The sequence below is a fragment of the Balaenoptera ricei genome, chromosome 14 (genome assembly GCF_028023285.1).
Source record: "Balaenoptera ricei isolate mBalRic1 chromosome 14, mBalRic1.hap2, whole genome shotgun sequence".
Lineage (NCBI taxonomy): Eukaryota > Metazoa > Chordata > Mammalia > Artiodactyla > Balaenopteridae > Balaenoptera > Balaenoptera ricei.
Window position 1 is genome coordinate 81,686,851 of NC_082652.1, and position 144,179 is coordinate 81,831,029.

Below are 144,179 nucleotides of genomic sequence, written 5' to 3' on the forward strand. Positions count from 1 at the left end.
CGTATGGCAGATTCATGAGCAAAATAAATGGTTGCGGTTGTTTTGAACCATTAAGTTGTGGAGTTATAACTGGTAACAGAAGTAACAGATAACTGAAACACTATTACACTGGCAGCTTTCTATTATTTTGCTTTCATAACAAAATTGAGTGAAATAGCAGTGACTCATATTACATGCCTGTAATCACACTATGTAGCATTTTTATCGTGAGAAATGAGCTTTCTTCTTTCTTGTTAACTTATCTAATGTATTATAGGTTGAGTTATCAACAATGCAACTCATAAGGGATAATGTTTACCAAAGCTATTTGAAGGTTTTGTTTTAATACATGCTGCATTAATAAGCTAGATACTAAAGGGCAAATGTTGTAGATTCCATTTATATGAGATACTTAGAATAGACAAATTCACAGAGAAAGAAAATAGAATAGTGGTTATCAGGGGCTGGAGGGAGGAGAGAATGGGGAGTTATTTAATGGGCAGAGAGTCTGTTTGGGTGAAAAGTTCTGGAAATAGTGTTGATGGTTCTGCAACATTGTGAATGTACTTAATGCCACTGAATTGTACACCTAAAAATATTAAAAAATGGTAAATTTTATGTTATGTATATTTTACCACAATAAAAAAAACGCTCACTTCATAAAACTTAGAAAATAAGAAAATAAAGAAAAAATGTTTAATTAGTAATTCTACAACTCAGAGAGAGTTGTTCTTAGCTCTAGACTTTCCTCAAGACACCTTCTTGGGATGACCTCACAATATGTGGCAGGGTTATTAAGATAATTTTTTCTATTTTCTCTTCCCTTGTTCGAAGATAGCGGGTTTTCTTTGTATTTTGTAAACAGGCAAAAACATCATCTCCTGTAAAATATTTTCCTTTCTTCTGGCTCCCCCTACCAACAAATCCTAATCTCTCATGTCACTAAAGAGATTAAGCTAAATACCTTTGAGAGCAACGGGAGAAAACGGAGATTTTGCAGCCTACCGGCAGGAATGGGGACAGATTTTTCACCTCACATCTGAGGGTTGGAGTGACTGGCTCCCCCCAGTGGCCAAACTTCAAACAGGGTGGCACTAAGATTTTCAGCTTCAGCGAAGATTCTCTCCTGCGTCACTGGTGCGGAAGGGGATAGCAGTGGGACGTCTATGGACTTGAATAATAAAAATGTCAGCAACACTGTTGGACTGGAGATTTATCTCCTGTTCTGAGCACTATGTAAGCCTTTTGGACTTTAGAACAAGCCTTGGAGGAAGAGGTCTAATAAAGACTAACAGTGATTTTCCTGACAGCACAGTAGATTTAGGTTTGATTTAATGATAATGTAGAAATATGATATTTTAGTCTACTGGAGTTTGTGAACGGAAATTTAGACTCGCCATTAGCGAGTTCCCATAATTGCAACATCCCCTAAAGTAACAGGAAAATTTGTCAACGTGTTTTCTCTACTTTGTAGCCAAACGTATAGCAGAAGGAATCTGTGAGAACTAATGTTCTGCCTCTTAGAGGAAAGGGGTGTGAGTGTGTGTGTGTGTGTGTACTTTTATTTAGATTCTAGACATATCGCCTTGGAGATTAACGGCTGTTGAGAGCAGACAGCCATACTCATTGGCCAGGGCTGTGCCCACAATGTACCCGTTGTTAACCATTTTTATCATCGCCCTTCCAACTTTCATGTGGCTGCTACCAATTTCTTCCATTTTCAGTTTTAAAGTTTTTATTTCATAACCTAGAGTTCCTTTGATACTTTGTAATCACTTTTTAATATGGAATGTTTAAAGGTGTCTATAAAATTGTCAGTGGATTCTTAAAGGAATTATTTATGGTCTAAGACATCATGCATTGCAATTAAGTACACGAAAGCCTTTTAATGTTGCAACGTATGATGTCTTAGGCCATAAATAATTCTTTTAAGAATCCACTGACAATTTTATAGAAGTCTTTGGGAAAATAGGATATAAGGCTTAAGAGTTTTGGCAACTTTCCAAGATACAACTATTCCCATATCAAGAATACCTACATTCAAATGCTTTGTCATTTCAGCCAGAATGGTGATCACTTGTATACAATAAGCACGGTTCCATGACCTTGTTCATAGATAATTCGTGGGTCTGTGTTAAGTGCTTGGGAAATATCAAGATCAGTCAGTGATGGATTCTACCACTACATGTTTTTAAAGTTGGCTCTTAAATTTCGTCTCCTCCAGAAATGATCTTTAATCCTTCAGTCCTAGTTATTTACTTAGTCACATTTGCTTTTTGTGGGGCTGTGAATGTGTGTATGTGCAATTTCAAAATAAGTTGCAGACATCATGGGACTCTTGTCTCTCATCCCTGTATGTCCGTAATTCAGGACGTATCACCTGAAAATAAGGGTCTCAGAAACACCAGTATAACCACAATACCATTATCACATCCAAGACAATAGCAATTCCATATTATCTGATATCTAGTTTGTATTCATATTTCTTCAATTATATCCAAATTGTTTTTTTACAGCTGTTTTTTCCTCAAATCAAGGTTCTCATATTGCATTAAGTTATTGGGTTATGTGTCTTCAGTTTCTTTTAATCCAGGAAAGTCCTTCAACCTTTTATTTATTTTTTGTTTAATGACATTGACTTTTTGGAGAGACCAGGCCAGTTGTCTAGCAGATGTTCACATTCTCTTTGGACTGATTGGTTCCTCATGATGTTGTTTATTTCCCTCTCCCCTGAATTTTCTGTAACCAGCAGTTAGGTCTATGGTTTGATTGGATTCAGATTACATATTTTTGGTAGGAACACTTCCTAAGTGTATTTGGTATTGCATCCCACCAGGCAGTGCAGTCAGGTTGCCCACGCTCAATTTGATTTCTTGGGTAAGGTGGTGACAACCATATATCTCCTGGTAAAGATCATGTTCCCCTCTGCAATGAGCAAGTACTCTGGGAGGGACACTTGGAAATGTTGGTAGATTGCCACCACCAACTCCTCCCATTCCTGTTTGCAATTCCTCTGCCCCCGACAAGAGGTAGAATCTATTTCTCATCCCTTGAAGCTGGATTGGCCTTGTAACTTGGTTTGACCAATATAATGTGATAGAAGAGGTATTTCTTTATTTCTGGTCCTAGGCTTTAAGAGGCCTTGAAGCTTCGTTTTTCCCTCTCGGGATTAAGCCACCAAGTGAAGGAACTCAGGGTAGACTCTGAATGATGAGGGACCACATGAAGGGGAGAAGCCCAGCCAGCCCAGCTGGAGGCACCAGACGTGAGTGGAGCCATCTGGATTCCTCCGCCTTGGTCAAGCCGCCCTCGCCAAACGCCACGTACAGCAGAGGCAAGCCCTCTCCAGGGAGCTCTGCTAAACTGCAGTCATGAGAAATAATAGACGGTGTTTTAAGGCACTGTGATTTTGAATGATTTGTCTTATAGGAAACAGATCTCATGTAAATATTCTTTCATTCAATAGTTTTAGCATCATCAATCATCCTTGCCTGGATCAACCATGTCATTGGGGTTGCCAGAGGATAGTTTAAAATCTGTTATTCTCTCTACGTTCATAAGCTGGCTTGTTTTATTGAGAGAGTGAGTGAGCAGGGGGAGAGGGGAGAACACCAGCTTTCCCTCACTGACTAGGTATAAACTAACTGTACTGTGTCTTCTAAAAATGAGGGTAAATGCTTACTCTTTCCCACTAGTTATTAGTTTCAGAATAGAAAGTTGATGTAATATTTACCTCCAAGGATGATAAGTCAGGTTCTCTCCAATTCTTTTCCTCTGGTCTTGTTTAGATGTCGCTCCTCCATAGTCACATGCCACCCTATGTATAGCTCTGTCACTGAACTCCAAGTGTTGCACTGTATTCATCTGTCTATCCTGTTAACCGGACTGCAAGTTTCGTTTTTTTTCTTTTCTGGCCGTGCCATGTGGCATGTGGGATCTTAGTTCCCCAACCGGGGATCGAACTCAGGTCCCCTGAAGTGGAAGCGGGGAGTCCTAACCACTGGACTGCCAGGGAATTCCCTGGACTGTAAGTTTCTTGAGGGCAGGAACATTGGAGGCTCAGACACAAATACACACAAAGTTCTTAGTGAAACTAGATTTCTGCCGTACTTCTACTATCAGTTTTTTCTTCATGCATATATCTTGCATAGTTTAGATAATAATTTATAATTTTTTTTATCCTGCAACTGTTTTTGTCTTGGTTATCTTGATTTACTGACCTTAGACATGATTCTGTTTCCTATTTGATAGATGAGCCCTTAGCTCACTTACATTAACACTTCTCTTCTCCCTCCCAATTTTTGATAGTAAATATCACCATTTAGAATTCTTTTATTGGTTACATTAGAAACTTTTAATATTTTAAAACCACTATTTCTTCATCAATTTTTGAAACCTTGCATTACTATCCATTTTTTAAGATTAAGCTTATATAATGTCTGCATCCTTTTTTAAAAAAGGATTTAAGATATGGGGATATATGTATATGTATATGTATAGCTGATTCACTTTGTTATAAAGCAGAAACTAATACACCATTGTAAAGCAATTATACTCCAATAAAGATGTTAAAAAGAAAAGGATTTAACTTTTATTTTTTAAAAATATCTTATTGTTATTTTTTTGGCCGCCCTGCGCAGCTTGTGCGATCTTAGCTCCTCACCACGGATTGAAGCCGGGCCCTCAGCAGTGAAAGTGCGGAGTCCTAACCTGTGGATCACCAGGGAATTCCTGTCTATATCCTTTTTAACACACCTCTTTCAATACTCAACGATCTCAGATGTATCTTAATGAAATATTAGGCAAACAGAAGAACATATAAAATGTAGGCCCTGATACTCTCTAAAACTCACTTTTCTGCACTGTCCATCCTGAGGAGTTAAATGGGTCCCTGGTAGATAACACCACACAGCATCTTCCATGTTCTGAATAGTGGCACGAATTGGTGTGATTTCTCCTAGGTTTGTAAATACTGCTTTACTGTTTTTTCAGGAGAGGCGAGTTCCCGGGGCCCTTCTTTTCCTATTAACCTTCACTCCTTGGGCCAGGGAACTGCTGTGGTGTCTCTGACCACTGCTGAGGATACTTGTGCAGAGTGCCACTGGGCCTGCTGTGGTGCAGACTCCAGTCAAAACTCCACCCCACTTATCACTGGCCTCCCATAAAGGCTCTCTTGAATAGTGGACCACAATGACTTTCTGATTCTCTGGTAAAGAATATTAGCTCAGGAACTTCCCTGGCGGTCCAGTGGTTAAGACTCCGTGCTTCCAATGCAGGGGGCGTGGGTTTGATCCCTGGTCTGGGAACTAAGATCCCACATGCCGCATGGCACATTCAAAAAAAAAAAAAGACCACAAAAAACAAAGAATATTAGTTCAGAGCCAGTGTCCAGTAATGCTGTATTCCCTTTCTTTATTTCACGGTAGCCTTAAGCAGCATCAGACCCTTTGGGGAAAGCTGAAGGGAAGCTCCCAGTGCACCCGAGATGTTCCTGTAGGATCCTTCCTCAACAATACAGAGTCTCCACTTCTTTCAAGTGGTGTAGAGTCTATGACCGGATTGTGGTCTGGAAATTGAGTGGGGTGCGCCATCATGATGGGCAGACCTCTGCTTACCAGCTTTTTGTTGGTTATACCAACACAGCGGCCCTTAGTGATGATCCTAAGGACCCTGCCACCCTTGAATCACTGGTCAAGACCTCTGCAGGAAAGACCACCCTGATTATCACGCCAGCCCTGCAGCCTAATGTGGTGACCAAGTCCACCTGGCTTGTGCTGGCTAATTGCCACTACTTGGCTTCTGCAACCGAAAGATCGTTTCCAGCTCCAATGAAATCAAGGACCCAAAAAACACTCTGGAATGCATTCCTTTCATCTATCAGTGCCTTGGTTAAGGGGCTGGGTTGTGGGTCTTCTCCAGGAACTTGTGGCTTTGTGAGTGATTCTCATGTGATAAATCCACTCCAGCATTTCTCCTCCTAGATATTGGGTTCTTTCTTTCACATCACCTTAACTGGAGTTCAGAGTGGTCGACTGTCAAGTTCAGTTTCTTCAACCAGTAAAGCAAACAATTAAAATCACTCTTGGCTGCTCAAACCAAAATTCTAAATTCAGAACCTGTTGACTGAACCCATACTGATAGATTCAATCATATCTGAAATCAGACTCTTTTCTTGGATGATCACCGACATAATCCATTCCCACACATAGTTCTCGAGATACTGCCTGATACTCAGAACCCTCCAAGCTCTCACAAATATACATATTTCGATAGTATGGATCCTACTTTACTAAATTTCCTTACCTTCACATAAAAAAAAATCTTGGTGAATCTGTGAATTCCACTGATATAATTTGGCAACCTACAGGATCAAATACTGAGTTTTGCTTTTGATTACTTTAGTACAGTGAATACAACAAATGTTGCTTTTAGCACAGTCATGGCGGATCCCCGGGTTTCCAATTAGCAGTCCTTGAAGTTCTCATGCCTTCATTTTGTTGTACAGCAGCTGCAAAGTAGTTCCCCTATGACTTGTCCTCACTGGACACTTCATTCCATGAGACCATAGGCAATAATGTAATTAGCCGTGTCACCATCCGGTAGATGCTGTTGATGCTGCTGCGATCCTGTTTTTAATGTCCTGCCATCTCTGTGGTGCTCAAGATTGAAGGACCTGGGTGGCAGCACCTGATAAACCAAGGGCCCACATGACGTCTGCCACCTAATGAAGAAAAGCAGGATCTCCCCACTTTGGTTCCTATAGCAGGAAGCCAGGGCCAGTCCCAAAACCAGGTAGGCGATTTAGATGAACATTCCTCCAAAGAACATTTGTTTGATGAGTATCTTTTCTGTTCTTCTTTTTGACAGGGAAATAGGATTTACCGGCGGGCAGGAGTAAGGAGGGGACGGTGCCAAGGCGCTCAGGAGCGCAGGGCCCGCCATGTGTCCAGGGCCACGCCTAGGGCTGCGTTCGACCCCACAGTCTTCCGGGGTCATGAGCTGCTTTTCAGCAACCATGTTTTCAAATTCATCCACATTAAACTTAGTATATCCCTGCTTCCTGGAGATGTGGATCTTCTGGTGGCCAGGGAACTTGAACTTGGCCCTGTGGAAGGCCTCAATCACATGCTCCTTGTTCTGCAGCTTGGTGCAGATGCACATTATGACTTGGCCAATGTGGACCCTGGCCCCTGTGCCCTGGGGCTTTCCAAAGGCCCCGTGCATACCTGTCTGGAGCCTAGACTGGGGACAGCATGTCAGTCATGAATGTCCACTGGGAAGCGCTGTCTTCAAGGTACCTTAGGGTAACCTATACAGGCAACAGACTGCTGTTTGCAGCTACTGCACCCTGGGCCCCCAAGGGGAAAAGAGCACAGTCAGCTGAATTGGAAGCAAATGCTGTCCTTTTTTCTTCTTTCTCTTCTTAAAACCTTTTCTGTTATTTCATAGAGTTCCAGAGGAGACACATTCCTGTGATCAGCTGTCAAGCTGACTGTAATTCTTACTTAAAAACTTTTACTTTAATTTTTGGAAATTAAAGTATTTAAAGATAAAAACAAAGAAAAAAATAAGTATCCATATTCCTATCATGCAGATTTAGCCACTGTTAATTGCTTGATATATTTGTCTTCATTCCTAATTTTCTTCCTCTTTTAAAAGAAATAAAAATTGCAGGGTAACAGGGAGAGAGGCAAAAACTATACATGCTCATTGTAAAGTATTCAGACTTAGAAAAAATACAAAGACTCATTCACTCAATAAATATTTATTGAGCACCCATCAGGCACCAATACTGTTCCAGACACTGAAGGTACAGGAGACAATAAAACAGACAAGAAAATCCCAGCTTTCATGGAATGTACATGTTAGGAGGAAAAATTACAAATAAGAAAAGTAGTAAATTATATAGTATGTTGGATGATGATAAGTGCTACAGAGAAAAATAAAGCAGGGATTGGGGTATAAGGAGAGTCAGGACGAATTGCAATTTTAAATAGGATGACCAGGGAAGGTCTCAGTGGAATCTGAAAATAAACTTAAAGGACCTGAAAGAGGTGAAGAAAGGAAAAAAATCAAGCCAAATCTCACTACCCATAAATAACATAATGAACGTAAGGTGAAAGTAATTCCAGATATCTTTCTATGTATATGTACAGGTATCTGGATGAATGGTTATGATGAATGTACAGAAAGATACAGCTGGGAGAAATATACTGTTACAAAAAATGAATTCACACTATAAAAGATCTCTTCTCAATCATCAATAATCTGTTTATTAAGCACCTATTTTTGTTTCTGGAGACATACATATATCCATACATATATCTATATCACCCAGATGTGGGTTTGGGATTGCATTAAATCTAGAATCAATTTGGTTAGAAATGATACATATATTTTAAAAATTATTTATTTATTTATGGCCTGCGGGACCTTAGTTCCCCAACCAGGGACTGAACCCAGGCCCCTGGCAGTGGAAGCACGGAGTCTTAACCACTGGACCACCAGGGAAGTCTCAGAAATGATATTTTTCATAAGAGCCTTCCAACTCATGAATGGGTCCCATCACTCCATTTATTCAGGTCTTCTTTAGTTTCTTGTGGTAATGTTTCATAATTTTCTATGCTGAGGTCTTACACATCTTTCAGATTTATTTGAAGGTATTTGATGCTTTCTGATGTTATTGCAATCAGTACTGTTTTAATTTCAATTTCTAATTGTTGCTAGAATATAGAAATACAATTATTTTTATTTATTAGCCTGTATCCTGTAATCTTCTTATATTCAGATTCTAAGTTTATTAATTTGGATTTTCTACATACACAATCATGTCACCTGAGAATGACAATTCTGTTTCTTCCTTTTTAACACTGGCTAGAATCTCCTGCACAAAACTGAAAAGGAGTGGTGACAGCAGGCACCTTTGTCTTCTTCCTGATCTCTGGGGAGTTAAAGTTTTCAATAATTCACAATTAAGTATGATGTTTGTTAGAATTTGTTTGTTTCTTTAGTGGATGCTCTTTATTAAATTCAGAAGCTCTCTTCAATTCCTAGTTTGAGTTAAAAAAAGAAAAATCACAAACGGGTGCTGGATTTTATTAAATGCTTTTTATGACTCTATGAAGATAACTTTTCCCCTTTATTCCTGTAAATGTGGTAAATATTAATTTTTCAATGTTGAACTACAGTCCTTGCTTTGCGTTGCAGCATGTAAACGGAAACTTGCTGGTTTCTGTGGCGTAAATCACTTCCACCATGGCAGGTTTCAAGCTACCAATGAGGTGACTGAACAGGTGGGCAGAAATGTGTAAAAATGGTTCTTCTGAGCCAGTATGAGCCAGCTCTGGCACACCTCTGATTTCAGTTCCCAGTAACGAAAATGTACCACAACTTCACTAGACCAGCAGGAATAAAGCAACTTCAAATTACCTATTTTATTAAAAGTCTCACAGACAATCTAGGAAGTAGATAAAATATGGATATAACTCCCTTAATTTTTTCAAGCCTTTATTAAGTACCTAATAAACAGTGTCTAGCACTACGCTAATGCAAAGGAAAACATAACTGTTTGAAGAGCTTACAATCTAAACGGTCTAAACACAATTAACAGAGTGTGCTTGACACTTGGAGAAAAATCTTAAGATAGTCACAACAACTCGGTGCTAAAGAAATCCAAAGGTTGGATGGGGTAGTTTAGGAATTCTTCCTGGAAGAGATTATATGGGTCATAAGCTAGGTCTTAATGGAAATCACGGGATTTGGACCAGCAGAGGAAAGAAGAAAGGAGGCAGGAAATCACCCGGTACCTGTGAGAGCTCACAAAGCTGGGCAACATTTCCAGCACTGTGTTGGGGAGGTGTGCCTCCATTTCCTACCTGTGCCGCTGCAAGTGGCTAAATGATACTTCACATTAGTAATCAACTACACTCATTCTGTCTCTCTGCATGTTGATGACAGTAAACTCAAAAACCAATTTCCTACTGAAATACTTTTATAATTAAGGTCCCTATAGAGTTTTCAGACTGAGACAAAAAAATGTTCTTAAACATCCAGGAACAGCTAGCTCATAGAGTTGCTCAAGTAGGGTTTACTTGGTGGCTCAGAAAACATCTACCCAAAATCATAATGGCCAAGGTCCAGACAGAGCTTGAATATTGTTTCCTCTTGAGTATTTATCTGCCCATAAAGAACACATGGAAATGACTTATGCTCTACCATTCTAAAATAAGTCTAAAATTATTAGATTCTAGAAACAGTTTTAAAACCAGAAATGTGGAAAATGGAGCTATGGCTAGAAGTGACATGGATACTGAGGCACGGTTCTCAGAGCACATGTAAGAATTGAGGGATCAAGTATCCACTTATCATCAACACTGGACTTACACACTACTTGGCCAATTTAAGTAAAATACTTCCTCAAAACAAATTTTGGATTCACAAAAAAATCTGGATTTCAGCTATTATATAGTTATAATAATATAGTTATGTTACTTCTCCTAATGATATGATTAATAGCAATACTGTATGATTCTGAGGTGGATAAGGTAAAATGTCTCGTAAGACATACGCAAAGAACTCAGTGTTGGTGTGCCAATTCCCAACCCTCACACAGAAGTTACTGAAAAATAGAATTTTCATGCATACATCCTTAATTAATAATTTTTAATGATTTCTTTGTATCTAATCAATTTAGATAATATTTTCTCCTATACGGAAGATCCCAAAATAAAGAAGCACACACAGAATACAGCCAATAGTAGGTTGTATCAATTTACTTCACGTAAGAACAGCATATTTCAGGCCTACGACTTCCATTTAATATCAACGAAAACAATCTGTACAGAAAACCCAAAGGCAACCATATAGCACAATATGTAAAATGTGCAAATATACTTTAAAAGGCAAGTTATTCTATAGCATTTTCAAGGCAGAACTTTATAGTAAATTAAGGAATCTACCTCATTCTAGCTGACTTAATAATCCTTTGCATATAGAGCCAATGCAAATGTACAAGGCACAACTTAGTGTTGGTGCTCAAGTATATAACACACACCCTCAGATTATTTATTTGAAGATATTAAAATAACACAATATCATGTTTGTATTTTATTATTTAAGGAGACATCAGCTCATTTCTAAAGCTTCATGAAACATTACACTGATAACATACGTGTGGCCAGGACGAGCTGTTCCCTGAACTTAAAAGGTAAAAGACAAGACTCTAGCTAACCTACATTAAAAAAAATTTATATGTATGTACACACACCCCCCCCCCCACCACACACAAGAAACTTCCCATAATCCAAAGGGAGGCTGTTCCTTTCAGCAAAGGTTCCCATTACAGTATTTCATGGCAGAATTATTTAAAAAGTACACAGTTATTAACCACCTGTTTTGGTCAATCTTGCTACAAAAAGACACTGAAATAGACAAGTTTCTTCTTCAAGATAGAGACAATGCCTAATTTAGAGAGTCTTTCTCTTGAGATTGCACAGTAAAAGGTATTATTTAATTAAATATAAAAAAGCTTGCTGCTTTTATAGAAATTATTTAAATCTACATGGAGAAAAAAGCCAAACTATCAAAAAACCAATGAGAGCCTTGGCTAGAACACAATTCAAAATCTTTCAAACCCAATCAGTGCTCTTTGCTGTTTTACTGCCCATCCCTGAGAGTAAATCATTTTTAATTTTTTTAATAAAGTAAATAAATTTTACACTGATGAGAATGATGCTTAAGTTTTTTTTCAAAATATGAAATAAGCCCCATTTCATTTTAGTTAAAAAATAAAAAATGAATGCTCTTTGCAAAGACCACTATTTATAACAATTTAAAATATTTGTATCTCAATCAATTTTAATCTTCTTTTTACTAGGTAATTTCTATGTTTTTGCTATTTATGTCACTCATTTGCTTATAACCCATTATTTTATAATTTTTGTTAACAGGAGGATTTAATTGGTAATGGAGCAAAAGTACATATAAAACTTAAAAGAATGCTGAAGTGAGACCTCTATTTTCCTGCAGTAAGAGAGTTTTACTGGAAATAATCTGACTGCCATCCAAGAAAGGCAAAAATACCTATGAAAGAGAGAACACACATGGTAAACGTCTTCCTTGTTGTCTTTGGTCTAGCCTTCTTGGCCAAAATCTTCTGTAAACTTCTTTAATTTCAACAAGTCGTGTTCATTGACTGTGGGCTTTGTGCTAGATAGCGACCGTAACATATCCGACTGTCAGGAAAAAGAAGGGGGGCAGTATTTGTAATAGATTTGACGGAATAAAAAACATTTCTTTATCAACATTCCTAACTTTTGCCTAAGGTTAAATCTGAAAATCTGCATCGTGCCATAAACTACTGACGATAAACTCTCTTGTTTTCCTGAAGGACATCTTTGACTAAGTTATTCCTTTGCTTATAAACTTTCAGTTGCTTGCCTTGTCCCGATCACAACTTTCAAAGGCTCCTCAGCACCCTAAGGAAGTACAGTCCTCTTAGCCTGATGATCAAGGCCTCCAGAATTAAGTTCCCGATCGCTTTTCTGGCCGTATCTGTTTGTTCTTAAACAAGAGAGCAGTTGGCTAAGTGCAACTCAAAAGGAATACAGTCATTCACTTATACTTACGTGAAACAGAATAATACCATTTAATCAAAATCAACTAATCAAAAAGTTTAACTGTTAGTTAAAATTACAATCAAAATGGTAAGAAAATATACAAATATCAAGGATTCATTAAAAAATTAACTTCTAGGCCATGTCTCCTGTAAAACAGTATGGAAAACAGTCAAAAGAACCAAAACTTTAAAAAATAAACCAAGGATTGCAACAAAAAAGGATTTCTGAATAATTTCTCAGATAAGCATTGTGGTTGATTAACACATAAATATATCTATGTTTACAGATATATTTCTCTCTCTATATGCATATAAACTTATATACATATATGTACATATATGTCTATATATCTAGGTCTACATATCATGTGAAAGTTTCCCCTTTGAAAGTTACTGTTAATTTTGACATATAGAGTTAAAAATCTATAACTAAAGCAGCAGATTTTAAAAAATGACTGTTCATCAATAAGAAAACATAAACATAATAAACGTACATTTTCAATCACAGTAAGTTCCCTAAAATTAATATGGCTTACAAAATAAAAAAGTCTTATGAATTATTTTATTTCTTCCAATAGAAACTACAGAAATGTAATTTTTATGAATATTTTAATTCCTCTAATATAAACAGAAATATAATTTTTTATAATAAAAATTTTGTTTTCAGAACTTTTTGAAAGAGTAGTGCATTATTTAAACTTTCTATGAGGCTTTGAGAAGTAAAACAGAAAAATGCTATTATGAATACTATGATTCATGCATTAGCGTTTCTGGATATTTTACAAAATTTGAGATTCAGGGAAAAAAATTTTTACCAATCCTACCATTTTGGTGATAATATCCCAGCTATAAGAACTATAATGTCAGAAACCTGTATGTTTTTAAAAATAGCTTATTCACTTAAAATTTCCTTGAAGCCCAAGAAAACATTTTAAAGATAATTATTTTTTATATTTTACATTCAACTAATCTTTAAAACTTTTTAAGTAGTTAGTATTAACTTTTTTGAACTAATTTTACAAAACTGAAAATTTTATCTGACAAATTATAAAATATATTTTTTTTGGCTGCACGGTGCAGCATGCGGGAGGTTTAGTTCCCCAACCAGGACTCGAACCCATGCCCCCTTCACTGGAAGCACGGAGTCTTAACCACTGGACTGCCAGGGACGTCCCCATAAAATATAACGTTTTAAAATTTTTCTTAAAAGCAAACAAAATGTCAAACCATGCAAACAACTGGCTCCAAAAGTTTATCCCCAGGGACATCCATCCACGTCATCTCAATGGCACCAGGATCACCTGGAGAACAGGGTGTTAGCAGATCATCTACTATGTTGTTAGGATCAGCTTGTGAAGGTCCGCGAACCTGGAATAAACAGTACAACAACAGAACAAATTAAATAAACATTAAGATTTAGACCATTATCAGGAAATCTGAAAATGTACTATTATTTTATGTTTTGTTAAAATGCTTACTTCTGAAAATAAACAGAAGGGTATACAACAAAAAGTGCAATTAGCTCTGGGTGATGGGATAGATTTTGCTTGATTTTAATTTTTTTCTTGGATGATTTTCTATATTTGAAATTTCCTACAATAAATTACTTAGATGATCATAGGGAGAAAATAAGTTAAAATAAAGTAAAGAAACAATTACCTGTAGCTAAAATTTTCTTTTTTTTTTTTCCTAATGATTATTAAGTGGTCATAATCCTAGAGACCAAAAATAGACTTACTTAACACACTGCTATATTTAAAATAGATAACCAACAAGGACCTACTGTATAACACAGGGAACTCCGCTCAATACTCTGTAATAACCTAAATGGGAGAAGAATTCAAAAAAGAATAGATACATGTATAACAATCACTTTGCTGTACGAAACTACCACAGCAATGTTAATCAACTATACTCCAATATAAAAAAAAAAGAAAAGAAAAAAAAAAGACCTACTTAAAAATTCCTTTAAGTTACTCTGTTTTCCATAGCCGAGAAATTTCTGTGATCTTTGGAAGGTTTATTACTGTGAAATTACTGAATCTTTCTGTCTTTCCCCTCAGAAACTCCTTCTTCAAATATAAGTACAAAATTAAATGCTAAATGTAATTTCAGTGCTATCTTACAATTCATAACTGATTTAAAAGAAAAAGTTTTAATAACATCCAGAAAAAGAACCTTTGTGACACAGAGTCACATATAATATTTAGAAGGCAACACACTTGTATCAAACCAGGGACTGCTTCCATACTTAACACTTGTTTTACAATGATCGATCTTAAATACTGTCTCAGGATTGGGGCAGGGGTAGAGAAATAAATATTTTCACTTTACTACGTGTATTTTATTGTCTGCCTTTGCACACAACAATTTCAGTGGCAGGGATTTTTGCGTTTTTTAACTATTGTACTCTGACTTACCTCTGGGCCCAGATTAGTACTTATACATTTAATAAATAAAATACACAGGCAAACTTGTTCTTGCTAATTGAAAAATGGAGTAGAAGATGGAGCCACAGAAAGATCTACTATAGTTGGTGACACAAAAGGCCTGATGTTAAAAGAGATTTGCCTGGGAATTCCCCAGCGGTCCAGTGGTTAGGACTCGCCGCTTTCACTGCCGGGTTCAATCCCTGGTCTGGGAACTAAGATCCTGCAAGCTGTGCAGCACAGCCAAAAAACAAAAAGAGAAAGAAAGAGAGAAAGAAAAACGAAATTTGGCTGCTTCACCTTTATCCTCCTAACAAGGGCCTGGCTTTAGGGTCATACAAGCCATCCCTAGTAGTTATACAGAGAACTGAACGGAAAGTTCTGAGTATGGAAGAACTGAGTTCCTTCTAAATGGCCAAGAGAATTTAAGAAAAAACACAATGGTTGTGGCATAAACTTGATTCTGAGCTAACCATATTTCTCTCAGTAATGAAATGGCTGAAGAAGAGATGAGTAATATTTACTGGGCTATTCAGGTACCATGACAGCTGTTTTATGAATATTCCTTCATTTCATTTTCATAAGAGCATTACAAAGTAGTATTATCATCCTTACTTAAGAGATGATAAAAAATGAGACTTAAAAAGGTAATTCAATTTGGTCAAGGAGATAAAACAAGTAAATTGTAGAGTCAGGCTTCAAATTCAGGTTTTAATTCAAGCTCCTCATTTTTTTAAAAAAATTATTTTACTGTGGTATATAACAGACATATATGTGTATCAGAGTCATGACATATTAGTTTGTCATATATCGATGGATTAGGTTTGCTAACAGTGTTTCAGGATTTTCATATCTACGTTCATAAGCATACTGGAGACTGCTGTCCTCAGCAAGAGAGCTGGTCCAAATTACCTAGTCTACTGTTACTTAAATTGAATATCCCAAGACCATAGTCTTTTCACAAAATTCTCTCTCAAACCATATACACTCAAGTCATTCATGCAGACCAAACAGTGCATGGGAGGAGCAGGAGAGAAGAACGGTTGAGGCTTCTGAAGTACACCTTACCTAGAGAAAAATCATACCTCCAATCCTCTCTAGCTGTACCTTGGCAAACTGTGTTAAAAACATCCAAGTCCCAGTTTAATCATGTTAGTCTAGGACTAACCATCAACAGGTGGCTATATGTACCTTTTGTAGAGCTTCTGTGAGGACCAAATAAAATAGGAAGATGATGGAGCAAACACAGTGCTGGGCACGTGAATATTTAAACAATATTAGCTATTATTATTTTTACTTTATTAATGAGGTGTAAACGTACCAGATTCTGCTCGAGGATATTCTAGTTACATCAGAGACAATCATAGATTTAAGTTTCTATACTTACATCAAAATAATAAATACTTCAAAAATCACTGCATACAAAGTTTTAAAACACTTTGGGAGAACTTATTTTCAATGAAACGGAAACATAATCTTTTATGTAAATCTACTTATTTATTATACAAAACTGAAATCTTCCTAAAATTCTTCAAAGACAAGTCAATCATGGTCTCAAAACTTGATTTTAAAAATATATGAAAAGATGGATAAGCGTTCCTTACCTTTTTAAAATGAGTAGCTGACTGTACTTTCCTAACTGGCTGCATAAGTGCATCACGTACAATGACACTTATGTCTGCCCCTGAATAGCCTTCAGTTTTCTTCCCAAGTTCCCGGACATCTGCTTCTGTTAGACTGTTCTGAGTGGTCCCCAAGTGCAGTTTAAACATTGCTGCTCGGGCGTGGGCCTCAGGCAAAGGAATATAAATTCGTTTCTCAAATCTTAAAATGAAAAGAAAAATTACATCAAGAATATTACTATATAATAATATTTAATTTCTATTAAAAATCAGTTTTTCAAGAAGAAACAAGATATTTAGATATTCTCATTTATACAAAGTTAAGCTGAATAAAATAAATGGGCCCACATCCATCAAGTTAAACAGATGCATATTTAGGTTAATAAAGGGAAAATATCCAGAACACATTAACAAAAAACAAAACCAAAATAGCCAGGGAACCAGTCTGGAGTGCTTTAGTTTTTCTCACATGATTTTTGAATTATTTTGGCCAGAGTGTTTACATGTCTGGAATTCATGACACGACATGTCCTTCAGGATTACAATTTCCTGTAGAAAGACACTCTGAACTCCTGATCAAGGGATTAATATGATTAAAAGTGTGAAATAAGAGATGATAAAAGAATTACCTAAATTCTAAAGAGTAAAATTACTCAGAATCTTATAATTTTGCTTGCCTTCTTAGAATTTCAGCATTTGGAGATAAGGAGGAAGCAATGAGGGACAATTTAAATGGGTCTGTGAAGACATTTTCTTCTCCAGGTAATTATTCTCTGTGGCAATAAGAAGAATTTTTAAAGTTTCCACCATCTCTAGAGATGGGTTTAGAATTAGGCCATTTTTCAAAAATAATCAGCACATTTCCTTTCTTGATACTGGCTGGTAATCTAACATTCTGGCAAACCATAAAGTGAATGGGGTAAAAGAAAAAACTGAAGTGTTCATTTTTACCATGCACAATTAAATCAATGGGATAGGGAATTGTGAAGCAGTGAAAAGTAAGGAGTCTGTATACCTTTCCTGTAGCTCAAGTTTCATATTCAGTTAAAAAATTATAGACAGAACTTTTTTAACGAAAACTATATCTTTCTTAGCATACTTTAACTTGTAGAATTGTCATTTTGCTAAAATTTTATATTTAGCAAAATGGAAAAACCTTCAATGGAAGGTTTTTCCATTGAAATATCAAACTATATATGTAAATTTCTGAAGCATCAGTGCACCTACTAAACTTAATTAGAACTAAAGTAAGCATTAGGTAACATACTTTCCAATGCAAAAGATTCCAGTAGGTGTAAATCTTGGATCTTGAACACAGGAGGCAAACAAACAAATGCCTGCTTCTCTTCCCCAAGGCAGGGGTCAATAGGGTTCGAGCACATTAAAAAACATTCTGAAGTTATCAGAATGCCTCCTCAACTAGAGAGAATGGGCATTAATATTCACTTATTATACTGTAATTAGAAATAAGATATTTACTCTATCATCATACCTTCGCCTAATGGCAGAATCCAGAACCCAGGGTATGTTTGTAGCTCCCAGAACCAAAATTCCATCATTGTCCACACCAACCCCTGCATCAAAATAGGAAATGTTTTAAATAATCTGTCATTTCAAGTGTTCTTTGAACATCATCTGCATGTTCTCTTATGAACGTGGTACTTTAATGTTAAAATGCCTCATCTTGAGACTTTCTCTCTGACAAAAACTGTACTTAACCACATTTCTTATTACTAGAATATGATGCAAATATTCCCTAGAATCTCCTAAACTGTGGGAAAATACTATTAATATTCTTTTCAAAATATTTCTTGAAAGATTTAGCTTGAAGTTTACATATTCCTTTTACTGATATTGTTTCTGGCATGTTATAAGTGAATATATTAATCTCTTCACTATTTATACCAACGAGATGATTACAACTGGGTAAAACTTATGTATGCATATGGATCAGAATGAGACCGGGCATAAGACTTGGCCTATAAGAACGGAGAAATTCTGCTTGAAATTTTTTCCATTACTATCATAATAATGGTTATACAATAAAGAGAAACTATTTTAAAAAATCAGTAACACTACCTTGCATTTGAACTAGGAACTCTGTCTTAATTCTACGTGCAGCTTCACTTTCATTTTCACTTCTTGAACCACACAGAGAATCAATTTCATCAATGAAGATAATGGAAGGTTTACTCTCTCTGGCAAGTTGGAATAAGTACTTAACTTGCCTAAAAATAAATAAAGGTTTCAATTTCTAAAAAAAAATACTCAATGACACATGACAATGAAAAAACTAAAACAAAACAATATACCAATATTATAGGAACTCTATAGATTAAAAAGTATCATCACGTTTTGATCTATAAAATAAGATTACTACATTTGGATAATTCATTTTATGATTTACTAAACCATACACATATCATATACGCTATCTTCTCCCTACGAAATAAATTCCAAACTAGGGACTAATCTAACAGAAATGAATACCACCTGTACTTATAATAGCACTTTTTTTGAATGTCTATTAATGATATAAGAAACCTATCACTTTATAGACTGAAATAGTGACTACCAGGCAAAGAAAAACTTAAAAAAAAAAAAGTCAATTTACTACTTACTTTTCACTTTCACCTAGCCACTTAGAAACAAGGTCAGAGGAAGATATTGAGAAAAATGTTGAGTTGTTTGCTTCTGTTGCTACAGCTTTGGCTAAATAGGATTTTCCTGTTCCAGGTGGCCCAAATAACAGGATTCCCCTCCAAGGTGTTCTCTTGCCTAAAATTTGCATTAGAAAAATAACATGAGACTTTCAAGACTGTTAACTTCCGTTACCAGAGACATCATCCACAGTGAAGAATACCGTGAAGAGGTTTCCACTCTAAAGCTAGCCGTAGAATAAAACAAAATTTAAATAAATCAATCTAAGGTAAGTATGTCCTAAGTGTACTTTGCTTTTTCTAGAGACCACTTTGTCAAAACTGTGTTTATATAGCTATAATCCTTCTAAGAGGAAGTTCATTTGCTTGCTCACTCATTCAACCACTACGTATTGAAACCACGACATGTAGGCAGAGAACTATGAATACAGAATACAAACTGAATCTCTGCCTTCCAAGGCCTTCTAGTCTATTAAAGAGAAAAGAATTCAGTTAAAAGGTATTTCCTGATCATCTACTATGTGCACTGCTCAACATCAGAATATTGTAGGAGAAACTATACTCACAGGGGAAGGGCAGCTGGAAATATTTTTTTAAAAATATTTATGACCTTTGGAGGAGTGAAACTAACACAGTTTGGATGACTCGTGAAGTTCTACTCAATTCCTGATTCCACAAGGAAGCACAGGTTATTTCAGGTGGCAGGTTCCCATTCCAGTGCTTGGGGAATGATAAGCGGACTCTACCTTAAATACTAGTTTTGCCAAAACATAATAGCAAGTGAACAAGTAAATTCTTTGTATCTCAATTCTGCTAATGAGAAATTATAATGCTGCCTTAAATAAACCAGGCTGGGTTACAACTGGCAACAAAATATCAAATACACATTAAAAAAAACTACTAGGTGTAAACTGTGGGTGGACACACGGTGTCTCTAAAAGAATGATATACAGATGACTGATGGCAAAACTAAATATCATGTTTATTGTTATGAAAGCCTCAACTTTTACTTGAATTCTATTTGCCTATTTTAAATGTCTGCAATTATAAATCAGTGTGCCCTTAAGTGTGGTACATATACCATTGGTGGCAATGAGATGCTTTTAGGTGGTATACAAATACTTTTCAATTAAGTAATTTTTAAAATGCATTCTATAAAACCACTACTTTTTCCATTTATAGAGATACAAAGAAGTCTTCTAAAATAAAGTTACTAAGTAAAAACAAGTGAGCAGAACAATCTACGGTATTAGAAGTCAAATATGGGCAAAACAATCTATGGTATTAGAAGTCAAAAGAGTGATTACCTCTGGGGAGGAAAGAGGCAGAGAGGGATTTCTAGGTTACCAGCAGTACTTTTTTATCTGGGTGATGATTATACAGGTGTACTCTGATAATTTATGAAGCTGAACACTTATGGGTTCCTGCATGTCTTTGTATATGTTACAGTTTAATAAAAAGTCTGCTCTAAATATGAGTGATTTAAAGAAAAATATTTAAAAAATAATGGTACACGTATATGGAAAAATCCATGAAGATGATACATATAGGACTCACGTTTGGGAAACACTGGTATAAGTAACACAACATAAAATGAGTTCAACTGTATTTTTGTACCTTTATAGGATTATGATGTCAACTTTTACACTGTTAGTTTCATATTCCTGAAGTGAGGTTGTGAGTCGTACCTCGAAGCTAGGTGGACAATGGGTGGCCCACGGGTTCTTGCTCTTCATCACTGCTCTATACGACATCACTGTCTGGACCTGTTCAGTTTGAGGCCAATGTCACAGATTTGCTCTCTACATAAACCAGCTTGTTTTTAAAAGGAAAAACCTCTGTTTCACTGTTAGACTGTGGGTATAGCCATATCACAAACACAGGCTATCAGTCACAAAAAGGACAATGTGAAGGAACGGTTCAGCACAGACAAACCACCTACTGCTGGAGATGTAACTTCAACTGTACCCAGATGGTGGGTTAGCAATATTCTCCTTGCAGTGATAAAGAGCTACTAGAGGATACGCCCTTCATATGAAACTGTTAAATAATTTTAACTCCTCTGTTTAAGAAATGGAAATATTCTTATAAGACAAGTACATGTCCACTGCAAAAAAATTCAGATGAAAGTCAAAGGAGAAAGTAAAAATCACCCATAATCTCATCTCCTAGACATATATTAACATTTTAATGTCAAGCTTTCTACACCTATTTCTCAGCACACACATTTATTTAACAACGTGGAATCATACTATACATAATATGTAACTTGCGTTTTGATCTTTACAATATAGGTGGACATTCTTCTATGTCAATTATAATGTAGATCTAAATTTCTTAATGTAGATGGTATCCTATATTCTAATGAGTGCACAGTATTCTACTGTATGTCCATGATTTACCCTATGCCCTACTGCTTGACATTTAGGTTTTTCTGCAATAAATATATTACAAATATGTATATGCATATGAAATAAGTATCTGTGTAAAGGTATATCACTGCCTTACAACAGAATTTAAGGTAACAACTTGTGATATAATGACAAGAATTCAAGATACTTTACTTCAGTCATCAACACATTTTTTAAAAAAAAAATCATCAAAAATAATTATTTAAAAGTCATCTCACCCGTAAAGAGATGAGGAAATTTAATAGGCAATATCACAGCCTCTTTCAGTGCTTCTTTGGCGCCTTCGAGACCGGCAACATCGCTCCATTTCACATTTGGTCGCTCTATAACAATGGCGCCTACAAAACATTAGGTCATCTTTAAAGAGGACTATTCCATCAAACTTAGAAGACAACATGAAATAATGATGAAATACAGAAATGCATTATAACTTTGTCTGGAAAAGTTCTATGTATTAAAAACATTTCTGAAAGTGTGTGATGAGGACGAAGTTGTTAGGGAGTAGTGAGAGGGAGTCAGGGCCTGGGGTGGGGAGCCAGATAACCTGGGGTAAAGTCACTTAACTTTTCTATCTCCACCTCCTCATGGTGAAATAAGAACAATACCATCTGCCCAAACTACTTAGACAGGTTAGTATAAAGATCAAATGACGTAATGAATATTAGAGTGCTTGGAAAAGCACCAAACATTACAAAAAGTAGTTGTAATGTTTGAGTACGCTGATTCTGGAATATCTCCTATTTCTCCTTTTAACCAAAAGGAACGGTGATCTAATGCTCTCCTTAACTACAAAAAGAAAATATACTTAACAACTTTAACTGAAGATAGACAGGCAGATGGATGGATGGACAGACACACAGAGGGAGAGGGGAAGGGAGGGGCAAGGAAGGGACGGGGACGATGGAGAGGAGAAGGTGTACTCTTACAGACTTGCAATACTTTCCCAAGATTTGCCAAATTTTCTATTCGGCTTCTAAATAGACCTATTTACAATTTTTGTACATTAACAAAGTCATTCAAATGATTTAGTTTTTGGACTATATTCAAAAGCCATAGCAAACTGTTGCAGTAAGGAGAAGTAAAAATCAGTAAGAGTCTACAAAAGATTTCTCTTACTATAGCGTGCTGGCAAAACTTTCCAGATCTTTTATCAAAATCTTTCCCAATTTTCAGTATATAGAAATTGCTCAACTACAAACTACAAAGTAGCCTGCTCAAAGGTGATGTGTAATTGTTTTAAGTATAATATCACCACTCACACAATCTACTGATTACCTATGATATTAGTTTTATGGGTATTTTTTCTTGTTTTGAAAGATCATCTGTTATTCTAAGAATGCTATACTCTGCAACTTACCTCCCTAAATTATGAAAATCTTTAACTATACATTAAAATGAAATGAGGAGACTTCCCTGGTGGCGCAATGGTTAAGAATCCACCTGCCAATGCAGGGGACATGGGTTCGAGCCCTGGTCCGGAAAGATCCCACATGCCACAGAGCAACTAAGCCTGTGTGCCACAAACTACTGAGCCTGTGCTCTAGAGCCCGCGAGCCACAACTACTGAGCCCGCACACCTAGAGCCCGTGCTCTGGAACAAAAAAGCCACCGCAATGAGAAGCCCGCGCACATCAAGGAAGAGTAGCCCCCGCTCGCCACAACTAGAGAAAGCCCGCACACAGCAACAAAGACCCAATACAGATGAAAATAAATAAGTTTATGAAAAAAAATAATGAAATGAAACCATAAACAATTTTAGCATTCTAAAAGTTCAGACCAAGTATAAATTAAGAAAAAAAGTCAATTCACTTTTTCTTTCCTATGTCCCATACAGATTAGTAACCCTACATGAGAAAAATATTACATCATCTGATAGGATTTTGTGTCAGTTAAACAAAAGTAAATTTATATATAAGCATTATCTGGTCAACTAAAATTTTTTGTTATGAATTTTCTAAATGTGTCATAATTTATCTTCACATTTAACTAATACTTTTCTCTTTAAAAGTTCAAGTTAGGTGACTTTGGAATGTCAGTGATAAAAGACTATTTAGACAAAAGTAGTATCAATTATTAGACACTGATTAATGGTTTTTAAAATTAAAAGAGAGGGATTATTAGAAAATAAAAGCCAAATAATTTGATAATTCCCAATTGTATAAATTTATCCATTTTTTGATTATACTATTTATTATACTAATATGTTATTTAACCTCAAAGTCACTGAATATCAAAATTAACAGAAAATTCAAATCATGAATTTTAATTTTAATAATAAAATATACACTTAATGTGATAACCTAAAACAGAAGTAAAAAGATTTGGAAAATTGTTTCAGGAAAAATGAGGAAAGATTCAAAAAAGGATATTATATGATGAAATCCATCAGCAAACCATGAAACTAAAAGATGGAGAAAAAGGACTCTCAGATATGAAAGGCTAGGACTCCTTCATATTCTATTTCATCCTGAAATTCCAAATAAATGTCCTCATTTAAATGTTTTAAGCATCTGTATTTTTATACATCCCTGGGCCTTACTATCACTCAAAGGAAATGTAAAAAAAAAAATTCCTTATTAAAAATTGTATCTTTTTCAAAATTAAAGATACAATCCAATTTTTACTTCAGTGGGGCAGAGCCAGAGAGAGGAGGAACAAAACCAAAAGAACAGATAGAAAAAAGGTTTTTGCCTTACAAGTAAAATAAAGCCACTTGGCATGGACCACTGGGTTGCCCAAAAATACTCACTGAGGATGAAGCATGACCACACTGCTCGAGGCAGTGGAAACTCAGTTACTGCCCTTGGACTACACCCACCACTGAAGCTGGCGTGTAAAAATACCCTCGTTAACTGTAGTGTTTTCAAAATACTATCCTTATAGTATTACCCTATACATCCCAGAGGGGTCGGTAAGACAGAAATATTACCAAAATGGAGATCAGAATAGCAAGATTAGAGGTCTGGCCAAGCTAGGTAAGTTCACCAATCACTAACCAATCATTATATAGGCTGAGCCTATATAATGGATATCTTTCCCAGATATGTGTTCTATTCAGCAAGATTCAAATGAATGAATAAAATACATGTTACCCATGACTGAGCAAAAATTCAACTTGAAAAATCATTAGATAACATATCAAAGAACAATCAAGTCTCAGTAACTAAAGAAGCCAGCAATTAAATAGATGCCTTTTTAGATACACAGAGCTACTATTTATTGAGTCCCTAGTACTGTCAGATGTAATATTAGGCAGTTTTTACATTGTCATTAACCTTTTAATTGCTCTGAAAATATTCTTAACTTCCATTTTAGAGTTGGGTCTCAGACTCTGAGAGGTTAGGGAACTTGCCCAAGACTAGACAGATTTAAGCAGCAGATCCCAGAGTGGAATCCAGATGTGAATGGAGCTACAATCTATGCCCTCTGGATAAGGCCACTTCACTACAGTAGAGGAGAAAGGGCTTTTATAGGTGTGGAAGGGAAAAAACTGAAAGCGGAAAGAGGGAAATGTAAATGGGAATGCTGAAATAGGATAAAAAAGCAGATTAGGAAGAGCAGGTAGGAAACATGAAATAAATAGCATCAATGAATAAGCTACAGCAACAGCAATAAAAGCCAAGTGTGAGTCCTAATGCATTCTGTTCCTGACAGGAAATTTCAATACCATCAGATTTTATAGTAAGCTAATAGTATAACTGCTACCCTCTCTAAAAGGGGGCAAATAAGAAAAAATGAAAGAGAGTAAGCTTTTTAAGGCAGATATAAAATGAAACAATATTTTTACTGCATGGAAAAAACCCAACCCATTAGAGACCCTATAGAGCAAATCTTATAAAAATGGTCTCAACAAAGCCAGCATGTGACCACTGGGAACCAAAGCCAGTTCTTGAACCTCATTTAAATACAGGTGGGGAAAAAACCCAATTCAAATAGACAATTCACTATGAGTTTTTAAAAAATAAAATAGTAAATTTAAAAATGAAATCTAAAGCAACCTTGAAGTTGACTCTGTAGTTTCTTTTTTTCAGGATCATCAGATTCTCCTTCCCCATCACTGTCATTCCTAATAAAAAGAATTTAATATATTCAAATGATCACTCATTGCTATCAAACTAAGGCAAAAAATAAAGGAAAAGATTAACCTGAAATATCCGTAATTTAAGTGGCAAAATAAGACACTCACATTAAAAGTTAAGCTGATTTTATTACTTTTCAGAATATACTAAACAAAATAGTAAGCAGGCATATTACCCATCAAAATGGAATCATGAACAGGAAATGGACAAAAAGACCAGAATGAAGTCAGGAACTAGCTCCAAATTCCCACAACATACCTATTTATGTACTGATATTAATTCATAAATGCATGACCCACATCTCATTCCACAAAAGATTTAAGATGAATTACAGGAGTGTTGTAAACAATTAACAATAAAAAAAAATCAGGACCAGGCAAACTATATATTAGAACAAGAAGCCATAACTAGGAGGGAAAAAAACCCCCAAAATATCAACTATTTAATAAGGTACAAAGGTGCATAACCCTTAGCCTGGGGGTTCCAAAGGATGGATGAAGCTTTTGATGAAAATGAACGGACCCCAAAGAACAAGGAGATCAATGCACACATTTCGTATCTAGGGATTTATTCCGAGGAAACAATTTTAAATGAGTTCAAGGATTTGACTACAAGGATAATCATGCCCATATTGTTTGCAATAGGGAAAAAATTAGAAATAATGTATATTCAATTATAAGGATTAGCACGTGACAGAATACACTGCAATCTTCAAAGCAAAAAAATATGGCATTACATTATTTTTCACATACAAGACATAAAGGGGAATAAAAAGATTGACAGGTTTTATCTCAGAATGGGCTTGCTTGGTTATCACAGGATGGTGGGGTTATTTATGGGTAAGGTGGAGACTGCAAACTGATTCACCTTGACATTCACTCCAACCTTCTTCTACTGCGCTTTCTTGTACAGTAAAGACTGTACTTGCTATAAAACTGCCCTTCCCAGGCCCCCCTGCAGCTGAGGCTCCACAGGAGACCGAAGTCCTCCTGGAAGGCAGAAGCAAGCAACTGCACGCGAGGAGACGCCTGTAGGTGAAAGCACTGCTTTGCTGAGGGCGCTGTGGCAGGGCCCTCTGCCCACTCCCCGGCACCGGAATGTTGGGCAAGGGAGCTGGCAGCAGTGGGACCCCTGCTGGAACTACCCCGGTGGAGGGGGCATTGCTCCTAGCCATACGGAATCCAAACTTGACTCCCTGGCCCTCGAATTCTGTAAGGGAATGCACTACAGGGATCCCTGCTTTCCCAAAGTTTGCTTTATGCCACTTTGCTTTTACAGAAGACCTACATTAGTACCTGTTTTCAGTAACTGAAAGATATCCAAAGACGATTATTGCTTTTATGAAGAAAGGCAAAAAACGAAAATAGCATTTAGCGTTTGTTTTGCAGTGACTCTTATGAGGCAGCACGCACCCTGAGCGGTGAGAGCGGCCCCACCAAGCGCCTTCCGAGAACCACACTCCATCTCGGCACCAAGCTGCCACAGCTTTGAACTGTGTCTGTCAGCATCTGTGCTTTATCTCCATTTATTTTTGTGCATCCATTAGCAAGAGGTAATTGCTTCCTTGCTTTACCCCATTTCAGCTTAAAGTGGGTCCCGCCATCCAACACAGAACAGGCATCCCCCCGCTAGGCAGACATCTTAGGAGGGACACTACACGGTCTCCAAGCAAGACCAGGTGAGGCTCAACTCCCAGGGGAGAGGACGTTTCTGCTGGTCAGGGGGTCTCAGTGAGATCTGGGGACCCAGGTACTGGAGGGCAAGTGATCCTTCCCAACAGTTTTCATTTCATTTTCATTTGGAGTCCCAGTCTTACAACACATGCCCCAACTTTCACATAAGAAACCCAGTGAGGTTCAACTGATTTTGAAATCCAATAAGCTATGACATCAGCTGGGGTCTAATTTTTGTCATGCCAATGCTAGAGCTATAAGATAAAATATTCTCAGGGTATCAAAGGAACTCCCTGGTTCCCCGACCATGTCTTGAACAGAGAATATAAAACCTTGAGCTTATAAGTTTTTTCAAACTCTCCCATGTAGTTTGAAGCAGGCTGTCAACTCCAGTTCTTAAAATGGCCTTTTGTAGTAGCCACAAAGCCCCCAAAGCACTGCCTTCAAGGCACTCGATGCCTGGTGACCACGGGGATTATCTAAGTAACTTGTACCACTGCTTACCATGGACTGTAAGTATTACATCCTATAATGCTAACCAGAATTTCCTGCCTTCATATCCAACGAGGCCAGATAACCCCACCCCAGAGTCCTGTTTTCTCAGAGTATGTTGTCACTTGGAACCACTTCTGGCACCAATTAATAGAATGATCAGAGGATCTGGGTAGAGTATGTTCCCACTGCTCAGCACAGAGCCTGACATGCACACATTAGGTGCTGAATATATAAATTCTGCATCTGTAAGTGATATATCCCCCATCTAGGAAGACATTTCAGAAATGGGTTTTGATGTTTATAACCTATGCTGTGTTGCTTTCTTTCAATGATAAAGTAAAGCAAATCTGATGCAAATCCACATCAAAAAACTTATATATCCAAAATTTGTTCTACATTACCAGTTGTTTTTCATTTTGTCCGTGTGCTTAGTACTAAGTCAATACTACTAGTCAAAGATTCAATTCACAGATTACTCCTACAATTTTAAACTTCATTACATAATGGCCAGAGGGTAAAGAATTGAGTAGCATTCCTACCAAATGTTTTTTCTACTACTACCAGGCCGTCAAGGAGAGCAATTTGAGGTATATCACCCCCGAAGCTTGGTAAACTAGGGGTCCACAAACTTTTTCTGTAAAGGACCAGACAATAAATATTTTAGATTTTGTAGGCCATACGGTCCCTTGTCACAACTACTCAGCTTTGCTGGTACAGCACAAAAACAGCCACAGACAACAGGTAAGTGAAGGCATGAGGCCGTGTTCCAATAAAACTTTAGTTACGAAAGCAGGCAGCAGGTCAGATTTGGCCCATGAGTCATGGTTTGCCAACACCTAGTTTAAACAAAAGAAATTTACTTCACAAATTAAATTTTATCCTGTAATTCGATACAATACAATCTCACTCTAAAATACATACCCCTTCTCATCAGCTGGACTTGGCTGGCCCTCTTTCACTGGCTTCTGTGGTTTTTTCTCCTTCTTCTTCAGGTACTCCTTCAGTTTTTCTGCTCTATCAAGATACTCTGTACACTTTGCCCTGATACTTTGCTTGGCTTTATCACCCTGTGCTTCATCTATTGAAGGGAAACGAGAGAGATGTTTCCTTTAGTATTCTTTACAGACAGGTATAAACTCCTAGACATACTTTCCCAACAAGGAAAATCTATTTTGGAGGAGAGAGAAAAGATCATCTCTGGCTCGTCATAATCCATGATTATCAATCTTTTCTACTCCTTCCCCCAGCAGGGTTGGGGGCCAACAGTGAGTGTGAGTCAGAAAGAGTTCTGAGCAAGACACTAGGATATCTTAACTTAATGTTAAATAATAATAAGAAATTATTTAATATTCTGTGGGCTTCATACTCTTCCCTTACATTCTGTGCAGACAGCTGAAAGCTGCTTATCTCATACAAAACCAATTATAAGACAAATATAAGTAAAGCAATATTAACCATTTCCATCAATGTCTACATAAGCTTTATTTCAGAGTATAAAAAGTGACAGAAATCCCATATATTATGAGTACCACCAGTAGAGTAATTTTACTAAAGGCCCCTGTGAGAGCTGTTTGAATAGGAGACTTCAGCAATATATGCAGTGTATGGGATTAGCCCCACCTATCTTATATGTTATGATTCATTCTTAGTTTCACTTTAATGTGACAGAAAAATCTCAAAATTAAATAGGGAAGCTCAAAAGAAAATCTTAAATTATCCAACTGCTAAAATTTTTATTTAAAAAAAACCCTAAGTTTGCCAGAAAGACACTTTTGCAATGTCTTATTTCACATATGTGCAGCATTCGGTTTAAGACCCATGAAGGCAGGGGTCTTTATCCATCTCTTCCTCACCGCTGTACCCAGTGCCTAGAACACTAGCTGGCAGGTGGTAAACACTGAATACATATTTGGAAATACACAAAATGTCTCCCAACCTGTTTTTGTTTGTTTCTGTTTTGGCTGCACCGCAAGGCACGTGGGATCTTAGTTCCCCGACCAGGGATCGAACCCGCGCCCCCTGCAGTGGAAGCGTGGAGTCTTAACCACTGGACCGCCAGGAAAGTCCCCCAACCTATTTTTAAAACATCTATTTTCAAAGAGATGTTTAGAAAATGAGTAGGTCCAGATGACATAATCTGGGTACATAACCAGTAAAATGAAAACTTTTTCCACTGACTATATGGCATTTTAATATGTTTAGGTGTACCAAGTAATAACTATGACAGCTGTGCACATCTGTTGGCTGAGTACTTAAAAACTACTAAGAAGCTAGTGCGACTTTTTTGCAAACTGATGGTTTATAATTTTCTGGCATTGTACTTCAATTTTTATAAATGAAATAGAATAACCTTTTCTTTTAGTGTTTTTAAATAAAAAAACAAATGATGACCTTACATTTAACTACATGGAGAAAATACTGTACAGCGTGTTGGTAGAGTTGAAGGGCTTCCTCGTAGTTCCCAGCTTTGTCTTCCTGGGCTGCTTTGCTAGCAAGATCTATCGCTTTCTGTTTGAAGGGAGGCAAAACCATACCATCAAAATCAAAGCATAGCATAAGTTTGAAATAAATAATCATGTTGAATGTTTTCTTTAAAAATGAAAGCAACCTTGTAACAATCTACCTTTTTTTTCTAAATCACAACTGCATTGTATTATAAATTATAATTATTTATAAAATGCAAATTACATTTCTTCTACAGGTAAATGCTATCTGAACACCTCTTTATCTAGTACCAATCACTGAGATTCTCACATAATTTTTCACTCAACAAAAGTCAAGCTCAGGGCTAGTAAGGAATAATCAAGTAACATGAAAATTCAAGTTAAAAGCATTTATGGAAATTCTCAAAAATCAAATGTCTAAAGCATATGACAACAGTAAAATTTAAATGGGGTAAAACCCCTTCAGAAGCAATAGGGCAATGAAATACCAAGAGTCTGAAAAATACCGAAATCTTTTAACTCAGTAATTAACTAAAAGGTTCACTGAGCAAAGACAAACCAGAGAGGTCTTTTAAAAAAACAAAAACAAAACTTGAAAACTTAAATTTTAAATAGCAAAAAGATGCCACACAATATAAAAAGTAGAATTGTTAAAATAATATTAAGCAATATTCATAATAATATGGAAAAATGAATAATGGAAGTTTTTAAAAAGCATTATACAATTTTTACATATAGCATGAGATCAAGTATTTGAAACAATGGCAAACAAACAAATAAATAAACTTTTAAAAAGCACAGAAGAAAGATGGGAAGGAAATTTCACAAAGCTTATCTTTGATAAGACTCAGTTTTTTTCATTTTCTACTTCTTCACATCTTCCAGAAATTCCATAATGAAATGGGCAACTTTTGTAGTATTTTTTTTTAACTTTTTATTTTATATTGGAGTAGAGTTGATTAGCAATACCACGTTAGTTTCAGGTGTGCAGCAAAGTGATTCAGTTGTACATATACACGTATCTACTCTTTTTCAAGTTCTTTTCCCATTTAGGTTGCTACATAATATTGAGCAGAGTTCCCTGTGCTATACAGTAGGTCCTGGTTGGTTATCCATTTTATTTTACTTTATTAAAACTTATTTTATTTTTTTATTTTTGGCTGCGTTGGGTCTTTGTTGCTGCGCGCGGGCTTTCTCTAGTTGCGGCGAGCGGGGACTACTCTTCGTTGCAGTGCGCTGGCTTCTCTCTGCGGTGGCTTCTCTTGTTGTGGAGTACAGGCTCTAGGCTTGGGGCCTTCAGTAGTTGTGATGCGTGTGGGCTCAGCAGTTGTGGCTCGCGGGCTCTAGAGCGCAGGCTCAGTAGTTGTGGCGCAGGGGCTTAGTTGCTCCGCAGCATGTGGGATCTTCCCGGACCAGGGCTGGAACCCGCGTCCCCTGAACTGGCAGGCGGATTCTTAAGCACTGTGCCACCAGGGAAGCCCAGATCCATTTTAAATACAGCAGTGTGGACATGTCATCCCAAACTTCCTAACTGTCCCTCTCCCACCCCCGCAACCATAAGTTCGTTCTCTAAGTCTGTGAGTCTGTTTCTGTTTTGTAAGTTCAAAAGTTGTAAATAACTTTAAAAAAAAAAACACACAACTACCAGAAATAGATCCATACAGCTACGTCCAACTGAATTTTGACAAAGATATAGAAAGGCAAGTTAATGGCAGAAAGATAGGCTTTTAAAGAAATGGTTCCAGAGCAAATGAACATCCATAAGCCAAAAAAAAAAGAGAGAGGGAGAACACCTCAAACTAAACCCTGTACTCTGTACAAAAATTAACTTGAAATGGATCATGGACTTAAATATAAAACGTAAAACTATAAAATCCTTAGAAAAAACAAAGAGTATCTTCACCATCTAGGGCTAGGCAAAGAGTTCTTAGACTTGACACCAAAAGCACAATATATAAAAAGAAAAAATAAAAACAGTATATTGGCATAAAAAAAGACACATAGATCAATGGAACAGAAGAAAGAGCCCAGGAATAAACCAACACATATGTTCTCAATTAATTTACCACAAAGGAGCAAAGAACATATGATGGGGAAAGAACAGTCTCTTCAATAAATGATGCTGGGAAAACTGGACAGCCAAATGCAAAAGAATGAAAATGAATACTATCTTATACAATACACAAAAATAACTCAAAATGGATTAAAGATTTGAACATAAGACCTGAAACCATAAAACTCCTAGAAGAAAACATAGATGATAAGCTCCTTGACGTTAGTCTTGGTGATAATTTTTTGGATTTGATGCCACAAAGGCAACAAAAGCAAAAATAAGTGTGACTACATCAAACAAAAAAGCTTCTGCACAGCAAAAGAAATAATCAACAGAATGAAAAGGTAACCTACTGAATGGGAGAAAATACTTGCAAATCATACATATCTGATAAGGGGTTAATATCAAAAAATATAAAATACTCATACAAATCAAGAGCAAAACCCAAAACAATTTGATCAAAAAATGGGCAGTGGATCTGAATAAACATTTTTCCAAAGAAGACACACATTTGGCCAACAGGTACATGAAAAGGTGCTCAACATCATTAATCATCAGGAAAATGCAGATCAAAACAACAATGCGCTATCACCTCACACCCATCAGAATGGCTATTATCAAAGAGATAAGAAATAAAAAGTGTTGGTGAGGATGTAGAGAACAGGGAACTCTAGCGTACTTTTGATGGAAGTATAAATTGGTGCCGTTACTATGGAAAATAGTACAGAGGTTCGTCAAAAAATTAAAAACAGAACTACCATATGATCCAGCAATTCCACTCCTGGGTATTTATCTGAAGAAAATGAAAATATTAACTTGAAAAGATACGTGCACCCCCATGTTCACTGCAGCATTATTTACAACAGCCAAGATATGGAAACAACCTAAGTGCCCACCAATGGATGACTGGATAAAGAAAAAATATATATATCAAATATTATTCAGCCATAAAAAAGGAAATCTTGCCATTTGCAAAAACATGGATGGAACCTGAGGGCATTATGCTAAGTGAAATAAGTCAGACTGAGAAAGACAAATACCACATGATCTTACTTATATGGGGAATCTAAAAAAAATCCCCCAGAAACAAAAACAAGAAATGAGCTCACAGACAGACGACAGACTGGTGGTTGCCAGAGGTGGGGGGTGGACAAAACGGGTGAAGGGGGTCCAAAGGTACAAACTTCCAGCATAAAGTAAATCAGTCATGGGGATGTCATGTGTAGCATGGTGACTATAATTAATAATACTCTATTACGTACTTTTGAAAGTTGCCACAAGAAAAAAATTTTGTAACCATGTATGGTGACAGATGTTAACCAGATGTACTGTGGTGATCACCTCACAATATAAACAAATATTGAACCATGTTGCACACCTGAAACTAATATAACGTTATATATCAATTACACCTCAAAGGAAAAAAAAATAATGATAAATTGGACCTCATCAAACTTAAAAATTTTGGGTCTGTAAAAGAGCCTGTTAAAAGGATGAAAAGACAAGCCAAAGAGTGGGAGAAATGTTTGCAAACCACATGTTTGGGAAAGGACTAGTACTTAGAATACAGAAAGAACTCTCAAAAATCAAGTTTAAAAACAACTGAAGTAGAAAATAAGCTAAAGACATAAATAGACATTTCACCAAAGAGGATATACAGATGGCAAATAAGCACATGAAAAGATGTTCAACATCACTAGCCGTTAGGGAAATGCAAATTAGAACCACAGTGAGATATCACTAAACACATACCAGAATGGCTTAAATTAAAAATAGTGACAATGCCAAATAGTGGTGAGGATACAGAGAACTGGATCCCTTATACATTGCTGAGATGTAAAATGGTACAGTCACTCTGGGAAACAGGTTTGTTTTTTTTACAAATCTAAACATGCAACCACCACATGAATCAGCAACTGCACTCCTGGGCATTTATCTCAGAGAAATAAGACTACGTTCACACAAAAACTTGTACTTGAACATTCCAGATGCCCTTCATGGTTAAACCGTGGTACACCCAGACCAGGGAGTACTACTCAGTGACAAAAAAGAATGAACTACCGATATACACAACTTGGATGAATCTTGAGGGAATTAAGCTAGGTGAAAAGAACCAATCCCAAAAGGTTACGTACTGCATGATTCCATTCACATAACCTCAAATGACAAAACCAGAGGTGAAGAACCGTTTAGTATTGTCAGGAGACAGGAATGCGGGGGGAAGAGAAAGGGAAGTAACTGTGGTTATAAAAGGGCAACGAGAGGGATCCTTTTGGAGAGAACTCTTCTGTATCATGACTATGGCGGGGGATACAGGAATTAACTCGACGGAACTCTGTGTACACACACACACACACACACACTTAAGACTGGGGAAATCTGAGTAAGACAGTAGATAATATCAATGTCAACATCCGGGTTGTGATACTGTACTATAGTTTTACGAGATGCTGACACTGGGGACAACTGGGTGAAGGGTACACAGGCCCTCTCTGTATTATTTCTCCCAACTGCATGTGAATCTACAATCATCTCAAAATAAAATTTTCATTAAGAAAACTATCTTTAATATTTTAAAATATGCACACACATACAAATTAAGAACAAGCATGGTTTACTGAAACATTCCACCTGGATTAATTTAGGTAGTAAAACTATTCAACAGAAATAAGAGCCAGTAGAAAAAAATAATCATGGTTATGCTATATTAAAAATAAGCATACAATTAAGATAAGAAATTATTCAAATAATCCAAAAACTAATCATATGTTGAAAATATTATATTTTGAAGCAGTTGCTCATGGACTGCATAGAGATGGGATAAATGGGAGGAACAGGCCTTCCCTCTTCTGTGGCAGGAGGGAAGAAAAATAAACGGTGTGTCTCAGAACTGATAAAATGTAGCAGTACATGTTTCACAGTTCAAATAGCCTGAACTTCCAGCTAAATTTCCAAGTTTGGTAAACTCAGCAGGATATAAAAGGTGGAGTCACAGCACCTGGTCAACTGGTGGTTTGGTGTACCTGGTCTTATAAAAATGCATCCAGAAGGCTCAGAGGCTAAGTCACGCAGCAGAAGTAACTCCTTCCTTTTTCTGGCTATGATTTCCTTCTTATGCTATTTTGAATTGCTGTGCCACTCACCTCTTCAGCTACGCATTCCCCTCATTTGCTGTCAGCCCTCTTTTAGGAACCAAAATGACATTTGTTAAAATTCGTACAGTCAGTATTTAATAATCTAGCTCCAAATATGGTACCAATCACTTTAAAGCAGCCTTTTCTCTGATGATGGATGCATCTGTATTTGCACTGTCCAATACGGGAGCATATGGCTTTTGAAACTTTTGGCTAATGTGACTGAAGAGTTTTAAGTTTTATTTAAGTAAAATTTAAATTTAAATTGCCAGATGTGGCTACCATACTGGACAGCACATGTTAAACCTTTAATCAAAGATGATGATTGGAGGATATGCATCTTTTTTTCCCCTGATGAATGCTCCACTTCACCCTTGTTTCTGTTAGCATTTTTCATTTGAAACAAAATTAACTGTGTCTTGCATGGTTTGGGAGTGCCAATTATTCTTTCAGAATATAATCCTGACCGTCTCCATCGCTACCACCCTAGCTCAATCCACTATCACATTTGTCAAACCTACCGCCTAGCCTCCTCTAAGCGTCCAGCCTGCTTCCACACTTGATACGGAAGTCCACACAGCACCAGTGAAGGGCACCCTTTGATGGCTTCCCACTGCAAACAATAAATCCCAAATGCTGGGTCGTGATCTACCTGGGCCCTGGCTCTGTCTGGGTCTCACCTGAAACCCTCTAGCCCCCCTTCACTCAGGCAGCCTGCGGACTAGGACCCCTCTGCCCACAACACTCTTCCCTGCTCTTTCCCCAGATGGATGCACAATGGTCTCGTTTTCAGGCACAGTTCACATGCCAAGTCCTCAGAGAGGCCCTCCCTAATCTCCTACTTCAAAGGCTGCACCCCACCCCTGATCTCAGCTCTCCCCTCACTCTGCACTTTTATCCCATTGCTGTGTTTATCATTATTCCCCTGTATACTCACTTATTGGCCATCTCCTTTAATATACAGGGAAGCTCCACAAGGAAGGGGACTTCCACCGCTGGCACGCAAACAGCCCTCCTTCAGCTATCCCTGACACTAAAACCCCCTTCAGCTTGCTTCTGTTTCTCTGCTACCTTCAGAACCCAAATCTCACCAGAGCAGTCTCTACTCTTTCCAGTTCCTTTTTTTCTACTTACCCTTCAGCTGCCAATCTGGGCTTCTGTCCCTTATCTTATCAATAAAACTGCTCATATCAAGGTTCTCTGTGATGCAGATCCAAAGACCAGCTCTGCGTCCATCCTGATCTCTCGACAATATTCTAAGACAGCATCACTTCCCTTCTGGAACACTGCCCTCTGCTGAGCTCCCAAGCACCACTTTCCCCATTTTCCTCCCACCTCTGACAGCTCCTGCTCGGTTTCCTTTGCTGATTCTTCTTCTTGCACCTGACCCTGAAACATTAGGGTTCCTCAGGGCTTGGGCTTCTTTCTGTTTACTCCCTCCCTATGTGAGCTGTTCTCAATGATTGAAGCTGATTATCTTTAGGCTGATGATTCCCAAATTTATTCAATTTTAAAACACACCACTCTTCTGTTTAAAATCCTTCCAGTGGCGTTTCTGTGTATGTGGGTTTTGTTTTGTTTTGGTCTGTCCTCTCCCACTAGAGTGTAAGCTCCATGAGGACAGGAGTCATGCCTGTTGTACTGGCTTTTTTATATTCTGGAGTCTTGCAAAGAGGCTGGCACAAGATTAACTGAATCTCAGGATCAGCCAGGATCCAGTCATCAATATGGAGGCACAAAGGCTGGGAACCCCTGGGACTGTCCTTTTCAGATTAGGAGACCATGATGTGTCCACGCTAGAAAACCCTGGGAAACTGGGTAAATCCCAGACCCACCCATCTCAGGAGGAAACATGTCTCAGCCCCCGTCTTTCAAGGCTGATTCTTTCCCTGGTGCTCTGGAGCCCATTCCTACCTTCCTCATCAGACATTTAGTCCCCTCAATTATATGAACTCAACTGTTCTCCCCAACCTAACCTTTCCCTTTTTTGGGGAGCATTCCTTAGCATAAAAATGTATGCACATCCTATCTTAGACTCATAGCTACAAAACACCAACAGAAACACACCAGCTCTCCCCAATTCTAAGGTCCCCATGTAGCTACCATCTTATTCAATACTTACCTCCTCACCTCCACAGCAAAGTCCCAAAGAGAACCCGAAGTTCATCTCGGTTTCTTGATTCCTCCCACGGCAATGCTTCCTGCTCCCTGACTGCCAGATCTGTCACTTATCTAGTTATGGGTAACTACGTGAGCACTTAGCCCTCGTAAGAGACACCTCACATGGCCTCCTTTGGCCATCAAGGCACCATCCTCTCCAGGTTTTACTCTTGGCTATGTCAAGATTCTTTTTCAGGCTCCCTTTTCTCTCTCATTAAACGCTGATATTCTACTGGGTCTGTACCTTGGTCCTTGTCTTTCCTCATTCTATAAACTTTCCAAGACGGCCACACCTCTGCTACCATCCGTATGCTGTTAACTCCCAAATCCTTATTGCCAGCCTAGCCTAAGTTCTAGACATACATACCCAGCTGCTCAATGGACAGTTCTACCTGACTGTCCCCACAAGCATTTCAAGCCCCAGAAGTTCAGGACCACCCTGGCCCCAAATATGCCCCCTCTTCTTGTAATCCCCATGTCAAGCTGTGCCCTGTACACACACAATGGTTTCATTCTAAAACAAAAACTTGAGCTTACTGCCTCCTCTGACTCCCCATCTACAGCAGGATGGGGACCAATCACCTCTGTGCAGCACACACTGCTCCTTGTCATGTGGCTTAACTAGGCTCAACCTCTCACCTGGCACACTCTGTTCCCGTCACACCAAACTACAGGGACAACCCGGATGGCTCAGACTTCGTACCTTTGTGTACAGTGTGCTCTCCACCTGGAATACCCTATCCCATTGTCTCCCTGTAAAACTCCAGCTTCTCCAACACTCAGCACAGTCATTGTGGTCCTCCAGCTGCAAAGTCCTCCGCAGCACCCCCAGGAGGCCTAGCCTATGCTTCCTCTAAATTCCCACTGCCTCTGGTACATCCTTCCAAAGGTCACGAAGTATCCTAGTAGTCCCTTTATATGTCTGATGTTTTCACATCAGAATATAAGCCCTTGGAAATCAAGGATGATACATTTCTTTTATGATTCCCCAACATGTAGCAAAATGCATGGCATAGTAGACTCTCAGAAAAGTAAATATTCAGGACTGAGTAAACTTTGAGTTCTATACACAATGAACTTGCAGTTTCTCCCAACCCTCTCCAAGGTTTGTTACACTTCTAGGCTGAGGCATATGTTGTTTTTCTCTGCTTGGAATGCATCCCACTTTCTTGTCCAAGAAGGCATGACTTCATAGTGAAAAAGTACAAACTTATAAGCAGAAAGCCCTGGATTCAAAACTAATCCAAGTCTTTAATACTAATTAACTGTATGTCTCTGGGCAAATCATAAACTTAATAAGCTTTGGTTTCTTATACTGTGAAACTGGAGTAATACCTTGAAGAGTTGTTTTGAGGACTAAATGAGATCACATCAAACACCAGGCAGACAATTAGTGTCAGTACCTTTCACTCTTATCTAAGCTCACATCATCTTCTCTGTGGAACATTTCTCATTTATCCTTGATGAGTTACACAAGCCCTTCCTTTCTGCCCTCCCACACTAACCTTTAATTCTATTATAGTATTACTGCATTATTTTATTTTGATTTTTAATTATCTGCATTCCTCCATTTAATTATAAGCATCTGGCTATGGGGATTTTGCATTGTTCAGTGGGAAAGTTATTCGTTAGTTGAATATTCTTCATCCAAATTTCCTACATTAGAAGGTGGAAAAGCTTGAATGAGAAAGCACACCTGTGACCCAACCACTGATAAAAGTATAACTCATTATCTCTCCCTCTGTTTAACACTATCAATTATGCCTTTAATATGGGTCAATCTCGATCTGATTCACTGAAGAACATACATAATTCAATTCAAATATGATGCAAAGGATTACAGAATGAAACTGCAAATGTTTCAAAATTTAAAAATCAGTAAATAGATGAAAATTATATTGTAGAATGCCCAAATCACGTGCAAACTCTTGACAAATGAAAAGTTGGTGTACTATGCATAAAACAGATGAGCAACAAGGATATACTGTATAGAACAGGAAATTACAGCCATTATCTTGTATTAACTTTTAATGGAGTATAATCTGTAGAAATACTAAATCACTATGCTGTACACCTGAAACTAATATAATACTGTAAATCAATAAAACGTCAATAAAAACGTTTTTAAAAGATGGTCGAATAAAACTATGCAGTTAACTGACAAACCAACAAGGATGAAGACAAGCTAGGCACTTCAAAAGAAATCACCTTTGATCCTCAAAGGAACAATAGTTTTATCAAATGACCAATACTTTTTCCAAGTACATTTACCAAAAAGACCCCTTCTGAATGGTGCTACAAAAACACTAATGTTAAGTGAAGATTGTTGCGTCTTAGTTTAATGAAATCTTGTTGGAAAAAATACACATAAATCAACACATGACTTATTCTTTATTCTAAGAAATAAGTCACATTGCAATTATATTTTGTGAAAGACATAAAACATTTATTTTCATAATCTTTTGGGTCGATTTTCATGATAAAAGTCCCAAGCAAGTGCCCCACCTCCTTTTTGGTGAAAATTTGATCTCGATTTGAATCAGTCTACTTTCAGTGATTTTTCTTCAGGATCAATTATCCTGGGCTAAGTAGATTCTCTATTAATTATCCCAGGTGCCTGTACCAGGCACTCAACAAAAGCCTTTTCAACTGCAAGATCAAGACAAAGATTCAATATAGGGATTCACGCTACTCTTTTGTCCCAAACTTGACTAGTGCACTGGAGCTCTCGAGGTTAAGTCACATTCTAAACTCCACTGAAGCCCCAGGTCCATTCTAGGGATGGGAGCCACTGTTTCAAACATTTCTCATCTCAATGAATTCCATTCCACAGAGGTCTAACAATTAAGTCTAAAGTATCAGGATTACATGCTTTATGAACAAAACACTGAACTCACTGCGGTAGGGGTGGGAAAGAAGTCACAAAGGAGTTTAAGAAAACTCCATGATCTTATTTATATACTATATTTTGGGAGCCATTAGCGTGCACCTGAACGTATAGCTCAATGAATTCACGGATTCCTCAGATTCTGAGACTGTGCTCACGTTTCTATTCACCTGACAGCTCGAAAAGAAAGGCTTTGCTACACCAGCTTGAGGAACTAGGAGAGAACTCGAACCACCCTATTTTCAACTGGTCCAGCGTAAGGCACTGGATACATTATGTTCCTTCCTCTCTCCCTTACACTGACTGCAGCGTTCGTGCCTCTGTTCAAAGCTCTGCCCAGCTCGGTTCAAACTCGGCTGGTTTGAAAAGGAAAAAACAAAAACAAAAGCCTCAACAAAAGTCAAAAGTCCCACAAAGCCAGTGGGCTTGGGAAACCCCGGAAGCAGGCGGAAAGCGTCCGACTCTCCCACCTGCCTCTGGGCCGGCGCGCCGCCGCTTCCTCTCTCTTCCCCGCCCCCCACTTCCCACCCCACGCCCAGCGCCTCCCCTTGGCTTGGGCTCTCCAGGGGGCGGGAGGATGGCGATACCTGGAGGTTGGTCGAGGTGGATGCCATGGCGGAGATACGAGGCGGTTCCTCGAAGAGGAACGGGGGCAGAGGAAACCTACAGTGGCAACGTCGAGTCGAGCCCGGAGCTGCCCCAAACGTGCGCAGGCCGGTGGCTCTTGGACCTCAAGCGGCGGCCTCCTCTCCGGAACTTGTTCCAAAACAACACTGCGCTCCAACAGCCGGCGGACCCCCCCCCAACCCCGCTTCACAAAACTTCCGCAACCCCGAGCCCCTCCGGGCTCTCGTCCGGCCTCCAGCCTCAGTACTTCCGCTTTCGTCATCACCACGCGCGCCACCCAGTCCCGAACTAAACCCGTCGAGGCCTGGCGGAAGTCAGGCTGCGCGCAGGCGCACTGTGGCTCCGACCTACGGGCAGTGGGACCGCACGGGGTCGAGAACCGTTCCATTTTCTTCCTTCTACGGATGTCTTAGCCTTTGAGATGAGTTATTGGTTCTGGCTTCTTTCGCTTGACGGAGCATGGAGAGTGCTCTGTCAATCTATGGCTTTTGTGTGAAAAAAGGTATCCCGTCTCCAAGACCCACTGGTTGGTGACTTTGGGTCCGTTACGATTTACTCCTGTGTAAAGTGGAGGTAATTAAAGTACCTATCTCAGGGTTGTGGAGAATGCTAGTGCTGCGCGGTTAGGCGCATTGCACAGTGATAAGCGAACAGGAAGGTCTCAGTACGCCTTAGCGCTTGTACGCCTTAGCGCAATAACAAGCTCTACACTTGTACACTTCATCCCGCAAGCATTTTCCAGTGGTTATTGTCATGGCTCTAGGAAGCCCCGAGAATTTCAATAAAAGTTATGTATGGCGCTGCCCTCAAGGAGCTTACGGCAGTCTGGTGGGGATGCCGGCTTCTGAACACAAGTCTTGTGAAACTGTTAGATCAGATATTATTTATTCCAGTTAACGTTACAGGGAAGGTTAATGGCTTGAGCAGGTGAGTGCTTTATGCGAGACCACAGATGTCAGGGATTACTGGCAGAACTAAAATAAGACCTTTTTCCAGCATTCTGTTGTTTGCGGGCACAGTCCTCATTTTTTTCTTCCTTTCATTTAGTTTAGCTTCTCAAAGGAAAGCGAAATAGATGTTCAATCACTCCAACGTTTTATTTCCCACTCATTCCCTAATTCTTTCCAAACATCTGGTGTCTTCTAAATAAAGAACTTCCCTCCCTCGCTTCTTACTTAGTATTGTCAACTACCCAGTTCTTGCAATCTCTTCCAGATAGTGTCCTAATGTCCTTTCTCTAACCTCTTCACTTTCTCCCCTTCTTATTCTTAAGGGCAGAATTTCCTCAAGAGTCTGACATCCTCTTCTTTCTCACTACTCAAGCTATGCTCATTTTATCCCCTTCCTGGGCTCCAGGTAGCAATAGAATAGAAATGGCTTCAAATTTAAATCTCTAGGCCTGCCCTGTCCTCTGCCCAGCATTTATAGCTACCTCCCAGAGAGCTCCAAAAAACCATAGGGTTTTCCCACAAGAAAAATTCAACACGTTAAAAGCCAAATTAATTATCTTATACCCCAAACTTCCTTCTCTGATCTCTCCTCAGAATAATATATCACCAAATCTCCATCATGCAGGCTCAAAGCTAAAGCCCTCTCTCTGCCTGCATCTATCAGTTTTCCTTCCTTCCCACACTGTCCCCTTCCAGTTACTGATAAAATACTATAGGGACTCCAGCCCTTAGAACATCAGCACATAATAGACATTTAATAAATATTAAACTATTTAACGGTGCTGCTTAAAATAAGTTGCTGGTTCCTTAATGACTTTCAAGCTTGATTTTGCCTGAAGATACAATCAGATTCCAATTTACCTTTCAATTCAATCCCTAAATGTTTACTGAACACCCACTGAAGACAAGTCTACTGGGCATTAGGAACCTACAAAGACAAATAAGGTGTGGTCTTTGCCATTTAGGATTTTACAATTTAGTGGAAGGCAAGACATGTAATAGTGAAAAGAGAATTCATTTTTTTTTTTTTTTTTTTAAGAGAATTCATTTGAGTACCACAGTTGAGTACAACCATGTGCCAGGCTGTTTTAGGTGCTGGATATGAACCAAACAGTCAAAAATTCCTCTTTTATCACCAATACAGTAATAAGTCCTGTTGATACCATGTGCTCCCTGATATGCAATGAGGAGAGTGTCACCTGCGGTATTTTAAAAAATCTATAACCTCAGTCTCGTCATGAGAAAGTGCCATACAAATACAAATTGAGGTGTTTTTTTTTTAACTTCTACAAAATACCTAACTAGTGCACTTCAAAAATGTCAAAGTCATGAAAAAACAAGGAAAGACTGAGAAACTTGTCACAGATTGCAGGAGACTGACAACTAAATGCAATATGGGATTCTGGACTGGATCCTGGAACAGAACAAGACAGTGGAAAAACTGATAAAATCTGAATAAAGTCTGTATTTTAGCTAATAGTATTATACCGGTGCTAATTTCTTAGTTTTGATAAGTATACCATAGTTATTTAAGATGTTAACAGTAGGGGATGTTGGGTGAAGCATATATGGGAATCCTCTATATCTTTGCAACTCTTTTGTAAATATTATTTTAAAATAACATCCTTCTTTAAAAAGTCCTGTTCTTTGGGAGCTTACCTTCTAATGGAATAGAAACTTTTTACCTTTTACATGTGTGAGAGAAATAGAAAGTATATATTGGTCTCTGCCCCTGGTTCCTGGCACAGAGCTCCTGAACCCTTGGAATTTCCTGGGTGATCGAAATGTCTTTTGTTCTAATGAGGTGACCCTGGGTGGGCTCCTGGATGAGGACTGATCACCACAAAGTCCAAGCCATGATTAGAAACTTGGAATTTTCAGCCCCCCACCTCCATCCTCTTGAGAAGACAGAAGGGCTGAAAATGGAGTTAATGATTGATCATGCCTATATGATGTGATGAATCCTCCATAAAAACCCCCTAAGTATGAGGTTCAGGGAGCTTCTGGGTTGGTGAACATAGAGGTGCTGGGAGAGTGATGGGCTCTGAGAGGGCCTGAAAGCTCCTCGCCACTTCCCAAATACCTTGCCCTATGCGTCTCTTCTATCTGGATGTTCAACTGTATCCTTTATCATAACCTTTTATAATAAACCGGTAAGAGCAAGTAAAATGTTTTTCTGAGTTCTGTGAGCTGCTCTAGCAAATTAATTGAACCTGAGGAGGGGGTCATCGTAACCACCGATCTATAGCCAGTCGGTCAGAAGCGCAGCTAGCATCCCTGTTTTGTGACTGGCATCCGAGGAGTGTGTGTGTGTGTGTGTGTGTGTGTGTGGCAGTCTTGTGGGACGGAGCCCTTAACTTGTGGGATCTGACACTGTCTCCAGGTAGTGTCAGAATTGAATCAAATTGCAAAACACCCAGCTGGTGTCACAGAGAATTGCTTGGTGTGAGGAAAAGCCTTCGAGTATTTGGTGACCAGAAGTATCAGAAGTGAAGTACGGCATGTGTAGGTAAAGAAGACAGGCAGGGAAGAAAGACCTGGCAGGGAAGAACTGAGTTTTTCCAGTGCAACATGTTTAAATACGTAAATGTAAAAATGTTATATTCTCAATGGTTTACAAAGTATTTTCACATATATTTTCTCATTTCCTAATTCTGTGAAGTAGATCTTAAGTATCTCATTTTTACAGATGTGGAAACCAAGCCTGAGAGAGAGAGAAGTTCCCCAATCCATGCAGCTCTTAATTGGCAGAGCTGGAGTTTGAACCAAGGGAACCTGACTTCGGGTCCAGTATCAGAAGATGAACGGTGACAAGTGCTGGAACGGAGGCAGGTCACACCGTGGCGCCACAGAAGGGAGAATGCTGAACCTGGAAGGAGTGCTTAGGAATTTCTTAGGAAAGGTATCAGTTAAACTGAATCTTCAGATCTTAAAACGGATTTTGACAGAGGCTAGGCCGTTTCAGGCAGAGGAAAAGCATGAATAAAGGCATGGAAGGGTGGAGTATATGACGTGTTTGAGGGATGGCTGGAATGTAGGGAGCCAGGGGAGCTGCGGGGAAGGAGTGGCCGAAGAGGAAGCTAAAAAGGCACCCGTGGGCACTGCCAGGTGTTCAAGGCTTTGGAGATAAGGAGTCTGGACTTTGTAGGGAGTAAGGATTCATTGAAAAGTCCCCCCACCCCCTTTGTCCCTCCTTCCCTCCCTGCCTAACTTTGTTCCTTTTAGAAGAAAGTAGCTAGTAGAGTCCTGACTTGGTCAGATACAAGTTTCCCCTGCTCTCCAAAGAGTATTCCTATGAAAGCTTCATAAGCCGACACGGCGTAAAGCAAAGAAACCATCACCTTAGAGCACATCTTGCTAACAGACGCAGAGAATAAATCGAGATAAAGCACAGGGGCTCACAGACACAGTTCAAAGCGATGGCGGCTCGATGCTGATATGCTGAGTGTAGTTCCGGGGAAGGAGTTTGGCGGGGCCACTCTCCGTGGTGGTAGCTCTGTAACTCACTGCAAAACAAACACTGAACTATATTTCTTCCTGATTTTTCCGTAAAAGCAAAAATCCTCTTCAGATTTCTTTCAGTTAGCAAAAACAGGTACTAACTCAGGTCTTTCGTAAAAGCGAAGTGACACAAAGCAAATTTTCAAAAAGCGGGGGAGACCTGTATTGGTTTTAGGAAGATGAATCTCGCGGTTGTTTTTGTAGGAGGGACCAGGGAGAGAGAGGAGGCAGGAAGGTCAAGCAGGAGGCTACTGCGACAGTCTCACCTTTTAGAAAACAGAGTCTGCAGAGCCAAACGGCATATTCCCCATTCCTGAAGCACAGGTGCAATTTGGGCTTTAATTAATACATCCTCCTTCCCTCAATTGCTTTCACCAATTCAACCTATTAAAATCATACCTATTCTTCTAGTGCCTGTTCCAATGTCACTTGCTCAAGACACCTTCAAAACCTCTCTGAACTCACAGCACTTTGGGACCTTGAATTGTCCTGAGATAATGCAGGCTAAGTGCCTGATACGGTGCCTGGAGCGTAACAGATACTCAGAAATTGTTAGCCTCGCCTGCATAGTGTTCCTTCTTTCTAGGCTGTAAGGTCACCAAGGCCTAAGACTTCATCTTATTCATTTTTATAACCCCTTCCCCCCACCCCATGCCCTCACTCCCCACATATACACACAGAGTACGTGCTTAAGGAGCCAAGGTGTGTTAAGCAAAATGAAGTCTCCTTGTGAATGATCATTGGCTGGTGGGTGGCACCTATGGATTCATCTTTCCACAGGGTCTCACATCCAGCCCATCCAGGACCAAATCCATCGCAGACCATCTTAAAGGAAATGCTGATTTCCTTTAAGGAATATTGAAGGCCTCACAGCATGAGTGGGCAACTGCTCGTGTCCACTCAGGAGTCAGGTCTCTGCTTGTTGTGTCACCAGCTCCCTCCCTGACCTGGGACATAGCAATAAGGAAGGCAAAGCACTGACAGGGCTGATCATGTGAAGGAAGTGACTCATTGGGGATCTCAGGCAGAAAACCTGTTCTCCACATCAGGCAGCATACCTTTCTGAATGTGCTGGTCACCTGGAGGCCCAGCCCTTTCCCACTTGTTGCTGTTCCTTTTATTCATATGAAGCCACAGAGAGTCCCGGATTGATAGGTGGGTGTGGGAACTGACCCATTAACATCAGTCAGCCCTGTGAAGATGGGCGTGTGGACTGAGGCATCCATTCTTCACCGTGGATTATCTAAGGTGAATATGCTCTAAGGCATCAGCTCAGAAGAAAAGGTGAGGTGCCTGCCCTCTAGAAGTTTGCAAGCTAAGTCATCATCCCCCAGACTGTGGGTCCTTAGACCACAGATAATGTACTTATATACCAAGAGTGGATTTCAAACACTTACCCCACTCCTGCTCAACCCAAGTCTCTTCCTGAACACTTTCTCCAAGAATGTCTCCTTTGCTCTTGTGCTGGATTCAGTATTCAAGTGATTTTGGCTGATAGTGTTCTAATTGTTGAAGGAAGGTGGAAAATATTTGATCTCTTCTCAAAACTCCCTTTTCCCTCTCAGAGTATGAGCTATATTTTTTTCAGCTTTCTCCCTCTCTCAAATTCCGATTCATTGATCTTTACCAATAGAATAGGAAACAGCATTTTATAGCCTTAGATATACTCTCTGATATATTTACAGATAAAATGACTTGCTTTGTAAAAATGCAGTGTAGCGGTGGGTAGGTTGAGAGAGAGAGAGGGGGAGGGAGAGTGTGTGTGCGTGTGTTATGTGTGAAACAAGAGATGGTTTGTTGACCGTTGTAGCTGTGAATAAGTGCAGAGTGTGAGGGGGTGTTCACTGGACCAATTTCTCTGCTTTTCTGTATATTTAAAATTCTCCACAACAAGAGATTTTTAAAAAATTGCATTTCACATTTGTGTCGAACTCCTATTTAAATTCTTTGTCCAATTTTCTACTGTAGTGTGCATCTTTTCATCTTTCTCTTACTGATTTATTAGTCTTTTGTATATTAAGGAATTTCCTCTTTTGTGATATGTGTTGCAAATATTTTCCCATTTTATTCTTTCAGTTATTACCTGTTTTTGGTATGAGAATGTAAGTTTCAATATAGTCACATTTATCATTCTTTTTCTTTTTGCTATGTTTAGAAAAACCTTACTCATTACTAAGTTATCTGAAACCACAGTACAACTGTGTGTTCTTCACGTACTTTCAAGGTTTCATTGTTTCATTTAAATCTTTGACCTCTCTGGAATTTATTTTGGTGTAACAATTAAGCTCAGGGTCTAGTTTTGTTGTTTTACTTTTATTTATTCCAAATGGGTGGTCAGTTCCTCCAGGGTTATTTACTGAACATCCTTCTTTTCTCTACTCATTTGAATGGCTACCTTTATCATATACCAATTTCTCACAAGGATTTGTTTGTCTGAAATCTTGATTTTTTTAAATATTCCTTTTCACCGCCTATTCTTATGCCAGCAAAACTGTTTTTATGACAGTAGCTTTGTAATACAGTATCTTGTGGAGCTGCCTGCCTGATTCACTCTAAGTAGAATGGAAAACTAGCCAAGGGCTCAGGTTCTGATGCTAGAAGGCTTGGTTCAGATCTTGGCTCCAGCAAGTGTCAGGCAATTACTTAGTCTCTCTAAGCTGCTATTTTTGCATCTATAAAATGTGGAAATAATACTACATGTCTAATGGGGGAATTAAACGAAACTAGCATATGGCAGAACTGGGCTTGGAACATGGTTAACACCCACTAAATGTTAGCTATCAATACTTTTCTAGATAGTTAAGACTTTCTCATATTTACTTTTCCAGGTTACCTTTAGTATCATTTTGTCAAGGTCCAGCTAAAAAGCTTATTGATTTTGTAACTGAATTGATAGATTAGTTTAAGGCAGATGGGGATCTTTAAAATATTGAATTTCCTTCAGGTTTCAAAAACATGTGATGTCTTTTTTGTCTTCTTGTATGCTTCTTAGTAAAGTTTCATTTTTTTTCTTCAGATAGTTTCTGAACATTTCTTTTAGGCTTATTTCTAGGTATTTTATTGTGCTATTGTTGCCATCATAAGTAGTGTATTTTCTTCTCATATTTTCTAGCTGGTTATGGTTTATAAGTAGGAAACCATGGGATTATATGTAGGTTAAATTGCCAGACATGTTGTTTCTAATAGATTATCAATATATTCTCTTGGAGTTTCTAGGTAAACAATAACAGCATCTGCAAATAACCATATCTTTGCCTCTTTCCCATACAATGTTGAAAGTGTCAAGAGTAGTCATCCTTGACTTTTTCCTAACTTTAAAGGAAATGCTAGTAGTGCTTCATAAATAATCATTTTTAAATGTTATTGTGTAAGTTTTCTATTGCTGTGTAACAAATTATCACAAATTCAGCAGCTTAAAACAACACATTTTTATTATGTCACACTTTCTATAGGTCAGAAGTCCAGGAATGTCCTAGCTGGGCTTTTGCTGTGGGTCTCACAAGGCTGAAATTGAGATGTAACCTGGGCTGTGTTCTCATCTGGAAGCTCAGCTAGGGAAGGATCTACTACTTTGAAGCTCCCTGAAGTTGTTGGCAGAATTCACGATAGCTCACTTCATCAAATCCAGGAACACACACACACACACACACACCACACACACACACACACACACACACACACACACATGAGTCTCGGCTGCTTCAAGTCTCTGACTCCAGGGAAGGCTCAGACCCTCTTTTAGAAATTTTTTGTTTTGGCCTGTGAGGCTCTTCGATGCGGCACGCAGGCTTCTCTAGTTGTGGTGCGCAGGCTTAATTGCCCCCAGGCATGTGGGATCTTAGTTTGGGATCTTAGTTCCCCCACCAGGGATCAAACCCTTGTCCCCTGCATTGGAAGGCGGATTCTTAACCCCTGCACCACCTGGGAAGTCCCTCAGACCCTTTTTTAAAGGGCTTTCCTGATTAAGTCAGAACCACCCAGGATAACCTTCCTTTTGATTAACTCCAAGTCAACTTAGTAAGACCTTCATTACATCTGCAAAATCCCTTCACCTTTGCCATATTCTGTTGGTTTGAAGGAAGTCACAGTTTCTGTCTGTACTCAAGGGGAGGGGATTATACAAGGGTATGACTCATTGGGTGTCCCTTAGAGTATGTCCACCACAGTAATATTTTACAAGACATCTCTATAAGGGAGATAGGAAAAATTAATATTTTAACATAAGAGAAATATGTAAGATTTCATATTATAAATACTATATAGAATTTTTGTTGGTTCTCTATCTAATTTATGTTTTACAGGACTTTGATAAGTATTACATTCATTAAAATAGGCAATTAGAAAAATGGAGTGACTGACAGAAAGAAAAATACTGTATTTTATCACATATATGGAATCTAAAAAATAGGACAAGTGAATGAATATAATAAAACAGAAGCAGACTCATAGATATAGAGAACAAACTAGTAGTTATTAGTGGGAAGAGGAAAGGGGGAGAGGCAAGGTGGGGAAGGGGATTAAGAGGTACAAATTACTACATATAAAATAAATAAACTACCAGGATACATTGTACAGCACAGGGAATATGGTCAATATTTTATAATAACTTTAAATAGAGTGTAATCTATAAAATTTTTGAGTCACTATGTTGTACATCTGAAACTAATATAATACTGTAAATCAACTATATCTCAACTAAAAAGAAAAAAAGTGGAGTGACTAAAGACAGAAGCATATAAATAAAGGTTTCATGAAATATCGCTGGCTTGGAAAATTGTATGGAGTAGAGCATTTGGTTTAGAAAGAGGAATCCCCTCTTCGTACCTTACAGAGATGCTGACCAATACATATTCTAACAGTAAAATTGGTTTAGCTATAGAAGCTCTTATTGTCCACTGAGAGCTCCTTCTCCAGAATGACTCGTTCCTGTTGTCTTTTGAGCAGGCAAAATCTCCCAAGATTGCTACCACCAAATCAACAGAGATCGGGGGTGAGATTGTGGGGATGGAATCATTTTTAGTTCAAAAATAAACCTCCATGTACTTCTCATGGACTAGTTTTAGGAGAAGGATGTAGGAGAGTTCAGGTTCCATTTCTAATAACACCAGCATGGGATAGCATGATTTCCCAAATAACAACATTAACAACATCAAGTAATGACTGTCTAGATTAGCAAAGGAATTTTGCCTATTGTTATCTAAGCCAACATTTTCCCAAGAATTACAGTCTAATTTAGTTTTTCATTGTCCCATTTGATTGCTAAATTAAGTCAACCCTACAACAAGATTAAGCAGAAAGAAAATGAATACACTATAAGAGTAGCAACTATGTGTTTTACAGGAGAGGGCTCAAATATGATGTCTGTTTAGTAGTGTTTTTTTTCTTCTTCTGAAAATAGTGTAATGCTCTCTTCACTCCTTTATAAACTCATTATTATCAACTTTAAGCAAATCTGTTGAGACCTTAAGCTTTGTTTCCATCTTCCTTTTCAAAGTGTGTAGACTTACATCTGCAGACATTTTCAAAGAGATATCATTGTGTCAGAAAAAAAGAATTGGTTGTGGTTTTGTGTACGTGTCATGATTTAATTACTAGCTAAACAGTAAGTGGCACTATGGTAAATTTCTGAGTAATGATGAGAGTAATACTCTGGGTAGAGGGGGGTGTTGAGGCAGGATTGGGGACCCCTGAGTAAAAGGTCAACCTGACCACTGTAAGACAAAATAAGCTGGCAACTTTCTTCTTCGTGATTTATCTGTAATTAAAAACAGATTTGAAAAGGATACATTTCAATGGTGAAATGAAAAACCAAGAATCACCAAACCTAAAAATGTTTTATTGGCAGCTTCTGTTTCAACGCACATTGAGGTCCATATTTTAACTAGATAAAACATTTAATACTCCTGTTTCTATTCTATTTGTAATTGTGTTGGTCTTTGGAATTAAAGCATGTGGGATGGAATTCTTATTTATATGTGTAAATAAATGTAAACCCTGGGACTTTAAGAGGAAACAATAGAATTGGTGACGTACCTATGCTTGAACCAATAGTACTTTTCAATCACTCAACCAACTGGTACTGATTGAGCTCCTATTAGGTAGTCAGACCTGAATCTGATGTTTCAATGAATCCAAATGAGAAGTCAAACATGACCCTTTCTCCCCGAAACTTCTAATATAGTTGGAAAATCAGAGCAGTTACAATCAGAAAGCCGTCTTCACGGGGCAAAATGAATACTAAATACAATGTAGACCTTATGAGTGAAAAAAAAGTGGTGAGAAATGTTGACTGCTGTGGTCATAGAAAAGGTTGAGTCTGAACTGTGCCTAGAGAGGACACTTTAGAAGCAACGAAGGAATTTACATTTGTTCATAAAAAACACTCTGTGCTACTGAGGAGGGTTGTCCTTTCTCATTATTCAAATTATAATTACAAAATGGAAGTCTTGAAAGCTCAAGTGTTTATTCATAATCTTGGCCAAATTCCACCTTGGAAGAGTAAGCATAGGTTAAAAACCACAGCCAGTTCAATTATTTAATTTCACTGTATTAAAGCTCAAGGTTGCCAAATGATCTCATTACCAAATTATATCCTAAGGTCATGCTGGGAAAATAAGCTATTCTATGCCAGACAAACTACTCCCAAGGGCAACTCCTGGCCAATGATATTTTTGAAGTTGCAAAATGGGTGTGTTTTTCATTGCAAAATTCCATCCTCCACCCCTGGTACTCTTGGAAGGTTCCTAGACTTACCCAATCTAGTGAAACAAAGCGCTGGGCCAAACAGTTATTTAAAAGACACTCAGTAACACATGAATGACAACTAGTAGCAATCTGAAAAGCAATTTTGTAATAGACTTTACAATGGGACAACTTAGGTCTATAAAAATTATAGGAGAAAGCAGCAAGTTGTAGCATTAATGACAAGTACCTTCCACATATTGCTATGATCAGGTATTTACCGGTTGTTAAAACACTATAGTAAGAGATGTCAAGCTAGGGGAAATTACAAATAAAGATGTGAAAAGACTGGAAAGTTCAGCTTTCATTCTTCTCGTTTTAGGACCTGTTTTTAAAATGGTGGGACTCTGTAGAAGCAAAAAGTTCAGGTTCCCTCTTAAAAGAGAAAGTATATACCCCTATCAAGGCAAGGAATACCCCCAAAGAAAGTGCTTTTATTGTGCCAGTGAGAAATTCCAGAAAAGGGATATTATAAGAGCCCCTAAGGAGTAGATTCAGGTCAGGGGAAATATATACCTTGGAGAGAGATGGAGACATTAACTTATTTAGAAGCTGGCTCTCTTCAAAGACCCCAGAGTGTAAAGTATCATGTAATTGATCCAAGTGGACAATATGTCAATCAACAAATCTAAATTGAGTTGACTATTATGTGAAAGGCATCTAACCCTCCAAGCTCCTTCTAAATTTTCCTAATGAAAAAGGCCAGCATTGTGCATTGATTTTCTAAGTAATGGGTATTACGACACAAATGTGTTTGAGAAATGCCCACAGAGATGTTGTAATTTTACTGTGTAGTGTCTGCACACTGTCGTGCGGTAGAAAGAGCTCCCTCTGGGCTTGAAGTCTTGATGTCCTAGGTTCTAATCCTGACTCTCCCACTCAACAGCTTCATGGCCTTTCTTAGAGAGTTAAGAGAAGAGTTTGGATGAAACTCGGTGTGATTTAATCAGAAGACCCCAGGTCTATACTCAGCTATGCAACTCCCTTGCTTTTTGACCTTAGGAAAGTCATTATTAGCTTCTGTTGTTTTTAGTTTGCTTGTTTGTGACGAGGACGAGCTAGATCATCTCTAAAATCTCTTATTGCTTTGCACCAACCCTTCAAAGTGTAGCATAATAATATGACTCGAAATTACTGTGGATGCTTAGAGACGTATCTTTGCTTTTATGCCAGATTGTTGAGGCACTGTGATATAACATTAAATATTAGAGATTTTGAGGTGAGACCCAAGGACAGGCACTTAACTGCTCTGAAACCTAGTTTTCTTATCTTTAAAACTGGACTAATAATTCCTACTTTACAAGGTCTCTGCAAAGGTAAGAGATAATGAACTACAATGTCTGGCCCATTGTGGACATTCAATAAGTGGTGGTGTTTTTTATCTTCACCTCCGTGAACCACTTTATGCCAAAGTGTAGCATTATTCCTGTGGGAAAATAAAATAGACTTCATAACAATCTACAGTTTCTAGGGGAGCTTTGTGGTAGACAGCATAATACTATCTTTTGTAATGGAGATGGTGATCAGATATGAAATTTTAGGAAAACTTACTAATGGACTCCAGTAAGAGTCCATTACTTTACAAAAGTATTGGATGTTACCTCTGTAAGACCTTTTACTCAGATCTTACAGTTAATTCTGACACTTAATGCCCATGGTTTCCACCGGTAGTTAGCTCCAGCAGGCCCCAAATTAACTTAAAGGGCTACAGTGTGGACTGGATGAATCTTCTCACCGTGACATTTTTCTTTATCATTCTTTTCAAGCTCCTATTTTTCGCCACCAATCCTGACATGTTGCTTTGCCACTGCTCTGTGCTTCTACATTTTAGCCACATCTGGATACTGTTGGATGCTTCCTCTTTCTCGCAGGCAAACACAGAACAGCAAGCAGGTTTCTGCCAACCTCGCCACTTCCCTTCATCGTGTTTGGAGCAATAGTGATCCTTGTAAGGTGCAAAGTTAGAAACCCTTCACATTTTACACAGTAACGCTCGATTCTGGAATCAACTTTGAATTAATTAACTTATTCCACTTTTGAGCATCTGTCATTCTCTGTTCTTGAACCTGGGACTTCTTGTTGGTGCTCATAAGTAAGCACTGATTTGTACTTGTTTTGATGCTTTCACTGGCAACTCCCTGTATAAGGCACGATCCCTGTTCTCAGAGTTTATAATCCATTGCTGTATGGGGAGATTAGGAGTAGACAGTCCCGAGACACAAGTGTGAGTTGAGTGTTACAGGCAGCGGATGCTGCAGGCACGAGAAGAGATTGCTCTGGGCTGGGCCGGGCTGCCTACTGAGACGCATGAACTCTTGAGCTGGCCCTTTGCAGCGGGAGAGGAGAGGAGATGCCCGGGCCTGGCGTGGGGGCAGGATGGTGCCGACCACGTGGTTTGTGCACAGAAGTTTCACAGAAGATTCTTATTATGCAATCAGTTCATAAGCTCATCTCTGCTGTGGACATTCTTCTTAGCCTAACACAGGGAAGAAAAGTGGGTGTCGTGTACTGGATACGTGAACTTGGTCAGATGATATGTCCATGTTAAGTCCAATTTCTTCAACAGTTAGAGCCAACATCAAGGGTTAGTGGCACAATTTAGATGGAACACGTTACTGGGAGAGAGCAGCGCCTTGGTATATGTAAGGTGCCACCTCTCCTGCTGCTGCACATAAATATACATATGCGAAGGGTGGGGTTGGCTCATTTTTATCTCTACAGTTTATTCATTTTATGTAAGAACTTATTCACTAATTAATTCTCCTACTCATGTGAATAAATTCAAATGTAGTAAATCTGTAGATTTCCTGGCTCTTTGTTATTTCTGGAATATTTCTGTGATGGATTGGAAGACGTTAAAAAATAATTTTAAAGAAACCTTGTCAGATGTCTAAGCACAGAAAGCAGGAGATTGTCTCTGGGGCTTCTGGCGATTCAGCTCCCAAGCTACTCTTTCTCGTTAAGGGGCTCCCAGTGTTTTAGTGTCCTGGTGCTGCTGTAACAAAGTAGCCCAGACTTGGTGGCTTCAAGCAAAAGAAATTTATTATCTCACCATTTTGGAGGCTGGTAGCCGCCAGTCGAAGTGTTGGCAGAGCCATGCTGCCTCTGAAGGCTCCACAGGAGGATGCTTTCTGGCCTCTCTTAGTTTCTGGTGGTTGCCTGTAACCCTTGGAGTTCCTTGGTTGGTAGGTGAATCACTCCAGTCTCTGCCTCTGCTGTCACATCATTGTCTCTTTTTTTATTTTTATTTTATATTTATTTATTTACTTATTTTTGCCTGCGTTGAGTCTTCATTGCTGCACGCGGGCTTTCTCTAGTTGTGGTGAGCGGGGGCTGCTCTTCTTTGTGGTGTGCGGGCTTCTCCTTGTGGTGTGCGGGCTTCTCATTGTGGTGGCTTCTCTTGTCGCGGAGCAGGGCTCTAGGCGCGTGGGCTTCAGTAGCTGTGGCACGCGAGTTCAGTAGTTGTGGCGCACGGGCTTAGTTGTTCCGCGGCATGTGGGATCTTCTTGGACCAGGGATCGAACCCACGTCCCCTGCACTGGCAGGCGGATTCTTAACCACTGCACCACCAGGGAAGTCCTACATCGTGTTCTCTTCATGTCTGAACCTCTGTGCCCAAATTTTCCTTTTCTTATAAAGACCAGCCATCTTGGATTTAGGGGCCATCCTAATCCATTAAGACTTCATCTTAATTTTTTTAAAAAATTGAGATATATTGACATATAACATTATACTAGTTTCTGGCACACAACATGATGATTTAATATTTGTGTATATTGTGAAATGATCATCACAATAAGTATGGTTAACATTTATCACCACACATAGTTACAACTTTTTTTTTTCCTGTGTACCTCATCTTAATTTGATTACATTTGTAAAGCCCCTATTTCCAAATAAGGTCACATTCATGGGTACTGAAGGTTAGGACTTGAACACATCTATTTCGGGAGGACAAAATATAACCTACAGCATCCAGATTGTCCAAGCAGCAGGGGGGGGCAGGGCCGTGCTCCTCCATGTGGAGGTGGCTGGCGGGTAGGGGCACAGCCTCCCTGGTGGACAGAGCATGTGAACTTACAAACTCAGCTTGGGCTTTCTTGTCTGAGTTTGGGATCCTAAGCAGGTGGCCCAAAGCAGCGAGGTGGACTCCATAAACAACCAGCTGTGGCGTGAATGGCCCTGTGTGTGGGTGGGTGAGCGGGTGGGTGAGCGGGGGAGGTAGGGGAGGTTTCTGGCCTCCTCTGGCTCCTGCTTAATTCCTGAGCTGAATTCTCTGGGCTTCCCTTCAGTCCTGTCATCGTCCTTATATCCTTTCACCTAATTCCCTCTCCTTTTTTAAAACTAGACAAAGTCAGTTTTTCTTGTTTGCAAGCAAGAACTCTGAGTAATAGCAATATCAAATTAAAGTAATTTATTATCCAAACATTACCGGAAGGTTCCAAGGGGCAGGAGAATCCGGGGACAATTAGCTTCAGAAGAGTAACTGCCATTAAGAACATTAATTGTGGCAGGACATTAAATATTGACTACCAGGTCACCCTTTTGTTATAAATATTTTATACAAATGACAAAGGATAAAGCTCCTTTATAAATAAAGGAGTTACATCAGGAAATTTCAGAATTTTACTCTTCAGTATCCAGAGGTCTGAAAGGGAAATTCAAATCATTTTTAAAATTGTAATTCTAAGAGTTTATGGAATCAGTTCCCCAATGGCAGGTCCATCTGCAAATTTTAAACAAATTCTTCCACTCAATATGAATTAATTAAGTTTCTTAGTTCAACCGATCTATCTGTTAATCAATTAGCAATCTGTTAAAATAATTGATACTCCAAACAGATTTCCCGGTTTTTCAGTCCTAAGTGTGGTAAGAGGTCCCTCTACTGGCTACTCACAGAAACTACAGCTCTCTACCCATGCGGCTGTTAACACAGGAATTCAAAAGTAAGCAGTTTACCTTTTGTTGTAACCCCCTCGAAAATTGTCTGAGGTAGTAGCCTCAGGGCAGGAATAAGAAAAGGCACTGATTAGGAAGCCAGCTGTGAAGGAAATCTTGGCCTACAGCTCTCTGAAAAATGAAAATGAAAATGAAAAATGCATCCCTATAGAATAACGCTCTTCAGTAGAAAATATTGCAAAAGCCACAGGTGTGAGCCATGTGTTCATTTTTAAATTGCTTAGTGGCCACATTAAAAAAAGAAGTAAAGCAAACCAAGTAAAATTCATTTTAATTATGTATTTTTATTTAACCCAATATACCCAAAATGTTATCACTTCAGCTTGTAATCCGTATAAAAAATTAATGAGCTATTTTGCATTCTTTTGTTGCACTTAATTCTTTGAAATCTGGGCTGTACTTTCCACCTGTAGCACATCCCAGTTTGGACTAGCCACATTTCAGGTGCTCCATAGCCCCGTGGGGCTAGTGGTTGTTAATTAGACCGCATGGGACCAGGGAAACTCCAATAGCAAGGACAGGAACGCAAGAGATAAGATATTAGCTGTTTCATAATTTACAATTCATAGCTCAGGGTGACATCTCACAAGCTGTCCAAAACCTGTTTAGAAAAGGAACGTCAAAGATGAATAAACTGGCTGTCAAGAGCTTAGAGGTTCATGTTTTCTTTGTATCGTTGTTGGTGATACTTGGTACAAAGGGCTCTGGATAGTGGTTTGACATCATGTATCCAGAGCTTTCAAACATTCAGAACTTCTAGACCAGGGTTCACACCTGTGGGAATGGTAGCAGGGGAATGTGGGCACAAGCCAGCCCTGGGTGTTAAGTTCCTGCTGGACAGTTGTTATGGCTCTTTGTCTTTCCATCTGGCACGTCTCTGTGGGCTCTCAGGATGGCTGCAGCCCTCAGTGGTAGAGCTCTACCCATGACCCGCAGGAATAGCCTTGAGACTGCGCGCCATCACACTCTTGGCTGGCTTTCCTTCCCCCTTCTTGTGGGGTCTGAGGCTGGGTGGGCTAGCGAACAGTAAGATGCATACATAAAATTAAACTGATGAATTAATGTATATAATTTAACTAATTAAAATAAGTATATAATTAAACTAATGAAATTTACTATTGATTATGAAAGTCTTTGTCCTCAAGGGCATTTTTGGTGGGTCCGGTTAGAAGGAGCCATGGGTTACAGTGGAAGAGCATGGCTTTTCCAATGGAGGTGGTCAGAGGTGCACCGAGACTCCTGGATGAAGCTGTTCAACACGCCTGATGTTATTAGGGAAAAAGGGAAACAACTTATTCAACAATAGGCAATTACTTAACAATGTATCTCCATAAAATGGATATTATGCAGCTTTCAAAGGAAGGTTCCGATGAATGCTTTTCCTCTTTATATTTATTTTTCGGTTTTGTCGGTGTTACCCAAGTTGTGTATGGTTTGTTGTGAAACTTCGGCCTCGCCCACTGTTTCCTTCCATTTTCCTCTTCCCACGAGGGAGAACAGGGGAAATTCACCTTCCACTAGAGAAGATTATAAGGGATGGGGTGTCAGTGGGAAAAAGGCAAATTCCAAGTAATTTAATGTATGGAGCTAGAACAGGCATACAAGGAAATGTTTGAAGATACAGGGTAAATTATGCACGTAATGTGATGAATTTCCAAAAATCAGACATTAAAATTGTAACTATTTTGACAACTGAATTTAGCTCTAAATATAGAGAAAAGAAAATAGTCTGGCTTCTTATAAGTCAATTCATCTACATTCAGTAATCTGGAGGGGACGTTACTGATTTAAAACTTTGTGACACTCAGAACAAACTCGGTCACATGCAGGGAGTACCCTGGGCACTCTTCCATTCCCCAGGATAGATATTAGGCTGAGATGGTTTTGTATCCCAGCTGTGTAAGGTCCCCGGAAGAGGGTGACCACGGCACTTCAGATGCCCTCCTGTGCCTACACACACTCTCGGACTGCCGTTTCCCCTGCAGGGCTGCCACGAGCTGGTAACCCCAGGGAGAACCTCTCTGTGGAGCTTGCTTATCCCTGGGCCTCCTCCAGGGTTTGAGGCCCCGGCCCTGCCTGATCCTGGATTCTGAAACTTCGAGGGAGGCTTTATCTCCCTCTACCTCCAAACGACCTGCCGCGGGCTAGAGGGCTTGTGGGATTCCCAAGCTGAACGTGACCTGCTTGCTTCCTTTCCTGACCTCCCTCCTTCTTCCTCCCAAATGAGAGGGTCTTCATTTTACTGGAGTAGGGGTAGGGCCTAAGGGAACTAGGTCTGCTCTATGATTTCTATTTTCACATCCTTTCTGCCTTACTCCTTTCAACCTCTTTGTTCTCTAGTTCAGGCCATGCTGGGGCTGGTGGGAGGGCCAGGGAGTGCACATGACAGATGCACATGAGCGTGGGAGCCACAGGCAATGACATCTCGCAAATCTCCCCCTCCCCTCCTCTGTTCACCAAAGCATAGGGCTTCTGAAGTGGCCCTGTGTGGTAGGGTGGCGGGTCAGGTGACATGGGTCTCGGGGAGCACTGGAGCTAGTCAGGACAGAGAGGCCAGCCTGGGAAGAAACAGGGGCAGAAATCTGCACCCTCAGCGATGGCAGGTGTTGGAACTGAGGGGAACTGAGTCAAGAGAAGCATCGTGGTAGGACAATTCAGAGTGGACAGAACTTAACCTACGTTTATGGACCATTTGTCCCATGGTTCTAAAAGTTTATTTCTTCTTCTTCTTTTTCATTTATTTAACTTAGAAAGTATTGTGGTTGGAAACAAATTGCTTATTATTTCTTGGGCATTAAAACTTACTTTCTTTTAACCCTGAGTAAATGCCTAGACACTTGAAAATGCAATAAATTAAAAGCATGTGGTAGCTTATAGAAATATCCTCTCTCTCTCTCTCACACACACACACACACACGTGCACACCCCCCCAGTATGTCTGAGCGGGTCAAGTTGAGGGAATGTCTCTCCGAAATGAGCTGTCTGACTGAGGTGACGATGATGTCACTCATTGGCAGTGAGCTCATGGGGGCCGTCACCGAGGCTGACAGGAAGTTAGAAAAACGAGTCCCCAGGGAAACACGTTGCTCTGCTTCTAGTTCCTTGAGATGTAAACATGTCTCCGAAAATGAATAGGTGTATGCGTTCTCTCTTATCACCACATACAAATGTATCCCTGAGGTGGAGTGAACGTCCTGATGGGTCTGTGCTCTCAGCATTCCTTCCTCAAAGGTGCACCCTCATTCCTGGGGTGGCTGGGGACCTGAAATGTGATCTGTTTTTAAAATGTATTCCCAAATTCCTTCCCCCGCCCTTCTTCAAAGTGTGAGTTCATCGTGTTGAGCCAAGATTCAATAAAGAGAGGCTTGCCCCACACCCTGATGAAACGTTCTTTTTGAATGAGTAACAGAAATGCAGTCATGTCTAGAAACTGGAAGCCGGTGATTCTCTTGTAGGGGCTTGCTGGGGCTTGCTGGGGCGATCCTTTATTGCAACAAACCTCACTGGGAACTGTGCCCAGTCCCTGGGCAGAAAAGCTGCCCGATCACACTTGCATCCCAAAGCCAAATATCTTGTCTTATCAGGAAATGAATGAGGTCTCCTAGACTTTTTTTTTTTTTTTAAACATCTTTATTGGAGTATAATTGCTTTACAATGGTGTGTTAGTTTCTGCTTTATAACAAAGTGAATCAGTTATACATATACATATGTTCCCATATCTCTTCCCTCTTGCATCTCCCTCCCTCCCACCCTCCCTATCCCACCCCTTAGACTTTTTATAGGAGCAGAAGAGGGGGTGGATTTGACCAGGGTGAGAGAGAGGAAGGAAGACTTGGAGAAAGAGAAGAGCAGATCCTCACTGGTTTAGAATTATCCAGAAAAAATTGAGTTTGGATAGGGAAAATTCTGAATTATGGAATACTTGAAACATACTTTAATGTTTTGAAACACCATATATAACAAACTAAAATACTTATGGTTAGTAGTCAACTAAATGAAAAATGGACTTTTTGGAGTCCTACATCATATGTTAATACATGCTAAGTATAAAAAAATTATTTTGAACTTTTAAGCAAATATAATCACAGTACCATATCACATGAGAATAAGTTTCAAATTAGTGAAGTCAAAATCAATGGAGCTATTTGGCTTGTTACTAATACTTAAGTGATTATTGCCTAATAATCAAAATGAGAACTGCTCTAAGGTCTTTGAAGACATTTGAGGGGTGTTCCCCTTTCCATATACCCTGTTGGTAACAGACTCAGATACCAGGAGTGCCGACTCATATAAGTGTAATTTTGGTGTTTGAAGAAACTACCAAACTGTTCTCCAGAGTGGCTGTACCGTTTTCGATTCCCGTTAGCAGTGTATGAGAGATCTACTTTTTCCCCATCCTCATCAGCATTTGATGTTGTCACTATTTTTTCTTTTAGTTGTTCTGTGTGCAGTTCCACTAAATCTTTTATAATGCAACAAAAACATTATCCCACTGAAAATAAAGTTTGTGGGATCTGTGGAGACGGGGAAACTTGACAAGTTCAGGGGAAAAAATCCATAGGAATGTAATGTGATAAATGTCAGTCTGTAAATGTGAAATGCAAGCATTTCAACAGAAGCCCATGCTTCCAAGGGGAGCGCTTCCCTGAGATTTTCTTCTTCCTTCAGTGAATCTGGCACATGATACATTTCGCTTTCGAATCCCTTTGGTCTCCTGCACTGTGTAAACGGTCCTCGGTCCTCCTTAATTTTCGTGACCTTGACACTTTTGAAGATGACAAGCCAGTTATCTGGTGGAACGTCTCTTAGCTTGAGTTTGTCTGATGTTTCCTTATGATAGGATTCAGACTTTTTTTTGGCAGGAATATCACAGAAGTGATGCTGTGTTCTTCTCAGTGCATCCCACCAAGTGGTACATGTTTGTCCCATTACTGCTGATGTTAACTTTAACCCCTTGGTTAGGCCCATTTAAAAAAATATTTTTTAGAATGGTTTTCATTTCACAGCAAAATTGAGAGGAAGGTGCAGAGATTTCCCACATACCCCGTCCCCACACATGCACAGCCTCCCTCATTATCAACATCCTTCACTGAAATGGGACATTTGTTACACCTGATGAACCTACATTGACAGCGTAATCCCCCAAAGTCCAGAGTTTTACCTTAGGGTTCACTCTTAGTGTTGTACATTCTGTGGGTCTGGACAAATGTATAATGACATGTATCCATCATTATAATATCATACAGGGTATTCCCACTGTCCTAAAAATACTCCATGCTCTGCCTATTCTTTCATTCATCCTCCATCCCCCCACCCCCTGGAAACCACTGATCCTTTTACTGTGTCCACAGTTTTGCCTTTTCCAGAATATCATATAGTTAGAATCATACTGTATGTAGCCTTTTCAGATTGGCTTCTTTCACCTATTAATCTGCATTTAATTTCCTTCATGTCTTTTTGTGACCTGATAGCTCATTTCTTTTTAGCCCTGAATAATATTCCATTGTCCAGATTACCACAGTTTATTTATCCATTCACCTGCTGAAGAACATCTTGGTGGCTTCCAAGTTTTGGCAATTGTGAACAAAGCCGCTATAAACCTCACGTGCAGATTTTTGTGTGGACATATCTTACCAAGAATACCAAGAAGCATGATTGCTAGATTGTATGGTAAGAGTATGTTTAGTTTTGTCTGAAATTGGTCTGTAGTTTTCCTTTCTTGTAATATCTTTGTATGGTTTTGGTATTAGAGTAATGTTTGCTTCACAGAAGGAGTTAGCAAGTACTCCTTCTACTTCTGTCTTCTGGAAGAGATTGTAGAAATTTGGTACAATTTCTTTCTTAAATATTTGGTAGAATTAATCAGTGAGCCCATTTGAGCTTGGTGCATACTGTTTTGGAAGATTATTCATTATTGATTCAATTTCTTTAATAGATATAAACGTATTCAGATAGTCTATTTCTTCTTGTGTGAGTTTTGGCAGATTGTATCTTACTGGGAATTGGTCTATTTCATCTAGGTTATCAAATTTGTGGCTAGAGAGTCTCTTGGCCTCAGTAAACCCATCTGTAAAATGGGGAGGCAAATTGCTGCCTGCTTGGTTCATGAAGAGGGAGGATTGTGGATTAAGAGCATGGCCTTCTCACAGCAAAGGTGTTACATACATACAGGTCTTATTATCATTAGTAGTAACACTATGTGTTTTCTTTTCTTTCATTGACTTAACATGAAGATTAAAATTTGCTTCTCCCTTGACTCAAAGAGTCCTGAGCTTAATAAGTCTTCACATGAAAGGTACTATGCAAACGGTGAATTGCAAATACTGGGATGCAAGAGAGTCAGATCCAGGCACCCTTCCCCATTGTCGAGCTGTCTGCACTTGGACAGCTGCTTGATTTCTTCGGATCTCAATTTCCTCATCTGTAAAGTAAGGAAAATAAGATTTTGTCTACTTGAAGGTGGTGGCTGGTCCAGTCTATCTGGTTTTTTCTCTTCTATTTATATTTAATTACTGAAATATATTTAAAATCACGTTATGCAAAACAACATATTAATTTAGAAATATCGCATTTTTCCAAACACATTTTGGAAAGGATTTTATTAAAATTCCTGCACAGATCTTTACACTGACGTCCTCTTCATCACTAGAGCCACTTCCCGAGTCACACAGACGTCTGTCTGAATTATTTTGAAGTGGTAGCTGGACTCCAAGCCCAAGGACCTGTTCACATGACTGACAGGCTTTTTCATCTGCTTTATAGGTATGGTAGCTGTGACCTCCACAATGTGACCACCTATTTTATTGCTTACTTTTGAAATTTAATTTTCATTTTTATCAAAATAACATACAGGCATAGTTTAAAAAGTCAAATTGTATTCACATACTCACTAAAGGAAGTTCTTACTACCCAGAAACAACCACTTTCAACTCTTTTTGCCTCCATTGTCACATGGCTGACATCCTGGGCTATCTTCCCATCATCTTCCCTCTGTACATGTTTCTGTGTCCAAACTTCCCTTGTCTTATAAGGATACCAGTCATATTGGATTAAGGCCCATCCTAACGATGTCATCTTAACTTGATTACATCTGCAAAGATGCTATTTCCCAATAAGTTCACATTTAATTACTGGGGGTTAGAACTTCAACATACCTTTTTTGGGGACACAATTCAACCCACAAGACTGAATGCCTTCCTTTTATAATAGATGAGAATTTTATATCTCTTATGTCCTCACCTTATTTCCCTGTCCACATCTTCCCAATTCCTGGTTAAATCTACACTTGTTGCTTTCATTATTATAACTATACAAATATTGTTCATAACTGAAGCAAGTATATATGCTATAATTATATTTCTTGTAACTCATCTTGTTTTTCTTAGAGTTTATTGACTCTTTTTAAATGTTCTTGGTTTTTTCTTTTTTTTTTTGAATGTCTGGTTGCTTTCCTACACCCTCCAATGGCCCTGGCCCTGCAAAATGCTTCCAACTAAAATTTTCACTGTAGTCAGAACTGTCCAATTATCAGTAAGTTCATGTAACAGTTTTTGAAATCTTTCTGCGCTTTTGCTCTGTGGTTCTAGTAATTCCCTAGGTCTACTCTCAGTATTTTGGGGGATGTATCAGACAATATTTTGTTAACTGAAAGAGTGCCTTGTAAATGCCTAGTTCACCCCCATGGGTAGCTTGTAAAAACTGAACCAGCATTTCCTGAAGGTAATACATAGACTGTTGACCACAGGCGAACAATTACTCCTTGTGTTATCTTCTGCTGAACGCCGGCTGAGGGTGTGCAGAGGGTAATGACTTCTGCTTCTGGTGGGGAGAGGGAAAGGAAGAAGACTGTTGGGCCAGGCACTGTAGAAAGAAGACTTCTCCCGTGAGCTAGACCTTAAAGATGAGTAGGTGTTCACTGGTGAGGAAGGGGAAATGAAATTTTCCTGGTGTACTGAAGGAAATGGCACAAAAGCAGGAAAATAAATGTTTTATTTGGGGAATGGGGCATTCCCCTTGACCAGAAGAGGGGCTCCAGGTCAACTTGCTGAAAACCAATTCAATGCAGGATTAGTTCACTAAAGGAATTAATAATTATTCTTGAATAAATTCAATGAATAGATATATGTACGATATATATGTATGTATATATGAATGTATATGTATGTATATGTATATGTGTGTGTGTGTGTATACATGTAGATGTAATTCTAATGGCTATGTTGGTGAATATATTCTTTTTGAATAAATATATTACTTTTGTGTCTTTTCTCTCCTTGAGCTGGAGAGGCGGAAGAAGTTCAAAAGAGAGGGAAGGTAGGGAATCCCAACATATTATTAACTCACATTCCTTCCCAACTGAATAGGCAGCTCTGTCTCCCACCTAGTCTTTCATGTTGAAATGTGATAGTTAAATTGGTTTAGGAATGTCCTCATCCTGAATACTGATTTTGGATCAAGTATCATTCAGTTGGTCCTTTCTATCTGAATGATGGAAGTGGTGAAAATCTACATAAGTGATCCCCAAACCTCAGAACACTTGAAAAGATACAACAGAAAATCATCTTTTCTAGGGGTGAGGCTCAGAGAACTGTTTTTTCAACCGGATTTGGAAAACATTGGCTACCCACCAACCCTTCCGGTCCTGAATTTCAGTATACATTCTAGTTGACTGGGGAAGTTGTTAAAGATGGAGATTAGGGGGCTCCTCCCACAAATTCTGACTCAGTAGGCCCATGGTGGAGCCACACCCTGGAATCCTCATTTTACAATCAACCCTGGTGATTCTGTCAAAACTGACCCCTAGCACACAATTTGAGAAGTGCTTCTCAACCCTGGTTGCTATTTAGAATTGCCTGGGAACTTCTAAAAAATACTGATGCCAGGGCCCCACTTCTGGATCAATTACATCAGATTTTCCGGGGGTAGAGCTAGGAAAATGTCTTTGTTAAACGCTCCCAGGTAATTCTAACATGTAGCTTGAAAGAGGAGGATCCCAGCTAAACAAGGAATGTCTAGGGAGAGGTTCTCGTTTGACTGCATACTCAGAGAGCTTGGTATTTATTTACAATTTAAGATGTTTATTTACATCTCACAACTATTCTGAGTTCCCATTTAATAGATGAAAAAAACCAAGGCTCAGAAAAGTTGTATAATTAATCTGAGGACACATATCTTATGAGTGTTGGAACCAGCATTGGATTCTGGGGCCAAAGATCTCTCCTAATACATCTTGCTGCTTCCTTCCACTGAGAGATGCTATGGAAAAATGAGAACAAGTTTGTTTAATTCAATTTTGGAATTAAAATTAACTGATGACCAAAATGTCTTTGTATAAGGCATATATAATGTTTTATAAGATTAAGTGGGTCGTGTGCATGTAATGTGATGAATGATTAACCAATGGGACACAACACTAGTCAACTGCTGACTTATAGGCATCTTGACCATGTGAAAGAGAGTGAGGTCTGTTCCCCCCAGACATACCAGTGACTTTTGCTGGAGACCCCCTTCCATGAAAGCCAGTCAGTTCCTCCCAGGCAGGGGCTGCCTAGAACAATTACCACTTGCTCTCTCCAGTCCATGGTTGTTTTGAATCTCAGTGGAACATTAATTCATGCATGAAAATGGAGAGAGAATACTTAATCCCTTGTCCCACCCTTTGCAGTGTTTCACATCTGATCTGACACAACCTTTATGGAGGGGTGTGACCATAGCCGTCATCCCGTCCTCTGCCTCGCCTGTGATGTCACTGGCTGCCAGACTAATGGAGCTTGTCCTTGACTTTGGGCAGATTCATGCTTACTCTCCAAGAGATCCCAGTAGCCTGGGGCTTTTTGGACACCGCCATTAACTGCCCCACCCATTGCTCCCTTAAGTCACCTATTAGGGGAGGGAATCTCTATGGGATACTCCTTTCAATTAAATATAGGACTCGAATATCTTCTGCACTCACATAAGTTTTGATTAGGTGCATTTTTCTTAGTGCATCACAACACAAAAACTTTGATTTTGAATGTAGACTTTGAGTTTGAAAGAGGGACTGGGGTTATTCCAAGAGCTAGGAATAGTCTAAGTTTTAGACTTTTGAATAGTGCTCCAAATAACTAGAATGTTACTGAGAAGTGCTATTTTTGTATGACGTGTGATTGCAACCCAAGCCACCCCCCAATGCCTGTATGTCCAGTGTAAATTTCTCTTTCCTCCTTCCCATGGTCTGAAGTGACAACTTCAACCTGAGGGCTGAACGGCTGATCCTGCTGCCCACAGGCTCCCCCATTCTATCTTCTAGTGATTGTCTCAGCACTACCGTGTCCCATTTCTTATCTTCTCTCCAGAGCCTCTAAAACAGCCACCGATTCTATCAGGAAGTGTCCAGCAAAGCATGATTTCCTCTAGCCTTCAGTTGGCTTAATACTATTATTTATGTGTCACTTGGACTTTCCCTATAGGATTCTTTTTAAAAAATAATAGCTTTATTGAGATATAATTCACATACTATAAAATTCACTCCTTTAAATTGTACAATTCAGTGTGTGATTTTTTTTCAGGATATTCACAGAGTTGTGCTACCATCACTGCTACCTAATTTTAGACATTGTCATCACCCCTAAAAGAAACCCTGTACCCCTCAACAGTCACTCCCCATTTCACTCTAACCTCCCCTCTCCTCTTCCTAGACAACTATTGATCGACTTTCTGTCTCTGTAGGTTCGCTTATTCTGGGCATCTCATATACAGAGAATCACACAATATACAGTCCTTTGTGATCGACTTCTTTCATTAGCACGTTTTCAAGGTTCATCCATGTTGTGGCATGTGTCAGTACTTCATTTCCTTTCACGGCTGAATAATACTCCATTGTATGAATATAACACATCTTATCCCTCCATTCATCAGTGGATGCACATTTGGGTTGTTTTCATTTTTGGTGTTTATGATTAATGTTGCTATGGACATCCATGGGTGAGTTTTTGTGCACATTTTCGGGGGGTATATACTGAGGGCTTAATTGCTGGGTCATGCCTTTAACAATTTGAGTAACTGTCAGACTGTTTTCCAAAGCAGCTATGTCATTTAGCATTCCAACTAGAAATGTACGAGTGTTCCAATTTTTCTGCATCTTCAACACATTGATTTTTCTTCTTTTTGATTATAGCCGTCTTAGTGGGTGTGAAGTAGTATCTTGTGGCTTTTGTTTGCATTTCCCTAGACACTAATGAGGTTGAGCACCTTTTCATATGTTTATTGGCCATTAGTATAACTTCCCTGGAGATATATATATATTTTTAAAGTCTTAGCCCATTTTTAAAAATTGGGTAGTTTGTCTTTTTATTGTTGAGAGGCAAAAATTCTTTATACAGTAAGTCTCGTACATATGAACCTTCAAGTTGCAAACTTTCAAAGATGCGAACGTGCATTTGCACATACAATCGTGTAAGTTAGTTCATGTGTCTGGTGTACATTGTCACGTGCATGCATCCTCTATAAGCGGTTGTGCTTTTGTGTACTTTACTGAACAGTACTGTATAGAGTACAGTAGTACAGTATCTCTATTTCAAGCTAGATCTGCAAGAGGACGACTTCATTGAACTCCTTGCTGTGCAACACGAGGAGCTTACTAATGAGGACCTGATGGAATTGGAGTCCCAGAGAAAGGACGAAGAGAGACAAGAGTAAGAAGAAGTAACTGAAGAACGAAAGAGATTCTCGATGCAGGAAATGCAAGGGGATTTTCTTTATTTGAGGGAGCACTGTTAGTTTTTGAGGCAAAGGACCCAAACGTAGAACGGTACACAAAGGTTGCAGCAGTTGTTCAGAACACAATCCAGTGCTACCCTGTCATCTATGACGAGAAAAAAAGAGCTACTACCCAGACATCACTGGATCGTTTTTTCAAGAGGGTAGATAGAATTGAATCCAGCAAGGAACTGGAACCTGCGCCATCAATGTCAGGCATGAGTGAAATTGCAGCTTCCTCCGTCTCCTACTGCTGACGATGCTTCAGCTCTACCATCTCCCACCTCTTCTCCCTTCTCCAGTCAGTAACTCTTCTTGCCTGTTCACTTGATGCCAGCCCCTATATGCCAGCTGTTGTACTGTACTACTGTACTTTTCAAGGTACTGTACTGTAAGATTAAAAATGTTTTCTTTATTTTTTGTGTTTGTTTTCTAGGTATTATTTGTGTGAAAAGTATTATAAGCCTATTACAGTACAGCACTATATAGCAGATTGTGTTAGTTGGGTACCTAGGCTAACTTTGTTGGACTTATGAGCAAATTGGATTTATGAATGCACTCTTGGAATGGAACTCATTTGTATGTAGGGGACTTACTGTATATTCTGGATACAAATCCCTTATCTGGTTTGCAAATATTTAGTCCCGTTTTGTGGAGGAATTTTTTGTTCTGTCTTTTTCGCTTTCTGATGGTGTCCTTTCTAGCACAAAATTATGATGAAGTCCAATTTATTTATTTATTTTTCTTTTATTGCTTGTACTTTTGATGTTATAGCTAAGAAACTGCTGCTTAATCCAAGGTCACAAAATTTACTCTTATGTTTTCTACTAAGAGTTTTACAACATTTGCTCTAATATTTAGGTCAATGAGCCATCTTGAGTTAATTTTTGTATGTGGTGTGAGGTAGGGAGTCCAACTTCATTCTTTTGCATGTGGATGTATACCTCTCCCAGTGCCATTTGTTAAAAAGACTGTTCTTTACCCCACTGAATTGTCTTAGTACCTGTATTAGTCAGCTTAGACTACCCTATCAAAATAACATAGACTGGGTGATTTAAACAACAGAAATGTGTATTTCACAGTTTTGGAGGCTGAGAAGTTCAAGATCAAGGTGCTGCTCCATTTGATGAATTTGTGAAACAAATTTTGGAATGTGCTTCCAAAATGTAATGGTGGAACAGGCATAGGATAGACATTCTCATTCCAAAAGGGAGATATAGGAAAGAAGAAAGGGTGATGGGTCCCAATCTAGTCCAAAATCTAGCAAGGCAAATTCCATAAGATTTTAAGGCTTATAAACAATAGAAGTTTGTTCCTCACAGTTCCAGAGGCTGGAAGTCCAGGATCAAGGTACCTACAGACATGGTATCAGTGAGAGGAACTGTTTTCTGGTTCATAGGTGGCTGTCTTTTCACTGTGTCCTCACATGGTAGAAGGGGCTGGGGAGCTCTGTGGGACCTCTTTTGTATGAGCACTAATCCCATTCATGAGGGCTCCACACTCGTGACCTGAACAACTCCCAAGGGCACCACCTCCCAATACCATCACATTGGGCGTTACGTTTCAACATATTATTTTTTGGAAAGGGAGGCATAAATATTCAGTCCATAGCAGCTAGTTAACTCAAGTGCTTCTCTGCGTGGCAGACAATTCCGACCATATATGTGTATATATACATAATATATATAATGTTCATATAGCTATGTAATGTTTTTCTTCATCATTCTAAAATTTTCTTTCACACTTGAACATTTTCTAGTACTATGAATTACTAAACATTTTGGCTCTAGGTAAGATTACCCAAAGGCACTACACAACTTAGGTGAAAATCACAGCTTATACAAATTGGATTTTAGTTATTGACAAATGTGTTATAGATTAGAAAAGATACTGAGAATCCACGGGTAATCACTGTGACTGCCTACACCTTTCCATACACACGTTTATAATACAGTGATTTATGACATCAATAGCTCTTTCATAGCTGTTAAACATTTTAAACTATAGCATTGTAAAGATGAGACCTAGATTTTATTTCCTCTATGTATTCAACCTCATATATAATCATTTGTCTCAGAGAATGCTAGAAAAAACTTATTTTCATATGCATAAAGGACTCCTGTAAGTTTGTGTTCTAGCTTTACATGATTTTTTCCATTGTTATAACACATCTAGGTATTATTTTGACTAAAATTGCAATTAGTAACTATAACACATAAATTTTTATCTAGAATATCTTCTTGAAAGCCAAAAGTATTGGTTTCTCTTCTTGTCACTTCTGCTGTGGGGTCTTAAAAAATTATAAAAACTGTATATGTTAATTGAAATACATTGGAAATATAAGACAATGAAGAGAAAAACAGAAATATCCTATAAAGAGTGGCTACTCTTGACCTTCCTAAAATTATATTGCTTTGTTTACTCTCATCCTTATCATCACAGCCTGGTTCCAGAGCTTCCTTTTAGCACTACAGTGGGGTAAGGAGAGCAGGGAGGGGGGATGGGAGGTTGGAAAAAGGAGCTTGATTCCTTCAGAGCTCGGCTTTGGGTGGGAACGACCGGCCCCTGATTTGCCACACCACACTCTTGTTCATTGGAAGGGACGGTTCTTCAGACCCTGACCAGTGGACCATCCTGGTTTCTTCTTGCCCAGGTGGGACCTCCTAATTCTTTCTAGGCCAGTTCTGGGGCTCTGCTTATTTGAATATTCTATCTCAGCTTCACAATATCTGATTTGTTGTTCCCAATTTAATTGTTTTACTGTATAAGTGAAATAAAGTCACTACTAAAGTTTTAAATTTCTACCTATTTAAAGTTGCTCAAATAGATTGTTTTTAACCTTTTCAGCCTTAGGGAATAATTGCAATAATAATACAAAGACTTCCCTTGTATGTTTCACCAAGTTCTCCAAATGTTACCATTTTACCATATTGCTACATCATCTCTCTTTCCCACTTGAGAATAATCACAGACATGTTGCCCCATTACCTCTAAATATTTCAACGTGTATTTTCTCAAAGACGTTTTCTTACATATCCATAGTACGACTATCAATATCAGGGAATAACCATTAATATAATACGGTTACCTAATCCATGGACCTCATACAAAAATTTCCCATTGTCTCAAAGTCTCAATAATGTCCTATAGAGCTCAAGAAAAAAATATTTCCCACCTCCTTCCTCCCTCCCTTCCTTCCTTCTTTCTTTCCATTCGTCCTTCCACCCTTCCTTCCTTCCTTCCCTCCTTCCTTTCTTCTTTTTTTCCGGTTCAGGATCCATTACAGAATCACACATCCATTCAATTAGCTGATTGGATTTTTATAAATTACCTGTATTGAGATATAATGTATATAATACAGTGTACTCACTTTTTAAAATGTATAGTTCAATAAGTTTTGATAAATGCATGCTTCTGAGTATCCACCACTACAATAAAGATATGGAACATTTTCATCACCGCAAAAGGTTGCCTCTTCTCATCAATCTGCTGCTACTGTTCCCAGGCAACTACTAATCTCTGTCATTATAGATTAGATTTATCTTTTCTATAGTTTTGTGCAAATGAAATTATACAGTATGTACACTTTTATGTCTAGCTTCTTTGGCTCCGTATGTTTTGAGATTCATCCATGTCATTTCATGTCTTCACTGTTCATTTAAAAAATTGCTTAGTAGTATTCCTTTGTATGGCTATTCTAATATTTGTTTATTAATCGGCTGATGAATATTTGGGTTGTTTCCTTTTGGTTTTGCGGTGACAAATAAAGCTGTTACAAATATTTTTGAACAAGTCTTCATGTAGACATATGTTTTCATTTCTCTTGAGTGGAATTTCTGGGTCATATGCTAAGTGTATATATTTTTTTATAGGAAACAACCAAATTGCTTTCTAAAGTAATTTTACCTTCCAATCAGCAGTGTATGAGAGTTTCAGTTCCTCCACATCCTTGCCAACATTGATGTGTCCACTTGTTTTAAGTTTAGCAATTCTAAGAGTGTATAGTGGTATCTCATGGTTTTAATTTATGTTTCCCTTATCATCCATAATATTGAGCATCAGCTGATTAGATTTAAAAATCTATAAATAATAACAATAACTTTTATCATACATAAACAATATGCTAAACTATGAGCACTTTACTTGTATTAATTCATTTCATCCTCACAATAACTCTGTGAGGTAGGTACTATTATCATTCCTATTTCACAGATGAAGAAACTGAGACTCAGAGAGGTCAAGCTTTTGGCCCAACTACTTCTCTTGAATTTTGGTTCTCTCCCCGCCACCAAGCCCGTCTCCACTCCTGCCTACTTCTGATCACTCTGATGCTACTCATTCCTGAAATCTTTCCTGAATTGGAAAAATGATCTGTCTTCAAAATTAACTCATTATAACTAGCAGTTTCCCCTGCTTCTTGTATCCAGAGGCTGTATACTTCTTTCCTTTTTAACTCTTACATTCTTCCTCTCTCTTTCTTTTTAAACCTTAAGTATGGAATATTTCAAATGTATTTAAAAGTAGAGAAAATACTATAATGAACTCTCATTTTATCTGTAAAAATATGAGGTGGTATCTCTGATTGAGAAGGATTTAAAAGAATTGTAACCCTGATATAATAATCACACCTGAAAAAATTACATCTGTTTTTTTAATATCATCAGTATCCAATTAGTCTTCAACTCTCCTCTTATTATCACTATCATTATTTACAATTTGTGTGAAGCACGATCCAAATAATTGTGATTACTTGACAATTTCTTCAAATTAATAGGTTCCCCCTTGAACTCTTTTTGTCCTTGCAGTTTAATTGTTGAAGAAAATAAGTCATGTGCTCATAGAGTTTCTTGTAGTCTGGATTTTGCTGATGGAATCTCTATGGTATAAAGTTCTCTTTTATTTCTTATATTTCCTGAAATTTGTAGTTAAATCTAGATGCTTGATCGTATTCAAGTTCTACTCATTTTGGTTAAACTACTTCACAGGTGATGCTGTGAACTTCCATCCAGAAATACACAATGTCTGATTAAGTCTTTTTTTGTGATGGTATCAACCATTGATGAGCATAGCCTAGATGTGTTAGTTTATTAGGAGTTATAAAATGGTGTTCCAGTCTTATAATTTCTTCTTTATTCATTAGCTGGAATATGCCTATAAAGAGAAAACTCTTTACCAACTATTTGGTTATCTGAGATTTGCATAGGAAAGGCAAAATAAATGTTGGGTTCTTTCTCTTTTGCATCTGTGCTCAAAACAGTTGGTTAGGAGAGTGTATATTCTTTAAGAAGAATGCAACTATAGACTGTGTTTGCTCATTTGCCAAGAATTAACTGTACAAACTCTTTAAGTACCCTCTCATCTTTGGTTTTCCTGAAGAACACGTCAATGCAAATGGAAAATTCACACCTTCTGCCAGACAATTAGCACAAAGAATAATGTGGTACTTTTCGTCTTCAAAGCATTTCAGGGCTAATTATTTCTCCCATTTCCCCAAGAAGTAGATGTTATTAACTTCATTTTAAAGATAAGAAAATGAAGACTTGAAGAAGAGAGGAGAGTAACTTGCCCCAAGCTAAGCGGGCGTCACCATGAAAGATGAGAATATAATTTGTGTATGGCTTAATTTAAAGTTTCATGCCGAGGAAGAGAGATACCAGGAGAGTCAGAGAAAAGGGGAGCTAGAGACCACTGACTCAATTCTGACACCGTAATTTGTCCAGTGTGCAGAGATTCGAGGACAGTCTGGGCCATGGGGATTATCAATGAAACATTTGATGTTGTAATATCTGATGGATGGTAAGTGATGAGCAAATATTTGTCAGACAACTAAAAACAAATAATTTGCCACACTTTGCCACTATGGGTATCCATATAGCGTGACAAGGACAGAAAGCTTTCCACTAGATCCCAACTCCTCAATGGTTGTACACCAGCAGTTGGAAGACGATAGTTGTTTTTTCTCTAAGTCAGAAGTATTTAGGGTATGCTGATTACTTCTTGTATAAAGCAAAGATAGTATTTGCACTAAACTTTGAATATGCTCCGTTCAGGCTGACAGATAACATGTAATTGTGAGGCTCCGTCAAACAAGAGATGATATAATTCTCAGGAATAGTCTTCTTAACTCGGGTTGGCACTCAGATTTTTCATGGTAGAGATGTTGAAGTTAAAATAATGGCAGCACTTTGGAGCTGGAACATACAAAATTTGTGTTCTCCACCCAGATTAATTGCCCCAACAGCCTATATAATTGCTTAGACCTTGGATAAGATTGTCTCATTAGCACAAACACTGCTGTCTATGGTGGGAGAGTGAGGGGAAAAGCAACATAAGGTGTTTTTCAAGACGAAGAAATCCAGAAGCCTCTTTCTGACACTAGGTTTGTCTTATTAGTCACCTAAAAACACCTCCTAACCTAAAACCCATCTGATGATCTTTTTTTAAAAAAATATTTATTTATTTATTTTTGGCGGTGTTGGGTCTTTGTTGCTGCGTGCGAGCTTTCTCTAGTTGCGGCGAGCAGGGGCTACTCTTCATTGCGGTGTGCGGGCTTCTCATTGCGGTGGCTTCTCTTGTTGCGGAGTACGGGCTCTAGGCGCGTGGGCTTCAGTAGTTGTGGCACACGGGCTCAGTAGTTGTGGCTCGCGGGCTCTAGAGTGCAGGCTCAGTAGTTTTGGTGCACGGGCTTAGTTGCTCTGTAGCATGTGGGATCTTCCCAGACCAGGGCTCGAACCCGTGTCCCCCGCATTAGCAGGCGGATTCCTAACCACTGTGTCACCAGGGAAGTCCCCATCTCATGATCTTTATAATGACTTGGTAATTTATCTCCTCCTTGAAAAGACCTGCTAATACCTTCTGTGTTGTGTAGATTTTTAATTCAGGAATCAAATGCTAGGTTTGATTTATCGGGTAAGAAATCTCAGTTTAATTTGCACCTCGTGTTTCTTCTTTCTATTTAATTCTCAACTCATGTGCCAATAATCCTATTTATTGATTTTTTTTTTTTTTTAAAGGAACTGCATTCCTTTTTAGGTTTTCTTTTTCCTAACTGAAAGCTAGCCTTGCTGTTATGGCTGCTCAGCTATTAAAGGCATCCTTGTAATCTTTTGGGCAGGTAAAGAGGATGGATCTTGCCATTCTCACACAACCTCCTTCTACTCCAAATCTACTCAAAGACTCGCTCCACTTTCCTCAGGCTCCTCCTTCTCTGGCTGATGGTCTCTTCCTGTGAAGCCATGACTGGTAACAGTAGGTAAATACTAGTATGCTCATCGAATCCTGGAATACTAAGAGCTTGAAAAAAATAGGTGTAAAACACATATCAAGGACGCATTATGTTACACAAGGAGAGTGAATACAGCATCTTTGTAATACTAACAAGGGGTGTAGCTGACAGTATAATTCAGTTTAGGGGTGTGCAAGAATGCTGGCTCCATAATAGTGGGACATGTGGGAGTCACTATCACAGAGGGCAGCCTTGACCCTCTGCCAGTGAATGGCGCTGAGCACCGAGGGGCAGGACTGGGCTTGATTCTAACCAAGTGAGCAGGATGGTGGCTCAGCTTGTGGTGAGTTGTCACTTCCCCTTCAAAATCTCCTTTGAAAAGAAAACTGATAATAAAAGTGGAAGGTATTTTCTTTGTTTCATTAATTTTCTTCCATTCTTGACTCCATATTTATTTAAAAGAAAAAATTTTTTAAGCATTAGAGGGCAGTGTGGTATTTGAACAGGCTTAGTGTTTTGAGTCTGAGATCTGGGTGTGAGCTGGACTCTATCTCCTGCTATTTGTTATTTAAATTTCTTGTTTTTGTATCCATTCGGCCAGTCTGTGTCTTTTGGTTAGAGCATTTAATCCATTTACATTTAAATTTCTAATATCACTTTCCTCACTTGTAAAATTGGAATTATAGTCCATAACTGACTTTGAAAGAGATAATATACATACAATTTCTGTGGGGAAAAGGCTGGGTATGCAATAAAAACCTATGAACTGCAAAGCATCAAAATGTAAGTCGTCATAGTGATAGTAATGAAAAATGTCCATTATTTAATATGAAATATTAGAGTCCCCTCTTCCAGGTCTTCATCCTCCTCTCTCGCTACTAGTAAATTCCACTTTTATTTTTGTTTTTCATATTTATTCCTTTGTTGTTCCTCTTTGCTGTTTACAAGACACCCAGACCTAAATGTAGAAAGTGGAAATTTCACATGAATTGTGTATGTATGTATGTGTGTGTGCTTGTATGTGTGTGATACAGTCAATTCTTAATTTCTCTCAAGTTTTAAGACTATCAGTTTTTCTTCCAATTAAAATAAAATCTACCCCTTTTTTCTTTATGTTTACTATATGGGAAAAATAATCTCTCTGAGATTTATAACTTCTCTACAGTTTTTAGAGAGTAGAAATCATGATAGTTAATATTTACTGGACATTTATTGGTGGCAGGCACTATTCTAAGCACTTTACATGTATTATCTCATTTAATTCTCATGAGGAGTTGCTAATGTCACCCCCATTTTACAGATGAGGAGACTGAGGCAAAGGGAGATTTAGTAGTTTGCTCAAGGCCATGGAGTCGGTAAATGGCAGAGCTGGGAACCAGGCAGTCTCAAGTCAGAATCAACACTACTGGGACTTCCCTGATGGTCCAGTGTTTAGGACTTGGCACTTCCACTGCTGGGGGCTTGGGTTTGATCTCTGGTCAGGGAACTAAGATCCCACAACTGTGCACTGCTCAACGTTATTGGATGGCCTCTGTCGGTGTGTAATCTTCCAGAAGCTTGTAATTTTGAAAGCACGAGCTGTGAACAACCAGTTCTGAACTACTGGGAGGATTTCTGATTCCAGGGCCTAGACCCATGGAATCACAGTCTCCAGGGATTTGGGTCTGGGAATGTGCAATTTGATCGTACTTCCTCTCCTGATTCCCCACTCCCCACCCCTACGTGATTCTGAGGCACGATGATGTTGAAGAACCAGTAGCATAAATATTTTGATCTAATTGGGTAAAAAAGAAAACTTTGATTTACCTACTATAATTTTTAATTCTTTACGTTCCTAAATATTCAAACAGCAACTTTCTTTCTTGGAAGTGGACACCATTTCCTTTCATAATGATCACTGTCTGCACCACACCATTGTTATAAATAATTTATTGCCTTCTACTACTAGATATCCTCTCACGTGTCCTTTTACAAATTTAAGACGTTTATTTAATGTTTAGTGTGCAAAGCACTGCGTGAGTTCTAAGGGGTGTATAGATAAATAAAACGTGGTCCTGCTCTCCATGTGGCTTAGGGTCTAGGGAGGGACCAGGCTCAAATGCACATAAGAAGTGGGTGTGTATGAAGGGGTACAAGTACAGAACGGGGCACAGTGAAGAAATGTCTGGTCTCAAGTTTTTCAGTGAATGGATGTGGAGCTACAACAAGCAAATCACAGAGTCCTCCAGGTGTGGGAACAAGAGGACACTGAATGGAAGGAATCACCCTTAAATCCCATCTTAGGAGGTAGAGACCAGGACTTAACAGTTCTCATCTGAAGAGCCTGCCATGGGGCCTTACATACTACAAAGTGTAGGTTGATTCATACATTTCTTCCTCTTCCCCCAAATTCTTTGGAAGCCTCCTTGAGAATTTCCTCCCGTTCCATGTGAAGCTAGTTGACTTCATGTTTTTGAGACGTGTGAATTCTTACATTCTCTCTCTCATTTAAGCGGTCCTGTCATCACATAGGACTAATGCTTATTAGAGGAAGGAGTATTTCTTATATCCCACGTAATATAGCCCACACTCCTGATTAAATGGGTACATTTAATCTCAAATTAAACACAGGACTATGGTGTTTAATACAAGTGTGCTTATTAAGAGCACTGCCTGGATTTAAATCTGGTTCCACCATTTACTAACGTTGGGACCCGGGGGAAGTTACTCACCAGCCCTGTGCCTCTGTAGTTTTTTCCTTTTCAGTTATAAAATGGAATAAAAATAGAACTTATGTAAAATGGTTATGACAAGGCGTGTAGTTAAAGGTCTTACTCATATCGCTTTCAAACATGTGCACACAAGACACTGTGGGCTTAGTTTTCGCCAGGTGCAGACAAGGGATTTGGTTATTTATTTATTTATTTATTTATCTATCTATTTATTTTTTGGTAACAGCTTTATTGAGATATAGTTCACATACTGTACAATTCATCCATTTAAAGCATACAGTTTAGTGACTTTTAGTATATTCACAAAGTTGTGAATTAACTTTTAGTATATTTAGTATATTCACAAAGTTGTGAATTAACTTTTAGTATATTTAGTATATTCACAAAGTTGTGAAATAACCATTCTCATGATTAATTTTTATAACATTTTCATCACCCCAGAAAGAAACCTTATGCCCTTTAGCAACACTGCCTATTTCCCCTAGTCTCCACCCCGAGTCTAGGCAACTACTAATCTACCTTATATCGCTATAGATTTGCCTATTCTGGACGTTTCCTTTTAAAAGCATATTATGCTTCTTTCTCTTAGTGTAGTATTTCCAAAGTTCATCTACATTGCAGCATGTATCCGTAATTCATTCTTTTTGTGGCTGAAAAAATTCTATGGTATGGATATACCATATTTTATCCATCTGTTCATCAGTTGATGGACATTTGAGTGAGACAGGGATTTGGACTTGGTCACAGCCAGGTTTCCTTCAGAGTTGACCATCGCTTCTCCTTGAATGCTTTATTGCATCAGGTAGTGAGGCAGAGATCACAGTGGCAACTGAGTCAGCACGTGGGCTGGTGCTGTGGAAGAGGAGGAAGAGGAGGAGAAAGAGGGCCAGGTGTGCCCCACCTGTGCTCCCTTCCTGCTGGGGGATCCTGTGCCCCAGACCCTCGGGCTCCATCTTCCGTGACCTGGCTCATCTTGAAAGGGTCGGGGTTGCTTGCTGGTCTGGGGTGTGACATCAGCTTCTGCGGGGCCACTGAGCAGTCCTAGACCTCATCAAGGGAAATTCTGGAATTGCTAACTTCTTAAGAAGCACAACTTTTTTTTTTTTTTTTTTAAACCTGTGTATCCCTTTATTAACAACTAAAATAGAAGGTATCTGTTGTATTTGGCTGATGGGAGATTTATTATGCGAAGGCCCAGTTGTGGCAGACAGCTTTTGGAAAGTAACTTGTCAAGAAACATAACCTTTGACATATATACACTAATATGTATAAAATAGAAAACTAATAAGAACCTGCTGTATAAAAAATAAATAAAATTCAAAAATTCAAAAAAAAAGAAACATAACTTTTTAGTCATAGAAATGACATATGATGACTGTAGGAAATTTGGAAGATACAGGAAACTATAGACAGAAAATAAAAATACTCTTTAATTTCATTAGCCAGAAATAACTACTGTTAAAATTATTTTATGCATTTTCTTTGCCCTCTAAGTACACACACACACGTAATTTCTTAATATAAATCATACAACCTTAAGTGCATTACGGCATGAAACAAAAGTTTCCATATACATATTTAATATATATATATATTTAACCTACTCTTAGACAACTTAATTTTGTGAGTATTAGTCTTAGAAAACATTTTTTTAGTTATTTGCTTATTGATGGACATTCAGCTAGTTTCTAGTTTTTCTGTTATTAATAATACAAACATGGACATTTCTGTACATTAATCACTGACCTTATCTGTAATTATTTCCTTAAGACAGATTTCTAAAAGCTGTATTATTGGGTTGAAGGAGATGATTACTAATAAGGTAACATATTGCTAAATTATTTCCCAGAAGAGTTGACCAATCAATGTACATTCCTACCAGTTGTATTGAAATTCTTATTTCTACTGGATATTTTGGAAAGGTTGCATTTTGATTCTTCTCTTTGTTCCTTTTGTCCTATAAGAATTATATAAGAAAAGAAAATGGTAACATAGTGTATATATGCAAATATTTGAACAGCTGAATGTGAAGTCACCAGATCGTATAGCTCTGTTACCTCATGAATTAAAACCCAGTCATTAATGAACTAATATGTTTAATTTTTATTTCATTTTTATGTCACATCCCAATGTATTCCATACTATCCATTTTCAAGAGTAATTGAGCTCTGTTTGGTTAGGTAAAGGCAGGCTTTCACTCTTTGACCTTTACATCCTAAAGGAACATAAGGACAATGAGTCCAACCCCTCCCTCCCTTTTAATGTGAAGGATTCCGTGGTCCAGAGGAGTTAAATATTTTGCCGATGATTAACACCCAGTGAGCAGTGGAGTGTGGCTCAGAATCAACTCCGAGATGCATTCTCTTTCCCACACTGTCATCTCTCTTTTCTCTACACCCATCAAGCAAATCTAAGTGATGTGAATTTTCTGCTTGGATTATGCCTTTACACACAGTATTAAGGATTTTAAAGGCAAATTATGCCACTTATGCCATCTGGTTGTCTGTGGTTTATCTCTGGATTCCTGATCTTTATTTTTTTCACTTAGCTTTTTTCCCCCTTAAGTTTGCATCTTAGTAAAATTTCATGTACATTAGCAGAATTCATGTAAATTATTTTCCAGAAAAGGTTGCTGTTTAATATAAAATTTCTTCTAGATGGAATTTTAGGCTTCTCAAACACTAGATGATGATAAGACAGGAAGTATGAAAACATGTTAAGCTGTTGGATTCTCGAAATGGACATAGTCAGGGTTAAGGATTATAAATCTGGGGTTTTAGAAACTTTTTTTTCTATCTCAGAAACTCTAAGGTGAAGTTGCCTTATCTTTCCTGACTCAGTTTCTCCATGTGCGGAAAGGAGATTATAGTCCTCAGTGAGTAGAGGGGAGCCTTTATTGTGCAATTTCTGTAATTTGTTGAAAACGTGTAAGATTCGGGTTATTCCTCTGTTGTACGGGAGAGCTGTCATAGGCGTCGGTGGGAAGAACACTGATCAGTGGGAAAAAAAATCCACTTGATGATTTGTAGGTATTTGGGGAGGGTGCTTAAGAATTTGCGGCTGAAATTCATCTTCTTGGAAGAGAAGAGAGAGAGGGAGAAAACCACTCTAAGCGTGCTGTAACAAAGCTCCTCTGAGTCATTCTGGGAGTGGTTGGGTGTACCAAGCCACCGCCGCCAGAATGCTGAGCGATCAAGTTACAACATTTGGAATATTTCAACCTACAGGTAAAGAAAAGCACAAACAAAACAGTCTCCTAGGTTATTAAATATTTGAGCTGATGATTACTGTTGTTGATCTAGAGGAAATTATTGCTTGATAAAGCTGTATGATGAATGAATGACTAATTCATTTTTTGAGCTGTATTTCGTCCCTCCCACACACAAAATCTACTCTTTTAAATACAAAGTCAATAACATGTTTTGGTTTTTTTTTTGTGGCACATAAAAGAGAGAGAAGACAATTATAGATTCGTTTTGGAATTATAAAGCAAATGCTTCTTCCTACAAACAGTTATGTCATTTCCCACTAAATATTTTTAAAGAAACATTTATTTTCAAGAGTCAGAGTTACGTTCAGGCTTCCTTGGGTATTGCTGAATTCCTGTCTCTGGAAGTGTTTCTGCCCGGGTTAGACAAGCTCTGAACAGGAGAGTTGAAAAGGGAATTCAGACATCAAAAGAGAGAGTGGACAAAGATTTCTGATTTAAGTGCAAGTCTCTTTAAATCTTTGGGACACAGTAGCAAGCAGGTACCAGGTGTTCAATAAAATATGGCAGTGAATTAAATGTGAATATCCTGCACCAGCCTTTTGGCCATTATGATTATTCCCTGAGCCTGCACCTGCCTGGAGAATAGGCGAAATGCTGATAATAACTACATGCTATGGGCCAGACACTTTATGTGCATTGTCTCTTCGTGTATATATGTGTCTCATTTTACAGATGAGGAAACTGAGGCTACCGAGGTTAATCACTTTGCCTAGGATTTCTCAAGCAGTGAGTTGTAGAGTCAGTTTCTAAATTTATGATTCGGCCCGTTTAAACCCACGTTTCCACACCACAGCTGGATAGTGTCATTTTCGACTGGTATCCTGTCCACATCACCCTGTTATGACCTTCTTACCTCTACTTGCTCCCCTGATGCCTAAAATTCTACTTTAGGAGTTCAACTCATTTAGTTTATGACTTTGATCCTGGTTCATAATAAAACACCCAGGGCATGGAGAGAAGGGAAGCTATTAGTCACTCTTAGTTTAGCAAAATGAGTGGCTCCCTTTCATTTAGTCAACAAGCATTAATTGACTGCACATTGTCTATCAAGACCATACCAAGTGTTGGCATTACAAAAATGAATGAGGCTTGGTCCTTACCTTCAAGATTCTCATAGCGAGATAGAGGAGATCGTACAATAAAATAGATTATTATGAGACAATGTGGGAAATGAACAACAGGGAATATTAAATGAGCACAGCAGATAAGTAATTGGCTCAGTTTCAGATCCTTTTCCGGAGAACAGATTCGGTAGGAAGGGAGGAGTTCCCACCGAAAGAAGGAGCTGCAGGAAGGCAGGAAAACTCTGGAATATGCAAACAGCAGACTTCGCAAAGAGATTCCAGGGCAAAATAATCCTTTATTTTTCAAAGGCTTTTTTTTTTTTTTTTTGATGTGGACCATTTTTAAAGTCTTTAATTTATTAACAACAAATTTGTTTAGTCTTTATTGAATATTGTTTCTGTTTTATGTTTCGGTTTTTTGGCCGAGAGGCATGTGGGATCTTAGCTCCCCGACCAGGGGTAGAACCTGCACCCCCTGCATTGGAAGGCAAAGTCTTAACCACTGGACCGCCAGGGAAGTCCCTAAAGCTGGGTAATCCTAATCACAATATTTTATTGGGAACCCCATCAACAATTTGTCCCATCAATTTGGTGTTACATATTCTGCTAAGTATAATGTATTTAATTTATATATTCTTTACTTTCTTTTGTGATCACCTTTCTGTTTAATAGGTAGCTAGCTACCTCTTCGGCATCTAGCAGAATGAGCCATAGAGGTGAGGGTGCTTTCTGTGGCACCACCATACTTGAAAAGTATGAATTATTACGACCATCACATATTCCTTCTATTTTATATAATATTTCACCTTCCGGTCCCACGTGGGCTACTAGGGTTGCCTTTCTGTATGTATGCGTGTATTCAGCCTAAGGCACGATCCGCCGACAGCCCTGTCCTGCCTGAGCATGTTGCAGGCCTTTAGAAGCTGTGCAGACAGCAGCAACTTCAGCGTGAATCATTTTTTCCAATCACGGACAAGCTGCCAAGAGGCATGAGTAAGGGCCAGGGCAGAAGTGGGAGGGACGGAGGGAGGGGAGGGAGGGCGTGGTCACAGTGGGCGTGGCCCCGGTCGGCGTTCAGGTGAGCAAGCAGCCTGCCTCTGCCCCACATCGAGGTCCTACCGCATCTGGTTTTCCTTTTCCCTGGCCGTGCGATCGCTGTAACTTCAGGTAAGCAAAGTGCAAGTAGCAAGGTGGTGATTTCCCTCTTTTTGGCAAGTCTTAAAAGAAAATAGTTCTTTGAGATGGTGAACACGGTGGGCAGAATGGCTTATTTTCAAGAGTAGGCTGTCAGCTTGAGTACGCCTGTCGCCCCCTACATGGGCAGCATTTCCAGCGCCCAGCCCTTTGGGAACCAGGCATGCCGTGTAGGGAGCAAAATCACTTAAAAGCACAAGGCAAGAGCATGAAGAAACAGCATGGCCGGGAGGTTTTGGTGTTGGGAGGGCCCCACAGTGATTCGCGGAGGAGAGAGTATTTCCGAGGACGTTTCCAGCCCTACCTTGGAACTCAGAGTGAGTTTTGCGGAGCTGGTTTCGGAAAGGGTGTGGTGCCCCAAACCTGAAGAAAGGGGAGACGCGCAGGAGTGTCGGGCTCACCTTCTTGGGCTGGCACTGTGGGCCGAGATTCAGACTTCAGAACTGCTGTTCTTTTTGGCATTTTAAAGCATCCAGTGGGTGTCCATTTACTTGCAACTGCGTTCTTCCAGGCAGGAAGTATCCTCCCTCCCTCTTCCTGGGCTTCGAGATAGTTGAAGCAAATTACAGATTTCAAATGTGTGTTCTTGGACGACTTTTCGAATAGGTTGGCTCATAGTTTCTTCCTCATAGAAGCTACTGTTTTGATGGCTTTCTTTAAGCGTGTCACCCTAAAGAGCAATTTAACAGGCCAGGCTGTTCTGTGGGCTCGTAATCAGATGAGGCTCAGATTCACAGAGCTGAGGGGTCTTATACGTCCTTCGGCTCACATCTCCCCCACCCCCCATTTTGTGGAGGAGGAGGGGAGGCTCACGGAGGAGAAGGGGCGTCCAAAGTCCCCTGGCTTATATGGGGCGGGATGAAGTGGAATCCAAGTCTTCAGACTCACGGCTCCTGGACCTTCCCAGGTCACCATGAATTTTCTTAACAGCTTTGTCACCCCTACATTACTGAAGAGGTTTTGAATAGAATTGGGTGCGTCAAAACCTCAGTCCCCACCAATATATGCAGGTGTTTGGTGGGTTCCTGGATGGGTGGAGAGATGGAAGCTTGTCTGAAGAAAGGATTCTCTACATGTGAGTCAGCGGGTTTATATCTTTGCTTCTTAGCACCTGAATTCTGCCACTTCAGTCCCTCTGGGTTGTGGGTTCACTTTGAAGGTATGAAGTCTCAGCAATCTTGGTCATCCTGGCATGGTGAGTCTGGCCCTGTTTTACTGTTTTAGGCAGCGGTGGGATGGCTCAGCGGTCAAGATCAGGCTTCCAACCAGATGGGAGCAGATACGATGGCTCAGAATATCTGAGCAAAGCAGAGGCTCCCCTGCCATTGGAAATTAAGCAGTTGACCTTATTACTAAGAGCCACATTGTCCTTTCCCGCTGACAAAGCACTTTTCATGTACATTTACTCATTTCATCACCTCATTAATCCTCATGCTATTCTTTCACATGGCAGAAGCTGCAGGATCTCCTATTTTCTTGATCTGCCTCTGACTTTTTTCCTTGTGAGGTTAGAAAGTGAACAGCACAGACTGTATTTTTAGACATTCCATTGTAGTTGTTGTAATAGGCAAAGGTATTGCCTAAGGATTGTTTCCACCAAATGGTCTACAGATGAAAAGTTTGGGGAATATTGGCTTAGATGCATTAGAAAACATTAGAAAATCTTGATGCAGGGGCCAGTGAGCACCTGTGAGTTGAGAGAATTGACCTCCCCACGCCTCCTCACACCCCAGTGCACATGTCTGCATTCATCTGGGGACTGCTTGCTGTCTCTGAACTAGCAGTTCTCTGGCACACATTTTTGCATGGCTAACTCCTCCTTATTCTTTAGGACGCACCTGTAGTGCGACTTATTTGATGTCACTGTCTCTGAGGAGAGCTCACTGAGATTTCTACTATGAGTGCGCTGTCTCCCCTAAGGGCGGCATGATAACTTGTGCCCCCATCAAATCACCCATCACACCTTCAGCACAGATCATGCCACTAGGTGACAGCTCTTCGGAGGCAGGAACCATGCTATGTTCACCTTTGATTTGTTCATGTCTAGATCAGGTGCCTGACACGCATTATTAGGTACTCAGTTAATACTTATTAAATGAAAGCAATATAAGATTGATAGTTTGCAACACAGAGAGTGGAAAGAGAACATGAGTTTCTGCCAGTTGGAAAATCAGGAAAAAAAAGGTTTTGTGTTGATTTAAAAAAAAGGAAACATGTAAGAAAAAAAAAAGAAGAAAACATGTAAGGTATCTTGGTATCTCTAAAGGGGCAATCCAGGACACGTAGGATTTTTGGAACTCTAAAGACTCCTGAGAGAACAAATGCCAGCAAAGACACAATTACCAAGAAGGAAGGTGATACGTGTGGTCAGGAGCTACCAGGCTGGAACATAGAAGAGTGAGTGCCAGGTCTGGTTTGACCACTCTCACTCCCCGCGTGGGTGGCCTGGGAGAATCACTTCGTCTCTGTGTGCCTCCCTTTCCACACCTGTAAACTGAAGAGATGGGGCCAGACTACATCCATCCAAGGTCTTGTCCCCCTTTAAAGGTTTATGGCTTTAGGATGTATTGCAAACAATAAAAACAAAACAGGCAACTTTACAGTTAAACTCTTACAACTTCTTGTTGTTTGTTTGTTGCATTTCTTTGTTGTTTGTTTATTACTACTTAAACTTTCATTTCACGTTTCCCTGATTAAAAGTGGCTTTTAAACATTTAAGTCAATAAAAGATGTGGTGTTTTCTATGTTGATGCTGTAAATGGAATTCTCCTTACTTATTCTAATCATTAGAAGATTTTCATGAAAATGAAAGAAGTTATCTCTGTAACAATGGAATAATACAATGAAAAGAATCTGCAGCGATTTTAGCACCCTGAACAGGTCATTAGATATGTAAATTTACTACGCAGGAATTGCTAATCTCTACTCTTGTACCCACAATTTTTATAGCATTTGCTCGTGCAAAATGGTCTGCATAGGAACCTGACCCATTTTCCTGGGTGTGTATTGCTAAAGTTGCTGAGATTTGTTTAAATGCTTCATCTTGCACCACAGTGAGGTGGCAACTGTCTGTGGCCAAAATCATCCCTTGAACTATCTCAGACCAAATCAGCTTTACAGTGTTTTTAGGTCACTTGCCACTAATCACCAAGCAACTGATTAGATTTACCAGGCAATATTTGATTGATTACATAGTTGGTGATCATTTACCCCTATAGACACCTCAGATGTTAGGTGTGCCCTGATTTACATTCTCCAACAGGGACTGAATCTAAGCCTTGAATTGCAACAAAGTGTTAATTATATTGTGTAATTAACTGTACTTAAAGCCACCATGATCTTGTATTCACATAGAGCCATTTAGATGAAACGCATTGCAAAATGCTATAATGAATGAAGGAATAATACTTCAGTGGAACAAAACGGCATTTCCTTACACTTTGATCCAATTCTGGGATCCACTTTTAGGTGTCTGCCATCAAACTCCCTCAGCAGATTACTCCAAGGCCTTAAAAACACAAAAGACATCAAACTTCAAAGTTTGTTATAAATGATGCAAAATTATTCTAATTTCTTCTCCTGGGTGGTTGGAAATATGGGCTGGGAAGAACTACTTGGGCTTGTTAAAACATAGTTGGTATGTTTTCATACTATCATTGGTGTGGTTAGGCCTTGAGTTGTTGAAGCTTTGAGAAGTTCGCAGGGGTTTGGGTTTAGGTTTCTCTATTTGGTGAAGAAATACCTCATTTAGGCTTTTCTATTTGGTAGAGAAATAGCTCCTGTTGAATTTTAGTCATAGATGAACTCAGCATTATCAGTGTTAAACTTGCTGCTGGAGAAAGCCAGACTTCTTGTCCTGAAAGTCTGTTTGGGATTCCCAAACAGACTTTTAGGAAGTTTCTTTTAATTTCCCTGTGGTGGACACATGCTTCTGTTTATGTCTCATTGCCCTCTGCCTTCCTCATGCTGGTCTGCTTCCCCTGAGAGTTCACTCTCATCTCATGGCCCCCAGCTCTCCCCAGATGAGAGAGCATAAGGTAGTAGGCCTTAAAGAAATGTAAGATGCCTGCCCTGACTTCAGGTTACCTTATTGTAGGTGTGTAGTGAGAACACTGAGTTCACTTAGCTGTAGTTTTTGGACAAAGGAGGAAGCAGCCATTGGAGATGACCAGTGAGCATGAACGGGTCAACAAAACTTTTTTTTTTTTTTTTTTTTTGCTAATGAGCTTGTATTTACAGATTCCAAGATATATTATAATCTTTTTGATTCCATCCTACACACAAGCCACATGTCCCATAAAAGGGAGAATTCCAAAGAACTATTTGAAGATCAAGGGCCCATTCCTTGATCTTATTCTCACGTCTTTGCATTTTGAATTTCTGTTCAGGTATAAGGTGCAAAATTGAGATCCTATTCATGCATTTGACTTTAACACATCCTTGAGTCCCGATTGAGGGAAGCCCTCTGTCTTGAGTGGTGGTGCTTTGTCTGGCACCGGGGAGCACATCCTGCCTGACGACCTTCAGTGTCACGTCTTCTAGGGGTAATGAGAACGAGAGTTCTCAGACAAGACCAGAGGCTCGCTGCTGCTATTTCCACTTTACCCGGCTCCGTATTTTTAGATGAAGCTGCCCTCTCTTTTCTTTAGCTCCCATGTTACTTGTTCCACTGTTCACATGGCATGGCATTCTGCTTATTTGTATACATATCTGCCCAAAGAGGTGGAAAACTCAGAGAAAGGGAGGGGGTACTCAGGCGATCCTTATAATACTTTTCGTAGTGTCTTCCACATAGTAGATAATGTACTAACAACAAAAACAATAATAGCTATTATTTATTAAATATTGCTATGTGCCGGGTGCCCTACTAAGGCATTACTTACTTTATTAATCTTGTAGGGCTGCTGTAACAAAGTATCACAAATTGGGTGACTTAAAACAGTGGAGATTTATACTCCCACAGTTCTGGAGGCCAGAATTCTGAAATTAAGGTGCTGTCAGGGCCTTGCTCTCTCAGCAAGCTCTAGGGGAGAATCTGTTCCGTGCCTTTCTCTTGCTTCTGGTGTTGCCAGTGAACTTTGGTGTGCTTGACTTGTAGAAGCATTGCTCCAATAATCTCTACCTCTGTCGCCATATGGTGTTCTCCCTTGTGTCTTCACATCATCTTCCCTCTGCACGTCTGTCTTTGTGTCTTTTCCCCTGTTCTTAAACAGACACCAGTCATATTGGGTTAGGGCCACCCTGATGACCTCTACTTCATTCAATCTGCAAAGATCCTATTTCCAAATAAGGTCACATTCACAGTTACCCAGAGGTGGGACTTCAACCTACCTTTTGGGCGGGGGGGGGGGGAGTTGGGGGGGACACAATGCAGCCCATAACACTTACTAAATATTAACTTGAATCACACAAAACTGCTGTGATTTGACTATTTTTGATCTACAAAAAAGTCAATTTTGTATGCTTTAACCTAAATCCTAATTGAAACAATATGGATAAATAAAACCAACTGATTTTGATCAGTGCTGTCCATTGTTCTGACCACGTGCAGAGGCCATCATAGCCAAGTGGGCTCGAATTTGAAGATTCCGGGCAGAGCTGTACACACAGAGGACCTCACATGTTGGGTGTTCAGATCTTAGGACATTTGTGCAGGAGTTTCTTTACCACTGGCTTTTAAATTTGCATTTATTGAAAGTTCCTTCCTTCCTCTCTTCTACCCAAGACCATGACTTTGTTTGACTAGAATTCTTATTGCGTTGGCAAAATGCAGTTGAGAACACTTTAAGGATGATTTAGAAATAACCTCACTCTTGTCCTTTGTTCTAGGCCCACAATGGATGCCCTGCGACTGGCAAATTCGGCTTTTGCAGTTGACCTCTTCAAACAACTGTGTGAAAAGGAGCCAGCGGGCAATGTCCTCTTCTCTCCAATCTGTCTCTCCACCTCTCTGTCACTTGTTCAAGTGGGCACCAAAGGTGACACAGCAAACGAAATTGGACAGGTAAGCCCCATGCCTTGTTTCTGCTTTGAGTGGAAGCAAAGTTATAAGAACACACAGGTGGTGCCTGGGGAAAAAGGAATGAGGCTCTGTGGTCAGAATTGCTCAGGAATAAGAGTTTTGCCATTTCCAGCACTCTCTTAATCTATTTTTAAATGTGAAAGCTCATTTATCTGTCCTGCAACCCATGTTTAGAACAGGTACTATGTTGTTGTGGAGAACGCGGGGATCTGCTAGGCAATCACGAGTTTTCCACTAACAAGTGGCCTTTGGCAAGTCACCTGACATCTTTCTACCCGTTATGTTGTAAGCATCAATCAAGATGATGTTTGTTAAATGTTCCACTGCAAATATCCTGACCAGAAAGAGTGTAAATCTACACCCCCGTCTTACGCATGAAATTTATTTACAGCATCATCCTTTATATTAAAATGCAGCCTGAACTATATTCTACTCTATAATATATTCTACCCTATTCTATATCCTTATTGGATAGATAGAATATATCCATGTTTATTTCAATACAGAAATAATGTTTGAAATTATCTACCTTTAAGTAACATGGATAAATAAGAAGATGGATTGTGCGTACTTATGTTTTAGAATACTCCCTGGGATTTGAATATGCCATTTGAGAAGAATGGGCTAAGATGATGTTTTACACACACACACACATACGCATGCACGCACACGTATATAGGAGTATGTATATATATGTGTACACATATAAATAAAAAATTTTTAAGAATCCCTTTTTGGCTATGGTTTACTATCTTTGTAAAGTTCTTAGACCTTCAAATGAGATGATTTTCTATACTGTTACATTTTAAGTCCTTATTTACTTTTATTATTTAAAAAAAATTGAGGTATGATTGACATGTACCATTATATTAGTTTCAGGTGTACAGTATAATGATCAATATTTGTATATTTTGCAAAATGATCACCACAGTAAGTCTGGTTAATGTCTGTCACCATACACAGTTACAAAAAAAATTTTTTTTTTATGATGAGAACTTTTAAGATCTACTCTCCTAGCAACTTGCAAATATACGGGATTATTAATTATAGTCACTATGCTGTACATTATATCCCCATGACTTATTTTATAACTAGAAGTTTGTACCTTTTGACCTCCTTCCCATTTCGAGCAGCTCAGCCTCTTACCCCCTACCCGCCAATCCTCGCCATCTACCTTTAGATAATAAGTGAAAACCCTTCTAATTCCGTTCCATTATTATTCTTCCATTGATCATTCCAGTTCAACAGAATCTCTCTTTTCATGAGCTCATAAGCATTTAAAAAGGGAACATCTTTTATCTATAAACCCCCAGAAAATATGACCCACAAAATGTTATTTGTGTCAGGATGGCAAATTTATGCTTGAAACTGAGTGGGACTTGAGAAGGAAACTTCCTTTGTGGGAAGAGGAGCTGCACCTTTTCATCTGTCCTCCTCTTTCAACTCCACCCCACAATCCCTACCCCATCTCTCACTCCTCATTTCTCATCTCCCACTAGAGAAGAGATAGAAAAGAGAACTTGCTGGTAGTGGGTCTGTTCCTCAGTAATAACAACAAAGGTCTTTTCAGTACATGCAATTGTTTCCCCACAGTGGTTACGTGGGTTCTTTAATTTTCTGGTCTTTTTGCCTGTCATTAGGCATGAGGGTTATGTACAGCCTCGGACCAGCCAATTTGACCCTGCACTACGGAGGTTGTGTGACTCAATGGTGCAATGTGCCCATTTAGTGATCACCTGAGGTGTGGCATCAGGGCATGGTTCTTATGAGTTAGGAGTGAGGAGAAAATCACCTTATCCTGACATCGTGTTTTGGGCACCATGGAGCAGAGGAGATGCTGAGCTATTGGTTGAAACAAAAGAAAAGTTAGGAAAAAAATAAAAGGATTTAGGTCTTACAGAAGATAGCATCCTAGTTTTAAGTGGCTTAGAGTGTTACTATAAGAATACTTATTAACATTTTGAATCCATACGATATTTTAGGTGTCTTAACATATAATATCTGTAATCCTCATAGCTTCTCAGAAGAATAGGTGTTCTCAGTTCATTTTACAGAGGGGAAAGTACAGCTCTGAAGAGCTGGGCAAGATGACATTTCTAGTAGGTACAGGGTGGGATGCAAAGGCTACCTAACTGTTGCCCATCGATGGCATGGCAGCTGCCTACCATAAATGACATATCAGCCCATTTGGCGCTTGTTAGAGCAACTAAAGGGACTGGATAGGCTCTGGCTAGGGACACCTCTATCCTGGAATCTGATACCTGCCTAATGATTGTCTCTCGGTATTAATTTCTCTCTTCTTATCTCTAAATTGGATAGAAATTATAACCCAGCTTCCTTCTTTTCCAAGTTTGGAAAAGAACATGGAGGCATCACTTTGAAGAAAGGGCGAAATTTCCTTGTAGTTAAATCAAGAGAAGTGTATCTTTATGGCAGTGTTTCTCAACTGGGAACAATTTGCCCCTCCCCTCCCTCACCCCTCTCCCGGACATTGGACAATGTCTGGATACATTTGTGTTGTCACAAATGGAAGAAGGAGTGCTACTGACACCTAGGAAGTCAGTGATGCCCAGGACAGCGCCCGCCCCCGCTGGTCCCCAAACATAGAATTATCCAATCTGAACTGTCAGCAGTGCTAAGGTTGAGAAGCCTTGCTTCTGGGAACAACAGAGCCAGGAGATACTCAAGACCAACCCCGAGGAGGTTGACCATGACCATGTGTCCACTGCAGTGGGAAGAGGCAGTGCTTCACAGATAATGGATTTTTTTCTCTTCACAGGTCCTGCATTTTGAAAATGTCAAAGATGTGCCCTTTGGATTTCAAACAGTAACATCGGATGTCAACAAACTTAGTTCCTTTTATTCCCTGAAACTAATCAAACGGCTCTATGTAGACAAATCTCTGAATCTTTCCACAGTAAGTGGTTCAGAGCAATTAGCAAGATTCAACTGTTTATCAGGGGTGACACGTTCTCATGGTTAGACCAACAACTTTTTGTCAGTGAAAATCATTCCTAGGATGCTCATTTACGATTTATTTAAAACAAATTAGTCCTAATGGAGAGGTTGAATCTAGAGGGAATCAATTGCAGTCACATATTTTAACTTAAAATATAGAGAAGCTGTGAGTTTCCTTTTCCCTCTAAAACATTCACAGATCCCACCCTTCCTCTTAGCTTCCTCACTGAAAGAAATGGAGAATGGGATTATTACTCTCTAATAAATGTCTCTATAGATGCAAGACAGCTCATGGTTTAAACATCTTTGTTCTTGAACAGCAGGGCATATAGCCTGGGACAGCATTTTAAGTTCTTTACCTTATTTGTTCATGCACACAATGTTCTCCTGATATTTCTCAAAATCAGTGAGAAAAATCCTAACTGTATGAATTAAAAGTTTTCATCGGTCATAAACTGGTTTTGTTTGTTTTATGAGGCTGTTCAGGTGGGTATCTATACAAGGTAGAGGTGGTAATTTCAGCTATTTCTTGAAGGAATCATATAAAGAACACATATATATTCTTAAATTTGATCCAGAGTATATCATAATACTTTAAAAAATATGTATTTGAAACACATAGCCAACATCCTCTGCTGCATAGATGTTCATTCTCTACTGTAGTAATATCGAGTTGATTCAATTTGTGTTTGGATGGTCAGAATTTCAAGCTTTCCAAATCTAAAAGGTAGACTACCAGTTAAATATTTTGCCATAGTTTTACTACTTTCAGCAATAGGTATTTGTTTTTCTGGTGGGGATCTTTTGAGGACATAAGTCATTAGATGTTGTGAGTTTATTCTTACTGCTTAAAGACACATATACACAGCCATTCTTCTTCGAACAATCACCTGGGGAATTAAAGAAATACTGAGATGTGGGTTGAGGCCTGGGCATGGAAAGAATTTAAAAACTCCCTAGGTGGTCCTTAGTGATGCTTAATGCATTTTGTTGCTGGCAGTGAAGATGGTGGAGGCCCTTCATCTTGCTGAGTGTCTGGAATGTTCTTAGCTCTGTCAGTAAATGGTAACACTCAGTCCCAAGGTTGGGTTGCAATGGACAGAATCAAACTGGGCAAGCCTGTAGTTGTTCTGAAAAAAATCCAAGGAGTCCTGTGCTTAGGAAGTGAAGTGACATGACATTTAATCAAGCTGTGTTTAGTTTGGTTGACTTTCCACTCAACATTTTGAATTATTTCAAACCGGGAGTTGCAAGGAATTTTTTAAAAGGCTGTTTCCATTGTTCCTGTTGGTTGTATGTCATCTATAATTTTACTAGTAACAGTACAAACAAGTGTGGTCTGAGGAGGGCCACCTGTATCAGAACTACCTGGGTGTTAGAAGTGCAAATTCCTGGCCTTGGTTCACTAGAATCAAGATCACCAGGGACCGGATTTAGGGTTTTCCTTTTTTTTTTTTAATGCCTTTTCTTTTTTTTAAAAAATTATGTATTTAATTTATTTCTTTTGGCTGCGTTGGGTCTTCGTTGCTGCGTGCGGGCTTCTCTAGTTGCGGCGAGCAGGGGTTGCTCTTTGTTGCGGTGCATGGGCTTCTCATTGCAGTGACTTCTCTTGTTGTGGAGCACGGGCTCTAGGCGCGCGGGCTTCAGTAGTTGTGGCATGTAGGCTCAGTAGTTGTGGCTCGCGGGCTCTTGAGCACAAGCTCAGTAGTTGTGGCGCACAGGCTTATTTGCTCCGAGGCATGTGGGATCTTCCTGGACCAGGGCTCGAACCCGTGTCCCCCGCATTGGCAGGCAGATTCATAACCACTGTGCCACCAGGGAAGTCCCAGGTTTTGCATTTTTAACAAGCATTATAATTAGAAGAACTGCTCTGTTCCTTACAGCACTGTGTTTCAAACTTTAACGTGCAGATGAATCACCTGGGAATCTTGTTAAAAATTCAGATTCTGATTCTGGGGTGGGGCTTGAGATTCTGCATTTTAACAAGGTCCCAGGTGATGCTGCAGGTCTTGGTCCTTGGACCACACTTTGAGTAGCAAGCATCTTTAGAATATTTATTTATTTCAGTGTGGATAAGATTTTTCTTCTCATAGAGTTCTCTTTTCTGTACATTTCTTCCATTCTAAGACATACATATATAAATTTACATTTTATCTGTATGTACATTTTAATGTTTCTGAAATTGAAATTCATATTATAATTGTTGTGTGCATGTAGCATAATGTTTCTTTTCTCCCCCAAAACTGATGCTAAATTGATGGAGGCATTTAATAATTGATATTGTCTTAGAATTGAACAAATGAAACAATACAAAGAAAATTCATTGATTTTTACATAATGTTTCAATTTATATAGTGTTACAGATTTTGAAGGAGTATCCATAGTAATAGAGATTTAAAAGTCCTGTGCTAGAACTGTGTACAGACATAATGGTTTAACTACAGACTTCAAGGGCTTTGTGATTTTATGAACTGGATGTTTTTCAGGAGTTCATCAGGTCTACCAAGAGACCCTATGCAAATGAAACGGAAACTGTTGATTTCAAAGATAAATTGGAAGAAACAAAAGGTCAGATCAACAACTCAGTTAAGGAACTCACAGATGGCAAGTATCCTTTACTTATTCTGCTATAAATCACTAAATAAACAGACCATATCATCTCATGAATCTGCTAAGTATAAGATTGAACATCTGGAGGATTCCTTGAATGTTTTCGGTTTACAAGCTAAATTCTTGCCCATCAAGCCATTTCAACCTCTTGGATTTCTGGACATTTCCTGCATCATATCATCAGTTGGCAGAAATTCTGAGTACTTCAGGTCTAGTCTGCTAAAACGGGCTGCCACATGCCCTTCTGGAGGCTTGGATGTGCCTCTAACAAAGTACAGCTCTGGGCCAGTTCCGAGGCTGGTTTTTCAATCTGGAAATGAAGGACTTGGACTATAGCTTGATGATCCCTGAGGCCACTTTTGGCTCAAAAATTCTACAACTTTGTCAAGGAAAAAAAAGACAAAAGGTCTTAGATAATCAAATACACATGCAGAAAAAACAGAACCAAACAAACCATGGTGGAAGCTTATCCCAGGTCTCACAACTCTCCTTACCCATGGCCCTCTGATAGCCCCGGGGCCCGGGGTCTCTTCTGCAGCTTCCACCTGGCCCTGCCTCTTGCTCAGCGCTTCCCTCAGGCGTCTCCCTTTCCCGACTCCTCCCTCCATTAAAATTCTCTGTGAGGTGCGCTCCTTGCTAGAAAGGAATTGGAGCTAAGATGAGTTTGGGTGCAAATCAGTGTTCATGTCCCCCTTCCCAAGGGACGTATTTGTACAGTATTAGTATAGGGAGGCAGCTACTGGGACACAGCACCTCACTGTGAAAGAGCAAACTGGATTTTTCAGGTGCCACTGCAGTCACCGAAGTCTGGGGAGGGACATACTGCTGCGGCAGGAGAGATACACTCCCTGTGAGAATGCCAGGGCGGCCCTCTTGCCGCACTGACTCAGGAATGCCGGAGCCCCCGCTATAAATGCAGGGTGAGGCCGTGGAAAGAACATGGTCTGGGAGTCGTTCAAGACCTTGATTCAAATCCAGACACTGCCACTTGTTAACTGAGGTAGTGGAATGTGGAGCCTCAGTTTACTGAGCTGTAAAATGGGACATATATTACCTGATTCAACTTTTACCTGGTTGTTGTGAGGATTAAATTAGATCATATATGCTAACAAATAATATATGATAGCCAAAATAATATATGGTAGCCATAGATACGTATGCACACACAAATGTGTACATCGACATATATTTATTAATGAAATGAATTTTATTTGGCTTCATATGTAAAGAAAAATCTGGTCTAACTAATACCAGGTTAGGCACAATTTTAAAATGTGTACGTGAAAGGCAGCTCCCATTTAAATTGCTGTGTGACGGTTTTGCTTTTTTTTTTTTTTGGCCGCCCACATGGCATGCGGGATCTTATTTCCCTGACCAGGGATCGAACCCGTAGCCCCTGCAGTGGAAGCTCGGAGTCTTAACCACTGGACTGCTAGGGAAGCTCCCCAGTTTTGCTTTTACAATTGCTAATGCATTGCATTTTCTCTCCAAGGGACTCTCTTTAAAAATCTTCATAAATTTGAGTTTTTTACTGGAGAACATAGTTTAGTGAAAAGACTTCTGAATTTGAAACCAGAAGCTCGAGGTTGAAGTTAGCCAGCGCTTGCTAGCTCCCCACTTCTTCAGTGATGCTCTTACGTATTCGACCCAGCATATAGCACTGACAGGACAGATTACATCGTTTGTGGGTCCCAGTGCAAAATGGAAACACAGGGCCCGTTATATTAAAAACCGCATTAGGAATTTTAAGATGGCGACAGCAGAGCATGAAACCAGTGCAGGGCCCTTCACACCTAGTCACAGGCTCAGGAACTGGGCCTGAGCAGTGGTATGAAGATCTGAGAGATTAGGTAAATGAAATATCCTTAGCAAAAAACTCAATGCTATTCAAAGGCGAGGACTTAATTTTATTAAGGGTTTATCACCACCTAACTGTTTTGGCTGTTGGGGATTTGAGCACTACGGTCATTACAATTGTTACGGAGCTTATGGTGGTAATTACAGCTGACCAGGATGCAAACAGAACAGTGTGATTTGGGGAGGGGGCAGTGAGCTGTGGGGTAAAGAGGGGAGCACTGACCTGGTGGCTTCAGACGTGCTTGGCAGCTGAGTGAACCGGGAAAGCCACTTGGCCTCTCTGAGCCTCTGCGGCCTCAACTATGAGATGGGGATAATGACCTTTGCCCTACAGGATCATCATGAGGGAAGTGAGATAAGACACGTGACAGTTCCAAGCACAGGGCCCGGTGGAAAGTAAGCTTTCTTGCGTTTTCTTTCCTGAGCACAGGCTCTGGAGTCACAAAGACCTGGCTTTGAATCCTGAATTCACCCTTGCTCATGCATCATCTTGGGCGAGGGACTTAACCTGGAGTCTCAGCTTCCTCATCTGTAAAGTGGGCAGCAATGCAGGGTACCGTGCATGTGCATGTCTAGCACATGGCCTTGGACAGCACGGGCGTTCCAGGGGTAGCTTGTGCTTTTCTTCTTGCTCCTCTTCCGTCTTTTTCCCCCTCCCTTCTCCCCCTCACTCTCCTCGCCAGGTCTCTTTGGAAAGTCTGGTTGAGGCAAGATGCAAGGAGAAAAAGGGGTCCTTCTTAAATGAGATGGTCTGGGCTACCAGGCTGTACATGGCGTGGCTCTAGCCAGGGTTAAATGCCCAGTCAGTGGATTTGCATGGGGACATCAGAGGTGGTTTGGAAGCATAACCCCGTGCAATTTTGTGGTTTCCTAACATTGTTTGCAGGCCGCTTTGAGAACATTTTAGCTGACAACAGTGTAACAGACCAGACCAAAATCCTTGTGGTTAATGCTGCCTACTTTGTTGGAAAGTGGATGAAGAAATTTCCTGAATCAGAAACCAAAGAATGTCCTTTCAGAATCAGTAAGGTATGTGGGCTGCGTGTTGCAGTCAAAGGATCCCAACTATAGATCTGAAAAATTATAGCAACACGAGGGACCCTAGGAATTCACTCCAATGAGGAAAATTAAGGCACAGGAGGTAGTGTGCTTTTCCTTAGACAACAGCGGGGAGGGGCAGGGACTGTTTAAGTGTAGAAAAAGAACCATAAGCCAGAGACTCTCACTCTTTTTCCAGAATGTCCTCAGGGTCTGATCTGAGTGAGAGTTTATAGAGCTTCTAACACAGTGGGTAAAGCTAAATCACCAACCAGAAAACAACTACAGATGTTTGGGACCATTAGTAAGAATGGAAAAGAAAAGAAACAAACCAAATCCCAACATTAGAGGCCTTTGGATCATCATGAAACATTGACCATTTGGGAATCTTGTTCCAGGTTAATGAGCTCCTCTGTGATCTCATTTCTCACCTGTTAATAGTGAAGTAAATGGTTCGGATATTTTAATTTAAAAGCTGCTTTGAGGTACTCATTGGCTGTGAAGGAAAAAGCATAGCTTACTCGTCTGCAGTGCTGGGACTCATTATGGGGAAGAATTACGATAGCAACCTGTATCACAGGGAAGTCTCATGAATACTACTGAGTGAATAATGAAGCCATATCCCATGCCCAAAATAATTCATATAAATAAGTAAAGTGCCTCCTCCATAAACGAAACCAAAGAACTGAGACTGGAAAACTGACCCATTTCGTTAGAGGACCTAGGAAACCCCAGGAATCTATATGATGGTGTGATTTGGTCTCATTTGATGAGATCTGGCTTGTGTTAAGGATGCAGACTCAGAACTGTGCGTCAGTCAGCACAATCTCGGAAGGAAGCTTATTTACCCTGTAACTCTTATGCATCAATTCTAATTTTCAGGTCTCTCCCAGCACCTAGAGTACTTAGCATTAATCACTTTTGTTTTTGCCAAATATTATCATTGTACTTTCGTAGTGCTAGAACCCAGGAAGAAAAGACCTTCAAGATACAGTCTATACCTGAATTAGCTGGACTGGTTTCCATGTCTTATTGTTTGTATCCACAGCGTTTGTATTCATAGGCCACACCCTCCCCTCCCAAATCCCCTGCCCCAGCTGTGTTTTCCACACTGAAATCTAATTATTTATTTACTTATCTAGATCTCTTACCAGTGCATGGACTTTTAAGGGCAGGGATAATGTTTTGCCCATCTCAGTTTCTATAATTCCTGGCCCAGTCCTTGATACATTAGTAGGTGCTCAGCAAATGTTTGTTGAATGAATGACCGATCTGTAAGGATCAGTTTGATTAAACAGCCAATAGCAAACAAAACCTTTTTGGCTTTTGGGACCACCATGGGTTCCTGTGCAGGACCCATGGGCCGTTTTCACTGGGAGAGGACAGTAATCGCCAAGTGTGCTCCTTATCTACTCAAAACCTCTGTGGTCCTAGGGAGGGAGCTAGGTCCCCATCTACTTGCTCTGCCTCCATTTGGCTTCCCAGGTTACAGTGGTCTTCTCATTGCTGCCTGCGAGGGCCAGGACTGACCCTGCACACAGGGCTCTGTCTCAGACACCAGGCACCAAACAATTACGTCTTTAGACTCTGTATTTTTCACATATGGGTCCCTGAGTTTTAAACACGGCTTCTTGACTTTCTTAGTGTTGCCTTTTATTTGGAGCTAAAGTTGAACGTGACTGTACATAGCCTGTGCTGTGAGCGGGGACCAAGTGTTGGCCCCAGTGACCCTCACACGGAGTGTCCCCTCCAGAGCGGTTAGGGTTGGCTGTCCTCCCTGGGAAGTGCTGGCAAAGGGGCCTTGAGAATATTTAAGTGACACGTGAAACATGGTGCTTCTCATACCGGCTGCAGGGCCAGCCCAGAACATCATTAGAACCAGGTAACAGTGAGTGAGTTCACCATGGACTTTTGTGCTGACCACCCTCAGATCTGCGGCTTTTACATTTAAGAAAATGTTAATGGGTGTCTTTTATATAGGGAGGAAGAATGTGTGCAATTCCTTTATCCTTGTCGTTAAATCATAAAGCTAGGTCGTATCACGTCCTGGAGACTCAGACTCTAGGAAGAGAATTAATAAGGATTTAAAATGCCATTGATCTCTCAGCGGTTCACCAAACAAAAAAATAAAACACTATTCAAGGCTGCGTGGGGATATACCCTGCTTTTGAATGCAGGCGCTCTTACTTTTCCTTTGTTTCCTTTGAATTGCTTTTGTCAGCTCCTGAACTTTTGGGGTGATATTACTAAATCTTTTCTCATATCCTTTGGTGTCTCTTTTAAGGGTTAGACTAAATTGATGAAGTTATATTATTAAAAGTTTAGTACAGGGCTTCCCTGGTGGCGCAGTAGTTAAGAATCCACCTGCCAATGCAGGGGACACGGGTTCGAGCCCTGGTCCAGGAAGATCCCACATTCTGCACAGCAACTAAGCCCATGCACCACAACTACTGAGCCTGTGCTCTAGAGCCCGTGTGCCACAACTACTGAGCCTGCGTGCCACAACTACTGAAGCCCACGCACCTAGAGCCTGTGCTCCGCAACAAGAGAAGCCACCGCAGTGAGATGCACCGCAAGGAAGAGTAGCCCCCGCTCGCCGCAACTAGAGAAAGCCCGCACGCAGCAACAAAGACCCAACGTGGCCAAAAATAAATTAAAAAAAAAAAGTTTAGTACAGTACCTATCCTGACAAGGTGGACACACACACTCACGTGCGCGCGCACACACCCACATCCCCTCCCCCCCCACACTGTATTGAATATTTTCTGGGATGGTCGTTACTTAGTCCTGTTTTCAGAAGATACATCTTAATTTATGTTTTAGAAAATGGGATTATTGTATCCATAGTCAGTGCTGATAAATGAAATAGATGACCGTTTTTGGTGGTCACAGCTTCTGTGAATTCAGAAACTATTAGTAATCTAACCTGATGGAGATTTTTAGACCAATCTATACTTCTTTGAGGGAAATACATGGAAGAATTACCAGTTAATTTAAAAAGTAGTATGTTTATTTTAAAATCATAATTTTGTTTCTGGTTTTACATAGAGTCAAAGTCTTCAATTATTTATCAACCAAATATTTAGTGAGCAATTACTATGTGCTGGGACATACCAAGATAATAAGAAATGGTTTCTGCTTTGACTGTAGGCTAGTTGGGGTGGGGGATGGCACATACATACATTTTCTAACATTGTGACAAGTGTTAAAATAGAGGTATGTACAAAAAATAAAATAAGTAAAGTCTAGCTTTGCTTGAAGATAGTGTTGGGTAAGGTTCAGTTTACTGTTTGAAGATTCCGGATAAAAGCTTTACTGTACTATTATTCCTGCAGACCTGATACAATGTTTGAAATTTCCCCCCAAAGAGGTTCGGTTAACAGGCAAATATCCCATGGGAGGTATAAACCAAGACAATAAATTGCACTAAATTACTATCAGTCTTTTACTCCTTAGTATGAATTAATTTTTCTTCAGAAAATGAGTCACCTCTGTAGCAGAGACACAAGGTCAGATATTAATGGGGACATAGAGGAGAAGAAAAGTCCTGGGATGCTGCCTGGAGAGAAAGGCCTGAGTGATAGGAGCTGGAAGAGACTTAGAGATAATTTTGTTTGTTATCATTCTTAATTTTTAAAATCATGAAATATTTCAAGCGTACAGAAAATTATAGAGAATAGTATAACAAACACCAATGTACCAACAACCACCTTTGTAAAATCTTTATATTTTGCCTTATTTCAGATATTTTAAAGAAAAAATATAGCAAGAATTGCACTGTCCTGTGTAGCCCCACCACCCCTCCATCTCCTTGCTTCCTCTCCAGAGGGAACCATCATTCTGAAATTTCTAATCCCCTCATTCCACTGACAAGGAAACTGAGGCCCAGAGAGGTTAAGTGACTTGCTGAAGGTCACAGAGTATGCTTATGTCACATTTGAGACTAAAACCAAGGTTCTTCTCTCTAATCAGATCAGAGCAGGAAGAGGGGACCGAGGGAGGGGTGACTAAAACCGAAGGCGGACGGAGAACAAAACAAGCATGGTTTTTGTTCTGCTATACGTTAACTTTTCCATATTAGACATTGTATAAGGAAAAGCTACATAAATGGATACGTGGGTTTGCACTGGAATTTACTTTCAAGTGAGCTCTACCAGGAATGGTTTAAAGATCTTGTAATTATAGGCATCTATAAAGGCTAAGTTAAAGTTTGCCTGTATTTCCAGTCATCCTGTCTTATTTTTAATGTTTTATACATGCAAATACAGTATTATATTATGGATAGTTCCTGTAATTATGAAGCACATGAATAACTTTTCAAAGGTAGTCATAAACTCTTGACAGGACAGTCTCTGATGGTGTGGATTACCTGCCTGCCTCTTTAAGCCATAATGATGTGAAACTATATCAGGAACGAATTTATGAGTATGTGTGTGTATAGAGGGGTGTGTGGGTGTGTGTGAGAAAAACAAGCAGAGCAAATTTCTTCTCCTTTTTTAGACGGACACCAAACCAGTGCAAATGATGCACCTGGAGGCCACGTTCTGTATGGGCAACGTCGACGGTATCAACTGTAAGCTCATAGAGCTTCCCTTTCAAAACAAGCACCTCAGCATGATAATCCTACTACCCAAGGATGTGGAGCACGGGTCCACGGGCCTGGAACAGGTGAGGAGGGAGGCGGGCGTCCAGCGCGCAGGCGCAGCGGAGCCAAGGAGCTGCTCGGGCGGTGCTTGTGGGGCTGCGGCAGCCTTGCCTTAACGATTCACTTGCTCAGTGGTCTCTAAGGGTTTCACGGTTCTTTGGGGGCCTTTCTCCTCAATGTTAGAACAGCTAATATTTATTTGGTACTTATAACGTGCCAGGAGCTGTAAGTTCCCCATGCGCACTGGCTCATCTAATTCTCACCGCAGTCCCAGGAGTTAGAAACTATAATATTACCGTACTCACGTTTACCAACGAGGGGCCGGAGGCACAGAGGGTGGGTAGCTGGTCCAGGGTCACGAACTCGTGGGTGGTGTGTAGAATCGGAAGGTGAGCCCAGGAAGTTGGAATCTGTGCTCTTAACTCCAGGCTAGAGCCCCTACTGGTAGCATCTTGCGTTAGTGTGGTGCACGTGTTACAATTGACACATTCACTCAAGTCCACAGTTGACTTTGGGGCTTGCGCTTTGTGTTGCACATTCTATGGGTTTTTGAAAAGTTCTTTTAATGCACACACGTATACAAGGTTTTATTATGCTTTTATACAGGTAGAGACACAAGGTTTAACTGACAGTAGAGGTTTCACCTGCCTGGGAATGACTTTCTAGCTTCCCCTCTGCTCTGTCAGCCCCCTGCAGCCCCAAGACCCGTTGTTCTCCCTCAGTCCTGCCCCCCCCCGGGCCTCCTGGCTCCCTCCACCTGGGCCACCCTCTGCCAGGAAGAAGGAGGGGTTCTTTGACCAACCCAGGATTCACCTGCTTTATTTCCGGTCACAACTCAGTTACTCCCTGACTTTCCAGGGGACAGTCTAACTTGGTCCCCATCCTACCTGCTACTTTGATTCTATGTTTTATCCATCACTTTATTAACTGAATCATAATTCCCATCTTCATTCTTCCGTTCACTCCTCTCTCTCTTTTTTACTGCACTTCACGCCTTAGTCTCATTTTCTTCTTGCAGCCATTTTTCAGCTGTCTCACACTTTACTTCCTTAAAATACCCTCACACCATTTTTTTTTTCTTAAATTAAAGTACAGAACGAAAGAAGATGATCTTTTGAGTCTCAGAAGGTATATTCAAGGATACAATCGTCTTAGTTTACTAGGGCTGCCATAACAAAGTATCACAAACTGGGTGGTTTAAACGACAGAAATTTAATGTCTCACATTTTTGGAAGCTAAAAGTCCAAGATCAAGGTATCTGCAGGTTGGTTTCTTCAGAGGGCTGTGAGGGAGAATCTGTCCATCCTAGCTTCTGGAGATTTGCTGGCAATCTTTGGCTTTCCTTGGTTGTAGACACATCACTTCAATCTCTGCCTTCATCTTCCAAGGCATTCTCCCTGTGTGAGTGTGTGTCTGTATCTGTGTCCGGAATTTCCTTTCTTACAAAAAGGACGCCAGTCATATTAGGTTAGGGCCTAATGATCTCACCTTAACTAATTACACCTACAAGGACCCTATTTCCAAATGAAGTCATACTCCAAGGCACTGTGGGTTAGGACTTCAATACATGAATTTTGGCGGGGAGCGGGGGCGGACACAATTTGACCCATACAATGGAGGAAAAAGTTTATTTTTTCTTCTTAATGACTTTTGACTTATGGATGAATTTTCTTCTGTCTTCTCACTCTCAGGTAGTAAATGGCCAAGAGACTATACTTTTTGGCTCGAAAATTCTAGTTACCTATGACAATCTTTTGGTCTTAATAATTTGTCTTAAATAAAACAGTGTCCGTGAAAAAATACTTATCATAGCTTAGCAAGAGAATCCAATGGTTCCCTCTCCCATTAAAAAAACTTGTGACCAGCTTGTGACCTTGTCATCTCCCTGATTTTTATAGGTTTCACACGAGTGACTTCAGTGCAGGATTGCCCCATGTAGTAATAGTCAAGGTAGTATCATTGTCTGTTGTATGTGTATTTCTCCTCTAGCCAGTGGGGAGACTGTAAGGGCAAGGAGCAATTTAAGATTTGCTCAATGAAGAATTTTATGACTAAATCATTTTATGTGTCATTGCATATCTCTCATTTTAAAAATAGCCAACTGAAATAGATGCATTCATCACCCATGATCTTAAAGGATGATCCTAGACAGTTCAAATTCTCATTTTAAAAAAGAGTAACTTTAGCTTTAATTTGAGTTATGAAATTTGATACCATGTCTAGGGCACGAATATTCTAGATTTCCTAGTAGAGAAATTAAAATAAGCATTCAATAAATATTATGCATAAAAACTTTTCTAGTTTTATATTTATTTCACTATTATCCATGCAACATCATAATCCATGCATTCATTTCTATAGAGCTACTCTATAGTTAAAAGAAATGCCCTCATAAATTTCAGAACAAAGGGACCATTGTCGTGGAGTGAGCGGAGGAGACCAATGCTAGGTAGCTGGGTAGACCATTTTTATTTTTAATTAATTTTTATTGGAGTATAGTTGATTTACAATGTTTTGTTCGTTTCTGCTGTACAACAAAGTGAATCAGTTATACATATAGATATACCCACACTTTTTTAGATTCTTTTCCCATATAGGTCATTACAGAGTATTGAGTAGAGTTCCCTGTGCTATATAGTAGGTTCTTATTAGTTATCTATTATATATATAGTAGTGTGTATATGTCAATCCCAATCTCCCAATTTATCCCTCCCCCTGATTCCCTGCTTTCCCCCGTGGCAACCATAAGTTTGTTTTCTACATCTGTGACTCTATTTCTGTTTTGTAAATAAGTTGATTTGTACCATTTTTTTTAGATTCCACATATAAGTGATACCATATGATATTTATCTTTTTCTGTCTGACTTACTTTACTCAGTATGTCAATCTCCAGGTCCATCCATGTTGCTGCAAGTGGCATTATTTCATTCTTTTTTATGGCTGAGTAATATTCTGTTGTATATATGTACCACATCTTCTTTATCCATTCTTCTATTGATGGACATTTAGGTTGCTTCCATGTCCTGGCTATTGTAAATAGTGCTACTATGAACATTGGGGTGCATGTATCTTTGTTGAATTATGGTTTTCTCTGGATATATGCCTAGGAGTGGGATTGTTGGGTCATATGGTAGCTCTATGTGGGTGGACCATTTTTAAGAGAACCTAGTCACATGCCAAAACTGCAGGGCTGATTCCATCTTTGATGAACCATCTGTACTGCTTCCAAACAGGGCTCACAATGACATTTTATGCTTTTAGTCAAGGAGGATCTTTTACAATTGGAAATAAAAAAAAAACAATTTCCTCTCCTTTTTGTCCTTCAGGTTGAAAAACAACTCAACTCAGAGACGCTATTGCAGTGGACCAATCCCAGCACCATGGCCAATGCTAAAGTCAAACTCTCCATTCCAAAATTTAAGGTGGAAAAGATGATTGATCCCAAGGCTAGTCTGGAAAACCTAGGGCTGAAAAACATCTTTAATGAGAATGCATCTGATTTCTCTGGAATGTCAGAGACCAAGGGAGTGGCCCTCTCAAATGTCATTCACAGAGTGTGCTTAGAAATAACTGAAGAAGGTGGGGATTCCATAGAGGTGCCAGGATCACGAATCCTGCAACACAAGGATGAATTCAATGCTGACCACCCCTTTATTTACATCATCAGGCACAACAAAACTCGAAACATCATTTTCTTTGGCAAGTTCTGTTCTCCTTAAGTGACAGAACCCAGGTTCCCAGGTTAAGTCCCACCCTACTTCTCTGTAAACTCTGCAACTGAGAATCATTTTCTAAATACAATAAATTGTTAATAGGAAGCTGCTGGTATTCACACTAATAGGCCTTTTTTCCAATTTTTTGTTTGTTTGTTTGTTCTTCTTTCCCTCCCACCCCCTTAAAAGACAATACTTTTAATGAAAAGGAATCACCTTAGAGAAAAAATATGTATTCATCATTTGTCAAACTATCTAGGGTTTTTGGCAGGAATACAGTCTTTCACAAAGAAAATTCCTATAAGGACGATCTGGAGGATTTTATTAACAAAGCTTAGCCTTCCATCACTGGGATACAGAATGTTCCAGACATTTCCTTTTCCCTGAAAGACTGAAGAAACTGGTACATGGGCTCTGCAAAACTTTCTTGGCACCAATGAAACTTGGACATACGTTCAGGCTACTGTACGTCCACAGCTCCTTACATTAAACCCTGCGGGACAAATATTTCCTTCAAATTCTGATTTTTGTGGATTTTAGAAAGATAATATGTTGCACATACTGTATGTTGTGGATCTCCATTGATAGAGACTGGAGCAGCACCCTATAAATCAACACCTTAATATTTCTGCCACAAAATGTAGAATATCCGCACAAAATAAAGACTCCAGGTAGCCCATAAGTATCAGGTTTTGCTGCCAAATCAGTGTGCCTCCTACTTATGAAAAAAACTTTGTTTTCAGAACTTTTTGAAATTTTGGAGTGTTGGACCTGTAGTAACCAAAGGGCAGCACCTCAAGGGGAAGTTCAGATCTTATTAAGAATTCACTTTCACTTTTGATAGAACACCTACCTGGTTGTTGGGTTGGCGAGAGACCACTGGAAGGGAATTCTAACCGACTCACAGGCTTGTGGATGTCTGACCACCAGGGCTTAAATGCACAGGGACTTTCACAGTAGACAATAAAAGAATTTTACGAGTGTTGAAGGGACTTGTCTCTCTGTGTACTGTGATAGTGGGAAAGGGGGAGGAACTTCACGCTGCTAGGAAACGTGACAAAAGCTATTGATATGCTCACACTGCTGTGAATCGTATTTTTCCAAAGCCTATGGGTTTAGTTACTGTAGACAGCTAGTTGGGAACCTACAACGATTGCAGTTTTTAAAGATGTTTCTGAGAAGTTATTTATGTCACCAGTTCACGTGTTAATTCACTACAGAAACAGGACAGCATGGAAGATTTGGATCTGGTGACAGCCCTTCCCTCTTTCTCCTCTGGCTTTGTTGTAAATAGGTTCAACTTTCTTCTTACTCCGAAGGTTCAATATTGAATTTCTTTTATGCTGTTGAAAATAAAATATTATTGAATTACATGACTTGCTTTTTTCACCATTTTGAAATAGAACCAAGCCCTCCATTGACAAAATTCTTTGGGGACGGGGATTGATGTCGAATAAAAAGGAATAAGAATAATGACTGCCCCTATTTCCTGGTCTTCCTTCCTGCCCACCAGCTCTTGCTTCCTCCTTCCAGCCCCTTTCATCCTGGGGAGGGAAGGACCAGGGAATTGGTAGAATGACTCCCAATGTCATAAAAGTGTATCATGAAAGCAGAGGCCTTGTAGGAGGCCATGGAACTTTTCTCCAGCCTTTCCCACTTTGGGCCCTACCTCAAAATGTAATTTTATCAAGTTAAGCTGTATATGCCTAAAATGTTTTCTTATTAAGTACTTTTTTTTGGTCAATGTCATGTACATTTGTTTTGAATCAATTATGGTATCTGTGAACCTAATATTCAACACAGCCCTTTTCCTGTCTCTGCAGAGTGCTCAGATAGAATGTTCCCCCCCCCTTGCAATAAACGTTGAGTACAAAAAGTGACAAATGCCTCCACATTCTAAAAAGAAAAGACCATTTGTGTGGGATTTCTGGGGGTGGCCAAAGCCAGGTTTTACCACTGTTGGCTTGTTATCCCCCTTCTCGAGGCTGTGAAATAGAAGGTGTGGGATGATTGTGCAAAAGCTTAGTGAGTGTTTCGAGGAGAGGAGAGATTAGTGCCTCTTTAAGCCAAGTAAGTGTTCAGGGAACTTAACCTGTCTCCTGGAATTCAGAGAGCACTGAAATTTGGACTTAACTCTTGCCTGGGATAGTCTCAGCCAGTGGTTTTCAACCAGGAGCAATTCTGCCCCCTAGAGGTTATTCTGCAATGTCCGAGAACATTTTTGTTGTCCCAACTAGAGGGAGGGGTGCTACTGGCATCTAGTGGATAGACCCGGGAATGCTGCTGAACCCCCTACAATGCCCAGAACAGGGCCCCAGAGCAAATGGTACTCACAGGAGCAGACAGCACCGAGGTTCAGAAACCTGGGACTCTACCTAAAGCACAGATGCTGGCTGGAGGGATCCCTGAGTCAGAGCAAGGGCAAAGGTCTCCAGGGGGAGAGGAGTCTGCTTGCTGTCAGTTACAGTGAGATGTGCAGGTAGCCAGGCTTGATTATTTTGAGACTTTGCTCAGACGGTTGGCCCAGGGAAGGTGTGGGGTCTGCAAAGAGCCCAGAAGAGCACCCTGTGAGAAAGAGTTACTATCAGACACTTCTTCTACGAGATCCTGGATTACGTCTTCACCTGTCAAGTTAGGTCCTTACTTCCTTACCTCTCCCTCCTTCCTTTGCCCCCACGAGTCAGGTGCTGTAGGGAGGAGCAGAAGAGCCAGGTAGGTAAGTGATGGTCAAGCCCCCCTCTGCTTCCTTTCCTCTGTGGTCAGTGCACCCAAACCAGACCCCAGCTGTGATGGATGGAGAAGCTTTTAATCAAAAGACAGATTGGAGTTCTCTGGACACTGCGGGAGTCGGGCACTTTGTGTCCTGCACCCAGATAAACAGGGCTCTTTCCTTTCTCAACAGCCTGGAGTTGATGGCTGAGTTTGATCCAACACTGAAAGCAGGGTATAGGGAGCTGGAATGAGCTGTTTTCCCTTGTCCTTAATTCTTCTTCTTTGTTGACTTAGGGGAAAGCAGGAACTGAATGAGTAGGATAATTAGGTCAATGGCTTTCCAGGTAGAGAACAGGTTTTCCCACCCCTGGGGAGGCATCATTGCGAAGTTGCAGGAGAGTCAGCCTGTCTGAGCTGGCGAATGTGAGACCTTGCTGGGTGTGGTTTTCTTTGCCATAAAATTCATCCCAGTGGGACCACGGGCACCAGTTATGAATGGAGTTACAGTAGGCAGTGAATGAGATTTGCACTTCTCTTTTCAATAATTTTAAGCACGTCAGGCTCGAAAATGAAATATTTCTTCATTAAATAAAATTGTGTTGAGCATCTATCTAGTAGGCAAAACTGTTTGCCCACCTAACTGTGAAACAACCTGACCAGACTATCATGTCCTATCGCCATCCACAAAGTTATCAAGAAAACTTTCATCGACTCATTCGTTCATTTATTCATTGGATAAACATTTATTGTCTTAGACACTGGCCAAAATGTGTGGGATGAAAAACATGAATAAGACACACAGTCATACAGAGAATGAACAATCAGGGACTTCCCTGGCGGTTCAGTGGTTAAGACTCCGAGCTTCCACTGCAGGGGGCATGGGTTCGACACCTAGTGGAGGAATTAACATCCCGCATGCCGCGCGGTGTGGTCAAAAAAACACAACACAACACAACACAACAAAACAAAAAGAAAGAAAATGAACAATCAGCTATAGTAGGATTGGTGGGGGAATTAGAGCGTGCACTGGAGCACAGAGGGAGGGTGCCCAGCTCAGTCTGAGGGACCCTCCAGGATCTGAACTGAGTCTTCCAGGATGAGCAGGCGTTATTAAGGCAAACAAGGGAGGGAACAGCATATGCTGGGCAGACCAGCCCGGCCTCAGGCCTGGTTGTTGGGCGGAAAGTACGTGCGGGACTCGTGAGAATGGAAGCTGCCTATTTCACTCAACACAGTGCTCTCCAGTCCGTCCACGTTGCAAAAGGCAGGATTTCTTTCTTTTTATGGCTGAATAATATTCCATTGTATGTATACACCACATTGAGAAGGGACTTTGATGCAGCACCCTGGGAAGTGTCATTTTTCATTCAGATCATGTGACTATTCTTCTAAATTAATGAACTCATTTTCAATTTCAAGGGTTTTGTGTGTGTGTGTGTGTGTGTGTGTGTGTTTGTGTGCACAGAGGCCAAGGAAGCACTAGCTGTAGATGTTTCAGTTCCATTAGAAGACGAATGCCCCGAACAGTTAAATGATGACAGCTTTATATCAGTGTCAGGAGCTGTTTCAAATAGAAAATCATTTATCGTAACTTCAGTCGTGGTTCCCTTTTCCTTTGTCTGGTTCATAAAGCTTTCGGAATTTCCATCTATCACATGAAAAACATCTGAAGTATTATGAATCAATAATAAATTTAGTTAAAAAGTTTCAGCATTAAAGATAAACTTATTTTTCTAGTGATAACAAATAGAAACTTTGGTGACCTCAATGGTATGATGAAAACAATTTTCTTTTCTAAATTTAAGAACACCCTAATGAAATAGCAGTAGAGCTGAAATTGGTTGTGGTCTTCATAAAATTCATAATTGTGTCCAAATATGCTGTGTTATTCTACCAAAACAGAAGTCGCAGTTGTAAAAAGTATACATTTTAAAATGTATACGCAAAGTAACTACAGAATTCTTTGTAAATCCACCATCAGTTGGATTTTAGAAATACTTGAATCTTTGAAGAACTATGTTGTAAACCAACTCATGTCCTACAATAGTCTAAAACTTTTGTCCTTGTTTTGGAGAATGACTCCTTTACCTTTTGGTTGCATTATGTTCACTATTGGGGGAAGTGCCTAATCAAAGCATATAAGGAACAGACCTCCCCACAAACCTCAGCTTTTGGTGCTTTTGGCTAATTGTAATTACTGAAAACAAAACTTGCTGACAGGAAGACATTTAAATTAATTCCTGAAAAAGAAAGGGGGAACTGAACAAGTTTAAGAACAAGAGGTGCTCAAATGTGTACAAGATTTAATTTTGAAATTCTGTAACTGCACTTGTGGAAACTATCTTTTGATAGAACTTGTTTTTTTAAAAATTGGATATATTTATATTTCTTATCAAATAGAATAAAACGGAGGCTGTCAATTTTGCATAATCTAAATTTGATGAAACATTCAAGAGACTCATAAACTGAGATAACTTATTTGACACATTTTGGCTTGTAGAATAAATGTTCTCTGAATAGAGACACAGAGACTGTCCCTGTGACAATACTGGAGCTGGATTATTTAAGCGTTGCAATAAAGTCTGAATTCAGACTATTCCTCATGTAGCAGAATTTGCTCTGAGCTTAACAGGTACTTCAGCACCTAGAGAGAGACTATTTTCTCAAGAATTTAAATTTTATTAATCATCAAATGCAACTTTGAAGATAATTTCTGGCAATTTTATATAAGAGTTAAAAATACATCATACTGAAAAACTACAATCTTCAGAGAAATACTAGTGACCGATTTAGAGACCAATATAATTAAGACAATGCTTAAACTACACGACAATAATGATTCTGCTTATGTTTATGTTATTTTTTTAACGCTCAGACAATCGATTCTAGGAAGTTTTTTCTTTCTCCTATTTTGCTTGTGTGCACAGACACATGTTATTTTAAAATAACATTTTATTTTTGAAAATAGTTTTTGTACAGAAATCTTGCAAAGCCCACCAATAAAATAAAATCAGTTTGTCAAGTAAAGATTTCATATATGTATATATATATGTATGTCTGTATTTTAATTAGTTTTGGTGTCCTTTTCACTTTCAAAAGTGTCTGGTTTGGAAGATTAACTATATGGTCACACTTTCTATAAAAGATAGTATGAAAAAAATTGTCTTATCTGAAAGTGTCAGCAAAGACAGAAAAGATAAGGGAAACCCATGTAATGTGATGGAATAGTCAAAATACTGTCAAGAAAAAGCTTTCTATTGCCCAGTTCTTCATCTCCGCGTTGGCCTTGGGTGAGGTGTTTTTCATTTTTGCTGAGTGAGGCTGATTTCGGTTGTTATCTCAAACCTGGCCCCATGGAAAGGGTTTGTTTCCATGCCTGGATTGATGCCAAGGCTGAGGTAAAGGAACAGCCCTATGAAGTGGAGTTGAGGATAGGAATTCACTGGAGGAAGATTCTGGAACCGGAGGTGTCTGAGAATTCATATACGCTTTGGGAAGGCATTGGACATTTCGCAGGGCAGGGAACCCGGATTTGATCCAAAACTTGTGCAGGTCTTAAGGAGCTGAGAGACCCCAGGACTCCTTGGTCCTGGTTAGTCCGGGTGCGAGCGCTTTCTGTCGTCTGCAAACCCTTTGGAGGCAGTTCAGTGTAAAGAGGCTACTGGCTTGGGATCTGACAAGCCACGTACTAGTCCTAGCTCTCTCACTGGAGAGCTGGCGTAAATTTTGGGGAAATCAAACTTAGCCCTTGTGGCCTATGTTTCCTCTGTACAATATTGTTTCTAAAGTTCCTTCCAACTCCAACAAACAAGAAAATCGGTCTTCTCTCGTCTGTTCCTCTTACCTTCCACTAGATGGCGCTGTTTGTCGCACTCTAACGGTGCCGCTCAGGATCTCAAACTTAGTCGTAGTAGCTTTTAAGACACGTCCACTCAGGCAGTGCCTTAGACCTTCTGCCCCTGCTTTTCTGGGGACGTTCTTGAAGTGCTTGCTTCCCCTTGCCTCGAAGACACAGCGCTCTGCAACTTTCCCTCTGCCTGCCCCTTAAATGTTAAAAATCCTTAGAGTTTTATTCGGGGGCCCCATTTTGTTTTTGATACAATTCCCTGGCTTCAGTTGCTAGGTCTCCCTGCTGGGTTCCAGCCGCATATCCAACCGCCCCGTGGACACCTACAGGTGCCACAGACACACCAAGTTAAGGACCCACGCTGAATTCACCTTCTCTTTTCCTGTTCTCTTTCTTCGTATATGGCCACACCATCCACCCAGCGGTCCAAAACTGGACTCATATCATTTTCCACAAGTTTCCCACCTTCACCTCACACAACCAATCGCTACATTCTGATATGTCTCAAATTCACCTACTTCTCTGCTGCTACTATCTTGATCCAAACTCCATGTCTCTCCTCTGAATAATAGAAACAGACTCTTAAATCACCTCCTGTTTTTCTTTTCCTCCGTTCGTTCATATTGCAGTCATATATAGATACTACATATGTGATATATACATACATATCACACATGCATCTACGTATACATATATATTCTTGTATGAAGAGATATTTGTAAAGAGATGTATGTAAATATTTTGTTTATTTACAGTTGTCTATTTCTCATCCCAGTGTAAGGGCCACGAGGACAGACCTCTTGTCCATTTTGCTTTGGGCTGTTTCTCCATGTCTACAACACTGCCTGACACATAGCAAGTGCTCAATAAGTAATTGTTCAAGAGACAAATTCACTGCCACCAATAATCGTGGCCAGAGGAATGCTGTATGTTGGTTGTCTTAGATATTGGTTGTATATGATACTTAGAGGGCTGGAGGTGATCCGAGAGACAGCATCAGATATTGATTTCCACCCTCCTCATTTTGTTAATAAATATGAAGTCTGTTCTCTTTCATGATAAAAGACCCACCATACCTGGGGGCTAATCTTATGTGTGGGTGAGTTAGGCACTTATATCTCTCATTAGTCATCCAGCAAGGTAGGGCCCTCAAACTGAGGTTAACTGAGGACACCCAGAGCTTCTCTCTTTTCCCAGCCCTTTCTGGCACTGTGCCTTGGATTCCAATAATTCCTCCAGGCACATCTGTAATGTAAAGTTATTTTAAAGCGTTATCAAATTGGGAGAGGCAACCCAATAGCTCTGAAAATATATAAGCAGTGGCTGGTTTATCTGATCCTTTCTTTATCATTCTCTGGTATCTTGAAGGGGCTGGTTTGGATGAGGATGTGTGTCTAATGAGCTTGAATAGGCTGGGGACAGTGTGGAGGAGATGGGCATTTGGAAGCCTGGCAGAGGATGCTTGAAAATGAGAAAGGCATCTCCAAGAATGGGTAGGGCACAGAAGAAAACCTTCTATTTTATAATTTTGTTTGGCTCTGGTTCTGCTGATAAGGTTGTGCTTTCAGAATCTATAGAGTCACGTACTGGGTTGGCCAAAGAGTTTGTTCGGGTTTTTCCGTAAGATGTTATGGAAAAACTCGAACGAACTTTTTGGCCAACCCAGTATTTCATTGGTTCTGGTAATTTCCCAGCCACTGTCTCTTCCAATTTGCCTCTCATCCATTTTCTGCTCCTGGGGCTCAAAATAGACATCCTTTTATTCTATTTTCCACATCTATTAATCTTCTTTTTTATATGTTCCATCTCCTTACATCTTTACACTTCATTCTAGGCTATTCTTCATATCTATCTTTTATCTCATTAATTTTTTCTTCAGGTGTGTCTAATTTGTTAACCGTCTATTCAGTTTTTAATTTCAATACTTGCATATTTCATCTCTAAAATTTCTGCTTGGTTCCTTTTCAAATATGCCTGGTCATATATACTTGTTCATTCTTGGGACTCTAACTTTTATTTTGTTTTTTAAAAACATTTTACATGTTTATTTATTTACATGGCTATTTTATATTGTCTATGCGATAATTCCAATAGCTGAAAACCTTGGGCTCTAAATCTGTTTTTTTCCCTTTTTCTGCCAACCTTCTTTCATGGTGGCTTATTTCTTTGTCTGTTTGGGGATTTTTATTGTAAAACCATAGTTGGTTGTTATTAATCTGTGGGAATACTGGAGGCATTTATTCTCAAATGATTTGCATTTTCCTTTTCTGAGGGCCAGGAGGTGCTACTGAGCTGTAATTGATCTAGCAGCCTTTCAGAGTTCCAAAGGTTAATGTGGGAGTCTAGGGATCGGATTTCCCTTTTTTTGAGTTTGCTTACCCTTTAAAGCTCAGATTTCAGTTCATGAGTTTTGTTTTTTTTTTTTAAGATTCTGAAACCATGTTGTCCATTATGATGGCTACTAGCCATATGTTGTTAGTAAATTAAGTAGAATTAAAAATACAGTTTGTCTGGGCTTCCCTGGTGGCGCAGTGGTTGAGAATCTGCCTGCCAATGCAGGGGACACGGGTTCGAGCCCTGGTCTGGTAAGACCCCACATGCCACGGAGCAACTGGGCCCGTGAGCCACAATTACTGAGCCTGCGTGTCTGGAGCCTGTGCTCCGCAACAAGAGAGACCGCGATAGTGAGAGGCCCGCGCACCGCGATGAAGAGTGGCCCCCACTTGCCGCAACTAGAGAAAGCCCTTGCACAGAAACGAAGACCCAACACAGCCATAAAAAAAAAAAAAAAAAAAGGACAATAGTGACTCTTTACAATGAAGAAATCTAGAGAATACCACCCAAACAAATGATCAAAGTTAAAATCACTAGTAATAGGACAAATGGACTTCATATGATGCCCTGAGAAGGGCATGATATTGCTTAGGTATTGTTCCTTGTAAAAAGGCATAACTTGAATCTAATCAGGAGGAAACTTCAACAACCACAAATTAAACTGAGGGACACTTTACAAAATAATTCTCCTGTGCTCTTCAAAATGTCAATTCCATGAAAGTCAAAGAAGGGCAGAGGAACTGTTCCAGATAAGAAGACAAAAGAGATATGACTGCTAAATGCAGCATGTATTCCTGGATTGGATCCTGAACTGGGAAAAATTGCTATAAAGGATATTTTGGGGGCAATTAGTGAGTTTGGAATGTGAACTGTAGATTAACGATTGTATCAATGTTAAAGTTGCAGATTTCAATAACTGTACTCTGGTTATGTAAGAGAATGTCGTTTTTCTTAGGAAATATATGACAAAATATTTAGGGGTAATGGGCCATGATGTATGCAGCTATTTACCAATACTTCTGAATATATGATATATGTATATGTATATATGAGAGAGAGAGAGAGGCAGGGGTGGGGTAGAGATGGAATTATAAAGCAAATTAGAGAAAATGTTAGTGATTAGTAAATTTGAATAAAGACTATGTAGTTATTCTTTGTATTATAACGTTCTTGCAACCTTCTGCAAGTTTGAAATTAGTTCCAAATAAAAGTTGAAAAAAAAAAAAGAAAAAGTTTTCCTAGAAAAGTCATAAAGAAAAAAGATTTAATAAGAAATAAAAATGACTATACTTTGAATGAAATAACAATCAAATTTAAAGGTCAAATAACAGAAATGGAAAAACAATAGATGGAGTTAATATGTATATACAGCGTCCAATGAGCATCTATAAATTAATAAGAAAATATAAACAACTCATACTTAAAAAGTGCAATGGATACAAAGATGCATTTAACAGAAAAAAATATAAATGCCAATGACTGAACAGATGACTAATTTATAAGTAATCAGAGAAATGCAAATTAAAACAGGGCAATTCTATTTTTAACCATTTTTGGCGAATTTTATTTAAAAAAAATTTTAAAACAAAATTTATTGGAGTACAGTTGATTTACAATGTTGTGTTCGTTTCAGGTGTACAGCAAAGTGAATCAGTTATAGATATACATGTATCCAACATTTTTGGCAAATTAAAAAAAATTAATAATGTTAGGAGAAATTGTGGGCTTCCCCCTTTTTCTACTCCCACAAAGGAAGCATAGATGGCTTAACACTTTCACCTCTTTCCATTACTGACCCATTCCAGCCAATGGTGGTTAGTTAGATTAGACAGAACCTGATTGCCCCTGGACTAAGAAAACCACTGTTTTTTGTTGAGAGCTCTTGGGCACTAGGCACAGTGTGGAGTACATTATGTACACACATGATTTCATTCAACCTGTAAATCAATTCTATAAAGTTGGTACTATTATTATTTGTCTTTTATCAATGTTTAACTTTATTATATAATAAAACTAATTGGATGATAAAACTAATTGTATGTCAATCATACCTTAATAAAGTGGTTTAAAAATAAACAAATATGGAACTAAAAAAAAGAACCCCAAAACACCCCCTAATTTTTTTTTTTGTTGTTGTGATCAGATTTCTTGAATTACTGAACAGAGGACAAATGTATCTTGGCTTTGGCAAGGCAATTGTTTAGACTCCCGTTATATCATAGACAAAACAGAGTGATGTGGTCTTCCCTGATCCCTTTGTCACCAACTTTGACTCCTGGCTCTCTACTTTGTCACCCTAAATTCAACTGTCAGTTCCCACTTCTTTTGGTGGTGCCCAAATTTGGAGTTGACATGTATTGACTGTCTACTTTGTACATTTCTTTTATCACCTGGTTTTGAAGAATCCAAAAGGCTCAGTAAGTGTTGGTGAAGAAACTGAGAGTCAATAAGTTTTACTGACTAGGTAAATCTCACACAGTGAGAAAGTCTGGCAGGAAAATTTCTGCAAGTATCCTGATACTTCTCTTAAGTTTGAGCATAGTTATTAAATTGGACTGAAGCATATATTTTTTGCTTTTGGGGTTCTATGCATAACCATGTGCCTTTAGCTTTACTGGATGTTGCCTGGGAACTTCATAATATCTGAAATAGAGAGGTTCACTTGAGACAAATTAAATGAGGCAAATCCCCTGACTTGGCACGTAGTTCTTTACTCTTTCCTCAAAAGTCCAAGGTAACCGGATGAAATTTCATAGGAATGAATTATCCTTGAAATTTCCCCCTTCATTTCTGGTCAGTGTTTAAACTATGGATCCCCACCTGGGATGGCTGGGACTACCACTTGTTCTCTCTGTGAAAAAGAGAACCAAGGTCCCACATTTACCAGAGGTGTTTCCTCTCTCCTGGCATTGTTGCCTCTTTACGATCGTGGCTCTTCTCAAGAGCTCCAATAATTGTCATCAGCAGCCACTGCCAAGGCCATTCCAAAGGCTCAATCAGAGCTGATAAGGAGGTGTGAAACAAGAAAGCATGTGCTTACTGCCTGTGCAATTTTCCAGTTAACCTAAAAATGCTCTTAAAAAAATATAAATTGATAAAAAAGGATGCACAAAATGTTTACACTTCAACAAAGCTGAGTAAGCACTAGGAAGCACTGCATGTCACAATGTTTGTTTGTTTATTTAAATCACTATTATCTCCAGATATGGGGAGAGGGGTGTTCTACGGATGTGGGACAATGCCAAAGACTTTGTTTCCTTTCTGTGCTGGGTCAAGGAACTGATGTCTGTTCTCTCCATTCTCCCCACATTCTTACCTGGCCCCCCTCTTCTACTCTCAAATAAAACACCAGCAAAATCCTGTCATTCTACTTGAGTATTCAGACCAATATCTAGTGTAGGGTTTTTCTAAAGCGAGTTACATTCCCCATGCACACCAGGAGACAGATGGTGGTGTAGTGAATGCTCTTCGAAATACTTACGGTAGAAGGGAGAACCAGCTGGACATTAGCCAGGGTAACTTGCCACACAGGTAATCTTCAGGTGCACTATTTCTTTTTACTCTAATTTTTTAAATATTTTATTTTATTATTAAAAATTTTAAAATTAAAATATAGTTGATTTACAATGTTGTGTTAATTTCAGGTGTATAGCAAGGTGATTCAGATATATATTCTTTTTTACATTCTTTTCCATTATAGGTTATTACAAGATATTGAGTATGGTTCCCTGTGCTATACAGGAGATCCTTGTTGGTTATCTATTTTATGTATAATTGTGTATATATTGTAATCCCAAACTCCTAATTTATCCCTTCCCACCCTCCCACTTTCCCCTTTGGTAAACATAAGTTTGTTTTCTATGTCTGTGAGTCTATTTCTGTTTTGTAAATAAGTTCATTTGTATCTATTTTTTTAGATTCCACATATAAGCGATATCATATGATATTTGTTTTTCTCTGACTTACTTCACTTAGTATGATAACCTCTAGGTCCATCCATGTAGCTGCAGATGGCATTATTTCATTCTTTTTTATGGCTGAGTAGTATTCCATTGTATATATGTACCACATCTTCTATATCCATTCCTCTGTCAATGGACATTTAGGTTGTTTCCATGTCTTGGCTATTGTGAATAGTGCTGCTATGAACATAGGGGTGCATGTATCTTTTTGAATTATAGTTTTGTCTGGATATATGCCCAGGAGTGGGATTGTTGGATCATATGGCAACTCTATTTTTAGTTTTCTGAGGAAGCTCCATACTGTTCTCCACAGTGGCTGTACCACTTTACATTCCCACCAACAGTGCAAGAGCGTACCCTTTTCTCCACATCCTCTCCAGCATTTATTATTTGTAGACATTTTAATGATGGTCATTATGGCCAGTGTGAGGTGGTACCTCATGGTAGTTTTGATTGTTAGTCTAATTTTGATCTCTAATATGACCAGCTAAATTAAGTTTGTGAGGCTTGTCTTCTAAGTTTTGCAATGGCATATCCTATTGGCATAGAGTATGTAAGTCATTCCTGGGTCACTGGAGAAACTTAATACCTGGACATAGAGAATTGCAGCAGGGTCAGAGTCACAGGGAAAAATATGAGAAAGGTGTTCCCTTAATAATACTCAAAAAATTAGGTGGTCACACCCAGTCCTGTCCCTGCCCCACAGTGAGAGACTAGTTGAAGAAGCCTCCAAACCTACTTGAAAGAATCATAGATGGTCTAAATAGTCACCCATCTAGTTGTGCAGAGTAGTGATTTATGTAAGAGGAGGTGTGACGAATGCTGGCCTTTTTCATTCCTCTCTCAGGGACCTTTCTTAGGAGAGTGAAGGTTTAGTTACTAGGTTTTAGGAGAGGAAAAACTGGTTAGCAAGTAACAGTGGAAAGGCAGCCCTTTCTCTGTACCACTGGTGGGATTTCTCTGGAGTACATTTGAACATAAAAATGTTCATAAATGTTATCCATTAATTCAACACCTAGATCTCTGTGCTAAGGAACAAATCTGAGATTCCGGTAAAGAGGCTAAAAACAAAGATTTTTAATAGCACTATTTATATAAATTGGAAACCACCTAAATGTTTAATTAATAAGGGAATGGATGAGTAATTTATGGCACATTCACATAGCCGTTAAAAGTAATTCTTATGAACAGAAAATTTTAAAATATGGAGAAATATTTAGCTCAAAATATTAAATGAAAAAAAAGCAGGACGCAAAAGTACAAATGTAGCGTGAGCTCAACTATGTAAAAAGAGAGTATATGGGAAAAAAGGAAATTGTGAATTTTGATGGGCTTATAATTATCTTTATTTTTATTTATAGTACTAAATATCTTTAATGTTCTCAAAAGACATGTATTATTTAAAATTCATTTATAATATACTACTCAAAATTTCGGGCCATCTCCCTAATTCAAAGCTTTTAATGCTTTTACATTTATGTTCTTAGTTATATTATTATTCTGTGAATTAAGGCTGACTTATGGAAACCCAATTTCATATTTGCAAGTTATATGCTACTTTAAGTTTCTTTAGATTCTCTGATTCTCTGGTTTATAGGTGAGAGCTCAGCACTTTAACATTTCACAGACCTGTAGGGTTTTCTTTTGTAGTGGGATAGGTTTTCATTTTTGGTATAATACAGACAGTATTTGCTCCTCAAATTATGATTCTCACTCAGTCATGGCCCAGGGATGAGTTTTTACAGAACACTGAGTGTACCGTTCTGAAATTCCATAAAGAGGAAGAGACTTTCTACGGAAATTCAATGGCATAGCTTTGCTATAAGGCTGTAAAATGAACTAAATGACCTCTAAATATTTCAGAAATCCTCCAAGGATGTGTTAGTTTCCTTAAAATATGAACCATGTTTTGAAAAAGAGTCAACGTTGCCATATGATGATAGGTAATATCTGGTGAGTTGTGCAAGTGAATTCATTGCTCTGAAATAGCCTAACTCAGAGAGACAGACAGAGAGACAGACAGAGAGAGACAGAGAGAGAGAGAGAGGCCAACGGGAAAAAGGTTTGGGTTGGACTGACTGAGGGATAGGGAATGAGCAGATGAGGAAGACAGAGATAAAGAGAAGGAACCAGGGAGATAAGGGAAGAGGGAAGAAAATTTGTTCATCTGTTAGGTTTTGTCTGAGATGCCAGAAGAAAACAATAAGCACTGGTGAAGATGTTCAGTGACTCGTCCTAGACAGCTGTGGAGTTGCAGTTATAACTGAGTGGGTCATAGAGGCATAGAGAAAATAGTTTCTAATACCTGACTTCTGTCTCAGCTACACTTTACTTTGCTTCACACTTAGTTGAGACCATAGAGTTTTGTTACCGTTCAATTCATTTGCCGGGAGTGGATTGGGATAAGATATGAAAATCATTCCTGTTGGGTTTTGTATATTCCACTTACAAACTATGAACTCATGGGGTCTCACAGTGCTTCAAGTGCTCTGTAAGGTGTTTAGGGAGAATAAGAAACAGAGATAGAAAGTCCTGTAAAGAAGTTGTGGTAATATATACAATGGAATACTACTCAGTCATAAAAAGAATGAAATAATGCCATCTGCAGCAACACAGATGGATGGACTTAGAGATTATCATACTAAGTGAAGTAAGTCAGAAAGAGAAAGACAAATACCACATGAGATCACTTATATGTGGAATCTAAAATATGACATAAATGAACTTTTCTACAAAACAGAAACAGACTCACAGACATAGAGAATAGACTTGTGGTTGCCAAGGGGGAGGGGGGTAGGAGAGGGATGGATTGGGAGTTTGGGATTAGCAGATGCAAACTATTATGTATAGGATGGATAAACAACAAAGTCCTACTGTATAGTATAGGGAACTATATTCAATACCCTGTGATAAACCAAAATGGAAAAGAAATGAAAAAGAATGTATATATATACATATATATCTATATATCTATAACTGAATCACTTTTCTGTACAGCAGAAATTAACACATTATAAATCAACTATACTTCAATAATAAAAAAAAAGAGAAAGTCCAGGCTTTCTAGCAGCCCTTTATAAAGTCTTCCTCTGTAACCTCTGGTTTCCAGGAAATGACATGCTGTGGGATACTGTGTAAAGAGTGGCTGCGTTAGTGGGATGTTCTAGTCTAAAGGAGTGATAACACAGAATTAGAGATAATTAATTTAAAATTAATTGAGCTAATGACCACAAATGCATGTCTCCCCTTGCTGTCTTACAGGTTAATTATTCTGATTCATGGTCATTATTTAAAAGACATAGAATTACTTGCTTAACACCCATCCTTACTAGTTTCCAAAGGCTGTAGGACTTGGCTGTTCCCTTCTCTGCATGACCTTGAATTGACTTCCTCAGAGCAAAAATTTCAGCAGGAGACAGTCCTCACTGGCTTCCAGGTATGTGCTAGGACTGGACAAGCTGTTAATGGTAGAGGTGCCTTTTGGGGCTAGTTGTCTTGGTATTGAAGCTCTATGTGTTGCAGATCTTTATTCTTGGGATCAGAGAGGCAGGGAGGTGCTGAAGTTACCATCCGGCTATTTTCCAGCATCATGACTGTGAGCAACTTAGCTTGCCTGGGTCCTAGTGTTCTCATTTGTCACATTGGGATAATAATGTCTCTCTCCCTGACTTCTTGGAAGGACTGAATGAGATAATGGGCCTGGAAGGGTCTGCTACATGTTAGGCCCCCCATGAATGTTTACTATATGTAGACACAGGTCATACAGCCTGGATCGTAAGCTCTTACCGCACTAGGGGTCATGCGTGCAGGGACAATCACACTCTTGTTCATTGTATACCCAGTGCCTGACATATAGTAGGTACTCAACACATAGTTATTCATCAAATAAATGTCTGGATTATTATTTTACTGCAATACTCAAGGGGCTTAGAGTTTTGCCGGGGGTAAAGGTCAAACCAAGATGCATATTTTTATTACATTTGTTCCATGTAAGGAGAGGTTATATACCTAAGGATATAAAATTTTCGTAGACTTTAGAAATTATAATGTGTCACCATTTAAAGCAAGGATTAGCAAACTTTTCAGTGAAGGACCAGGTAGTATATATTATTGGTTTTGCAGGCCATGTGGTCGATTCACAGCTGCTAAACTCTGCCACAGTAGCTCCAAAAGCAGCCATAGACAGCAGTAAATGAATGGGCATGGCTGAGTATCAATAAAACTTTATTTACAAAAACAGGCAATGGGCCAGATTTGACCTGCAGGCTATAGTTTGTGAACCCTGATTTGAAGGATGAAGCCCCCTTTTCTAAAAAAAATTTATTAAAAATTTTTTTATTGGAGTAGAGTAACTTTACAATGTTGTGTTAGTTTCTGCTGTACAACGAAGTGAATCAGCTATATGTATACATATATCCCCTCCCTCTTGGACCTCCCTCCCACTTCCTCCATCCCACCCATCTAGGTCATCACAGAGCACCGAGCTGACCTCCCTGCCCTAATTTACAATTATAGAAGAAATAGATATATGTCATATAGAATTGGATAAGACATAAAACAAGTTTATGTAGTACTAATTCTATTAATAATAATAATAATGCTAACATTTGTATAACACATTAGAGCAAGGAAAGCCATATTATTATTCCCATTTTTCTTATAGGTGAGAAAACTGAAGTTCAACAGGTATTTGCTCCAGGTCTCAGGCTAGTAAGATTCAGACCAGGATCTGGATCCTCTGATGGCAAATGTACTGCTCCTTCTGTGACGCATTCTGTGTCATCTCATGGCTGTGGCTGTCTTTGGTTCCTGTGTTTCTGTCCCATTGGAAAGGCAGTTGGCATTGTTTCCAAGCTTGGAAGCTTCAGTTCTGGATCGGAGAGAACTGAGGTCTTTCATTGAAAGGGTCATGATATCTTAAGGGTGATTCCAAGTTTTAAAATAAGTTTATTATGTTTTGTATTTATTATTATTGCTTTTTGTCATTTTAATGGAACTTTCTTTCTTCTTTGGATTTTATAAATACCCAGGCTTTCACATTTGGAGGATAAAATGATGAACATCAGATCAACCATTTACTTTAGATAAATGATACATTTTTTCATTAGATCGAAGGTCTCCATGCTGATATTTCCCCCATAAACATATTTTATTTCCTCAGTACTGTAATGTAAAATCAGATGAAGAAGAGCCCCTTTACAATATTTCAAAAATACCGCCTTTGCCACACAGTATAATTTTAATCTTATTGTTTTGCATCACAAGCTGGCAAAGACTTTGACTAGCGAATCATTCTAGCAGCGCTGAATTTTAAATTCCAGGCAGAAAAAGACTAGTTATTGAAGGGTTAAATGATTGTCTCGTAACTCATGATGAGTCCTCACGTATCTAGATGGAGTCATCTAACCCAATTTTTACAGCCTGTTGACACAGAAAAACTTCTTTACCTTGCCTTGAATAGCACGGACCTCCAAAATTCCTTCAAACTCTAGCATAATTCTCTGATGCCGTAAGTCACTGATATTAGAGAGACTGACCTTCTTCAGTCATCCAAGTGAAATTATGTATGGAAAGTTCCCAATGGTGCTTGACACACAGTGGGTGCTCAAAGAATCCTCCCGCTCTCGTTAGTGATGTATCACAATACCAAATAATATCTAATACCTAATATTTAGCTACATTCAGTGGAGAGTTTCATCATTATTGATTGAACAATCATACCACACCAAATTTTTTAGGCTTGTAGGGCACAGTCATCTGTAATCAGACCTTCGTTGGATTATTTGAAAGGATGAACAGATGCAATCCTAGATGAAAGATATTCAAAGAAACATTGGATCTGCCCAGGCACCCAGACTGGGTGCCTGACTCATGTGACTCAACAATAACAAACGTGACAACCAGAAATCCAGGGAACCAGGCAAAAAAAATCATCCTGTTCTAAATGTCAGTCGTACCCTTTTTGCACGGCAATGTTGCACGGAAACCACAGGAGGTAGTTATTGACCAACTGGAACGAAATAGTAATTGATTCACAGGTTAAAATTCTCCAACCCCTTGTCAATCATAACCGATGACCAAACTCAACTGAAAAATGATGGTTTTTAGAAGTTTGTGGAAACAGAGAAAAAAAACCATAAAAAAACTCTAATGAAAAAGTGAAGACAATTCAAAGCATAACTGAGTAACCAAGGATGGCCAAGAGAAGATGGGTAGATCTGATCTACAATTCATATGCCCAATTATATTTGGGTATAAAAGGTATTCTTTTTCTCCCCAACTTTACTGAGGTATAATTGATAAGTAAAAATTGTGTATATTTAAGGTGTACAAATGTTTTGATATCTGCATATACTGTGAAATAATCACCACTATCAAGATAATGAACATATCTATCACCTCACATTAAAAGGTATTCTTAAAGTGCTGACTATTATCTAGGGAAGTTCACCTCATTCACTTTACGGACTTGCTGACTGAACCTTTTATCTCCCTCTGTCTCACCACTTAAATGAACTTTCACCAATCCTTATTACAAAGGATTAAACAGAAAAGGAAATTAACAGCACATTTATTTTCTACGTTTCTATTGAGAATTCAGACACCCTCTCGATGTTGAGCTACTGATTTCCATTGGTCGATATCTTACCTTCTAAAAATGTTTTTCACTTGTTTCATTTATACACCACCTGCTTAAGTAGCTTGTATTCTCCATATAAGTTTACATACACACAGAGTATATATAACAGCTTATATTCTCCTTAAAGGCAATATCCTCACTTTAAAAAGTTTTCCTTTGAATGTCCGTATGTCTAATATAATCATATTTGTGGGATTGGAGCTCCCATAATAGTGTGGCCTGACAAGAAGTTAGAAAAGGAAGACAAGCTGTCAAAAAAGGAACCAAGCCATAAAGGAGTATTTATTTTGACTCTAACTCATGTTGACTGCAAGGTTTTCACTGTTCCTAACTTTCTTCTAGCTACAACCTTTGTGCCCTGTTTACTGACCCCCATATTTAGGGTCATAAACAAATCAGGATGGTGGAACGTTAGAACTAGAACAACATCAGAAGTTATTTGGTTCAGTTTTAAAACTTTTGTTTTTTCAGTTGTGGGAATATATTTGTCTCATGAACACTTTATTGGGAGCCAGATAAGGAAGAACAAAAAGAAAGGAAGGAAAGAAGGGAGGGAGGAAAGAAGGAAAGAAAAGGAAGAATGTGGGAGCATCTGGGGCTCTAAAGTCCTTTCAGGAATAAATAAAATAAATAAAATAAATTAAATAGCAATCTCCAACCCGCACTCCAAGGCTGCTGCAGGAAAAAACACCAAAACTTTGAAAATAGCTTAAAGCACATTTTGCAAGTCTTGTGTAATAAATCAAAAAAAGTTTAGAATAAACTACAGAAATTCAAGTATAAGAGAAAGTCCAAGACAATGGGTATGAAGTAAAATGGTTCTTTGCTTCTTTATTAATCTGGTATAAGGATTTGGGTTGAAAGGTGTGGGTCAAATATTACTATGAGCCTTCTATAAAGAGACCCAGTTGGAAAGATCAAAGAAAACATAAACATAGTAAGTTAAATATTTAATTTAGTTGAAGGCACAGAGTATGAGAATTTGTTTAAAAATATGTGACACACATTCCTTTTTTTTTTTTGTCATCAGTGACAATTTTACCCTGGATTCATATATACATATGATTGCAAGATTAGAAAGCACATGCAAAAATAATTGCAACTGATTTGTCAATATTGTGAGAGCAAAATTCAAATTTGTTTTACTTGTATAGCACAGGGAACTATACTCAATACCTTGTAATAACCTATAATGGAAAAGAATCTAAAAAGAATAGATATATGTATATATGTATAACTGAATCACTTTGCTGTACACCTGAAACTAACACAACATTGTAAATCAACTCTATTTCAATAAAAATTAAACAACAAAAAACCAAAACCAAAAACCCCCAAATTTATTGTACAAGTGGTAGAACCTCATTACCGATATTCTGCCATCTGTACAATAAATGTGAATTTGAGAATAAAAGTTCATCTTTTACCTCATTAGAAGTTAAATAACAAATCACTTACTTGGGAAGTATTATAGGTAAAAATATGATAATTTGTTATTGATATCAAAGTGATATCTTTTCTTTCCTGAATAAATATTGCCCATTAGCCCTTCCCTATATAGCTATGGCTGGCAGGAGGTGCTATTGGGACTGTAAATATGACATTATGTAAGTCAGTCCCGATTTGGGATAAGGTGTTGGCAGTCTTGCAATTCCAGTCTATATTTATGATACATTTGCATAGATTTCAATGCAATGTGGAAAAGATTTTCTGGTAACTATTCAATCTAGAGCAGAACTCCTGGGTAGATCACAGGAGTCTTGGAAGGACAAACTGGTGCCTGGGTTGCCCATGGGCAGAGAGGTAGTTCAGAACAGCCCGGATGGGTGCTCCACACTGGGTGGTCCTTTCTGCAGCCCAAGACACTGGTCAGAGACATCAATACAAACACATACCTGCTGGAGGCATCTTCCTGCCATAGAGCTGTGTGGTGGGTCACTCAGGGCGCGGCCTTTTAGAGCAGGAGTGTTATCTGCTCTCGAGGGCAATGTGGTACAGGAGGAAAGAGGGTGGTGCAGGTTGAAATTGGGCTAAACTGACCGGTTTGCACACCAGCTGCATCACTTAATGGTTGGATGTAAAATAAAGATAATTTCTAACTTATAAGATTTTTTGAGAACTAGAGACAGCATTTATGAAATGCCAGGCACATTGTAGGCTCAAATGAAGTGATAGCTATTACTACGAAGTCATCGTGGGTGAAGGTAGTACTAATTCCTTGAGCTGAATAGATTTTTGAGGCACCTTTCCCTCTTAAAAGGTTATTTCAAGTCTGAAAATAATGACTGCAGTAAATTTACGTACAAGTTTTTCAAGTTGTAGCTTATTAAGAGGCAGCCTACATTAGCAATCAGCCTTTAGATTTATACTTAGCCAAACAGTAACTTTGTGTGGTGGATCCTTTCCAGAGTAGAGGTAAAGTACATCCTGTTAACACTTAGGGAACAGGTCCTAACTGGATCTGGAATAAAATTTCATTGTGAGAAGTTACTCTTGAATTTTTAATGTAATCTTAGCTCTCGTGTTAAACACAAACTTGCAATGCCTCAAAATTAACTGCCATGCTTAGTAATACATCTACAGTATATTTAAAAATTATATATACATAAATATAATTTATATATATAAATTATATTTGTATGTATAAATTATATATTAAACTTTTTAAAAGTTATATATAACTTTTTAAAACTTATATACAACTTCTAAAATTTTTATTTTATTTTTTTCAACTCACATATTTTATTTTTTATGATTATAACAATAATATGTTTTCATTATAAAATAATTTGGAAAATTCAGAAAAAAAAGAAGAAAATGAATATCACCTATAATCCCACAACTAAGAGATATCTACTCAAACCTTTGCATAGCATATTTTCTTCCATTGTCTTTCCTGTATATAATGCATCTATATCTAAGTGGATCAAATTGTTGTTTTAAAAATTAATTTTTATTGGAGTATAGTTTTTTTAAAATGTTGTGTTAGTTTCTGCTGTACAGCAAAGTGAATCAGCTATACGTATACATATATCCCCTCTTTTTTGTATTTCCTTCCCATTTAGGTCACCACAGAGCATTGAGTAGAGTTCCCTGTGCTATACAGTAGGTTCTCATTAGTTATCTATTTTATACATAGCAGTGTATACATGTCAATCCCAATCTCCCAGTTCATCCCACCTCCCCTTCATCCCCTGGTATCCATATGTCTGTTCTCTACTCTGTTTCTATTTCTGCTTTGCAAATAAGTTCATCTGTATTGTTTTTCTAGATTCCACATATAAGCGATATTATATGACATATGTTTTTCTCTTTCTGACTTACTTCACTCTGTATGAGAGTCTCTAGGTCTATCCAAGTTTCTGCAAATTTAACTTTTTAAATATATGCATATACACTACTATATATAAAATAGACAACCAACAAGGACTTACTGTACAGCACAGGGAGCTATACTCAATATTTTGTAACAACCTATAAGGGAAAAGAATCTGAAAAAGAATATATATATATATATATATATATATATATATATATATATATATAAAATTGAATCACTGTACTGTACTCCTGAAACTAACACAACATTGTAAATCAACTATACTTCAATTTAAAAAATCAAGACTATATAAACAAAATAAACTATATGTATATGTCTGTAAATATATAGTTATAAAACATATATATTATAAAACATATATAAAAGTGCATAAGAAATAAGTGTAAATTTAATGCATAATCAGCACCCAGATCAAGAAATTGAACATCTCCAGCTCCCTAGATGCCTCCCTCATGCCTGGGCCCAGCGGTGTCCTTGGGCCGGCTCCCATCCGCTCATGAGAGCAGATTCTGTTCTTCCTTTTCCCACCCTGTGCAGTGAAATCTTTTTGGTAGTTTGAAATTGACCACAGTGGGGTTATTTACACAATAGAAATTGACAAGTCCTTCAAATCATGGATTCTTTTGCCTTTTGGAGAGTCAGTTTACTGGCCCACCGTCGTCCCCATCCATTGCTAACCATGGTTCCCCCCGACCCCCCTGCAGGGTAACCACTCTCCTGACTTTTAAAACCGCAGATTAGCTTCGTCTGTTTTGGAACTTTATGTAAATGGAATCATACAGTAGGAAAGTTTTCACTCCACAGGACGCTTGAGAGATCCCTGTTATTATGTGTTGACTACAGTTTACTCAGTGTCTTTGGTGTAAATATTCCATCATATGACTAAACCACAAGTTTTTTATTTATTCCACGGATGATGGACCTTTATGTTGTTTCTGAGTTTTGGCTATTATAAAGTATGACTATAAATATATTTGTGCACACAATTTTTTAAAATCTGAAAGTTATTTTGCTCCATACCTCTGAAAAATAGCTCTTACAGTTACATTGTAGTATTGTGATGATTAGATCTCTACCGTTTCTGATTTTTGCTAAGCTGGTCCTATTTGTAAGTCCAATAGATTTAGAAAGTGTGGTATAGACATTGCCATTTTCAAATTAGTATGGATGTAAAGGGATTTTTTTGATAAAGACAAGAAAACTGAGCTTAAATTTCTTGATTTGAATTGATTTGATTTTTTTTTGTTGTAACAACATATCATAACATGACTCTTACTGACAATCAAAGCTTATCATTAACGAATAAAAACAGTGTTAAGACGTTTTAAATGTTAAAAGTGTTATGTTTTTAAATTGTTTACTTGAATCCGTATTATTAGAATAACTACATTTTGATAAGCACTGTTTTAAAACATCTTCCTGAGTAATACACCTTTGTCTTTTCTACTTCATTTTATAAATTAATATCTTACTCCTCTCTGTTCCTTAGACTCTGTCTGTAGCTGCTAAGATTGTAGTATCTGCTCTGCTAATAGAGCATGGATTTCTCAAAGGCAGAGACTATGTCTTGTTCAGTTTAATCTTTTCTTAGGCAGTGACTAAGCCAGTGGGAGAACTTCATAAATGTTTGTTTATTGAATAACTAGGTGACTGTCAGATTTAGCCAGCTTCTAATTTAAAAACTCAAAAAAAAAAAAAAACCCCAACCCTCAGAAGATGATTACCAGACAACATTTAATCAACTTATTCAATGTTCATGTTTTCCATATTTTAGAGTTTTGTATAAAGCCAGGAAGGATTTCCCTGTTCTAGATGCTTGCACAGAGTCATACGATATTCACTGCAGCTCTCAGGCGGTTCTTCTCTTACTATCCTTCTCAGCTCTCCCTTGGAAGGGGAGGGGGTGTGAAGCTACATTGTCTGTCTTGGAAGCTTAGAACCGGCCTCTGTGGTATAACCAGGTCATCACTCAGCGAATGTGAGACCATGATGGTAATTGGAGCCAGGTTAGGAAACTCACACAAAGCTCACAAAGTTGTGTGCAGGTTCCGTGTTCTTTATGCGCAAATGGGCAGAGAGAATTTGGGGGAAGGGCACTCTGCAGTTCACAGAGTGAGTAAGGATAGTTCTAGAATGAGAAATGAGTGCAAAAAGCAGTATATGCAGCAGAGAACAGGGATGGGCGTGGTGAGGTCTTAGCTCTGCTTTTCTCTTGGCCAGTGTGTCACTGTGTACAAGTTACCTCGCCTCTGCTGGCCTCAGTTTTTTTAGTCTTGAGAAGAAGGGAGTTGGCAAGCATGAACAATCCTGCTCTTTTTAAAGCAGGTAGGGTACTAATTGTTGAGGTCTGTGCATTGTCATGCCAGAAAGAAACACCCTGCCACTCTGATGCCAGGGGCACATCTCCACCAGGGAACAAGGGTGAGGGTGTGCAAACAGCTGGGAGCAAAGCGCCGGGTGGGAATCATTCCGTCTTTTAATCCAAATCCCTTTTTTTCTTCAATACTGTATGTCTCAAGTCTTCTTTTCATAGCAGTGAATAAATAGCCAGAATGTCCATGGCCTTCTCCTCCTTTGATACCGAAGGTTTTGATCAAATATCAATCAACCTTGGTTGTACAGCCAAGGCTTTAAAAAAATATTAGGCTACCTTTTATCCAAAATTTTATGATTTCACAAAAGCCTGTGAAATCCCCTCAACTCGAATATTTTTTAATTTATCTGATTTCTCTACTTCCTTAGTAGACTTGTTACTACATGGTTAATGTGAGCTGTTGTTATAGACAGAATGTGTTGGAGGTGAAGATACTTTTCAACACACACAAGTGTATCTTCCTGAGATGCGAGGCATTATTGAATTTCCAGATGCACCAGGACATACGTTTCTTGGAAAACGCCTACCTGAACCTAGTTTTAACAGCACAAAATGAGAAATATGGTTATGTACAAATTTGGCAAAAAAAAAAAAAAGTGACATTAAACATGGACCGAAAGCAGGAATTCCCTGGTGGTCCAGTGGTTGGGACTCGGCACTTTCACTGCGGGGGCCTGGGTTCCATCCCCGGTCAGGGAACTAAGATCCCACAAGCTATGCGGTGTGGCCAAAAAAAACACCCCAAAAAACAAAAAAATTGGACCAAAAGCTAAACAAGGGGAGAAAGTACCCATATGTAGCAGGCATGTGTTTGATCAGCCGATACTACACTGAGGGGCAACTAAGTAGAAATAGTAGATATAGTAGAAAGAGCACTTAATTTGGACCAAGTACAAGTGGGCTTTGATGCCTCACTTTTCTCATCTGTAAAAAGGGAGTGATAATATCTACCTTGCAGAGTAGGATTAAAGCTAACATATAAAAAATACATGTCTGGCACATTTTTAAAAAGTTACCCAATGTTATCTTTTTGAATCAGATCTTATAGACTAAAAAGGTCTATACTTAACTGGGAAGATGCTAAAGCCAGTGCATACCATTCAAGTCAATACACTATTTCTTAATGCTTACTATGTACCTTGTGTCTGGTGATAAAAACACAAATAAGAGGGCTTGCATTTCCATCTTGGAAAGTCACAATATCCATAGGCAAAAAGATAAAAGAAAGGACATCTCGTTTGAGAGGGCTAGGTCCAAGGTGAGAGCTACATAAGATTCTCTTGATGCTTCTGGAATAGATTATAGGTGGGGGGCAAGGAATCTGTCCTAAACAAGTCACTCTCTTGCTTGGGTTCACTGTTCCCTGTGGTTCTACACTGTCAAGAGAAGGTGTTAAACCTAATGACTTGTAAACCTCCAACATCTTTCAAGGTTTATTATCTCTCGAACAACATCAATAACTGACTTCAGAGCCTCACAGCTTGCAGGTTGCATATGGAATGAGTCAAAAGGAGGCAAGACTGTTACAGAGGACATGGCCCAGGACAACTGGCTGGCCATATCCAAAGTCGTAGGACATGGAGGGGAGAGGACAGGCAAAGACTTAGAAGGAAGAGGTGGAATGACGATTCCTTGGTTAACTTGACCTTGGGGAAATGGTAGCCTTTGACTTTATTTACCTGAATAAAGGCAGTTCTACAACAAAGTGGGTAGAATTGTGCTTCCCAAAAGATATGTTTAAATCCTAATTCCCAGTACCTGTGAATGTGACCTTATTTAGAAATAGGGTCTTTGCAGATATAATCAAGTTAAGATGAGATCGTGGTAGATTAGGGTGGGCCTTAAACCAATGACGAGTGCCCTTGTAAGAAAAAAGAAATTTGGACACACACACACACACTACACAGGGAAGAACACCGTGTGAAGATGGAGGCAGAGATTAGACCGATGCCTCTCAAGCCAAGCACTGCTGCCAAGGGTGGCTGGGAGAGAAGCACGGAACAGACTTTTCCTGAGATCCTCCAGAAAGAACCAATTCTGCCAACACCTTGATTTTGGATTTGTGGCCTCCAAAACTGTGGGGCAATCCATTTTTGTTGTTTAAGACTCCCAGTTTGTGATAATTTGTTATGGCAGCCCTAGGAAACTGATTCACACCACTAAATGAAAATAGATCTCGATCTGAATCAATATCACTATCAACATCTCTGTCTAAATACCAGAAGGATGGTGACCTTAGTATTCCAGTTTTTAATAACATATTGACTGATTGCGTATGCTTGCATCTCAGGTATTTAAAATGAGAACTGGGGCTTCCCTGGTGGCGCAGTGGTTAAGAATCCGCCTGCCAATGCAGGGGACACGGGTTCGAGCCCTGGTCCGGGAAGATCCCACATGCCGCGGAGCAACGAAGCCCATGTGCTACAACTACCGAGGCTGCACTCTAGAGCCCGTGCTTCGCAACAAGAGAAGTCACTGCAATGAGAAGCCCGCGTGCAGCAACGAGGACCCAACGCAGCCAAAAATAAATAAATTTTTAAAAAATTAGAAAAAAATTAAAAATGAGAACTGTTTACCTACTGTGCTCTGATCATCATTTTCTCTCTCTCGTTCTGTTTGTTTGCTTTAGACTGTCATCAGATTCACAATGGACTCTCTCATTGCAGCAAATACCAAATTTTGCTTTGATCTTTTCTGAAAGCTCCGCAAAGATGATTATCATAAGAACGTCTTCTTCTGTCCTCTGAGCCTCTCTGCTGCCCTTGGCATGGTCCGCCTGGGGGCCAGAAGTGACAGTGCACGTCAGATCGACCAGGTGCGGATCCAGTGGTCCAGGTCCACGCTCAGAGTCAGACCCCAATCCTTCGTTGGCAGGCCTGGCTGTCCACGGCGCCCTGGGCTTGCTGGGAGCCGGGTCCGCCCTGGAGCCTTCATTTATCTCCTTGCCCTGCTTCCTCTTCAATCCCACCATCCTTCCAGGCTCAGTTAAGCCTCCACCTCCTTTAGGACGCCCCCCCTCCCCCACCTCACCAGTCGGACAGCTGTTCTCATCATTGCTCTGTCTCTGCCTGCATGTCTGGTGTTTTTTTCTCTCTATAGTTACTGATACCAATATTGCCAGTAATTTTTAATATGTGCATGTGTTTTCTCTCTCACTCATTCCATTACATAAAAATGTGTTAAGCACCAGTTGTGCATCCAGCGGCTAAAGATCCTGGTGTCCTCCTTGACTTCTTTCTTTCTCTCTCACTTCACACCAACTTTGTGAGAAAGGCCTGTTGGCTTTTCTTTTGAAATATATCCAGGACTCTGGCACTTCCCACCACCTCCCTGAGGTCTGCCACTTCTAACCTGGATACGCTTCCTAATGGGCGGCCCTGCTTCCACTGACAGTGTTCTCCACCCAGGTGCCAGAAAGATCCTTTAAACCGAAGTCAGATCCTGTTTCCCATCAACTCAAAACACGGACTTCCCATTTCCCTAATGATAGAAGCCCAAGTCCTTTCAACGACCCGTGAGAAGCGGGGACCTGAGTTCCAGATAACCTGGTGACTCTGTCTCTCCCTCCCCTCCCCTCACTCCAGCCACACTGCCCCCTCCTCCTCTCTTGGGAAATCCACACCCACTCCTGTTTTAGGGCCCGTGTTCCATTCCCTTTGCCTGTTGATGGTTCTTCCCCCAGGTAACTGATCTATAACTTACTTTCTCCTTCAGGACTTTGATCAGGGTTTACCTTCCCAGTGAGGTTTGCTTTGATTTCTCAATCCAAGGCTGCATCCTGGCCCCCAACATTGTAAGATTCCTTCTTATCCTAGCTGCTTTCCCCACGTGGCATTTTCCACCTTCTAACATGCCACATGCAGTAATTAATTACTATGAAAAATGACGTAGTTTTTCTATGCCTCCCCCACTAGAATGTAATCGCCCGGAGGGCAGGACTTTTTGTCCTAGAACAGAGCTTGGCTTATAGCGCGACCCAATACAAATTTGCAGAATGAATGAATGAAAGCGACAAGAACAACTCCCCAGTAAACCACAGGCTCCTGAGGCTGGTTTTACACTTCCCTGGATCTAGCCCAGAGAGCAGAAGTTAAGTATGAACACAGCCGTGGTCCTTAATATGGAGGAGTGAATTATTGGATTGAGGCAGAATGTGTTTAGGGTCATTCTACTTTATTCATTTACTTTGATTTGATGTGTTATTCCATTAGCTAAACTTGACTAGACTGTGGTTGGCATCCTGCAGGCCAGGTTTCAGATGTAGGCACTTGGGTGTCACCTGCCAGCAGACCTACCCTGAGTGGTGCCAGAGGCCCCCCCTTGTCTTCCATCTTTCTGCAAAGCTCTGGATAACTTGTCTTTTGCTTGATTGATTTGAAACTCTAGATCAGCACAGTCTAACACAAATATAATTTGAGCCACATATGTAATTAAAAATATTTTAGTAGCTATACTAAGGAAGTAAAAATAGGTGTGGCTAATTTTAATAATATATATTATTTAACCCAGTAGCTCCAAAATATTATCATATCAACATGTAATAAGTTAAAACATTTAAATGAGATATTTTATGTTCTTTTTTTTTCATACTAAGTCTTCAAAATCTGATGTGTATTTTACACTCACAGTCAATTCAGGCTGGTTCATAGCCACGTGTGGCTCTGGCTGCCTTGATATTCTTTTAGTTTGGTTACATTCATTCTTAAATGCAGTCCCAGGGGAGTAGCATTCCACTTACTTCCTCTCCATTCCACCTCACAGCCCTAGTCAAAGGAAACATGCACTTTTCTTTAAACTGTTGTTGAGTGTTTTGACTCTGTAATCATTGTCATTGCCACATGATAAAAATGTTTCTGAAGCCGTTCAGAATTCCTGCCGTTTGTAGTGTCTGAAAGACCCCATACCATTCTCACGCAGGCACTACACTTCAACGAAGTTTCCCGAAAGGAAAGCAAAGAACCGGGTCCCTGTCTGAAAGGAGAAAAACAAGAAGGGCGTGCTGACAGCTCTCTGGAAGGGCAGAAAGAAAGGACAGGGTCTCTGGCTCTGCAGGTGAGAGCCACCAAGAACTCCTGCCCCCCCTTACAAACATCTCCTCTGGGCTGTCCTATACTGGGTCACTGTTCTTAACCCCCAGCATTAGGTCCTGGCTGTCCTCAACAGCAATAACAATAGTAATAATCCCAAACGACCCACAATTCCTTTCTGATTATGCATCTTATAAGTGCTTGTCCGTAAGCTAGTTTCCTAAAGAGTACGATCTAGTATCTTCTGCTCAGGATAAAGAAACTTAGCTCATAGGCTCAGGACTCACCTACGTTTATAGGTCACGGGTCCCCAGGATGGAGCATGGTTGAGGATGAAGGGCCGTGAGAAGGGGGAGCAGCGACCCCTTACTCTCTCTCTCCACTTTTGCCTATTTTATTTCATGCTGAAATCTGTACTGACACACAAGGCTTTTATGGGTTGTCTTATACCAGGAGCAGTAAAGATATTCTCCAGGTTATATATCTGTCCCTCGATGTTAGGAAGTTTAAAAAGAGGGTGGAGAGATTATCTCTTTCTTGAATCTTTTTGAATACAGAGAAAAACAAGGCACACTGATCTAAGATATAGTGTGCATTGGGGAGCCCCCAGATATATATTTCCTGAATGATCTTGATCCCAACGTGGGAGCCAGGATGGGGACCACGTCTCACCCTCCATCCATCCCTCTCTTCTTCTCAGCTTGCTCGCCCACGTGGTAACCAAGTGAAATGACAACCTGCTTTAACTCTTGTCGTAAGATCACGTTTTATTTCTTCTATTATTAGGCCAAGTCTTAAAAGGATGAGAGTGGACTGCTCAGGTGCTACTTCGGGCAGCTTCTCTCCAAATTAGTCAGGATCAAAGCTGATTACAGCCTGAGTATTGCCAACAGGCTTTAAGGAGAGCAGGAATTCCCAATCCGTCCGGTGAGTTAGGCATGACCGGTGATTAAAGCTACCATATAACTTACTACTTAAAAATCAGCGAGGAGCTGGATTACTCACCTGCTGTCTAGAACACAAACCTCTGACAGGAGGATGTGATGACGGGGTGCCCAGGACCCACGCCTTCTGTTGCCCTCCTCCCAGTTTTCAACTTGAACACTTTAGAAGGTCCCCTGAGTGGAATAGGGCAGGGGAAAGAGGGTCACGTGACCCTCTTCGGAGCACGTTTGGGTTTGGTAACGGTGTTCTCTCTGACCTTGACAGTCTTTCCCAATCAAGGTGCCTGGTAGATGCACTTGATGTGGCCCCTCTTCCCGTTAGTCCCTCCCTCCCCTCTCAAGGCACTTCTCTAAAGTCGTCTTTTGTGCCACGATCAGGCCACCTGCCTATGAAATTGTACTCATTTAAGAAGACGAGCGGCTTAGCCGAAGGAGACTCCGTTTGGAGCCAAAAGACGCAAGTCTTGTCTCCGTGGCTAAAGGCTTTATACCTAGAGCAAGATGCCGCCGACTCTGGGCTTCAGTTTCCTCTCTCGCCACTAGAGGGAGCCACATACTTAGCAATAAACACGAGGGGGCTTGACCAATGGCAAAGGTGGGATACAGAGGATTAGGGCTGGCTTAGTGAGGGGCGGGGGAGGAGGGGGACGTCCCTGATGGTGGCCCGGTTCGAGCCCTGCTTGGGGAAATAAGATCCCACATGCCACACCGCATGGCCAAAAAAAAAAAAAAAAAAAAGAAAAATGACGGGGGTAGCGTACTTTGACCAAAATTAGTATATTCTCTTAAAATGGAAACGAGATTTTATATGCTGTTTTTTTTTTTAAACTAGCTTTATTGAAGTATAAATTCATGTAACATACAACTCACTTATTAAAAATGCACACAGCAATGGTTTTGGTATATTACATTAAAATTTTTTAAAATCGTGGTAAAATATCTATAACATAAAAATTGTCATTTTGACCTTTTCTAAGTATACAGTTCAGTGGTATTAATTACATTCATGTTGTGTAATGATCACCCTATCTATTTCCAAAATTGTTCGTCACTGTAAATAGAAACTCTGTACCATTAAGCAGGGTTCTAATACTTAAAAAAATAAAGCATTTTACAGCGAAGTCTCTAAAGTTACTTGCTATTTGTCTTGTGATGTCTCCACAAATGGAACATCCAAATCTGGTAAGAAAGGTTTGTGTCGTTTTAACGATGGACTGCTCCACGAATAAGCATTTTATACCCTAAATTATCACTACAGCCACTGAAATGTCTCTGGCTAATTAAGATTGGGGATACATAGAGACCACATGCACCCAGTGTAAATGACTAGACACTTCTTTCTCATTAGGCTTCTCATGACTGCCTCACTCCTAACTATTAGCGTAAGTATGATTTTATTTCACTATTTCCATTTATTCCAATTTATCAGGAATACTCAGATGGCGTGATTCAATTTTACACACGACGACTGAAAAGGTTGTTTTCCAGAAAGACACTGAAAAATCCAGGTAAGAGATTAACTTCTGGGTGGAATCTCAATCCCAAGGTAAGAAATAACCCAACACAATGGAGGTGGTATTCTTTTCCATTTAAAAGAAAAAAGTCAGCCCAGCTTTTCAGATTGTTAGTCTGTTGGGACCAGATGCTCACATGTGTGGATTGGGTCCAAAGCTTGTTTTGCGCGTGTCACAGTTAAAATGCTTAGATGCTATGGTTTATTTCTGGTCCTTTGCTCCATCATGAAGGTGAGATGCCTTTCAGCCAAGCACAATGCCAGCAGGATGTCAACTATTTCCATTTTTTAAAAAGGGTCAGTAGAAAAATGGTGAAGATAATCTAGTTATTCAGAGGGAAATGGAAATAATAAAATCCTAATTCTTATCAACTTTTCACTACATTTATAGGTGTTTTCTTAGTGAAGGAATGATGGTGTTAAGTGGTGGAAATTTGAGTTCAACATAAATGGAATCATTTTTTAATATGAAACTGCCCTGTCTGCCCTTTCCTTGGGGGAGGCACCCAAACTCCAAAATTATTTCTCCTTACTTCTTCAACAGTGCACAAAAATTGCCCTTCTTTCAAGGTTCCATTCATTTGCCAAAAGGAAAACTGGTTCACTAAAAAAATTCATACCAAGGCATGAATATCTAGTTTCTTCTTAGTTAGTTACTTTCCCAGCATCCTTCAAGTGTAGTTAATGTCAGCATCATCTATTACTATGGGATTTGAGTGTAAATCTCCTTGAGGTGGAAGAGTCTTCTCATCTTAAGGCTGAGGCGTGCATTCAAGTACATGATGACGTGGTATTTTGAGGTGGAAAAGGATGCATACTGAAGATGGACCATTGCCTGATAGCATGGGCTTTTCCAGTCTGCTGCAGGGCTGTGTTCTTGCAGAAGGAGCCCAGGGCTGCGCCAAGAGTGGGAAGGACCCTGGATTGATCTCAGCCAGTCTTGCTACTTTTTGGCTGTGTGACCTCACATCTCATGGGCTGTAGTTTATTCTTCTATAAAGAAGGGATAACAATACCTTATTTCTCATGGTTGATGTAAGATGGAATGAGAGAGGGCATGTGAAAGTCCCTACAAAATAGGATTTATATAATGGCTAGTACATATATATGCATTTTTGTTTATACGTAAGCATATTAACTCTGCTGTGATGAATGCTTGAGATAGGAAGTTTACACAGTAGTTTTTTTTCTCGAGGAGATTATAATAAAATCAGGTGGCAGGATCTACACTTTGAAAGATCAATCATGACATAAGAAGTCTGATGACAATTCGATCCACAGTGATATAATCAAGAAATTCTCTCAGTGACAGTGCCCTGAATTGGATCCCCCTTGGGGATGAGTAAGAGGGTCCTTCCCCCATCACTCCCACTCTCACCTCTACTTTCACTCCACCCAGGACTAAGGGTGGTTTAATTTTATTGGATTCGTTCTTGAATGAGACATGCTCTAGCCTTGGGGATATTAAACTGCATTAAAGAAAATCTGGCTACATGATTACTTTTGCTATAATTCATATTTAGGATATTCCTTGGAAACTTTCTTTTTTTTTAAGGTAAAATCAAGGAACTCTGTAGCAAGGGCGCTATCAACAATTCGACCATGCTGGTGCTGGTGAATGCTGTTTACTTCAAGGCCAAGTGGGAAAAATATTTTGACTGTGAAAACACAGTTGATGCGTTTTTCTCTCCAAGTGAGGTACTGTACTAGAGCACACAGTTTTCTAGATATTCCACTCACAATTTCCACTAAGAGTGATTGGCAGTATGTATACTCGAATCTAAAACTTAGGTCTCTGGGTTACAACTTACATTTATAATAAGAGCATTTTGTTATTGAATATCCTGACTTCTGGCTCTAACTCACAATATTTTTCTGTAGCTCAGTTAGAGACCCTTTAGGCAAATCCTCTTTTTTGGTCCACGTGCCTTGACAGAAGTGGAGATGCTGATGTTGAAATAGATTGCTTGTGAGGTAGGAATTAATAAAGGCTGGGGAAGCTCAGCCTGGCGGGCAAAGAGATAAAGATAGAGGGAGAGTGAAAGTGAGAGAGAAATACAGGGAGATGGGAGAACAGGTGTAACAATGAGAATAATAACCATTATTCAAAATTTATCATGTGCTAGCACTATGTTAAGTACTTTACATACATTATTTTCTTTAATCCTTGCAAAACCCGAATGGTATTATCTCTGTTTTATAGAAGAGGAGGTTGAACTTCAGAATATTAAGGCTTGGTCAAACTCACCCAGCTTAATCAAGCGAGCTTTGCTGGGCTTTGAACACTAGCCTGTCAGACACCGAAGAACACAGGAACCCAAATTTTCCTATAACTTTTAAATAGGAAAGAGATTTGCTTGGAGGTGTTTTGAGTGAAATCAGAGGATTTTGAGGCTTAGGGAAAGACCTTGAGGACGGTTGCCAACTATGGAGATAGACTCAGGCCCTTTGAAGTATTTGGGGCATCCTTGCAGGCACATCCTCTGACCCGAACACGATTTTCTTCCTCTTGAGGCTTGAAAGGAATATCACTTATGGAAAACTCGTGGCCTGGAGCAGTTCAGAAAATATGTCAGCAAAAAGTGTAGCTGTCTCCTTCCCCCAGTTCACCCTGGAAGACAGCTACGATCTCATTCCTGTTCTACGGGACATGGGTATCACAGATACCTCTGATGAAGCAAAGGCTGACCTTACTGGAAACTCCCCAAGTCCCAGTTTGTACCTGTCAAAAGTTGTCCATAAAACCTCTGTGGAGGTGGATGAAAATGGTATCCAGGCAGCCACAGCCAGTGGTGGTGTTGGCAAGGAATTGTCCTTACCATCGTGGGAGACGTTTAATGCTAATCACCCTTTTCTCTTTTTCATCAGACACAACAAAACCCAAACCATTCTCTTCTATGGCAGGGTCTGCTCTCCTTGAAAGGAGCACATTATCTAGTACTTGGGAGCTGGAAGAAAGTGGCAATACAATCCTCCCCTGGTATCACACGGGCATTTGTGTTTTTGCTGATATCTAAAGCTGACGGAATTCTAGCACAACTCCACGCTCCCTTCCTCCAGCCACTGGTCCTCACTTGTCCTGACCTTTCTCTCACCCTGTAGCAGATTTTCATCTCAGTCCATTAGTATCAAAGGGTCCTTGCTCCCTCCCTAAGCTTTCACCACCCTAAGCTTTCAAGCATATAAATTCACCCCCTGTGACCTGAAGGTCAACGTAATTGAGGAAGATATTGATTCTAAGTTACTGACCTCCTTATGAAGGAATCCTGAAAGTTCAAGTCATTAGACCACATCTAGGAAATAGCAAACTCAGAAAACGCTTTACCATGGGTGGCAAGAGAAAATGTTTCAGTGGGATCTGTTTTGGAAACTCAGCTCTATTTCTGCAGCAGTTGAAATCCTGGTGCATCAGTGGGCGAGACGCCCCGCCTCTTCCTCTTCCGTCTTCTGCTGCACGGAGGGTGTCCCATGAGGGGCTTCTCACTTGGGCTTAGGGGGGATTTCAGTGACAGCGCAAGGGTGTAAGACTCCCCAGCCAACGTGCGTTTTGCACAGAGCAGAATGGTATTCGTCTTGTGAATCTGACATTGACTCAGGAGAGTGGTGAGTGGATTGAAAAGAGACGAGTTTCAGTTTTCCTTATAGAGTCTCCTACGCCATCATCATGAAACTCTTCCCATGTCTCTTCTTCACCCCCATCCTCAGAGAATTCTCCTCTGGAGTTACTCCTAAATACCCAGCATGTTGAGGGTGGGAGAGAAGCGCTGCCCTCTCTCTGGGCTCCCCATTCTCCTCTCTCTGTCCTCTGGCCACGTGGACCGATTTGTCCTCCCAGAGGTCTCATGAGAGCAGGCCTGGGCATGATGTTCAGGGAAACCCTTGTCAGGAGGGCTATTGGCGTCCTCTCAACTGAAAGCCTGACAACAGAGTGTTCAAGACTCCAGGACCCCAGGACCTTTGTTCTCGGATGTGTTGGTCCAAGTTCTGGAGCTCTGCCTCAGTTGCACGTTCTGGAATGACAA

The 144,179-nt window shown here is 39.5% G+C and overlaps 3 protein-coding genes and 1 pseudogene across 4 annotated transcripts in view; 2 read left to right on the forward strand and 2 right to left on the reverse strand.

Moving 5' to 3' along the window:
- Nucleotides 1–7,260: 7,260 nt before the first annotated feature.
- On the reverse strand, nt 7,261–7,374 carry LOC132348322 (small nucleolar RNA SNORA70; annotated as a pseudogene).
- Nucleotides 7,375–10,705: 3,331 nt separating this feature from the next.
- On the reverse strand, nt 10,706–41,440 carry VPS4B (vacuolar protein sorting 4 homolog B). The gene is made up of 11 exons (XM_059893684.1): nt 41,230–41,440; nt 30,361–30,472; nt 28,886–29,042; nt 25,716–25,783; nt 21,936–22,055; nt 19,268–19,424; nt 18,726–18,874; nt 18,139–18,220; nt 16,629–16,848; nt 13,823–13,963; nt 10,706–12,212 (listed from the first exon to the last, which is right to left on the reverse strand). Exons 1-11 carry the CDS (start codon nt 41,254–41,256, stop codon nt 12,111–12,113), a joined length of 1,335 nt encoding a protein of 444 aa, XP_059749667.1. The 5' UTR covers nt 41,257–41,440; the 3' UTR covers nt 10,706–12,110.
- Nucleotides 41,441–45,044: 3,604 nt separating this feature from the next.
- Nucleotides 45,045–107,606, forward strand: SERPINB5 (serpin family B member 5). 2 transcript variants are annotated; one of them, XM_059894412.1, is made up of 7 exons: nt 45,045–45,121; nt 90,451–90,625; nt 93,423–93,560; nt 96,088–96,205; nt 98,955–99,097; nt 103,607–103,774; nt 107,078–107,606. In XM_059894412.1, the coding sequence occupies exons 2-7, from the start codon at nt 90,458–90,460 to the stop codon at nt 107,468–107,470; spliced, it is 1,128 nt and encodes a 375-aa protein (XP_059750395.1). In that variant the 5' UTR covers nt 45,045–45,121; nt 90,451–90,457; the 3' UTR covers nt 107,471–107,606. The 2 variants fall into 2 exon arrangements, with proteins under 2 accessions (XP_059750395.1, XP_059750394.1); XM_059894411.1 differs by lacking the exon at nt 45,045–45,121 and adding an exon at nt 84,513–84,594.
- A 27,714-nt stretch (nt 107,607–135,320) lies between these two features.
- Nucleotides 135,321–144,179, forward strand: part of SERPINB12 (serpin family B member 12) — a 20,449-nt gene continuing 11,590 nt past the window's right edge. The window contains 6 exon segments of the mRNA XM_059895033.1: nt 135,321–135,488; nt 137,591–137,725; nt 138,487–138,627; nt 140,074–140,098; nt 140,101–140,190; nt 141,713–141,855. Coding sequence (XP_059751016.1) covers nt 135,321–135,488; nt 137,591–137,725; nt 138,487–138,627; nt 140,074–140,098; nt 140,101–140,190; nt 141,713–141,855 — 702 coding nt within the window.

Bases quoted from the DNA above. Each gene is read 5' to 3' on its own strand.
- VPS4B (XM_059893684.1), bottom strand. From the start codon at position 41,256: ATGGCATCCACCTCGACCAACCTCCAG. The intron at 30,473-41,229 runs GTATCGCCATCC...CCCTTCAAACAG, and splicing joins CCACCTCGACCAACCTCCAG to AAAGCGATAGATCTTGCTAG. The intron at 19,425-21,935 runs GTGAGATGACTT...TGCAAATTTTAG, and splicing joins ATTTCCTCATCTCTTTACGG to GCAAGAGAACACCTTGGAGG.
- SERPINB5 (XM_059894412.1), top strand. From the start codon at position 90,458: ATGGATGCCCTGCGACTGGCAAATTCGGCTTTTGCAGTTGACCTCTTC. The intron at 96,206-98,954 runs GCAAGTATCCTT...CATTGTTTGCAG, and splicing joins AGTTAAGGAACTCACAGATG to GCCGCTTTGAGAACATTTTA. The intron at 103,775-107,077 runs GTGAGGAGGGAG...TTTGTCCTTCAG, and splicing joins GGTCCACGGGCCTGGAACAG to GTTGAAAAACAACTCAACTC.